The following is a 122,792-nucleotide window of genomic DNA, read 5'->3' as shown; positions in this document are numbered from 1 at the left end:
ACACAAGGATCACAGACTTGTTAACTGAATGACAAAAAGAACGAACAGTGTCACCGTATTTCCTATACTTATATCCCGTTTTGTAGCTGGAAATTCTAATTTTGTTGTAACACTTCAGTATGCGAGAGAAAACTACACTTTGAGACATGGTTGTGCGATAGTTAAGGGGGGTGGGGAACCTTTGGAAAGTCGCATAAATAAGATACGAATATAATATTTCTTAAAGAATATCCTTTATTCAGAAAAAAATGCACAATTAGTTTTAGAACAGGTTACAATTGTGATCCTTTGTATAAAACATTTTTACAGTGAGAGGAATAACAATACAAGAGGTCCATGGGCCACATCGCTCACCTGAGTATTTTGACTAAATAAAAAGAAGAAATCAGTTCAATTTTGAAAAATTTATATACTGGTCCCCACCTATTACCCCGAGAGGGGGTGGGGCATTCAAACAAATTTGAATCTATACAAACTGAGGATGCTTCCATATTTTTATGACTTATGACTTTAGAAATTTTTAAAAGATTTTTCCTAACAGTTTTATCTTCTATTGTCCCGACCTACCCCTCTAGGACATGATTTGAACAAACTTGGATATCCACTACCTGAAGATGCTTCTTTATTAAAATGTCTGATCATGGTTTACTGTTCTTGAAAACTAGATTTTGAGATTTTTCCTTCTTATCCCCAGGTAAAACTTTGATCGCCCATTGTGACCCCACCCTACTCCCAGGGGTCATGATTTGAAAAAAAACTTGAATCTACACTACCTGAGGATACTTCCATATAAATTTGACCAAGAATGGCTTTGCTGTTCTTGAGAAGAAGATTTTTAAAAGATGCCATTAATTTTTCACCGATTCATAATTATTTCAAACAAAATTACTTTAAATCTAATGACAATTTTTTCTGCGAAATATGGACCTTATAGCAGTAGTGTATACCTCTTTAGCAATCATGACACTGCATTTTGTATCTGATATAATTCTAAATAAAGTAAGCTGCCTGTGGTTCTGATTTCATGTACGTAAGTTACTAGTAAATTGCTGGAATAGTTTTAAATACCTGACCAATGATATTGGGTCCTTGCTACGTTAACTGCTGAGGATGTCTACCAATTAAATCACTTCCTAGCAAGATAAAGAAAACTTGCTAAAACAGTTAAAATCCAAGATCATTGGGCAATATTTTTTATATCCATGTATAATTATATAGAATCTGCAAAAATGAACACATAATAATGTTTAGAGTTGCATCAAGATAAAACACAGCTGTTGATACAGCTTAATGTTTGTTTCCCTTTTCCTTTCCTTCCTTTCATTTTGAAATTAGATGAGTTCTTGAAAACACTTTTTTCACTTGATTTAGCTTCAGAAGTGTTTGCTTCTTTTTTGTTGATATGTTTGTCAGTGTGGCTTGAAAGACTGACAAAAAGCGGTGCTATGGCAACAGTTTTCGTTGATGACGTAGAATCTCGTCTGCTGAACACCGAGCTCGTGCTACTACTATGAGACAGACGATATTCATGAATTAGATGTTTAACGTACGAGTCGGAATCTGAGACTGTAGATGAAAAGCTACAACTCGTAGGTCTCAGGACCGCAATAGGTGTCTCCGGAGTCTGATGGTGATCAGGAAAAGCTGTGCATTGAAAAAAGATATAAATGACATTATAAACTAAATATTTTCAAAATAAGCTCTTTTCACTCCAGAAAAGCATGCATGTATGATTTTTTTTTAAAAAGTAGGCCATTAATGAATAAAGACACTGTTATTTAACTTTACCTTTTATTTCATCGGCGACAAATTTGTATCCTGACTCTTGTAACACATGACAAAAACTAGAAAGCCCATCCTCCTTTGTCGTCAGGACGTCCACAAGTCGATTTACTTTTTGGTCCACTGTTCTTGGAGCCGTGACGTAAGCCTTCGTGACCTCACATAAAATATTTTGGGATACCAGGCTGGGCAACATTGGCTCTAGCTGAAGGTTATCGACTAGGAATGGCATTTTCGATTTCAGAATCTTTTTATGGACGTTGGACATTTGCTTTCCTGTAGATGAAGATCAATATATTAAACTTAAATAGTTTATAAAAGATGAAAAAGAAACGTTATATGATTTCCATAAAATATTGAATTTAACATTTAAATCACCTTTAAGATCTACATCGCACTCTCTCAGTGCTTTGATTATTGTTCCTACAGTTAACTCTTTGGATTCCGTCTTTTCCAGCCACAGACGTATCGTCTGCCAGAATACTTCCTTGGTTCCGTATTCTGAAAATCTCTCAACTTCATCCAACTCGTCATCCTCCAGGTCCAAGTAGCGGCCGAGCTGTCTGATTATAGGGTACGCTAAAACAAGATAAATACAACATTGTATGGTCCAATTAGCGACCGAGCTGTCTGATTATAAATAGGGCACACTAAAACAAGAGAAATACAACACTGTACGGTCCAATTTACGACCCAGCTGACTGATTAAAGGGTACGCTAAAACAAGAGAAATATAACATTGTATGGTCCAATTAACGACCGAGTTGTTTTTTTGTGTTTTTTTTTTTTTTGTTTGAACATATTTTACTGTCTATAAACTTTACAAGTGGGATTGGGCAAAAGTTCTTAAAACTTAATACGCCCTCTCCCTATATATGAATTATACCAAACATATTTACATATATGGGTTTCAGCTTAAAATGAATAAAACACAGAAAAGCATAATAATCAGAGAAACATTATACAATACACAAGCTGTATAGAATTTGCAAGAAGTAATTATTGCATCAACCAAAACGACCTCACTCTTTAATAAATGTTTGTACAATGGAAAATAAGTATTCGTTTTTAACATCGTTTAATACGGAAGCCCGTTGAGGCCAATTCAGAGAAAGAAATATTTTTTATTGCGTTTAAACGCAATAATTATTGCGTTTAATCGCAAAACATTGCGTTTAATCGCAAAACATTGCGTTTAATCGCAATAATCATTGCGTTTAAATGCAAAAGATTGCGTTTAATCGCAATGTATATTGCGTTTAAACGCAAAACACTTTGCGTTTAATCGCAAAAGATTGCGATTAAACGCAATCTTTTAGGTTTAAACGCAATACTTTTGCGATTAAACGCAATAATTTTTGCGTTTAATCGCAATGATATTTTTGCGTTTAAACGCAATAATTTTTGCGTTTAAACGCAATACTTTTGTGTTTAAACGCAATACTTTTTGCGTTTAAACGCAATAATCTTTGCTTTCAAAGGCAATAATCTTTGTGTTTAAAGGCAGTCATTTGTATCAAACCTTGCAGAGTACAATGGACCCACGCATACTTATATCTTTTATTTCTTTCTCTTTTTACTTATTAGGAAATTGTGTGTTGTCTTTATAGAATCAGATTTCTCCGAGCAAACACTCTCTGAAAGGTAAATCACTAATAAGAATTTATAGAGGAGAAAAAAAAATGTCGGGTTGTAAAAACAAAGGAATCCTAAGAACGAGACATGTCTTAAGCTTATTCTCTACATTTTTAGTGAAGTTTCGGTCAGTTGTTCTGCTAAAAAAACTGTCCCATACGTTGCAGTCACAAGTTTAAATCGTATAAAGGGATTTTTGGAAAGGACTGAGGAAATGTTGGAATTACGTACAACATGATGAAGTATTTAGACTTCAATGTACATTCATAACCCTTCCTATGGTTGCATACAGTAAACACAAGAACATATGTGATGGATTTATATGAGGTCAAAATCAAAATCAAATGAAAACAGATTGATCGATGTGTACTACATGTATCAAATTGACAAGTGCTATTAATATCACTGAAACTTTCTCTATAAGTTGTGATACACGTAAGCAATTGATCAGAGACTTCATTAAGAGTTTTGGGTTCTAATACATTTAAGACATTCAGGCTGTTAGGATGCCATTGTTTTATTACAATTTTCAAAAACTGGAAAATTTTGCAAAAAGACACAGAACAAATCGGATCTTCTTAAAGTTGAAGTGTCGGGTCCTAGTACATGTAATTATAAGCTTTGACTAATTCATGTTTGATTTTGAAACTACCGTATCATTGTGTTTAAATGCAAAACAAATCCTTATAAGGAAGGATTATTACGTTTAAACGCAAAGATTATTGCGTTTAATCGCAAAATTATTGCGTTTAATCGCAATACTATTGCGTTTAATCGCAATATTATTGCGTTTAATCGCAATACTATTGCGTTTAATCGCAAAAGTATTGCGTTTAATCGCAAAAATTATTGCATTTAAACGCAAAAAATATTGCGTTTAAACGCAAAAAATATTGCGTTTAAACGCAAAAATATTATTGCGTTTAAACGCAAAAAGTATTGCGTTTAAACGCAAAAGATTGCGTTTAATCGCAATCTTTTGCGTTTAAACGCAAAGTGTTTTGTGTTTAAACGCAATATACATTGCGATTAATCGCAATCTTTTGCGTTTAAACGCAATAATTATTGCGTTTAAACGCAATAAAAAATATTTCTTTCTCTGAACTGGCCTCAACGGGCTTCCGTAGTTTAACGTTTCATCTCTCCAGAGTAATGTGTGAGTATCAACAGTATGTGATTTTCCCATTCTCAGAAACTTATCGAAAAATTCTTTTCTGGTTTCTGTATATTTTTTGCAGGAGAAGAAATAATGATGAGTGTCCTCCGCTCTTCCACAGGAACATAAGGGACTCAAAATTATATTACATCGAAAACGGTCGCTATTAAGTACACAGTTGTGTCGAAGCCTTGTATGTAATATATTTAAACGTCGATTTCCATAACTGAAGTAAGAGGGTGGCATAGTTTTATTATAATAGACTTTTTAAAAATAGATGATGAGGAAGAATTTCTTACAACAAGAGGTAATAAGTTCCATTCATCAATAGCAAGGGGAATGAAAGTTGACTTATAGGTTTGTAATCTGCATTTGGGTATGTTATAGTTATGTGAATTTCTCGTACTGTAACTTGATGAATTACAACGCAAATTTGGAATTATATCAGTCAGACATTCAGGAACTTGATTATTATAAATTTTGTATATTGTAGTTAATCTAGTATTTTTCCTTCTTTCAGGTAATGTTTCCCATCCAGTTTCAAAGTAAAGTGCATCTTGAGAAGCTAACAGAGTTAAGCCTGTGACAATTCTAGCAGCACATAATTGTAATTTTTCTAATTTTTCGCTATCACCTACATTACACCCACCCCACACCAGGGAAGCATATTCTAATTGTGGCCTAATAAAAGTTGTGTACATGAGTGAAAGAGTTTTCCGATTTACTACAAATTTAAGTTTTTTTAATAAGTCCAATTTTTTATACGCATTAGCTAGAATAGTATCAATATGTGTAGACCAACTAAGATCATGTGAGAAAAAAATCCCTAAATGTTTATGCGAAGAGACAAATTCTAGTTGACTTTGCTGGAAGAAGAGTTTAGGATAATTAACACTTCCTCTCAATTTGAAAAATATTGCTTTAGTTTTAGAAGAGTTGAATTTAAGAAGCCATTTTTTCGACCAAATTTCTAGCTTGTTAAGATCATAATTCAGTTTGTTTTCGATAGTATTGACATTTTTAGATGACTGCTGAAGGGAGTTATCATCTGCAAATAATCTACAAAAACTTGTCATTTCTTCAGCAACATCATTTACATATATAAGAAATAATAGAGGTCCGAACACTGAGCCTTGAGGAACACCCGCATATAAAGGTTTTTTGTCAGATAATAAGTTTCTGTATAAAACTCGTTGTGATATACCCTCTATGTAACTCTTTAACCATTGAAACAGATTTCCTTCTATACCATAAGTTCTGAGTTTAAACATGAGACCCTTATGCCATACACGATCAAAAGCTTTAGAAAGATCACAAAATATCATGCAACAATTTTCACCGTTGTCAATAGCTTTAACAATAGTATCATATGTTTCTATTTATATAATAGTGTTATTATTTGGATGTACTATGCCGAAATAGTAGTCAGGGTTTGACACATGGTGCACGAGCCTCCGGCTCGTGCACCATGTGTCAAACCCTGACTACTATTTCGGCATAGTACATCCAAATAATAACACTATTATAATTATTATGCTGACTGTTGTTTGTATACGACAATTTAATTAAATTCTCAATCCCAAACCTGTTTGCAGACGTTAAATCTAAATAAAAATTTTCTTGAACATTCTTTAATCCAGCGTTATACCAAAAAGCGTTTTATTGACTCCGAAGAACCAGTTCACGTTACGTTGCAATTTTGGTTACTGATAAATTCGATTATTTGTTAGAGAATTTTTCTTTAAGATCCTTATCAATAATATCAGTCTTTTAGAAATTATATTCATTTATTTCTTGTTTTGTGACAAATGTATAAAAACTACGTTTATATACTTGAAAATACATTCCGTAAAGTAGCGGTGTTTGTGGCGTAATCGGTAACACGTTGGACTGACGTTCTCGAGATCGTGAGTTCGATCTCCAGCGTGGGTGCTAAATACATTTTCTCTAGAAAAGACAGCCGTGCACTATTTCGGCATAGTATGCTTACGCTATATAAATCCTTAGAACACTATGCGAAAATAGTTGGGTATTGATTATATAGAGACAAACTGACAGGAAGCATAATAATAGTTGATATACAGTGGAGTGACCTGGTAGAAATCCAGCTTGGTATTTATAAAAAAGTTTGTTATCATGAAAGTGATTATACAAGTGTTTAAATATGATTCGTTCCATTACTTTACCAATACAACTTAACAATGACACGGGTCTATAATTAGACATAATAGAAGGATCATCTTTCTTAAATAAAAGGAGAACATTAGCAACTTTCCATTTACAAGGAAAAATACAATCAACTAATGACCTGTTAAACAATAAACAGTTTTACAATAGTATACATTGTGGATTTCAACATCTTGTGACTAATATTGTCTGGGTTGTCCGAGTTGTCTGATTATAGGATACGCTAAATATAGGATCTCCCATGATTTGTAGTTGGATATGATTTTTATCCATAGAGTTGTGTGTTTTTTATCCCCGAGCCTTGGCGAGGGGATAAAAACACACAACTCGTTGGATAAAAGTCATATCCAACTACAAATCATGGGAGATTCTTTTTATCCCATGTTTAATACTTCACAACCAATGTTTTACACTGTTTTATATAGGACTCCACTTTATTTTACTTCATCACGCTAACGCAAAAACCATTGTGACGTCACAACTGTGGATTATGAAAAAATTATCCAATGAGTCATATCCACGGGATAAAGGGGTAAACATGGGATAAAACAAGAGAAATACATCAAGTGAGGTCCAATTAACGACCGAGCTGTCTGATTAAAGGGTACGCTATAACAATAGAAATAAGATTGTACGGTCCAATTAACAACCGAGCTGTCTGATTATAGAGAAATACAACATTGTATGGTCCAATTAACGACCCAGCTGTCTGATTAAAGGGTACGCTAAAACAAGAGAAATATAACATTGTACGGTCCAATTAACAACCGAGCTGTCTGATTATAGGGTACGCTAATACAAGAGAAATACAACATCGTACAGTCTAAGTAGCAACCCCCCTGTCTGATACGCTAAAACAAGAGAAATACAACATTGTATGGACCAAGTACGGTCTATTAACTACCCAGCTGTCTGATTACAGGGTACGCTAAAACAAGAGAAATACATCATTGTATGGTCCAATTAACAACCGAGCTGTCTAATTAAAGGGTACGCTAAACCAAGAGAAGTACAACATTGTATGATCCAATTAAGGACCCTCTCTTCACTAAACGAAAATGTTTTTTGGACATTGAGAAAATTATATTGTATAAAGGTGTAAATATTGAGCTTATTTATATCGTTTTCAACATTGGTTGCCTGGCTTTTACCCCCAGGAGAAATGTTCAAAGGCAACAAAGTTTTGATGAACAGAAATCACTGTTGTTTACATAAGTTGGGAAAAAGCATGCAGATGAGGTGTTCAATTAATTTATCATGGCCTATCAAAATGTTAAGAATGCTTGAATTGATTAGAAATTGATTGATAAACTGTAGATTACAATTTATTTCATTTTAGATCTAAGGGCAGATTACTCTAACTTCATAAAAATACCACAGAATCAGAACTCTTTAGTGCGCAGTGTATAGAGGGTTCTTAACGACCGAGCTGTCTGATTATAGAGAAATACAACATTGTATGGACCAAGTACGGTCCAATTAACGACCGAGCTGTCTGATTATAGTGTAAGCTAAAACAAGAGAAATCCAACATTGTATTGTCTATGTAGCAACCGAGCTGTCTGATTATAGGATACGCTAAAACAAGACAAATACAACATTGTATGGTACAAGTACCGACTTACAATGTAGCTGTCTGATAATAGAGTACACAAAAACAAGACAAATATAGTTAACAACCAATCTGTCTAATTATAGGGTATGGTTAAACAAGGCAAAGAACGATACATTTCTGAACATTTGAAAGAGAGAAGATTCTGATAAATTGAAATTGTTTCTCGAAGCAAAAGAGTACTAAGACAACAATAATCAGTCCTATAAGATGGGGGTTCGTTTTACTGTAGATTCTTCACTATACGCGAGGAATTGATTATCGCGTAACTCGCGCCACTCGCGGAATAAAATTACTCGCTTTTATTTTTATGGAGCTAAACTCCATGTAAAACCTAGAACAAACGATCACTCGCGAAATATTGATTTGATGTCAAAGGGATTTCGCGATATTAAGTACTCGCGTAAAATAAGGAATCTACAGTACTTATAATAAAAGGTACATATCCTCCCCCTTTTCTCAGAAGTGCTACGTTAATTCCTTGACGACCCCCCCCCCCCCCCATGTTACATACAGTTAAATTTACCTATAACATCCTGGTACCTCCTTGCCACTCGGCGGATGTCACGGGGAAACTGCTGTTTACTGACTTTTCTTTTACGCACCGGTGAACTCTGTATTTTGTTTATACCCTCACACAGAGTGATCAATGTTGTCTGGATGTCCTTCAGTTGTAGTTCAGTAGAGGCATATTCTCCAGATCTAACCTAATACATGTTACAAGTACCTGTCAGTATGTTTCAGTTTTTTTTTTCAAAAGAACATAACGTATTTTAAATATGAATGGTCTAAATTGTTCTCTTTTTTTGTCTTGGATCTTTTTTATTCTTTGTTATCACTTCGCATCAGAATATAAAATTACTACATGTACGTATATATGCACATCGAAGAGGTGAAGGTAGTGATAAATCAAGTCTTAAGGACAGATGATACAAACAAACTTTTATCAAAAATCTTGAAAATAACAACTTAAGCCAAGTTTATATAAGTAAAATGAATAAGTTTAACCGCATAGATTTTCTTTTTTCATTCAAAGTTTCACAACAGTGGGATTTTAGGTGACAAAAATTTGTTTCTATAGATTAATAAGAATGTTTACAGAAAGGTGGAAATTTGAACATAATATGAAGTTTACAATTTCTTAAAAGTTTTGAAATTTACTATTCTAATCATTTACAACCAAAATAGGTCCAAAACTATATACCAATCCAGGCATCCACTATTTTGTCTGTGTCATCCGTCCTTAACCGGGACTCAAACTCATGGCCGCTGGCGCTCTAACCACTGAAGTTTCTTTTAATAATTGATATTAAAGTTAGAAAGATATATTTTGGGGTAAGCTACTTAATGCTCAGAGTTCTAATTAAAATAATCTACAAAACTTTTATGTGCATTGGAAATATATAGGAATCCATGGTGTGATTTTGTTCAGAAAATTTTAAGTTTAAGCAAGCATTGTTTAGTGAAGTACAAACTTATATATATATTTATATATATATATATATATATATATATATATATATATATATATATATATATATATATATATATATTTTAAATCATTATTCTTTGAAGAATATTTGTTGAATTTGCCTATTATTATGAACTGGGAATACAAAAGTAATGATGGTTTAACATCCCTAGAGAGAATAGAATTTGTAAATTATGTAACTGCAATATTGGTGATGGATTTCATTACTTATTTAAATGTACTGATGTATCTATAAAGAACTCTCGAGTTATGTATTTACCAAAGATTTTTCAATCGAATCCAAATGTTTTGGAATTTGAAATGCTTTTTAATGCAACAAATATCAATTAACTTTGCAAAATGTTTAAACTGTTGGATATTATAATTGAGAGAGTTGGCTCTCTTGGTTAATTGAACTCTGTTATCCCTTATTCAAGCATGTAATATTTATTATATTGTTTGTACACTTTGTACATTTGTACACATTGTATCTTCACTACACTTTTTTTTCAGTTATAGGAATAAAGTTCATTTGTCATTGTCATTGGTGCTCTAACCACTGAGCTATTGAGACCCGATATGATGACTGATTCTCAAAGACCCGTTAACCCGGTGATATATATATATATATATATATATATATATATATATATATATATATATATATATATATATATATATATATATATATATATATATATATCCATACGTGTGGAGACAGCTGTTTCGCTATCTGGGTTTCCTCAAACTTCCAGATGTACCGCTTAAAGGCGTCACCATCAAGGGAATCGATATACACCGGAAACTCTGAAATTAGAACAAAATCGATAACTAGGAGCGACATCCAATTCAGTTGTCAACAGACAGAAAAAAAACTTATGTCATTATTATGAAGGAAATTTATAACATAATATTCATTTGACGACATTATATCATATGATCAGTAAAAGATCATTAAAAGGGACTCATGTTCATGAATTTTAATACCAGGTGAATACAAGGCGAGGATGAAACAATTTACATAAATGTATCTCTCAACAGAAGTTACATTTCTCAAAAATTGTGTTGTAATATCACCTTTTATACAGTTCATTATCTTATTTCATTGAATTACTTATTGATAAATAATTTATCTTTTTATTCTACACACCTCAAAAGTTATGTTTAAAGGTGTGTGGAATAAAAAGAGTCTCAAAAATGATTCGTACTCTCTCCAAAGCTCGCGTTAAGGCGTAATGATAAACGCATTTACCACTATGAATTTATTTTGAGAAATGTTCGATTTTCATTTATTAAATGGACATAGACTCCATTTTTTTTAAAACATAAAATAGATTTTACATTTATTTTTTCATATTCACTGTTTTTCCTCCCAAGAATATTTTCATCAATTAAACCTTTCTTAAAAATTAGTGAATTGTGCATTCCACTTCTTGAAGTATGCGACTTCTTTATGAAATGGGTGAAACTTAACATAGAATCAGAAATTAATGTAAATGATAAGAGATAATTTAATGTTGCGTTTCGTTCGTACATAAACTACATTAAGTTAAAAAAAACAAAAGTATAACATGTATATAAATGTTCTATTCTGCTTCTGTTTTATTTACCGTATACCGGGTCTTGAAGTACATGACACACATTTTCCGACAAAATGGTCACATCATCGTTCCACTGAATTGATTGTAGTTCTGGAAAAGGGTCCGGGATCCGAGCCAGTTCATGTTGTATAATGACAGTCTTCTTCCCAAGATCCAAAGCTAGGGCCAATTCATACAAGTGGATTTGTTGATTAATAAACTCGGATGTTACTATGGCGATAAAAAATTTACTGTCAAGAATCTGACCTCTCGAAGTTTGGTAATGAAATTGTAGACATGTGTTACTTGAAATGATGACGTCATAGTGCCCATTCCTCAAATGGTCCTTTATTCCATTAGCAAAATAAATGTCCTTATTGGAACAAGATATATAGCAACATCCATCCATACCACAATGTCATACAATAATGTGAAAACATCTATCAAATGAGTGATTTTTATAGACTTTCCAATGCGTTGTTTATATTTTTATTCATCGAGTTCACTCGTGCTCATCTATCGATAGTTGTATTTAAACAACACCGGAAACTCTCCTTATTATTAAATAAAAGCACATGTACACTCCCTTCTACACTATAAAAATAGATCTCTCGTATTCATTGTGGTTTTTAAAAGCAAGTGATTTAAAATGTATACACCATGTGGGCGTCTAAATGTGTGCTCCTTTAACCTTGATACTACACTGTATTGTACAATACACAAGATAACTCATTAGTGATAAAAATAATTTATTACGTATCACAGATACACACACAAAAGGTCTCAGACCTTTTATTTCTCCTGTTAAGGAATCTGATAAGATTTAGGATACACATCTTTTAACAAACCTGCTTAAATTTCGTAATAATGTACATACATGTCTACATATGAAACTTAAAAATGCCACCAATATACTAATTGAAAGAATTATCCTTCACTGTATGGTGTCCATTACTATATCTGTAATTATATATATATTATGTATGTTATATTTTTATGCCCACTTGGGCCCTGATTTGGTAATAAATCCTATTCTATAACTCTTCCATGAATATCATCGTAATATTTGTCCAAATATTAACCTATATTTACAATGTCCAGACGTACAAGACATGAGGAAACCAGAAGTCTCTGATGAGACTGTAGCTCTACTGGTCTGTTTGTATAACAAAAGAAAAGTAGCACTTGGATTTGAAACATTGCAACATGCAACAATAAATAGAATTATGTATCTTAATGTAGTCTACTTTTGTGACAAGTTATATTGAAATCAAATGAAAACTAGGAGTAGTAGCGTTTTGAAAGTATTTCACGGAAATTTCTATTTTTAGTACCGGTAACCATGACAACACCACTCACCCAAATAAAAAAAAACAGAAATACATATTATGTGTCGTAGTGTATTCTAACTGTGTGCCAAATTAGATTGAAATCAGACCAAAATTGTAGGAGGAGTAACGTTTTAAAGGAATTTCACAGAAATTTCTATTTTAAGTAACCATGGCAACACTGTTCATCAAATTCAAAAACCAATGCAATAAATTATGTATCTTAGTATAGTCTTCTTGTATGCCTAATTATATTAGAAGCAGACTAAAACTGTAGCAGGAGTAGTGTTTTAAAGGAATTTCACAGAAATTTCTATTTTTAGTAACCATGGCAACACCATCCATCGAAATCAAAAACCGATGCACTAAATTATGTATCTTAGTGTAGTCTACTTGTGTGCCAAGTTATATTGAAATCGGACCAAAACTGTAGGAGGAGTAGCGTTTTAAAGGAATTTCACAGAAATTTCTATTTTTAGTAACCATGGCAACACCATCCATCGAAATCAAAAACCGATGCACTAGATTATGTATCTTAGTGTAGTCTACTTGTGTGCCAAGTTATATTGAAATCGGACCAAAACTGTAGGAGGAGTAGCATTTTAAAGAAATTTCACAGAAATTTCTATTTTTAGTAACCATGGCAACACCGTCCATCGAAATCAAAAACCGATGCACTAAATTATGTATCTTAGTGTAGTCTACTTGTGTGCCAAGTTATATTGAAATCGGACCAAAACTGTAGGAGTAGTAGCGTTTTAAAGGAATTTCACAGAAATTTCTATTTTTAGTAACCATGACAACACCGTCCATCGAAATCAAAAACCGATGCACTAAATTATGTATCTAAGTGTAGTCTACTTGTGTGCCAAGTTATATTGAAATCGGACCATAACTGTAGGAGGAGTAGCGTTTTAAATGAATTTCACAGAAATTTCTATTTTTAGTAACCATGACAACACCGTCCATCGAAATCAAAAACCGATGCACTAAATTATGTATCTTAGTGTAGTCTACTTGTATGCCAAATTATATTGAAATCGGACCAAAACTGTAGGAGGAGTAGCGTTTTAAAGAAATTTCACAGAAATTTCTATTTTTAGTAACCATGGCAACACCGTCCATCGAAATCAAAAACCGATGCACTAAATTATGTATCTTAGTGTAGTCTACTTGTGTGCCAAGTTATATTGAAATCGGACCATAACTGTAGGAGGAGTAGCATTTTGAAAAATTGTTTACAGACAGACGGACAGACAGACAGACAGACAGACAGACGGACGGACGACGGACACCTTACTATCGCATAAGCTCTTCTGGTCTCTGACCAGTAGAGCTAAAAATTAATATTAATGCCTTACATGTACATATATATTGTTAATCGTTTGGGCTTGGTTGCAGATAGTTGTTTCAATTTCATTAACAGTCATCCCTTGAGTCTGTTTTTAATTGAGGTTAATTAAACGTTATCTGCCAAAGAGAAAGAACTCTGATAAATTACTAGATGGTTTGTTTATTAATACAATTTTTCATCTCTAACAAATATTTGTGTCTTTTGTTATAACAATAATTTCTTTTTCATTTACATCTTCTGTATAAAAAAGAATTAAAAATATTAAAAAAAAAAAAAAAAAAAGAATTACATTTTGTGGTCAGTAGATTATTCTCCCTTGTCTGGTATTTCAGTATGTGAGAGCATTTCATTTATACGTCTTAGCAATTTTGCAATATTTACCCGAGTATATTTCATTAATTCCTCTAAGCAATTTTGAGATATTCATGCTCTTTGTTTCTTTTAAAAGAGTAACGATGTTCAGATTCAATGTCAATTCTTTTTCTACAAGTAAGATTCTTAATTTGAAATGAAACCCATATTCATTCAGGAAGCATGCAGCAACTAAGAGCTCCGGTCCGTTGTATAAGTTCATTGTTTTATACACAGCTTTAACTGTTTAACAATGTTTAAGGAAAGTTTTCGATGAGTCGATTTATGAACAATTGTTTCAGCAAAGCCTTCATAAAGTAACATTTAAATAACAATACGTAGCTACTAAACAATATACATGTACACAAAGCATCTACTTATATTTAATAGATAACTTACACTGAATTGGTTCCAACAATTGTTCAAGTACATGAACATGTAACTCGACCAAATTCAGTTAAGTTGTGCCAATGACCATGAAAAATGTCCACCATATTTCATACCTAATATTGAAGAAAACATTTTCGGTAGTTTTCTGTATGTCAAGTCTTTATGGAAAAAAAAATACTAGGAGGAAAGATGTTATTTAATATTAATTGCTAACGGAGAAATTCGGCCTTAGGTACAACATAATATGGATCAAATGTAATATAAATCACTGTAACGTATTTCACCCCCCCCCCTCCACCCCAAATGGCTGTTTAAAAAAAAAAAAAAAAAAAAAAAAAAAAAAAACAGCATTCTAAAATTGTTTTGATTAATGATATTAATGGCATCATTGATAGTTTCGATTCAGTAAATTCCATTTCATATAGCTTGTTGTATCAAAGTAACGTAGGTCACAAGGAGATGAAAATTTTAAAATTCTACAGACTATATTGGAATTTTTGTTCCCCGCTTTCAGTGAAAGTGGGGGATATTAATTTGTGTTTGTTCGACCGTCCGTCTGTCATTCTGTCCGTGTGCAAGACTTTCGTTTCCGTGAAAGTGGGGGATATTAATTTGGGTCTGTTCGTTTTCCAGTACCTCAGGTTTTCTTTGGGCTTTTCAATGGAATTTTATATCATAACTCTCAATGTCTTAACAAACACCCCAAATGACTTTGAGATCAGAAAATCAAAGGTCAAGATCGCAAATTTCATTTACTGCAAAAAATGGTTTCCAGATGATAACTTTGGTTCTCTTTCAGCTTTTTTCAATGAAATTTTATATAATAACTCCCAATGGCTTAGAGAAGAGCCCTATTGATTTTTGGTAAAAAAAAAAATCAATGGTCAAAGTCACAAATTTCATATCTTGCAAAAAATGGTTCCTGGTGATAAATTTATTTTTCTAAGAAGTTTTGCAATGAAATTTTATATCTTTCGTCAATATGAATTAAAAAAGACATTTATTGATTTTGAGGTCAAAAGGTCAAAGACCAAGGTCAGAAATTCATATATGGAACACTGTACACAGTTTTCAGATGATAACTTATGTTTTCTCTCTGTTCTTTCTCTTTGCAATGAAATGAACGGTCATGAATTTCTTTGACTTAAAAAAGACCCCTGTTGACTTTAAGGCTAAAAGCTGAAAGGTCAAGTCAAGTCTTTTTTTAATCACTGTCTGCATTTTTTCTGATCTTCCACCCTTTTCTTTTTTCCTTAAACAGGGGACACTGAATTAGCTTGTCAATTTCATGCATTTGTTTAAAACAGAAAATAAATATTTTTACTACAATATATTTTCAACAAAGGATTATATAACAAAGAAAGCGTCAAAAGTTACTGTGTTTCATGGCAAAAGAATTTTGTAAGGTACATGTAAATCAAAAACTTTTTGTGACAATGAGATATTACAAATTTTCATTTTAGAACTTCTCTAGTAATTGCTGTTTAATACAATATTTTTTTTCTATTTTACATCTGTGATAAGAATTGATGAGATATATTGGTTATGATTATATTTCCTAGCAATGACACAATTTTCTATTTGTACAGTCAGTTAGAGACACAAGTTTTCAGAGAGTTTTCAATACTTCTCTGCTTCAAAAAACCTTAATATGATATATTTCACAGTGATTTTGTTTGTTTGTTTGTTTTTTTTTTTTCAGGTAAAAGTACCTTTATTCTTTGAAATAAAACACTTTCCTTGTGAATGAAGCACTATAAAAATATTCCTTTTTGTTTGTGACAAGAAAATTTAAGTTTGGCACAACTTAACTGAATTGGATGAACTCTACCTATATTTAGCATACCGGTCTATATTTCTGTGTGCCAACATGGTGGCAATTCTGCAAAATCAAAAACCTCAGATCTCACACTAAAACAACAAAGGAAGATTAAGTGAACTGTAATGAAGCTTTAGCCATATATATCACAGTAAAAGAATACCTGGAATAAGGACAACACTACAATAAGTATAATGTATAGTCACAAATGTTTAGGGAAAATAACAGGTTTCATGTAAGACAAAAACACAGTGGTCCAGCAAGTTTCACTTGTTGATTGTTAACAGTCAGGTGTGGACATTTGATGTCTTTTGATAAAAATAGGAGAAATTGTGAACCACTTTCCTTCAATGATGTACATGCTTCACAGCCCACTACTGACACTAAACGTGTTTTCTGTCAAATTATACAAGACAAAATGGCTGTACATTAAATATTAAATATTTATATAAGCTCAATAGTTAGGGATATGTAGGGAATACATATATACACTCTTTGTATCTCTTACAGTATCTTTATACATGTATTGAAGTATGCTTCAATGAATTATTAAAATAATTTCAAATATGTATAGACATACATGTACATTAAAATTCAGTAAAAATGATAAAACAATTTGTTTGCACAGTTCAGTTGCATCTTATTTTGTAAAAACAAGCTTATATAAAAATGATAATGATGATCACATACACATACAGAATACATAATAGATGATTTTATTACAAATAAAGTTTTCCTATGCAATCTAAAAATAGGTAAATATAAAAATTTTGGTGTAAAATGCCCAATGATTTTGTTCACCTTTTCACTTATATGACAACCTTTCTATTTTTGTAATTTAGAAGTGATATGCTCACTTTTTGCTACCTATTTTCAATACACACAATAAAATGTTTTGTTCACAAAGTTCATTGATTTCATGAATATTTGATTTAACCTTTTTTTATCTAAAATTTCTCTCTTCGAAAGTCTAAAATTAAGCTAATAATAGGAGTGATTTAATCCATTCTTCCTATAAAATAGTCAAAAATGTACAATAGCAACTTAAAAGGTCATATATATATTTAAAAAAAACAACTCTTGAGAATGATGAGGTATTATAAAGGGCATACTGTGGACAGGATCTACTGTGGAGTCACCACTGTATGCACTACAAAGAAGACTTTCACAGAGAATACAGATAAAGGTGAGAGTTTCCTATCACTACAACAATGCCAAGGCAGAATGTTTGATTGCAAGGTTCTCTGTGACAAAGCCTCAATCAACATCCAGGCTTCTTTCGACAGCATGATCAGTGTTCTTACGTCATTATATTTTTGTGACAGAGTAGTCTCCCTTCTATTTGCATATGGCACAGCTACCTCTTTCAAAATCCTATTGATAGACTGCTCTCCCTTTGAATTCCTATAAATCAGTGACGTCTTTCATAAGATTGATGACAGATTGATCTCCCTTTAGCATGATTATCATACAGTGACACCTTTCAAAATCCTGATGACAGAGTGATTTCCCTTTCATGTTCCAATAACACATCAAGTGGTAGCCTCCTGATGATAGAGTGATCTCACTTTCATGTTCCAATAACACATCCAGTGGTAGCCTCCTGTAGGTAATGGTTGTTACTGATCTGTAACATTATCTCATCATCTGTTGGTTCCTTAAGACTTTCCCTACAACATTTTAAGATGGAAAATATTAATAAAATTTTAAAAGTTAATGTTTAAATTTTGAAGTCCCGGTGTTCAATGGTGACAAAGAATCAAATTTTAATATCATATTGAATCCTATTGACATTGAAATGCTGAAAGAAGTAAATTTTTATGATCAGTGAATTCTACTCACCTGAACATATCATGTACAGACATAAAATGATGAGATTCCTCAAAGTCTGAATTTCCTCTGCTCCTTCTAGAGCCACTCTTGTCCCATTTCATTATGAAATTCTATGATACAGTAGAAAAATCAAATAAAGATGCATGGATAAAAGAAAGCAGTTGAAATTCTGATGATTTTATGCAAAAATATGCTGAGTTCAACAAACATGTATGTATAGATTTTTATTTTCAAAGAAATTTTATAGTAAGTAAATTATATTACTCTTTACATGCAAGCATTCATGAAAAAATAAACTTACTTCAATGATAAGAGCGGTAAACAGTTGCATCACTATGACAACAGAAAACAACCACCAAACAACAAAATACAAATAGGACCACCTGTAAATGAATACTATGTTTTAGTAATCAAAAACAAAATTAATGTAGAATGAAGACTTCTCCCCGATTTGCTTTGAAAAATAAAAAAAAATGTACATGTATATACACACAGAAAAATCATCTACAAGTATCTTCTTATACTGTACTCATTTAAACTTGAACTTTGATAAAGGAAAGCACAATAATACAAATCTCACTCTGTTTTTGCCTCTGCATAAGCTTTCAGAAACACACTCCAATTATTAACCACCATTATATCCCATAGCACCACAAGAGCAGCCTGTAAAAGAGAAATTTACTTCAAAAGATCATCAAGTCCAAAGAAGTGGATGGGGTCTAGAGGGACATGGCCTTCCTCCCTATTTAATATACAATATCTCTTTTCCAACGACAACCATCGTCGCAAACCACCGCCATAATGTACGATCCTCTCCCATTCTGGCTGTGGCTGAATGAGAAGAGAATATTTCCCAGCTCATTAAAATATTGACCAATGCGAGTAAAGCATAGTCAGATGATGACTTTGATGCAAAGTTTCAATACCCAAATGCAGTATACGAAACAATTCTTGTATACTGTTGATGTCAGTTATTGATTTCAATTGCGATGGAAACAAATATTGTCATTGGCTGAACATGATGTCACAACATAGAGGCGTAAATATTCAAGATTACGACACTTTTTGTGATCAAGCAGCCACAGGTAGGAGAGAGCTATATGTGGACTCCAGACCGTGGCTTGAGACGATGAATTACAACAGATGTTGAAAGTAATCCTGTAATGAACCATTGCATTTGCAAATCTTTGACAGAAAGTATGTAGTCAGTGCATGCTTTATTACTCCCCCTCCCCCACTCCATTCCCTTTTCTCATTTTTTTTCCCACAATATTATTGCCTTGTACATGGCATACCCCCCCCCCCCCCTTTCCCTCTCCAAGCTTGATTACTATTGTAAATATCTAAGACTAATGGATTCAATGGTTTTTAAATATAAATGTTTCTTACTGCACAGTATACTTACTGCAAAGTCATCAAAGTTGTTGGCCCAGTAATTAAGCTGCTGATAAGACCCACATTCAAAATCCAACCTATTAATGGAAATAAAATCTGTAAAATCATGTTTTGTTAGTCGATTTTCAGATTTGAAGAAAATCTTGATACTGTATAATTCATTGATGTTTGTAAAAATCAATAATTTACTGTTTTTGAGAGAAATTTGCCATTTGGAAGTTCCTAATTTAAATACTGCAGCATAAGATTCACATCATATATGGACTACATTTATTTTCCAACATGCTGTAAATGGCCTTACCCTGTGTCATTGGAGGGGTTGTATTTGATAGAATCATGGAAGATTTCAATACCAAGTATAGCAAATGAATAATATATAACCTGAAAAGAAAAGTAAATGTGTAATCAAGTCTTTACTATCAAAAAATGTCAAGGAATTTCACATTTGCACATAATTAATTACATTAAAATAATCTATGCATCAATCTTTTCCAATGTATATATTAGTACTAGCACATCCAATTGCGTGAATCAAAGCTGAACATTTTGCCTTCACCTAATTATGCTACTTTTAAACTTGTTGCTATTTTGCTACTATTAAGTAGGGAAAACAGATAATTCAAGGGAGACAATTAATGATTGATTTGTACTCACAATTAAGATTCCAGCAAATGCCTTTAAATTCTTAACTAGATCTACCAGTGTAGCAGCTACAATAGTCATAGCCTGGAAAAACAAAGGGTACAGTCTAAAAAATATAGAACCAGATTAAAAATGACCCTAGAACTTCTGTGTTTTCTGTTCTTTGTGTGTAAGACATTGAAATGTCTGAATGTTAATTTGGAAAATAATCTGGCGATAGGCTTGGGAAACATTTTTCTTGCTCAGATACACAGCTGGCTCTATCCGTTGCAACTAATTGTTTACAACATTGTTTGAGGTGCCATTTTGTGTCGTCACAATGCACTGATCCTCCAGTGAATATCATTTTTTTATATGGCTTCAATTCTAGTGAATTTTGTAGCGTTATGAACCTTTCCTTTTGCATTTGTATAGATTATATAGGGACTATACATGTAAATAGACTTCATAATAAAAAAAGCTTGTGAACTCTGACCTTTATGTTAGGTATTATGCGTAGCAGTCTGAACAGGATGAGAATGTTGATGATGCGTACAACATTCCACACAATAGGAGTATCATGAACCTGTTTGGAGCCGCTGTAAAAGAATTACACATGATACTTTATATACTTATATACTAGACACTTATACATTACATTAACTTTCAAGACAATAACACAAAGCTCATATATATAAAACAAATATTTTTACTTCTTCCAGTAATAACGAACATGCAACTACAGTAATGTGAATTACGTCATTTTTACCTGAGTGGAAACCCGTAATATCCGACGGCAAAAATCTCAGTAACCTACATGTATTAAAGAATGTAACCAGACTTAAATCAATCTCTGTCATAACTGTCTAAAAGTATTTTTTAAAATTTTCATATTTTAATGTCTTGTAAACATGAAGAATATTCGAACATACCACAAGTATCACAGTAATGATGCCGTCGTAAATATTCCAGTATTCTGACACATATCTCCTCCCTCCGAGACAAATAAACTTAACGACTTGTTCAACCAAGTAGTATATCACAAAAGTAAAGTTCACAATCTGCAACAGAAATGCATGGCAAGGTGTTATACCATGTTTAAGAAATGAAGGCTTTAATGATATACAGTAAAACATGCTAAGAGCAAAGTGCCTGGGACAAAAAATATTGACTCATTATAAATGTACATGTAATTTGTTATATCTATTCAACTAAAAGGCATAAAAATCACTCTGGGTGTAAAATAAAATTGACATGTTTATAAAACACTAAGAAAATTATTTATTTATTTACTCACATTCAGATTAGATGTATTTCCACCCAAACTTTTATCATATTCAACAGAGAGCTCAGCCTGGAGTGAAAATAGAAATATTAGTTATCAATCACTTCCTGCGGTTCAACTTGTCCTTTCAAAAGTAGCATTCAAATTTCTGTGTCTGCAATTTATGTAGTTACTGTTAATACTTAAGATATGGGCCTTGAACACATGCATACATATTTTGAAATTAGTATTTTGTTATTTTAAATAAACCACAAAGTTCCGCAAAGAAAGGAAAACTGCCATAATTATGCTGCATGAATTTGAAAAAACATTAAACACTAAAATCACTTACTGCAATCACAATAACATTGGCCGTGGCGACTAGATTGCCAAAGTAACCAAAGAATCTGTGTGCCACACATCTCTGTAACCTTCTTATCCAGGGGTTCGAGAACCATCGAATCTCTGGTTTCTGTTAACAAAGCATCAAATTCACAGAAACAAGTTAAGAAATGAAATTCAGTAAGCAAAAGCATTAATCAAAGGCAGGATCAGTAGTTGTACCTGTTTCTGAGGAGGGTCTATTCCAATGGCATCAAAACAAGCCTGGAATTCTGTCAGAGAGAGATAGTTGTCGGCCATTACTGCCTTCCTATCCAGATCCTACAGGCAGAAATATCCATAGTCATCAATTCAACAAGTCACAGTAACACTTGGTTATAAAGAACTCGCTTATAAGGAAATCTTGGTTATCAGGACACCTTAAGGAATCCCAAAGAAGAGATTACACTAAGTTCCCTATACTGAAAATAATGATTCTCGGTTATAAGGCAGTGAAATTCAAGTCCTTCTGACTTACTTATAACTGAATTTTACTGTTAAGCAATCACTCAAGAGAGTGAATTCAGTTTTTTTTTTCAGCAGGAAGTTCTTAACTTTTATATTAAAACTTTGTTTATAATGATTAAAACTTTATCTGCATAGCATTAAAACTATTTCTTTTTCATCCATCTACTGAAGATTCCTAATTATATAACGAAGAATAAATTATCACGTAATTTTGCAAGAAGCATCACTCATGGAATAAATTTACTCGCTTTTATTTTTATGGTGCTGAAATAGTAAAATCTCTTGATCAATCATCCAGTTGTGAATTATTTTCTCCCGATTTGACGTCTAAGAGTCATTTTGTGATAAGTACTTGGGTAAAATAAGAAATTTACAGTATTTAGGAACTAAATTAGTCTACAAAAATAATGGAATTTTGTTCAGTGATTTAAACCAAAAATTTAATAAGGCAGATAATATGAACTCGCAAAATTTCTAAAGGATCATGTGCAGAAAACAAAAGACAACTCACTGTTCTTAATGCTGACTTGACATGTTGAGGTAAATCGGCATGTTCTACTATGGTTTTCACATTGTACAGAGAAACACCATATCTACAACAGAGATGGAACAATCAATTCATACTCCTACTCCTTCTGTTCATATTTATTCAATATGACATCAAAAGACCTAATAATTTCATATTTTTGCATTGTTTAATTTATATGTTAAAAAAATTGTTTGTACTAAGCCTCTCCATCTAACAGAAATACCTGGCATTTCAATTCCAAGCATCAATCATTCAAGTACAAGTAAACAGCCTCCGTTAACAACAAGATAAGAATTTGTCAATTATTTGGAAGATATAAATTCTTATTCATATGCAACAATAAAAAAAAGCAATACTTAATGGTATGTAAATCAAAACAATGGTAAACACTGGCAGCTGACAAAAGAGCATTTTTCTAAATTAACAAGTAATTTCTCACTAATTTATAAAGAACATACCATAAAAATCCCCCCTTCTCCCTGATTTTCTAACCTTTGTTCAGAGGGAGAGATGTTGGAGTGAGTGTTCGTCTCTTTCAGGACCTCATAAGCTGCTCTTACTCCAACCCTCCTCCTCAAAAGATCAGACTGCATCGAGGTCTACAATAATGTGTGACAAATATAATGTATAGTACACTGCAAATTAAGTCCGGCTGAGAATGTAAAGCAAGAGCAATATATTGAGTAGATTTGCATCAACACACCACAAAATAATTCTGTAAACTATGCTTAAAAAAGAGTGAAAAAAACTGATACAAAAAAGATTTTAGAGTTAAATAAGATTAGTCTGAGTTTCAATCTTGTTATTAAATGCTTTTTAAATATTTCTTATTTACCTGGAAATATCCTCGGAACTGGTTGTAAATAACAGCCAGAAGCATGTTCATAAAACAGTAGTTCCCTGGGTGCAAGAAAAGAATGAAAATAAATCAGAATTTTAAATCTTTTATGCATGCATAAAATACATGTGTAACACTAATTGCTTTTGTTGTTTGGTGTTGTTATAATGTACTAATGGCATGACAAATACCGTATATACTCGCCTATAAGTCAGTTTTTTGGGAGTTAAACTTTGATCCAAAACTCATTATCCGACTTATACGCGAGTTATAAAAAGACTGGTATTTTAGTGGGTCAATCCCTTCAATTTAAGCTTTAAAAATACAACCGACTTATAGGCGGACCGACTTATAGGCGAGTATATACGTTACATTGTATTTTTTTAAATAAATGTTCTATAGAGCAGTTTTATCAGGAAATGATGTACATGTATCTCTAAAATAAAACAGATTCTTACCAATAAGGAGAAACAAGATGAAATATAAAGAGTACAATCTGTTTTGTTGGTATACAGGCATCATTACTGAATAGGGAAAAAAAAGAATGACTTTAATATGAGCTCATCTTTTCGATCTAAATTCATAAATGAAAAACAGAATTTGATTGATTATTTTAAGAAATTATGGATAAACTAAATAATTGAAATTAAATTAAGTAATGGAAGAAACACTTTTACTGCTCACCATCAGGGTTGTTGGCTGTTGTGAGGAGAACCAGGAGATTCATGAAGGAGTCGAGTAAACTACGGAAATATTTATCACCTTCTCCTATCTTAGAAATAAAATTTAGTGATATTAATAAACAATGCAATACCGTTGTTAGAATCCATCCTTTACCTAGTGCATATAACTCAACAACATTTATGATGAGCAATTATGGTTCAGTCCGACAAAGTTCTACATTGTACTGGATTATGATGCAAAGTGTTGAATGAAAACACATTTTACAGGACAAAATTTAAGAATTAGGAATGAAACTTGACTTAATTACCACAGTTGTAGAGTTAGAGGGGGAGGGAGTGGTAGTGTTTGACAGCAAGGCAGATACACCATCAGTAATATTGCTCATCTCATCATAGGGCTGAAACAATAAAGATACTTATACTGAAGAAAAGGATGGAAAATTTATAAAAATATCATCAAAGTAGGAAGTGGGTTTAACCTGTACCTTAGGATTAGGGAATAACAACATTCCAATCAGTGAAAATATAAAAAGATGTAATCCAAGCAACAGCAAGACACTGAAAGTAAACATTATGAAGTAAATTATCTCCCTTTGACCTGTACATTATGTTGTGCATTGATCAATGAAGAGACAAAAGAATTACAAAATAAACATCAGTCTTACTTGACATTTATTATAAGCCTTAATATATGTTAACAAGTTACCTAATAACCTCAGGTAAAGTCCTCTGCAGACATTTAACAGTCTTCTTCATGATGCTCGAGTAGTTTATAACAAAAAATGGACGGATTATTCTTCGAAATCGAGTTGCCTACAATAGATAACAAGGAATAAAGTAGCCTTCTTCAATAAATTATAAAATTGCTAAATGAAAATTAATTATAATTTCTTGGTTTTTAATAGTTTACTTCATATCCATGTAATGTTAGATAATTTATTCTTTAATTTTCATAAATCAGACAGAATAAATCAGTATATATCAATCAGAATCAATGAAATTTATAAGGATCGTTATTACAGACCTCATGACATTATTATAAACTTTATTACATTATTACAAACTTCATCATATTACTAGACTTAATATGGTATCTCAACCCTTATTATTTTATTACAAGCCTATTAATTACATTAATACAGAGTTCAATACATTATTACAAGGCTTATTACATTATTAGAGACTTCATTACATTACTACAGACCCTATCATATTTTTTCCAGACCTCATTACATTTTTACAAACCTAATCAAATAATTATTACATACTTCTTATTACATTATTACAAACCTTATTACACTTTTACAGACCTCATTACATTTGAAGCTGATGCTGACACACCAGTCTACGAGGGAAATCCCCAGAACAAACACAGTAGCTACCATCCACTTCTTCTTACGGAACTGAGTGAAGCCAATCAACCAGTACTGGAAAATGTCATCATCAAATTACACAAACTGTGGTTAACATATACAATTCAAAAATGCTAAAGCAGCTCTTAAAACAAACAAAAAAATCCCTTGATCATGTTTTGAAAGTATAAATAAATATAATCTTTCTTCATAAATATCTTTTGAATTTTTTCATGTTAGGATTTCAATACCATAATGAAAGTGAAATCAAGTTTCCCCAGTAATTATATACACTTGTTCGCTGATTTGAAATTTTTTAATAAAAAATGAACCTCTTGATTTTTGGTTGATATTTTGTACATTTTTTGTACAGTTTTTGGATGAACAATGTACAGTATTTTCATCCAAATTCCAGTATTTTGAAGACCCCTGTACAGTATTTGGGTCTAAAAATTATCACATGTATGTTATAAGCTCAAAATAAACATGACTAGGATAATTACTTCTTGTGTAAAAAAAAAAGTAGATTACTTTTTAAAGAATTAAGAATTTACTTTTATTATGACATCTGTCACAAAGAAGAGTAAACAGATGAGTTCTATCCCCTCTGTGACTCCGCAGGGAACATCCACTCTGTCTCCCCTGTTACGAATGTCTGACGTCCAGGTCAGAGAGGACGGGAATTCAAAGAATGCCAGGAAAAGGAGCACAAAAATAAAGGCATAGCGGCTCCTGAAATATTGACATATATTAAAGCTTATGTTTTGGATCTATAATGGAGAAGAAAACTTGACTTTAACTTTTTAATTTGAAATCTCATTAACAACTTTTTTTTTATTGTTTATGTACCTTTGGGAAAAAAATAATTCTATTGTTGATTTGACAAAGTTATTTAATGCGAGTGTGTTTGAGAGTGACATGAAAGAAAAATTCTCTAAGGAATGACCTTTGTAAAAGGTTGGAATGGTAGAGTCTGTAGATCTGTAGAGCTCTCTTGTCCACACGATGGCAAATCTCCCGATACTGAAATATCAACACAGCAAAATAAGTGTATGTAGTTGAATTAATGTTTGTAAACAATAAACTTAATTACTTAATCTCTTTAGTTTGAAGATCCTCTTTACTCACCCTAGCAGCATCTTCTATGAACACTGTGGCTTGTAAGAGATGAGTCCGTTCTGCAATAAAATATTTTTGAGATAAATTCTACAAATGCCACCCTATATTAAATTACTAATCAAAATAAAACAAATCTTTGCACAAATGAAATTTGTCTTCAATTTACTTTTTCTTTTGTCCATGTTCTTTAAATTCATTTGAGATTAATACATTATTTTATACTTTCATATGCATCTGCACTCAGAACTTGGTATGCAATTCATTGTATCTTTACAAACAAGAACTGAACAAGACACATGTAATAATAGTATTTTGCCAATGTGTATAAGATTTTAAGGATGTGTGCAATGGGAAAACAACTGTGATACATAGAAATCATGCTATTTGAGGACAGATTCTGTGTGACAGGAAATCACAGTGTATTTGAGAAGTACATTGCCTCATATCATAATGAAACAGTAACCTTATTTGGTTCAGGAAAAGTTAGTGGGGGTAACACTGAAATACTTCTGCTCAGGTAAAATATTTGTATTGACGATTTCAGTGAAGAAGTCAATCAAAATAGCATAGCTGAGCATAGTATCCCACTGAAGCCTGAGTGTGAGGGGTAAACTTCTAAACCTAGGCTTAGTTATCATATAAATATTTTTACCAGCTATTTCTTTACAGAAAGACAGTTTTCTATCGTTGATCACGCGTTGATTATTTTGTGAAGAATTAATTGAGTGAGCAATGTTCTTGCATTTTTCAGATGCATCCCGCACCAGAGAAGTCGAGAATGAGAAATCAAACTGCCCATCATCACCTTCTGTTTGAGCGTCACCTTGTGCTACTGGGGGGATATTCCTGTAAACGCCTGGATCCCCATCCGTGTCTTCCGGTGGACTGATGCTATCTTTGTAACTCATGATCTGCTAAACTGAACTGTGCATCGGAGACATGCGGATCCTGATTTAACTAGCATTGTTTTCATTAATCAGCTGTTCATCATCTTTCTTTCATTTCATTCATTCATGTGATCTACCGGAAGTGCAGGAAAAAAAAGAGTTATCTTTCTTTACTTATTAGATGCGTTCGATTTCTTAGCCTCCTGTGCGTTTGTTTTCGTTTGGTAACCTGAGTCAAACGCACACCTAGTGTATTTCGAGTGGTTAGCATCGTTGTATTTTATTCTGTGATATTATACTTCTGTGTAAATTATATAATTACATGAATCTGAACCGTTGAAAAACATTTGTTAAATAACAATACTATACTTTCATGTAAATTAGTTGAATCTGATTCGTCATGTTCGTCGAGAAACATTTGTTAAAATACACTATTATTTTTTGGAATATCACCCGTCGCCAAGCAATGTTAACTGTTGCTACGCTGGAGGGCGTGGCTTCATCATTCAGCGGGTAATAGTACTGCGCAGAATTTATGCGCGCACAGTTCACTGTTATATGTATTTGTATAAAACATTCAGTATAACAGTGGCGGATTCAGGGGGGTTTGGGGGGGGGGGGGTCGGCAAACCCCCTCCCCCCCCCCCGCCCAATCCAAAAAAAATTTTTAGAAGTGTCATTTTAACAATATCTTTCATAACTGAGACTCTATCCAAGCCCATTGTTTTACACAAAGAGGTGAAATATACAGCCACCACAAGAAATCCCTTTCCGCTTGAGCGCACACAATACACAAGTAATCAACAGTACAGAGATCATGCTAGTCCGTGCAGCTAGTGATGACACAAGGTCATACACTAACAACCGAAACTACACTAACAACCGAAACTGTACATAGTTATTACGGTATCGTATTCTTTCATGAATTTTCTTTCTTCGATAATTGAATGTTACTTTATTGAACTACTTGAATAAACTGTGATTATTATTATTTAGAAAAAAAATAATTAATACAATCAGGGACGTATATTTTATAGTATAAACGTCCCTGATACAATATTTTCATGACATAACTATACTGGGAAAGTAGACCATTCGAGACTTTCAAGACTTTTTTTCAAACATTCGGCTAGTAAGTGGGTAAAAAAAAATAGAATTAAAGGGTGCATTTATGTTAAAAATTATAATTACCCCCCCTCCATAAATAAGCAATAATTTCAGAATTTTCCCAAAATAATTTATATTTATTCTTCAATATGAAATATCATTATTTATTTATATTGCAAATTATATAAATAGTATAGTCAAGTGGTTGAAAAGAATAATAAGAGTTTCTACACAAAATCCAAATTTTCTTAGTGTTGGGAAATTGCACATCAGTTGCATTTTTTATACTCAGAGCTTCACATGTGACACATTGGTCGTGCATTTTAAAATAAAGAATTGGATATTATATATATATATATCAAATGTCGATATTTCTAATTTTATCAGATTTTACAGTTATTTATTTATTTTTTAGAAGAGTATCATTTTTCATGTTTACATGGAAGTTAAGTTTTAATTTTTGTTCAAATTCTTGAAAATTTGGGTAGGTCGGTCTTGAAAAAAGAAGTGGCAAAAAACTAATTCATTCAATCTAAAATGCTGGAAAATGCACCATTTGGAGCCATTTTTAAGAAAAATTTCTCTGGGGAGGCCCCCCAAGCCCCAACCAATAGGAGGGGGACACCCCCTCCCATGCCCTTCCCCTTCGGCCGTACGGGCCTCAAACCCCCCCCCCCCCCCAACAAGAACTTCTGGATCCGCCACTGGTATAATATAATAAATATTGCATGTAGTTGAGTGTAACATTGAAAAAAATCACCCCAAGAAAACCATTCTCAACCTCGGTTCTTGGGGTAAAAATTTTCAATGTTTCACTCAACTACATGCAATATTTATATACTATTACCCTCTGAATGAAAAAAAAGCTACGCCCTCCAGCGTGATGGAACTTAGCAACAGTCAATATTACTTGACGACGGGATATACAAAAATGTTGACTGCACGGAATATATGCACATACGTTTAACGCTAAATTTATTTGTTTAAACCATTCAGTATAAAACAAATATTGCATGTAGTTCAGGAATCAACATTGAAAATTTCATCTATCGAAAACCAAGACAATGCTGATTGTCAACCTCGGCTGCACCTCCATTGACAGTGGTTTTTTGGGGGTTATTTTGTCAAACTGTAATTGATGAAAGTAAATTTGGGTGGGGTTTTTAGAATCAACTTAGGTGCGAAATTCATTTCTACCCATTTTCAGCCTAAATTTAGTCCAGTTCTGACGACCCCTTGTAGTGTCCATGTCTACTCACATTTAAAATTTACACGCTGTCGGCTTCTGTTTTAATTCCTTCTTGGATGAAAACATGTCTAATTTCTGAATCTGTAGTGTGAGTATTGTACCGAGCACATTACCATAATAATAAATCTTATTAGAGGATCTTAGAAAAAATGAAACTGATGATACATGTATACATATTAAATCAACCACCCAAAGACTTGTGATGATACTCTGGGTGATATGGATTCAGAATTTTTTTCTGAACATACAGTGAATAATGGATATTCTTTAAAAATATATAGAATACATGCATTTAAAAGTTCCTCAGATCAAACTAAATAACAACTTAAAGATGAAGATTTAAAGCTATGATTTTTTTTATTTTCTTTTTACAAACACCCAGTTTTCACTACAAATCGTTCACCGCGGTCGATCTCCAATAGGATGTTCAACGTTCAATGTATGAGGGATAGTACAATGAATACACATAAATTCGGTGTCGTATGCGGACATTGAATGTTCCGTACATTATAACACTGATACGTCAACCTGGTCAGGTCCTGAACAATGACGGATGTCCGACATGTTTGTATAGGAGAGAGGAGGATTCCAAAGTCATTGTCTACACAGCATCCTCAGGTGCCACATTGGTTTCTCAGCCCAAACTTCTCTGAATTTCGTCGCTGCTTTGTAGGAAATTCAAGTAAGTCTGGATGTTTGGGATATTATTCAAATCAGCTCACAATTTGGTGCCAAGGAATATTAATCTTTCTTATATCGGTATTTTATGTTTCAGGAAATTTAACTTCAAAATGGGTTGCAACAAATCTAAGAACCAGGAACCAACTACTGGGGAACTCTCCCAGACAAATGTACCAAACGAGGAAGTCAAAGCTCTGGCTGAAAAGGTATTTCATTATGTGTTAAAGAAGTGCTATCTGTAGAAACAAATATCTGCAATACCAATTATACTTAAAATAATTTTTTTTATCATTTGATACATGTATATTCACGTCAGCGTTATCCTGTTTGCTACACAAATTTAAACTATACATTTATCTAAAAGTTCGTCTATGTGCATGTGCGTACTTTATTATGATTTGAGCATAGACTTTATTCTTTTATTGTAGTTTAAAGCTGACGTGGAAAAAGAATTTGGAACAGAACTGGATACCTTTGAAGCCGTCTCTTTCAGGAAACAAGTCGTTGCAGCAAATTTATATTTCATTAAGGTATGTTTTACGGCCTACAACGATTCATTTCAGGGGGAAAATTAAGAAAAGATAAATCCAGTTTATATAGAGAGAGTATTTTTTTTTAACACATACATGTACTAGTATTGATAATTTTCTTTGGGAGTCATCGTCTCAAGCCATGGTCCGGAGTCCGCATATAGCTCTCTCCTAGCATGGGAGAGGATCGTACATTTTGGCCGTGGTTTGCTACGATGTTTGGGAGTATGCATTATGAATTGAAAGCCTCTTGTACTTTATCACTAAAATTAAATATTGTCTTTCCTATATGGAATTTGAGGGATCTTATTTTCTTCAATGGGTGAACTGCCATGAAAGTGCTTTCTTTGTATCCTCGAAATGACGGTGTTTGGGTCATTATCGAAAGAACGTTTTATACGGATCTCTAGTCCGAAATAGCTTTTTTTTTTACGATTTAATATTTTACGTGAAAAAAGCCTGGAAAACGTCAGATATTTCGGACTAACGGATCTCTAGAATATATAATTTTTCGTGTTCATGAATTAACTTCACAATTCCTTCTTGCTTTACTTGGACAGAGGTTCCGCCTGACAATACACGCTTCCTAGTATGAACTGTAGCAAGAGGATGTCATCCTCCCCAAATCGTATTTGTATCCTAAATCATAGAGGATGCAAATACGAAATTACTGTACATCGATCATACATATTGAATTGGAAATTTTTCTTCTTTTTAACTTAACTGAGTTGTTGAGTTTTTCTTAATATAGTTCACTATTTCTTTTGATATAGTACTCGTATATTGATCGATGATTCTAATTCTTTGTTGATTTTGACCTTTCGTGCTCCTTAATTTAGTTCACCTCTAGAAGCAGTTCTATAAAAGTTTTAAATTAATCGTAGTTTCATTTGCTAGCATCGGAAGCAAAGTATCAACAAGTACTATAAACTTTATTGATCAAATTATAATTTGAAACATACTTAATAACAAATCATTTTACATTTATAAGGTTAAAGTCGGGGATGAGTACGCACATATACGAATTTACGATCCTATTCCCAAGCCATCTGACAAAGCAGTTGTGACGTCATCGGAAGAGAAAACAGAACCAACAGACGAAAAGTCAGCGGAAGAGAAAGGAGAATCATCCGATGAGAAAGGGGAAGGTTCCGAAGAGAAAGGAGAAGGTTCCGAAGAGACAAAAGACGAGGGCTCAGAGGAAAAGAAAGAGGATTCTACAAAGGAAGACGCAGGATCGTCGGAGGAAACAGTTGCAGAGGAGCAGAAACCAACAGCCAAGTTTGAGGGTATTCAGAAAGGCAAAACACTTGAGGACGACATTGTTGAATTTGAAGAGCCCTCTCCTTGTGAAGAGGTCCAAGAAGCTGTAGAAGAAGCACCGGAACCACCCAAAGAAGAACCAAAAGAGGAAGAACCCAAAGAGGAACCGAAGGAAGAGGAACCAAAGGAAGAAGGTGGCGGTATCCTGGATACGATAAAGGCGGGAGCTTCCAGCGCGGAAGTAAGTTTTTGATGTTCAGTCTATTCAAAGTTACTTTGTCGTCTAGTTCACAGTTTGATAATAACGGTATTTGTAAAGGAGATGGGTGAACATGACGAGCGATAAGCCCACAGTGTGACAAACATGAAGATGAAAAATTAAATTTCTATTATATCAAAATTTTCCTTGATATTTCGTCTAACATTAAAATATACTTTATGTAAAATCTCTACAATTTGCAAAAATCCCTCAAAGTTTGAAATTATTTGCTTGTGAAATATTAGACACACACTAAAGAGGGCAAAAAGAGTCATTTTCGCATACTATAACACTGTTTTTCGATATGAGTGGGTCTTCGCTCCACCTTTTTGAAAGTTAATCCTCAAAGTTTGCATAAAAATATACATTTTTTGCTTACCAAAAATATGGAGCAAAGACCCACTATACCTTAAAAATATAATTTTATGACATAACATTCGCATCTTTTCGAGAAATACTTGAAGTCCATTAAGTCAAGGGTCATATCACAAACATGATTTAAATGCCACTGTTCGTCAGGACTTGTGTAGTCTAGTGGTTAGCGTGCTAGTCTCGAAAGAAAATGATTCTCAGGATTTTTATTGCTTAGGGTTCGAACCCCACGAATACCACATTAATTTTTTTAATAAAATAAATTTTGCCGAGAAATTTTTCCTCAGAAAAGTTTTGTTTATCACAGTTACATAAATTTCAATAATGAGAACTTTACTCTAAATATTAAATTCACAAACTGAACATGATTTTTATATTTCTGAAGCTATAGGCTTTCTGCACGCTATGTTCGCCCATCTCCTTGGCGTTCAATGTTTTCATTCATCGTCACAAACGATCTTGAAAAGAAAACTTACAGAATAACCTAGCTTGTAGGTGATACTGATACAGAACAAATTACTGTATTAAAGCTAAAACAATTTATGTCATCATTATACAGAATAAGTTAGAGAACCTACAGTTTTACTTTTCTTTTCTTTTAGGAGGAAGGTAGCGGTATCCTAGATACGGTAAAGGCGGGAGCTTCCAGCGTGGGAGTGAGTTTTTGATGTGCAGCCTATTAAGTTACTTTGCCACCTAGTTCCAAGTGTGAACATATTTGTAAATTGACGTTTAATATTTTCAATCATGCCACAAACCATCTTGAACAAAAAAATTACAGAAAAACGTTTTATGAGATACAGAACAAATTACCACATTAAAGTTAAAACAATATATTGTCGTCATTATACAAAAAAAAAAAGGTTTGAGAATTTAACCTGCAGTTTACTTTACTTAGAAAAGAAACGTCGTACATAGTTGGTAAATTTGACATGATTAGTTCTTTTTAAATGTACATGTATATCACACCCAGTTCCTATTCTGTGGTTGTTAATCTAAAGACACATCGTATTCTAGCTGATTAACTTAAACATGTATAATTATGTAAATTTTAAACATAGGTAATAAAATGAACGCATCATTGTATCATGATTTTAAAAAGTTCATCTAAAGAAATTTCTGTCAAATTAATAAACGAATCAAAGCAATAAACATAATTTGGAAATAATATTGGAAATTTTATCTGTCTCTTGGAAAAGTGTATATCTAGCACTAAAATACGTCGGGTTCTAACTACTTCCTCTCAACGTCAGGAGTCGCGAGTCCACTTACGGACATGGGACCCCGGGCCCCGCGTCAACAGTGGACCCAGGGCCCCTTGCGTTGAGGACATGTACCTGATGTAGATGCATTTCAAAAGAGTTTATTTTTAATTAACAGTGCAAACCCTGTTCAATCATAATGTGAGGAATTGGGTATGTTGATGTAATCTTCTTGTTCTTTATGCAAAGTTCCATCAAAATTGGAGCAAACTTGTAGGTAAAGTCAAATGAGTGATTTGACGGATGGACAGCTACTTGTAGGTACACAACAGGACCACCCTCAGGTATTTCTCAAGAGCAAAACTCTTGTTAAATTTGATCAGTATAAAGAAAAAAATGCACGTCAAGTTTTCTTGCATTTTATGCACATTTTTTATTGCATCACTAGTACTTCTATTATAAAAATAACTCAACTAATTTATAAAATTTATATACAATTCATATTTTAGCTAAAATTTACAGGACAAGATTTGAGAGAGAGAGAGAGAGAGAAGATAGTAAATTTCAAACCTAAATTTGATGTCATTTTTATTCTTCTAAAAACAAGCTTTAAAAATTTATGAATACAGAACAAAATAGAACAGGGAGAGTATACATAGAAGAATTTGAAAATTAATTTCATCTCAAATGAAATAAGACAGATAAAATAGTAAAACAATAGCACTTTTAAACTACTTCCAAGTGTAAAGTAAGGCTCATATAAACTGTTAAGAAATTTACTTTACATGTGTTAAAAGGATATATAAAATTATATATTTAAAATGAAACATAGTTAAAATAAAGATTTCAAATGTATGTATACACCAGTATATATTCTAATCCTTTCAACTTTTTTCTTATCACAAGAAGATTTATTATTATTTCAAATTGGAAATTTACAACAAAATATGTACTTAAATATCCAAACAAAATTAAACATGCAGTTAACAAATTTTTCAGTCTTTCAGGAAAACAAATGTTTTAAATTTTAATATTTTGTGTAACAGGGTGTGGTTAGATTAAAAAGTTGACTAAGATTAAATCTAGTATCTACAGTATTTACAATGAAACTTCATTAAAGAATTTTCCAGCATATAGCACTAATCAATTCTTAAATATGTACTAGCATCCACTATCTTTAAATAAGCTACAGTATACCTCAGCCTGACGGCATTTTGTATATAAACACATCAGTTCTGGGATCTGCAATAATATCCATTATAAAAATATTGCACCTATGCACATTTGAGGCACAGTCAGCATTGCTCTACCAACATATTCTACATTTAATTTTTATTCTATCAGTATCAACATTTTAAATTATTCCACTCTTCTAACAATAATATGTTCTTTTGCATTTTCTGTAAAAATATCTCAGATTTGTACCTTATACCATAAATAAAATCAACAATTCTTATGTCTTAATAACACTATCATTTTCTGTACCTTTATATTAGGAATATCATTGCATAATTGGAGACCTTGGGAATCAGGCTTTGCTAAAAATAACCTCAGCAGAATAGTTATAAACTAATATATCTAGACATGTTTGTTATTGTAAACATGAAGACTTTTTTTATATAAAAAGCTGCCAATTCAATGCATAATAACTTCTGAGTTGGGGTGATCAAACAAGATATAGGAGATATTTTACTTATATTTGTAACAAAGTAAAATGTAGTAAAGATGCAGAATATGATACCAATAAGTAATCTTTTATGCTCTTTAATTTTTTATACAATTGTTATCATCGCAGAATTTAAATCTATACCATCAAAAAATACTTAAACAATTTAAAAATCATTCTACATTAAGTATGTATGCTCTGTGTGTTATTTTGATTTTGATGTGTTAAAACACTTATTTACATGTGCTACATGAGTAGATTAAATTAAAACTTGTTGAACACCCTCTGTATTCTCAAACTGTAAGTGTACATATTTTAGCATACCCTGCATTAAAAAAAATAGCACAATGAAATGTAATGAAGAATTTGGGGCACTCATGAGTTAGTATTTGTAGTATATCAATGTTCTATGTTTTCATGAAAACACATTTCTGAATTGGAAAATAAAGATTACATCAATGATGCCAAAATTTAAATTCTGCAAAAATAAATACATAAACAGTATTCTGATTCAATAATCTTATACATAAAAAAAATCCATTCATATCTTACCAAATTACACAAATCCACATCTTGCAGACATTTCACTCATTTCTGAGTGACACAAATTTAAAATAAAATTATACTCACATCCATACTTTGTTCATAAGCTAATTAAAATTTGTTAGTATGAAATGAAATACATAAAATATCCTTATACTGATAAGAAAAAGATAGCACTTTGTCCAATGCACTCATATAAAACAGTCACTCTCCATTATATATTGCACATACTGTCTTCAGTAAATAATAATCAAAGCTAAAATTGCCATTCTTGTCACACATAATACTTGTATACATAATATTTACATCCATTGAAAATTTCTTGTGAAAACCACTTCTTTCATCAATCAATACATGTCAGTTAGGACTGGTTTTTCAAGCCACCTTTACAGATTTCTAATGTAGTGTGCTTTTCAATCAATGAAATATACAATGATGCACATATCAATAATACAATATTTAACAAACTCAAACCTACTTTATAGGATTATTCAACAGACATAAATGATAAATATCAACAATATAATGTCATTCTTTCTTTGTTAGTACGGGAAGGAACAGTTGCAGCTATTGCAGAAATTTTTTTTACATAACCCACTTATGAGGGTTATGTGTTTTTTCCCAGCAATAGCTGCAATGTTAATTTCTGTGCTAGTATACATTTACAATTCGATACTTACAGCACATATTTTCTGAGACATAACACACCTTGAAAAATTATAATTGGTAGATAATATTAGATAAACATAATGAATAGTTGGCATTAAACAATTTACATGATTTAGCAGAAAATAGCATTTTTGGTGTTAAAAAAACCGTTTCAAAAGTAAAAAAAAATCATTTAACTTTTGCAATAATGAAAATTCCTTACTTACATCTCTGCCTGTATATACTTAAAACCATCAAGCCATATCGCTAGAAGTAACACTCGGACAATTATGGTAATACAAAACCAAAGCATAACTTTTTACAGTTGTTTTATTTCTGTTCCCAAAAATTTGATTATTTGCTCCATCAGAAAAAATGTTTCATCATGATAAAAAAATTTGCTCCCACTAGATTGGACACATATTTATGACCCATTATAGGTAGTTATAGATATTAAGGCTGCCTGAAATGATTTTAACAAAAAATTTTTGTTCAAGCAAAAATGCTGACTGTCCAGGGAAAAAAACTTACTTTCATAGAAAAATAAAAATCTGAACTAGGAAAATATCCTAACTAAATCATAAAATATTGTATTGTTACAAAAACTTTAAGTCAAAAAGAATTATGTTAACATCTAACAATTGGACTAATATCATTTGATAAGATATGCATCAGTCTCCAAGTACTGTAAATTAAAATGTTAGTTGGGGAAAGGTTTGTCACAAGAATTCAACCCAATTCAATGAATATGATACACATAGTTATATGTACATATATACATGACTACCAGTACAGGTAACAGCTGCCAAAATCACAGATCTACATGTTGCATAGTTTCTATGCAAAGAACATTGTGACTGTTCCTTTAATGGGTGTCCTACACAAAGGACACACTTTCTCTGGCAGACTGTCCACACATCCCTGACAGGAGACCAGGTGATTACAGGAAGTAAAGAACACCTGGACTTCCTTCACATGACAGATCTTACACTTGGCGCGGTCAGACTGGGCGGACAGTCGACAGATTTCCTCCTCCAACTCACACACCCTCCTCTGCCACTTCCCCTCAGAGAGCTGATGACTTCTCTCCTCCAGGATTCTGTTCCTCTGTCTCTCCTGATCAAGGAGTCTGTCTTTCTGTTGTAAGACTTGATCCTTCTGTTGTAAGACTTGATCCTTCTGTAGGATGATCCTCTCCTTCTGCTGCAGCCTCTCTCTGAGTGACGAGACCTTCTGTTGGGATTCCATCACTTCCTGTGTGGTTTCCTCCACCACCCTCAGAGTCTCCTCCATCTCATGACGAGTCTCCTCCATCTCGTGACGAGTCTCCTCCACCTCCCTCTTTGTCTCTGCCACCTCTCTCTCCAGTTGCACTACAATTAAAATTTTTTACAACCATTCTTTTAAATGTTACCAATGGGTAAAAAATTCATCCTTGAACATTGATTTGAGAGTCCATTCCTTATTCTCTTTAAAAATATTCAAAATGTTAAATGTCCTACAGACCCGGTGAGGGCCTGTCCCGAGACAAAGTTAGATTATTCTAACTACTTATTCATATACTTTGCATTTGGTGTTTATTATAATGTAATCATTTAATGAAACAAAACATATTACATGTATCAAAGAAGAACCAAAGATCAAATGCTTTTTTAAGGACATCTTCAGTACACACACAGAACTATTACTTTGTCATTTTTATTTCATTTTCTTGTGTGCAAAAAAAAGAAAGAATGCACTGAATGATCAAACTGTTATTTACCTATACCTTTCATGTCATGGTGGATATCAACAAACTCCTCAGGAGAAGGGAGAAAACCTAGATAACAGAAAAATACTGTAAGTTAAATATTTCAATGATAGTTGGATGAACTGAGTAATTTATACAGAAATCCTACATTGAGACAACTTGTGATCAGATATAGTTTTTTTTATTTGCAATTAATTTTTCATCATATGATAAATAAAATTCCAATAATTGTATCATATTTCAAGGGAGACAATTCTTTATCTTTACTGTTACAGTAACAATAAATTCATCCTTGGGTGTTTTAAATTAATCCTTGGCTGTTTCACAGTGTCATGTTAGTAACAATCATACTTACGGTTGTTCTCTAACCACTTCTCCAACACTCTCTCAAAGTCTTCCAGGGAATATCCATTACCATCTACCACAATGTGTCGGAGTTCCTCGTATGTATAATCTTGTGGAAGCCCAGAGTCATCCAGCCGTGACCTCTGTCCTCCCATACTCTTGATATGGTCTACTGCATCTGTCAACTTTTCAGCACTTCTGTGGGCGGTTATCCCTAAAAATTCAAGACATATTTCTTGAGAAAATTCAATGTACTTTCACATCATTTTGGAAAACTTACAACACTTGGTACATGAATCCAAAAATATTAATTCATATCATCAAAATAAAATAGAATTTCTGCTCAAATAATTCTCACCATGATAACACAGAGAGATGCATACATGTACCATTATCAAATAATACATTAACATGAACATGTATATGCTATGTTTGTACATGTAACAGTTACATCTGTGAAAACACAATAAATCCTCAGCAAATAAAAGTTTATGTATATTTTTACATTCTAAAGTTGATGGAAAGCACAAGCACTTGTTTCCAAAATAAATTTTTAACCCAGTAGTATAATAATATCACAAGGTATCTCAATCCAATTAAATTACAAGGAGTACACTGTTCCATCCTCCCAAGTATTGCAGTCATTTACACTTACAGAGAAAACACAGCGGAAAACTGTTGACTAATAATCTCTTCTACTATCATTTAATTAAAAACCATATATAGCATGCTTGCCTTTATTTTGACTGGAAAATTTATTTCACGTACACCACAAAGTGCTGTGTACTGTATCTGGCTGAATATCTATACGTATTTTGACTGGCTATAAGGCAGTTTCTTTTATTTTAAATTTTGCTTTCTGTCTGAGTCTAGTACATACATGTAGCATTTTGTGTTATTATACTTTCATGTTAAATACTAAAATCTGATTGGTTTAGACGCATTTAACAATCCGTAATGTTACCCTCAGCGTTAGCAACACACTTGACAACGGGTAACATTACGAAAATATCACATGCGTTCAAATCATGCGCGTACGGTTCACCGTAGAATTCGCAAAACGTCGGTTGTGCGTTTGAAAGAAGCCGAATAAACGACGTCAATAAAAGCTTGCGTCCGATATAGCTTATTTGAAAACAACAAACGACAGACGAAACATCCTTGCGAGTGCAAACTTTAGATGATAAAGGACTTTTTGAGTAGCAAACAAACAATAAAGAGATTGGTAAATCTTTTCCGAAGCTTTAATTCTTATTGAGAAAAATAGAAGCGGGGAGTTTGAAAGCTTTCTAAGCGTGAACTTAACGACGATCTCCGAATTTTTTTTATGACACCCGAAATCAATAAGACATTCAGTATAATAAAATAAATAGTGCACGTTTTTGAGGGTAACAGTTGAAATTGACACCCCTTGGAAAACCATTGTCAACCTCCGCTCACGCGTCGGTTGACAATGGTTTTCCTTGGGGTGTCAATTTCAACTGTTACCCTCAAAAACGTGCACTATTTATATAATGTGAATACAGTTTTCCAGTCAGAGGTTGTTTACGCAGATAGAAAACAATTAAAGCAAGCATGCCATACATGATTTTGTAAATAAATTATAGAAGAAAAGAATGTTATTAAACAGTTTCCCACTGTGTTTTCTCTGAAAATGAAAATGAGTACAATTCTGGGAAGGGGTGCTCCATGTTATTTGGAGTTAAATAACTTTTGTTGTTATAATACAATGTACATGTACTACTGGGTAAAAAATTTATTACAGAAACAAGTGCCTGTGATAGAAAGCTATCAGTGATCCTCAAGAAAAATACAAATGTCTTTGTCATATCCAAGCATATACATGTTACAAACTTTCTTACAGAGACTTTTTGTGGTGAATGTCAGACTTACCTCCCTTGAGTGTGTTGAGATACTGTAAGGCAGTGACAAGCTCCTCTTGAGTTACCTCCCCCTCATCAAACAGTTCCCTAAAGGCCTCCACATAGGACCTCCTCAGCTCCTCCTCAATATTCACCTCAGATTGAGGCTCTGGTGAGGAGGAAGACAGGGGAAACAGGTACTTAGTTATCCCAGCCCTACAGCAGGTGGAGGCACTGGTTGTCTGATCCATGTGTGTTACTGGGGACCCACCCACTGACTTGTTAGAGACTGGTACTTTTGGGGTCCCAACACATTTGTCAGACACAATGTCAGTCTTTGACTTGCTTGGAAACCAGAATGACAGGGGTATTATCATTGTAATGAATGTCAATATACAAAGTTCCAAGTTTACAGAGAGGTGCTTCATGTACATTATACTCAATGCCATTACAAACAAACACACGTAGACATATTGCCTAATCTTCCTATTCCTCCATCGAGGGAGATAACTCCTGAGCAGAGAGTTCTCTATAAAGCTATGATTCTGGTCAATCACAACCACAACCAGGGAAAAAGGCACAAAAACTGATTCCAAAAGTAATGGAAGGACTGAGCTCAAGTGACTCAAGTCTGAGTTCATCTGAAAAAGACAGGCAGATAATTATTGATATTTACTGTTTTCTGAGATATTGGTGTAAATCCTTAAAACTAGTCGATAACTTTTAAGACAGCAAGAGCTATGTGAGCGACTATTCAAGGATTACAGTAACTTCAGTGATTGTAAGAATGATAGATCCATACGTCAAAGACTCTCGTGCAACAAAATGACATCGTTAAACTTATCTTCTCTAATATAAAAGGGATAAATCTTCATCTTAAAACTGTCATTTGCAGTTATTCAATTCAATTTATTGACATATCACCATGTTGGGATACAGTCAAGATAACAAATCAAAAGACAGACAAAAGAAAACTGAATTATAAAATAATGGTTAAGTATACAAGTATACTGATAATGTTTGTCATAATGCATTGCAATTTTATATGGCTGTGAATCATCCGAAATTCCTCGGGTACTGTTTCCGATACTCTACTGTTTCGTTCTTTAAAAAGGCTTTCATGCAAATTATTAAATGGTATTTGGAAAAACGCATTGTATTGACCACTTTGTTGCAATTATATCCACTGATATCCCTAAAACACACATGAATTTTCGTGTGACACATATATATACTTAACCAGGGTATACATCCGACTTACTGATTTACTAAATGGAAACTTTAGGTTTGGCAAATGCAAAGAATAATAATATAAATGTAGAGTTATAATAGTTGTCTATCATGCCTTACCTTGGTTGGTAAACACTTCTCCCAAGCACCAAAATGATACAAATTTTGGAAAAACTTTCCTTCCTTCGTGATAGAATGTAAACAAAGATGGCGAAGACTGTTCCTTCGGAACAAAATGCCGAGAAAAAATTCCGCGAAATACGAAAGCTGTCAAAATAGTATAGACACGTGTTTTTGATCTTAAATTTTTATTATATATGCATGAGGTATGAGTTGTATGACAAATCGTAAAAGACATTTGCACGAAGAAAAAAAAAATACAATCACAGGAGGGGAGGGGGGATTTTTCTGTGAATTAGGCCTAGTATTCTCTTCGATCACTCTGCATTTAAGTGTGTTTAAATAATCAGACAATCATGTGATAGTAAAGGAAACCATATCCAAGGGTTTGTGAAGAGGAAAGATATCACAAAACGTTGATATTCTGAAGGTGGGATAAATGTTGTATTTTTTTCTTTTAAAATAGATACACGACTTTTGTATAGATGCATGGCCGTATAGGAACCGGGGGGGGGGGCCTTGCCCCCCCCCCCCCCCCCCAATAATTTTGCCGATATAAAGAATACTATAGAAAACATAGCTACTATATGTTTGTGCCCCCCTCAATAATAACTTCTGATGACGTTTTTTTTTTTTGTATTTTTTTTTTTGGCTTGTCAAGGAATTTTGGTAGTTGATAGTGCCTCCCCAACTGGAAATGTATGGTTGTGCCCCTTCAAAGTGAAATTGCTTCCTACGGGCCTGAGATGTTCATGTACATATGTTCACAGAATCATTTTGATAGAGCACATGCAGTTTCTATTGGACAGGAACCCCCCCCCCCCCCAATTCAAGCCCGATGTCCGTTGGACATTTTTTTTTCACAAATTATATTTATTACACTTATTCACCATGTGTGCCATAGGAAAAAAATTATAATGTTTTCGTTGGGTATTTTTGTGTGGAACGACTATTTTGGGGTTTTCACGATTTTTTCCTACACACACATGATGAATAAGTGCAATAAATATAATTTGTGAAAAAATGTCCAACAAGCCCCGGATTGAATATTGGGGGTGGGGTGGGGGTCCTGTCCACAAGTACCTGTGTGTTAGAGGGGCTGGGAGGTTCACATAACTAGTTGTACATAATCATTGTAAGCTGTGAAGCCAAGAAAAAAAACTTATATATATATATATATATATATATATATATATATATATATATATATATATATATATATAGTGTGGTGATGATGAAAAACAACAAGACTGTTGGTTCGTGTTTAAACAAGACGGATCTCTTTATTATGATGAATCAGTAATAGTAGAGAAACCCTGTAATGAAATAACAAATTATAAATATTCAGCATAAAAACTATAGAATTATTGATTAATATACAATCAATATATAGTTGTGTCAGAATCAAAGGGAGATAATCCAATTATATGATATGTACACAATCAAATCTCCCACTTCTTTAATCAATACATATTTATCATAAAAACTTTACAATAATTATCCTGATAATGTATATGTACATAATTAATTATTGTTGCTCATAAAAACAATATTATTCATACCATTAAATGGGAATGGGTCATACTGCAGCACATATATAAGCTGCATACACTAGACAGACAGATCAATATCTACAAATTAACAATGAACAACTTTGTAGATATCTACACTAAGCATAAAATGAAGTTTACTTTAAAAATATGTAAAAGTGAGACATCCATGTATTATTTACACATAACTTTATATCTACAGTCTCACTTTCACTATTCATTTACTCCAGGAAAAGTGACTTTAGGAATTAAGTGCAAAATTACAGATTTCACATTTAATAAAATTAGAATAATCTATTAACATTAGTATGAAAGAATTACTTACCATGCAAGTGGAAATATAAGTCTCAATGTCAAAAGGTCGTTTATGACAACTTGAAAAACTCAATCACCAAGATATGACTATAGCTTTCCACTGCTAAATCAGAATTAACCAAAAAAAAAAAAAAAACAAAAAAAACAAAAAAACAAAAAAAAAAAAAAAAAAAAAACAAAACAAAACAAAACAAAACCAAAAAAAAAAAAACAAAACAAAACAAAACAAAGAAAACTTGGAGGGAAAAACAAAACCCAATCCAAAAGCATAAGACAAACTAAAAAAAAAAACAATGAAATTAAAAGATACAAAATGACCTTGGCCAGAATATAATTACAGCCCTGAGGCTAACTCTGGACTTCTCTGGAAAAGAACAATTTAAAAGTCAATACACTCTACTACAGATTAAATGAATAATTATATGATTCAGCTGTTAGTAATAGTGTGCTGTAAATAAAAATATATACATAATTAGATCAATTAATAAATGCACATGCAATATGCATTGCCATGCACATGTGTATAATATATAAAAACATGAGTCTGTCACATATTGCTCTGTAATAGTTTTTGATATAGTATTGCGTATTTTCCTTAATTTTAAATTAACGATCGAGGCCGAGTCTAATTATTTCTAGCCTAGAGATTTTGATAAATTTTTCTTGAATTAATTTTTACTATTATATTTTTTATCTCGTTAGTTGCAAAGTTTGCTCCAAACAGTATGTTGGTGAAACAGGAGATCTCCGCAGGAGAGTCAATAATCACCGTTCTACTATTAGGACCAAAAAACTCAATGAACTCGTTGGGGAACATTTCAACCTTGAAGGTCACACATGGGAGGACATGACAGTAGTAGTTATTGACCATAATCCAAGATGGACAGACGCTCTGAGAAAAGGCAAGGAAAAGTTCTGGATGCAAAGGCTGAAGTCATTCCGCCCTAATGGTATTAACAAACTAAATGACTTCACCAGGATGAACGTGAACTAGACCCAATCCCGGATTGTAACAAACAAGTTCATTCTCTCCATATAGTGTAAACTTTACCGTTAATTCGCATTAGCAATTCTGGAACAACCTACAGGCCCGTAGGAAGCAATTCCAGTTTGGGGGGGGGGGGCACAGCTATACATTTTCAGTTGAGGGGGCACTATATCGACTACAAAAAATTCCTTGACAAGCAAAAAAAAAAAATAAATAAATAAATAAAAAAAAAAAAAAAGGTCATCAGACGTTTTTATTGAGGGGGCACAAGCGTATAAAAGCTATGTTTTCTATTGTAATCTATATTTCGGCAAAATTATTGGGGGGGGGGCGGGCACGCCCCCCCCCCCCGTGCCCCCCGGTTCCTACGGCCATGACCTACGCAAATATTTATTGCTTACATTTTTGTTTTTTCTTTTATCCAATTTCTAAATTTATAATATATCCAAATTAATGTTTTAAAATTGCCCTTCCATATTATCTTTCTTTAATTTCTTTTTATCATGTATAGTTACGCTATTTTCAGAGAATAAGAAAGTGTACGGTTTACTACATGGTCGTAATTAATTAGCGATAATTAATTCGTTCAATTATGTAAATCGCACTTCACCAGAGTACACCCGATAGACCGGACGCAATTCATAGCGCTCCGGATTTCTTTCTTCACAACTGTTTAAACTTCAAATTAAACATGTAACACTGTATATATTTAGTGTTTGGTATACGTAGTTTAGTAGTAGTGCTAGTTGTTTTTGTTTCTCTGTTTCCTTTGTTTTTATGACTTCTTAACTCTTTTCTTTGTCCTGAGGAAGGGAGAGGTCGCCCCGAAAATTTGACAATTTTTATTGTTCGTGTCGTTGGTCATTTTTAGTGCTATATATATATAGAGAGAGAGAGAGAGAGAGAGAGAGAGAGAGAGAGAGAGAGAGAGAGAAAGAGAGAGAGAGAGAGAGAGTAAATTATTTATTATAGTGACATGTGTATTATACAGTTATACAGTGTATTTTACAACAATATACTTAGTTTTTTACACCCGGCCCAAATGACCTATATGTCACTGTTTATATGTTAACAATATACATATATACAGGCACATAAATGAAGATAAATTATATTAGAATGTTCTTTTTGTGAAATTCTGACGAGTTTTAAAAGAGAGAGAGAGAAGTCTGGGATAGTAGATCCATACAAATTCCTTCTACCGAGTCCCTTGCCAAGCTCCTTGAACATGTTCTCAAGAGCTAGGACTTTCATATTTCACGTGTGTGTTTCTTGTGATAAGACCTTCCCTTGGGTACCAACAGATTTGGCCTTTTACCCTTCACCTTTAAGTATGACTTACTTCTAAAAAAAATTTAACCTTGGCTATAATTTTTAAATGGTTGGTGCTAGGGCTTTCATATTTCACAGGTGTATTCATTGTGACAAGACCTTTCTTTAGGTACCAACATTTTTTATCTCTTGATCTTGGAGTTTGACTTGCATTTTAGAAAGTTTAACCTTTGCCATGTGTTGCCCTACGGGGGCATTGTTACAACGCACTTTGAAAAATTACGCATTTTGAAAATTTTTTACAAAGTGCGTTAATTTTGGGACCACGTTAACGCACTTTGAAAAAAAAAAATCTTTTCAAAGTGCGTTAATGTCGACCATATTAACGCACTTTGAAAAAAAAATGCGCACGGCTTGGTCAATATTCTTGCAAATTTTACATATTTTAGATATGATAAATAATTATTTGAACCTGGTCGGATAACTTTTCTGTGATGACGTCAGGATCGGAGATACAGACGTTTTAAGATTTTTAGGAGTTGTCTTGTTTCCAAAGGTTCTCGTAACTTTTATAAAAGGGAAATGGGTCCTAGAAATAATGGAGGAATTATTGTTTAACAGCACAGTTTCGTTTCTTTTTTCCTTTCCTTTTTTAAATTTTATCCAGTCTCTAATAAGTTCGGTAGATGTAGGTGTCGATAAGTGACTTAAAGCATCGCATTTTTCTTTCGGGAAAAGGGAGCAATTATGATTTTTCCATATGATACCATGAAAATTCTCTCTCTCTCATCTATTTTTCTATCATATTCATCTATCGATCTATCGTGAACATATATGAAACAATGGTTGACTAATTTATTTGATAGTAAGAAAATAAACCTTAGCCACATTACTCACTCGACTGAAATTTTTACCACGTTCACTAATAACTTTTTCTCAAAAAAGTTATGCAGTCAGATTACTTCTAAATCTGTAATTTGATATCATAAAAACGCTAGACATGTCAAATAGGATGTTTTAATTACCATGTAAATGCATTTTTTCTGAGGAATCATTGTGGATGCATTTTGAATAAAGGTTATGCGGCTCTCTTCTTTAATATAATAGGGTGCATAATTTTTTTTTCAAGAAAACTTATCTCAATTTTTTCATCTATTTTACGTTAACTCAAATTTATTGAGAGAAATAATATCAATGTCATACCAGTTATGTAAATACATATATTTGTGTAGGAAAGATAGAGAGCTGGGCTGAGGGATTTTCTACCTGTCTTCTCCTCGTTCTCGAAGAGGGTAGATCAATTCATCAGTTTTTAGGAAGAAATATAACAAATTAATGCTGTCTATTATTAAAATCCAAGTCCAGAATTTTTGTTTTAAACGTATATTTTAAAGTGCGTTAAGTGTCTTCATCGTAAAAAATGTTGATGTACACTCTTTACGCACTTTGAAAAAAAAATTTCAAAGTGCGTTGATTTTGTCCAAAATTTAACGCACTTTGAAAAACTTTTTCAAAATGCGTTGATTTTGTCCCAATTTTAACGCACTTTGAAAAATTTTTTCAGTAATTTTTTCAAAGTGCGTTGCCACAGGGCATCAATGTCTTGTATGAATGTGAAGTTCAGAGTCATCTGTTGTCCTTATCCTAAACATTGTCAAGATTTTTACATATGGTAGCAACTCAAAAGAGCGGCGGAGATTTTGAAATACTCTCCTTGCTACAATTTTTGAATTTTTTTAGAATGATTTCAAACTTGTCTGAGTTTATTGCTCCTAATAGTCATAACACAGTGGTACGAGGGCTGTTCAATAAATTATGTCCTCGGTGCTCGGAAAGAAACAAAAAAACGCTTTTCAATGATTTTGTCTCAATGATTTCCCTTAAATATGCTCCTTTAATTGAAACACATGTCTGTAATATATTTATCCAATTCCTAATTGTTTTTAGAACACATTTTTGAGTATGGCCCTTCGTATACTGAAATATGGCAGATCCTATGATTTCCTGGACTTGTTTTTTTCTTTCTGAAAGGTGTTTTTTCGAGTTTGGAAAATGAAACAAGTCGTTGGGTAAAAGATCTGGCGAATATTGTTGGTGTGACAAAACATTAACTTTCTATTTATCCCCAAAACTCCTTTACTGTTCAGGACGTGTGGGTTTAGACGCTGTCATGAAGAAGATTAATGTAGTAGATTCCTGATTCTGGTTCCTTCTTCTCATAAAACTTTCGATTATTTTGCAAAAATTTTGCTTTCTAGACTCATCCAGAAATAAAACGGCCTCCCCAAATAAGAATCTGAACACCAAGACCACTACTATTGAAGAAAATGGCATATAAAACTTTCTTTGTGCTCTTGCAATTCTTTGCTATTCTCAGACCCTTGCTAATTTGGGCATGTGCATCTTGTTGTAAATTTTCCTTTGGGGTTCAAAGCAATGGATTCAGGTTTCATTATCAGAATTTCAGACAAACGTGGATAACTACAATTTCTGATTAAAAAAAAAAATTATTTCGATATTGTTACACGCTGTCGTTTTCACTCATTTGTCAAAACATAGGGTGACCATTGAGTACAAAGCTTTTTCATTGTTAAATGTTTCTTTAAAACAGTGTGAACTACCCCCAAAATTATGCCTACCAAATTTGCTATGCGTCTTAAAGTCAATTTAAACATCATCAATGATAATTTGTTGAATTTTGGCAAATATTACATTGGTTTTGTAAGTCCTTGTCGCCAAGGACGGTACCCATTTTGTATGCCCATTTTATCATTTTTGATCATTGAAATCCATCTGCTCAAGTGCCTATAAAACAAACAATGGTTGCTGTAAACATTACATATTTCAGTTAATATTACTTTTGCATTCTGAACAAATTTTACAGAAGTTTTACATGAAGCGTATAACTTCACTCTTGTTAACTTATTCTTTACCAAATGAATGCAGTGTCTCGAATAGCCCTTGTTTTCCAGCTTCTCACAATGAAACTATATGATGAAGCATGGTCACATAAATGGTTATCAATTTATTAAAGATTCAATCATGAGAGAAAGCCAAGGTTAATGTAAAATATTTTCTGTTGTACGTTATAGAATTCAAGACATAATTTATTGAACAGCCCTTGTACATGTATGTACTTTTGATTGGAATGACTTAAAACTTCTACATTTTCATTTTCTAAGCATTACTTTATGATTTGACATCATTTATCCTAAAAATCAAGATCATCAGGCAATAAACTCTTTACAGAATACAAATCTTTTTAAGGGCATAACCTTTAGTTGTGATTTAACAAATCCCCTGTAAGCTGCTAACCATTACAATAGAGATGTCATAGTTTTCATTTAATGTCATGTCATCGAGATCATAGAGTGATGCAATAAGGTTGTTAGTGCCACCCCCCCCCACCCCCCTCCAAAAAAAAAAAATGGTATTACACCTTTTTAACACAAAGTCTGTATTACAAAAAAGTAGGTTTAATAACAATCAATCTGAGTGTAAAAATTTTAAATTTATTGCACAATAATTACATCCAGTATCTGTATAAACATTTAACAAAAAAATTAATACATCTAAAAATGACATAAATTAAAGAAAATCCATGATCTTTATCCATATTTTATTTCACTGAGACATAAATATTTTCCTCAGTTTTTCTAATTTGGGAGTACAATTGTGTACGTAATGTTTTTGAGATTAAGGTACTCCAGAATCCACTAGTTTTTGATCATGGACTGCCTACCAAGGAATATTCTGTAGTAATCACCATGTGCAATCAGAAGTAAACCAGCTCATCCTCGGCAGTCTTCCCTCTCTGTAAGTCAGACAGCTCCTTAGGTTTGTTAGTGTGAGGAAGAGGGGCAAAGATCCTCAGGTGTATGTGTTCATCACCAATGTTCACCTGCAGGAACGAAGGCTCATTATAGCAAACATAGTTTCTCTCTCCCTCCTCACAATTTAGGCATATCTTTATCATGATTCTGATTTACATTTAAATTTATACTACAATTATTGAAAGACTGCAATTGTTACCTTTACAAAGTAGTTGGTACCGGCCACAACTTGGGTTTTGTACGACACTGGTGTGTAGGTATCCAACTTCTTTCCGACCTTGTCCTCCACTGCACCCTTAACCTACAATAAATCAAGTCTTTGTTGGTCAGTGCAATCAAATCATATGTAAAGATAAAGATTCAAAGTATAAGTTCAATCTCCTGTATTTGTCCCTGTAATACATCATACATGTAACCTTTGATTGTATATCATACTGGATAATCAGTAACAAATGTTATGGCTTATCTAACCCTTAATTTTCTTTATCATGTAAATTATTATAGATTATTTATTCTGAACATTGTCCAGATAAAAGCTAGCAGCTTTTCATATACATTTAAATGATTTTATACAATGCATGTCAAAATATTTTTTTTTAAAACCTATTTTTGGTTGAGTGGAAATTAATGAGTGGGACAGGTAAAACTAACAATATAAGATCAATGCACACTGATCAAAGGTCAGAATAAGGAAACATTCTTCTTAATGTGAGTCAGAGTCTCATGATGATGACGGAGCACCTGCTGGAACACTATTTAAAAATTTCTCAGACTCAGCTTACACCTTTAGCACTGTAAATCGAACAGTAATTACCAACAGGATTTGCGAATCAAAAAGTAACCCTCTAGTCTTACTTATCAACATACTATCTACATACAAGTAAAAAGCTGCTAAACGCCTAAGGCCAATGACCTATCAGCCTGTTACAAGGAAAACCAATCTGAGACTCTGGGAAATACATTTTTTGAACTGTGGATGGTATAAGAAATTGTATATTATATGACAGTTTGTTACCTCATTGATGATCGACTGGATTTCGGCATCTGCTGCCTTAGACTCTGAAGTTCCTCCACACATCATCTTCGCAGTTGTTTACGTTTGAAGATTTCCCTCGAAATGAAATATCTCGTGACGCTTCGCGTCACTAATGCAAGAAAGATAACTCCTGTGCGAAAATAGCATTTCCAATATTTCCGGTATAATATTTTACTGTATGATTATTATTTTTTTTTTTTTGCCTACCGGTGATAAACCATTTACATAAAAATACAGATAATGAGATATATAAGAGAACATATTCATGATCCAACGCTATCATTTTTTTAAGTATAATTTCCACCGGAGAAGTCATGTCTACTGGTTTATATTTTATATTTTACTTTCTTAATTGTTTTCGTATAATACATTTACAAGACCTTTACTTTATTATATTCTTCAACATTTAAAAATCAAGTTTCAATGAATACTTTCATTATTTTTATCGACAGTCATCTGCTATTTCATAAAAGATAATAAATATATTTAAATCATTCTGGACTAGCTCTACTTGTGACGTAAGGCGGGATATCCAATGAGCTCTTACCTTCCCTGGCAACGTTTGTCTATGGACACCTCTTGCAATGAAATGCATTAATGGCGAGTAAATAACATGCAGAATGTTGCACTTTGACATTTGTTTGTGATATACAGATACAAAGAATAATGTCGGATCCAATGCAAGGGATATTGGCCGAGGCCAAGTCGAACAAATATTCTTTAATAAAGGATAAACTTTCAGAAGACGGTAAGATAAAAAGTCTTTATAAACTTTCTGTAACAGTGTATAAGGCAAATATGATACAAGAAGATACCAGGGGTATATTCATCATGTAGGCCACAGAGATATTCTTCACAGTACTTAGATATAGGATTATCCGATGGCTCTTAATTTGCTAAATATATCATACATTGAAAAGAGAAATAAACTTATTTCTTGAACCCTTACTTATGATGATTGAACTCGGATATGATGTCGATGGACACCTCTATCATTGAATGTGCATTTGTAGATAAATCATTTCAAATTGCTAACAAGATACACCTAGTGGAAGGCCATAAACTGACAAAACTGTCACGCTTATTGAATGTGCATGTTGCACTTTGCATAATCATGTGAGATTTGTCTTGTACATTCTTGTTATTGGATGTAAGTTGAATCATATCATGGATTGTATCAATATTTTGTATACCTGTAGCATTAAACTGTTACCTTGATGTTATATACCTGATACCATATAAAGAGGGAAAGGTTAAAGTCTCTGAATACATCAAAATTGCTGTGTCCAATGATTGTTGAATAAGATGCCTATATTTCTTTCTTCATGTTTCTGATGATGTCATCAAATGTACACAGACAGTAATCAGAAACTTATCACTAATAGCTGTATGTAATGGCAACATGCATGCCTTTTAAAATATTTACACACAAAGCATGACCTAAAAATACATTAATAGATAATTTTCATTTTCTAAGCAAAACCATTCACTCCTAGTAAATTCCATGTTATTTTATAAAACAATTCATCTGATTATTTTATTTACAAATTAAGGGCCCTATATTGAATCAATAATTCAAATTTCATTTATTAGCCTTATTCTCAGTATTTTAATATTTATTGTTCTATTTTTTGTGAAAATTGAGTTGTGTGCAGTTGGGTTTGGAATTATCCTTTCCTTGACTCGATCTAAACAGCTTGAAATAAATGCACAGACTTCTCAAAGATTTTACATTTGAAATTGACATAATTTTAAAGAACTTAATAACATTTGTCTACTGCAGTATTTAATCAATTTTAAACCAAGACAGGCTAGTGACAAATAAGTTGATGTTATAGGGATTATATCTTTAGCTAATAGCCCATGAAATTCTGCTCTGTAAATTGATATTGGAAGTAACTTGAAATGCCTTTGCTGATTTCATCAGGTGTCAAAGGAATTAGTCCCTTGAGTGTGTATTTATGAAGACCAGTTTGTTTTTAGACAATTTGCTTTTAGTAATAATAAGCATAGCAAATATTTGCATATTTTATTTGAATATAATTTTGTTGATTTTAACAAGTTTTCTTTAATATCTGTCAGACTTTTTACTTTCTTTTAATAAATGTAACTTGAATTAACTTAATGTTTTTGCTTAATGTTTTCCTTGTTTTTAATCAAGGTTTTAAATATATTTTTGTAGATGTTGCCAGTGTTTGGGAGAATCTCTCCAATTTTATTGAAAAACACATGTCCCAGCAGAAGGTAATTATTTGTCCACAGTTATATGTTAATCTCAGAACCAAGTTCAATATAAAGTTTTATTAAATGCTAAATCACCGATTTATGATATATAATAAAATAAAGACTTATCCAGCAATGTATGCATCCTCCTTGCATTATGGATGACTAAATGAAAATGTCAGTTTTGTATACACAGTGCTTTCTATCTATGTAATGCCATATAAACCTAAATAAAAACATTTATTGTTTTATGATATGCTCATGTTATTCTTTGTATTACTTTTTTGTAGGGTGTCAGTATCCCTATGCTGGGAACATTTACCTTCACACAGAAAAAGCTGGACATAGGAAATAACAAATTTATTATGATGCAGAGACCTATCTTTATGTTGTCTGAGAAATTTGCCCAGACTCATGGTCTTCAGTCGGTGAAATATCATGTCCCAGGTACGATTTTATCAAGAATCATATATGTTTTGCTGTTCTGAAGATGAAGGGGATATTTTAATGGGTCATGTGAATGGATTTGCTCCTTTGACACCCTTGTACTGAAATCTTTGGGTTTTTTTTCCCTCCTAGAAAATGACTTTTGGGAATGATTAACACTAATTAAGTATACATGCAGTCTTTAAAATTTAAAAAAGAAGGAAGAACCCCCCCCCCCCCCCCCCAACAAAAAAATTGTATGCTCAGCATACACACTTTATAAAATTAACAGTTTTCACTTAACAGTGTTGAAATATTATATTTCTGTGAATGAAAAACAATTTCAAAAGACTTTTCAAGTTAATATAGTTATCAACTTTATACCTACTTTTGACACTCAATTTTAAAATCTCTCTGGCATAACCCATAAAGGTGTATTTATAACCTATCTTTGGAAATATTGACCCAAATGCTCAGTTTGACCAATACACAATGGACCTCTACTTATCTGGTACAAAGAGAGTGAATTCTCAAAGCGTCACTAGGATTTAAATGGCATTGACTCACCGTCTCTGACCAGTATCTACAAATGTAAACTGTCATTATAATAATTACTTTATAAACGTCATTTTCACAGTATTTGTGCTAATTGTGTTGCACTTGGACCAAAAAATAAAAAGTCAAACGGCATATTATTGACATGTTTTCTAGAAAGTACAATACCTATGCAAATGAGTCCCAAATTTTTTTTATATAAGCATTCTTACGAAAAAAGTTATGCGAAGTCAAATTTTGGGCGAGACCTTGAGTTGCGGACACTACATTACACCTGTTATGTCTAAAATAAAATACTAAAGATAGTTATTTATTCCAAACTTCTTGCGGGTTTGGATTATGTACCTAATTGCAGTGAAATAAAAGAAAAATCTTATGGTTCTCTTTGAAAACAAAAATTTTATTCACATTAATGACTTGCTAATTTTTTTGCCCAATTTATCTCCCTTCCTTAAGTTTATCTACCTTTACAATTGCGCATAAGACCTATATAATTATCATGTGAAAATTAAATTGAATACTTCTAGATTTCAAATACATTTGTCATAACACCCTGGATATCTTCGTTTGTATCTTGTCTAGCTTTGAAAATGCATCGCATTTTTGTTGCGGACACTACAAGTAACCATAAGAATAATCTTTTGTCATTTTCATAAAAATAATTGTTGATAAATGTTCATTTCTAGGCTGAATTATATACCACCGGATCAACTCTTGAAAATGTACCATATAAAAAGATGCAGAATGTGGTTTATTGAGATGAAAATAACCACATAACAAGGACCATTAATTATTTCTTGATGTATAATTGTTTTGCAGTTTTAAAAAATGTCTATGATTTTACTTATTTTAATACAATTAAAGAAGTTATAACAAATAGTTTTATAGATAAATTCAATGAATTAAAGAATTTACTGAGGCATCCATAATTTTTTTCAGTATTGAAATTGTTGCGGACACTACAATATATTGAAATATTGCTATATGACACCATATTTGGTTTTAATGGAGTAAACTAAAAATCTTAATCTCTAACTAGTTCTATATGTACAGTAAATGGTGTTATATTATAGGGAAATAAAAAAAGGCTAGTCAAAAATGGCTATCCGGCCTGGAAAATAAAACCCATATACATGTATATACCAGTAAGTTTGAAGTGTTATCTTGTACAAAAGTCACCATTTGTTATCTTAATCCAGTTAACTAATTGTATTATCAAAGGAGCGAAATATCAGAGAAGTGTTTTACATTTCAAAAATATTTAATGAAATAAAAAGTGAAAATAATAAATGAACTTGGTATATAGTTATTACTGTAGTGTCCACAACACAACTGTATTAATTAGAACTAGACTTATTAATTAACAATTAATATCTTGATATATTCTTTAGTTTCCACTTATTCAGTTTTAAATACCACATGAAAATTAACTTTCAATATATAACATAAGACTGACAATTGAAAGATTTTGAATATTATGTATAAACAAGTCGTTATGGGTGTTATTCAAAGTATGAAGTTATAGTTCCACTAAGTTTTGTAACCTTACATACTTGTATTGAATATTTGGATAATTATAGTGATGATCAATTGAAATCATGTTACATTTCTTTGAAGAAACTGTGAATTTAAAAAGCTGTTGCGGACTCTACAGCATTGCGGACTCTACAAAACACAATATATTTGCCAGAATTCCAAGCAACACTGAGCTAAAGTCTGATATTTTTTGGTAGATAGATTAGTAGCTGTACTGGCCTCTTACATGTAAAATAAGAGAAATATAATACATAATGCATTCCAGAATAAGCATGTGTTGCGGACACTACAGAATTTTGGGACATTTTTATGCCAGTAAGAAGAAAATGTGTCATTTTCTAAAGTTTCGAAGAATCCACTCAAACTTTTCTTTATTGTTTCATTTATCATTTAACTCTAATTTTAAAATGAACCTAAAGTAAGAGTATTGCATTAACATATATTTTTTTAAACTGCAAGTTCAAACAGTAGAATTTTATTAAATTTCATAACGTATCTGCATTTTCACATATTTAAACATTATTTCGCTAATATTTTGTTGATTTACATACAGTAAATTGCATATAAAAGAGGGATAATTTCACAATGATTTGACATCTATAACTAAGAGTTTCTATTGTAAATCTCTTGAAACAAAAACTGGAAAACAAAGCCATTTTTCAGCTGCAACAGCATAACGCAAAATATACCCCATATTTTAGGTAGTAAATCTTTAATATTTTTATTGTCTAGAACATGGGAGTGTTATATATCATTTAACTTGTTAGGGGACCATTTTGTCATAATTTGGTCATAATTGTTAAGGGTTTAATCATATATTTTGATGCAGAGTGCATTATAACATAAGTGAGTATGAAAAAACACAAATACTGTGAAAATGGCGAAAGTAAATTAGGTAAATAACGATTAAAGTTAAATCTCCACAATACACTACTAGGGAACATGTCATGAGGTCAATAAAACAGATGGTGTTTGTGTACGAGAGGTTGTTTTCTGATTTTTAAATGATAAAATATTCTTAAACTCATCAAAGCTATGGGTTATTAGTATTGCTTAGTATTAAACTTTCATTTATAGGCAATACATTTTTTCAAATTTCACACAAATTAAGTGTCAGGTAATTGAACTTATAAAAGTTCAGCACATTCTCATTGCAGGAGAATGTAAGGTAAACTATGCTAAATTATGACTGAAAATAAACAATAAAAATATGAAATTGGAACACAATAAAAACATGAATGAATAAAAATAAACAATAATTCAATTATATTAGCTTCTTATATACACACTTACCCATTTAGACAGTATCTACTACAGTGAAAACTGATAATTTCAAGCAAAACTAAGTTAGTTTTCGGGCACTACACCTGATTTCAGAATTTTCTGAAAATCCAGGATTTATAATTAGTCTAAGATTAAATAATTCCCTGTTGGTTATTTGTGTACAAGAGGTACAGACTGCAAACATGTACCTGGTATTAAAAATGCACAGAAGAAGATTAACTTCAATAACTTGCAGATTTATAATTGAATTTAGGTGCAGTACAATGGACTTAAGCTCTTTAGATTTCAGTAAAAATAATTGTTGATGCTCATTCAGATTGAATACTTGGTCTGCTTTCTTAAATTCTAAATCCTTTAAATGCTTTTTTACAGGGTTTAGACTGTGATGTTTATACTCTGTAGACTGAGTCAATAAAAAATTGAAGAGTAAAGAAAGATATTAAGAAAATATATTTCAAAAATATTATAGTCGTGAAGGTAAATTTAAAGTAATATCCCTGTGTCTATAAATGCTTCAAACCTTAGTTAGTCTAGCAGTTTAGTTGACATATTTACAATTACCAGTACTTCATTGTATAAACACCTAACATATTTTCAGTCAATTTGCACTGAAATTAGTTTTAATTATTCTATATAATATTTTTGTTTTTTGTCTTTGATCTGAAGCAAGTCATTTCCAAAATGTTTAGATTTTGCAAGACTGGCAGGCAGTTCCAGTCAGAGCAATGAATCTTGAAATCTATGTATAAATGGTTTATATGTTATGCATTAGCCAATCAGCATTTTCTATAGGATTGATGGAAACCCAACAATTGGAGAAGTCTTTATAATTTTGGAACTCCTTTTTTTTGCAGGAAATATTCCAGTAATTCAGCTGAACTTTGCAGCTTTATCATTTGAGAGTCCGTTTGATAGAGACACGGTAGAGACCTGTATAAGGGAAATCCTCAGCACCGTGTCTCGAGCGGTCAGTGCCAAAAAGAACGTTGAACTGACCTTTACAGGGATTGGTCGTCTGACCGTGAGAGATGCCCGGGTCAAAATGAGGTTCTACAAGGAGTTTATTAACCAGATGGATGGGACTGGAAAACTTCTGGACTCCATGCAAAATGTAAGTGTGCTTATGTCATAACAAAATGAACAACAAATACAAATTTTATAAGTTTCCATGTGAAGCAATTGATCATGACTTCCTTGATTGTACTTTACCATATACAGATATACAAGTAGATTTTCAGAGCTATATGATTTGTGCTGTTTTCCCATTAAGAGGGAACCAAGAAATTTAAACACTGTAGTGAAATCATTTATATATATTTATTATAATAAATGGAAGAGAAAATGAAGAGACAAATTGAATTCAAAATGTACAAAACAGATGTATTATAATATATATTAGAAATGAATCAATTGATATAAAAGCCTAAAAATTGCATAGTAGAGCAAAATACATGTAGTATTGTTATGATTCAATTGGCATGTACAGTTTTGATATTTATATTATTCTAGGTAAAATATTTTTAGTTTTGAGAGTTACACAAAAACATGAACCCCCCCCCCCCCCAAAAAAAAAAAACAAACAAACAAACAAACAAAAAACAAAAAAAAACATCTTTTAAATCTTTGTTTAATCACTATTTCATAAAGTGACTATTGTAATCATTAATCATACCAAACAATTCTGTAAAATTAATTTGACAGATATCTATTTGAGAGATACCAAAAAGTGTTCCATTATTTCTTGTGCAAATATTAGTTGCTTATATATTTGAAAATCAAACATCAAATAATTCTAGAGGTAAACACTGAACATAATAATGTTCCATTGATGTATAAACCTGTATATTTTCACTGTGTGTTGTATGGCAACAGAGTAAAATGCTCCCTCACTTTGTTTGTCAGATGGTGAATGGTACAGAACTGTACTGATCAGATTTTAAAGCTTTTGTATGAACATAAAATGTCAACTTCAAGCATTACACACAATGTTTAATAAAGTCTCAGATTGTCTGGGGCATTGCTTTGAGTGTCTCATTTTAAAGGTTTCCTTGTCTGGATATTTTTTGTAGGGAAGGATGTTGTAACATGAATCAAAAACTGTCACTTTAAAAATGCTGTCCTTGATCAGCAAAATCACTTCTTGTGAAGAATATAAAATCAATTATTCTCCACTGTAATAATGTTGTGATACATTAACAATTTTTACAGAAATTTGAAAATCAATCAAAGGAAGTAAGTTTTCAGATAAAAAGCTAGAATGTAAGATATACAGAGAGTCATTAAAGTTAATTGGTACAGGTTACTAATTAGTAAAATATCAGAATACATGTAGTTCTATATACTGTATACAGGGAAATTTTTGCCCCCATTTTATTTTTGCCACTTTTGCCCTACTCTTAGTAGGGGGAATTTCAAACGGGGCAAATTCAAAGAAAACAGTATAATTTTTAAACAGAACTGTGAAGTGGGCAGATTTAAAACAGGCAAAATTGTTTGCAAGTGTTAGCTAAGGATGAAAATAACACAGGGCAAAAATAATCCTGTATACAGTATATCGGTGTAGGGTGGTATCTTAAATTATTAAGATGGTTACAGAAGGTATATACATGGTACATAAGCTAGATTTATACTACTGTAGATAAGCTTGAGTTGACAAAGTCATGCAGATTTTTTTTCATGGGAGTGTCAGTGTTCCATAGTTGACTTTTATGCCAGAATCAAATTACATCTACTTTTTTTGTGTGAAATTTGAAATGTATGTTATGTATTGTATTTTCAGAGACCAGGAACAGTAGACTCTGTGATGTCAGACAGAGTTCCCTCTAGACCTGCCTCCAGTACCACAGTCATTCTGCCAAAGTAAGTCACAAATACAGACACACAGACAGGCAACCAGACAGACAGACAGACAGACAATAATAACAGTAGATATGTGTACCAAGTGATGGTACAATATGTGTGAATTCTTGGTGAACATGTAGGTACTTGAAAATGTACTCAAAGTAAATATCTGCTTAAGTAGTTTGTTGACAAATACAGACAGGCAGACAATCAGCTAGACAGAAAGACAGTCAACTAGACAGACAGACATATAACAGTAAAGTAAACTAAATGATAGAAGGAACAATGTATATGGTTCTTAATAAAACATGCACTTAAAGCATATTAAATATACTCAAGATAAATAACCTCCTTAAGAAAAAGTAATATTTTGCCACCAGTTTATATATAAATAAATGACTAGTAAGGTTTAGTATAACCATGTTTAACTGTAGCTGTGACAAAGATTTTCCCTTCATGGTCTGATTCTAAGCCTTCCCAATTTCAGAATCTCTAGTACCAGTCTAGCACCAGGGGGTCCTGGGGCACTAGCCCCTGTAGCAGAACAAGATGAAGCTGCCCTTCAGATGGCACCTGCTGATGTCATGGAGGTCAACAGACCACCCATAGAGTTAGAACCTTTTGAAATGGTCCCTCCCCAGACTGATGATATACCTACCTATCCCTCCCAGGACCTGTACAAACAAGAGGGAATGGAGGGCCCAGAAACTGGGAATATGGCTACTGATGAAGCTATTCGTCACATTGAGGACAGAGGTTTACCAATCACAGAGGAGACTCTTAATCCAATCAATGCTCCTGTTGCAGGAGAATTGGAGGGACATACAGCCAATGAGGGTAAGTGTTACATTGTATGAATGTCACAAACACACTGAGTAACAGATAACACTAATGGTAGCATTGAGTCACATTTTCACTTTTTAATTTTGAGAATTTCTTATCAAGATGATAAGTTATACAGAGGTTTAGGTAAATGCAATAAGATTCACAGTGGCTGAGTGATTTCACCTTTAAGGGTCTACCTCAATCCAATGAAATATTTCATCATACATGTACATATTTGCAAAGAGCTATGCTTGACAAGATAAAGGCCATAATCTTGAATTATGCAAAAGTTTAAAGTTTCTGAAATAAATTGAGTGGAAAATCCACAGACATGACATATATCTCTAGATAGCACATTTACATCTCTCTGAATCAGAAATGGTGTAGGTTTTAGTTAGCTAGAACTTAAAGATTAATTTATTTTTTGATAGTGATTACTGAAATAATTAAATTTAAGAGTACATAATATAAATCAATTTAATTGATTTTCTTCATCACAGCATCAACAAAAAATACCGTCTTTGATTTTTTTATATTAACTAGTTCTCAAGGATTATTACTGTTAATGTTTCTTTGAATAAAGACCTTGTATAAGAGGAGGAAAAAAACTGGATCACATTCATTTGATCATTAACTTTTAGATATATCAATTAAAATCGACTGGTTATGGATTAGATTAAAAACATTGTTGAAGCTTTTGCTTTAGGATTGCAATTAAACAAATCAATGAATCAAAAAGAAGATACAATTAATTAAAGTCATTTTACCCAACAACCTTTCATTTAGGAAACCAGGAAAATTTGTACACACACAGATAAATGGTTTGGTTGTTAATATTTTTGTTCAACCCTTAAAAACATTTATTTGCATGATATCTATATACATGTAGTTCAAAGGCAAGTCAGAAAGACAGTTTAAGTTTTGATTGTTTTTTTTTCTTACATACAACTTTATGACACATTCTTATTTTTAAATGTCTTTTTTATTTAAAAAAAAAAATTATAACATTTTTACTAAAATGATGTGTTGTATATAAACTTAAAATTTTCATTTTTTTTCATAGATATATGTTCAAATTACTTCTTTTTGACCTTGATAAATACAACTATACACATTGACCTTGAAACAATCAAATAATAGTTAGTCTTTGGGAGTTTTAGGAATCAGAAAAATTATTTGCAAGTTTTTTAATCAAGTACTAAATTGTATATTTTCTTTGGCTCTCTAGTCCCCAGAAGGGACTACTTTGACACAGAGAGAATTTTACCTGCCATAGGAGAAGAGTGTGAGTAGTGTTTGCTGAATGTCGAGTCCTCTGTCTCAACTAATACATTGCTTAAAACAAAATCTTTATTATTGGATAAAAAAGGGGGGGTGGGAGTTAATGAACTGTTACAATTCTAATTGATGGAAAAAATATCCCGACGGTGATTGGAGTGAAATTTTGAATGATAAATATCATTTATTGATGAAAATTTAGATGATTTCTTGAGTATTTAATTATTTTTTTTTCAACATTCATGTGACATAAAAAAAAAATTAGCATATGATATAATTTCAACAAAGTAGTTGAATTGAAAAAATAATTGTTCCATATTTATTGAATACTGACTTTTCATAGGCTGGACAATGTACACTATATAAAGATATGCAGAAATTAATCAGGTTGATATCTCATTTAGAATAGGGAACCATAATGGCGGAACACATTTGCACTATTTTTCTAAACAAGCAATAATTAATACTGTATCTATAGTAATCCTGCTTAAAATGCTGTTTAATATAATAATGATTTGTTCTGTTTTTGACAGTGAGACTTTATCATCAGTTATTTTCACTGTTACATTAACACTACTAACAAATATTTCTTGAGTGTGAACACTGTGCACTTGAGTGTAAGAAAGACAGTTTTTTTTTATTTATTTATTTTTTTTTTTATACATTTTATGAATTATTTTTTAAAATTATTATATTTTTATTACTAATAAAACTTATAGCTATATGAATTCAAGACGATGCAGGAAAATATAAAGTACATGCAACTGTTGGTGTGTTCGATACACAATAATTATTTTTATCCATATTGGTTAGAGGGTCTACATAATTAATGCTTCTGCCTTCCTTTGATGGGTGTTTTTTATAGTAATTACTGCCATTTTGTCCTATTATCTTTACCTGATAAATAAATAATGTGCTCAGAGTTTAGTCGTTCTTTAATGCAGCATACCCATGCTCCGTAAAAACAAATACACTTCCATGACAACACATCTTTGAATGTTTTGGTCAATCCCATCGGAATTGGAAATTCATTTATAATTGATGTCAATAGAATGCTTGCAGTTTGTTTGATAATCTTATCTTAAATCCACATCATAAATTGTGGTTTTGAGAGAAATTTGAAATATTTATTGTTAATTACTGCACCGTAACTAATATGCAGTAACTTTCTTAATGTCTTCATTATCCACAAAAAAGTCCATATAAACTAGGCCTTGAAATCATAAAATAAAAACTTTTGTTTTAAAAATGTAAGAATGACTTTGAAATTCTTGGGAAAATATTAATGTGTAAGAAAATTCTTTGTATGATAAAAGAAATTTCCATCATCCATGAAATCTTTTAAGCAATGAGATGAAGAGTCAGTGTAGCGTACCAGAGTGAAGCCTGACTTTGTGTATTATCGGGGGTTTGTCTACCAATGGCTGAATGGGTGATGATGGGATTGCTATGGTAGCATTAATTAGTAATAAGTAACCAAGACACTTAGTACCCACACACTCAGGAGGAAGTGATACGGAGATAATTTTTATAAGGAATTATTACAGAAAATACCCTTAAATAATTAGAAATGTTTGGATTAAGTTTATTCAATGGGTGGAATAGTTACACCGGGAAAAATGCTAATTTGGACAGAGTAACCCTGGGACCTCAAAGTGACAAAGGTAATAGGCAATAAACTTATATGACCTTTGATTCCTGTCACTTAACAACAAATAAGGGTAAAATTATATAATGCTGTGTCTCAAATTTGTTGAAGTTGTTATAAAATTGTTCACATAATTGTGTTATTGTGTACCAATAGGTGAAATATTGTTAGTTTACCACATATATGAGCAAACAGCTTTATTTACAAGAAAGAGACTTTATATCTAATTTATAATTATTACTGGTCATAAACTGATGATCAACACTGCTAGCAAGTCAGTGGTTAATTTTCACATTCAGCATTCCTCTATAATACCATCCTTTAACAAATCGTGTACATGTACTTTATAGATACTAAGAAACCACCTGTTGCACCAAGCCGTTCTGGGTCCCGCCTGGCCATGCCTATGGCTCATGCTACTGGTGTCAGCCTTCTGGACGATTTGATGCCTTCCAACTTGACCCCCAAATCTGCCCCCTCCCCAGGGCTGCTCCACAAGTCATCTCCTGCCCCATTCAGAGATCTGGCAGATGGGTAAGTGTTTCTTAGCATTTTTAATAAAAATTACAAGCATGAATATAAATAAATATACATAAGTATGCTGTTGCTTTCTATGGACCACTGTCAAGTGTTATTTAACTAATATCATAGTGACTGTGTATAGAGCATTGGAATTTTACTAGTCTTCAGTGCAAGAGAAGAGAAGCTTTTGCAAGAGGATATAGCAACAAGGTCTTAGTTTATTGGTCTTTGTGACATTTCATCCATACCATGATATCGGATACAATATTTAAAGAGTAACTTTCGACTCATACTTTAAAGGGGTGACAGTTGCAAGAAAAAGAAGGCTCTTTTTGGTTAAAAATTAACATTAGAAAGACAGTGATGAGCATCAATAATTCTCTAGAAACAACCTAATGATTAACTGTTACATTGGATATTAATGGTCCATATAATAACATAGTTGCTTTAGTGATGGTAGTTGGTCAGATGAAGACATTCTATTTATTTTTGGGTGCAAAGATCAAAATTCAAGGTTTAAGAGATCTATATAAAATACTTAGGAATCAAAGGAAAAAGCTTAGATATAAAGTAAAAGTCAAAGGCAGAATTTGATTGAGAATAAGTTGGACATAGAATTACAATTTGACCAGACTAATGATCTCATATTGATACATGATGAAGCTTTTTGGCAAAAAGATATTCAGTTGTGAAGCTCATAGGCACACATTTCAATTTCACATTTTGGAGCTAGGGGATGTTCCACTTTGCAGAGCTCTTGTGAATATTTCTTACTCATCTTTTCACATCTTGCACAGTAATGTTTCATTTTGCTAAAAAAAAATTGTACTCTGTATTGTGGAGAAAAGGGAAATTTAATTTTTACAAAGCAGAAGGATAAAAAATTAATTTCAGATCTAAATCAACATCATTAGTCAGAGCTGCAACATTTACCTATCATGATTTAAGAAAATCAAACAAATTCCTAACACCTCTACCTGCTTCACATAAGGACAGGTATTAAATTATTTAAATATGCATTGGAGGGGGATTCCACACAGCTTCAAGTTTTTAAAAGTTATATATAGCCATAAAATGATTGAATTGATGATTGTATGGCATAACATCACTGTTTCATGGTGATAGAGCAGTAATTAGTCCACAGTTTTGAGTTACATAGGAATATACCACTAGGTGGTGGAAATGATTAAATGGTTTTGGGATTTTGCAGTATATTAAAAGCTAAAGGATGGAAGATTCACAACTCAATGGATAAAAGTCATATGAGAGATTATTTATAAAATGTTCAGTTTTAGTTCCAGACCTGGAACACCCTGTAAGTTATACAGTGTAGTAATCATCATATATAAATGACTTTCTGAATTTAGGTGATTTTAGTAAATTTAGCTTTGTAAATTGAGAAAAAAATCTAATATATCACTTTTATTGTTTTTATTTTTTTTTGGTGGAAAAAGGGGGGGGGGGAAGCAAGAGGGGCACAAAAAGGCAATTATAGGTTGTTGGTATTGTACCAGAATTACAAAATCCTAGCAGAAAATTGATTAGTTTAAATATCTCTGAAAATTCACGCTAGCAATTCCCCTGATCATTGCAGCTTGTTATTGGTACCTGAAAGGCTGATTCAAATTTCTCTTTGTAATATAAACCATTAGCATGATAACTGTTACCAGTATTTATAAGTAATGAGAAATGACAGCCTGTCATAATGGGAAGCGTGGGAAATGTTTTTACAGCAAACGAATTTCAATCACCATAAATGTTTATTGATTATCATTGAATATTTAATGTTGACAAGTGTAAAATTTCTGATAAACAGAGTCTGCATTCCCTTTGACAAGGATTTAAATGCCGTGTCATTGATTTTCATCAATACAGTCACGTATTATCAGTGATGCACATGGTAATATTAATATAGCCTACAGGTGCAGTGGGTTAAGTTAACATGAGCACCATAAATAATTCATATGCAAAAAAGCATCTAACCATCATGTACATGATGTGAAGGGAGAGTTGATTATACATATTCACCAAAAAATTATACTTCAAACAAGAAAAAGTCTCAAAACATTTTAGTTTGGTCTGTAGCATCTGCTATTAGAATAAATATATCAGAATAATAATTCTAACATAAAATCTTTGCTGTAGTTTGCCTCAGAGGAAGTCTGTTTCTCCCAAGTTAACTCCCCTACAGAGGTCCCAGAGCTGTAATGCCCTGGACAAGGGACCAGAGAAGCCCCCTAGTCCTCCCCAGTCTGCATGTGGTCATCCTAATGCTGGTCAGGAGCTGTGTTACCTGTGTCATCAGAGGTCAAGGAGGAACATCCCCGTGTCATTCACCGAGGAGAGACGTCGCCGCGAGGTGGAGGAGGACAAACTCCTACAACAATTTCAGTACATGAAGGATGCAGAGGAGACTCTAAAAGACCAGGTATGTATAGATTTATATATGCTGAAAAATATAAATATGTATTATAATAGTAAATCATTAAATGGAAAAAAAAAAAAACATGATTAAAAACTTCACTCAGTAAAAAATGATGTTGGTACCCAATGCATTGGAGTAAGTAAGAAAAATTTATTTAAAAATGAGTTATTTTTGCTGATCTTTTGATAAGAAAAAATGCTAAAAATATAATGTTATTAATTTATTATATTGACAATACCTTAATAGGAGGGTATGCTGGCTAAACGTCATGATCTACAGAAAATGGCGGCATTTAACCTTGGAGTCGCAGAGGGCATTAATCATAAGAAGAAGACCAGGGACCTTGATTTCCATGTAAGAAATGTAACATGTTAAGAGATCTCAAAATATGTTCAATGAATCCCAAGAATTTAAGAAATTAAAACTTTTTGAATAAAAATTTTATTCGTACTTTTCCAGAAATCATACATTTTCCAAAAGCGTCCCCTAACACCACCCAGGATACTGAAGCAGAGAGAGTATGCAAGTGACCTGGCAGGACAGGTAAGCATCAGAATTTAGAGTTATCTCTCTTGGTACAAATCTATTAATTGCTAAAAGGTACATGTATTAGAAACTACTTTTAATTATATATACTTTTCAGGTCACTGTAAAGGATACAGTGAAGCAAAAGAAGAAAGCTGATGAGGAATTTCTGGAGAGACTTGAACAGGTTCAACTGGCTGAAGAGTAAGTATGGAAGATAGATAGACTTCAAGATATTTTGGAGCTTACAAAAGATTTAGTCAATTCTATTCCACAGCATATTAGACTCTGTTTTCTGCTACAGCAAACTGTGATTCTTGATCATGATTAAAAATGATGACTCTGTAGTTCTTGACCCTTCCTTTGCTGAATAAAAGTCACCACAAGAGATATATTTTTTCCTTTTCCCCTTATAGTCTAGCTGCACAAAGAGAACAGTTTATAAGAGACAAGTATGAACAACAGGATATGTACAAGAATGCTCTAGAGGCCCAGGTAGGCAACTAGTTTATAAAATTACCTTACAAATACTAATCCTTTAGTGTTCATACATTACACTAGCTCTTAATATTTCTGAATGTTGCTAATACTACCACTCTGTTCAAAGTATGTACATTACTACATTACATTAAATCATGGGATTAATTTTAATGATAAAGATTTCTTGTTAAATTTTAGAAATATACAAGTTTTCTTGAAGTGCATTTTTAGTCATTTCATTAAATGGAATGTGTATGCTTTGAAATTTCTATCTATTAAGCTGCTTACTTTAGTAAAAGTGTGCTTTTTTCAGCAATATTAACCAAGAATTATTTGTAAATCTCATTTTTTTATAGACCATAACATTTTATGCACTGATGTCTTCAGAGTGTGAGACACAGTCTATTTTAAAATATTAATAAACTATTACATGTATATGGACCATTTTTATTTGCGAGTCTCTAATCGAAAAATGGTCTGTGATAAATAATACTTGCGATAGAGGTTTCCTGTTTTATAAACTTTTACAGTCCTTTACTGTTTTGCAACCATAAATATTAACAGTTGGAGATGCTTGCGAATCTCGCAGACATTTTTGACATGCATATTAAAGTTGTTTTACAGTATCAGAATTTCTAAAAAAGAAAAACCATCAATTACTTGTAATACAACAAAAAAAATTATTACTTTTTTGCAAGGTAAATTTTAATTTTTTAGTTCTAAGAAATTGATTCAATCTTCCAGATTTCAATGTTTTTCATTATAAATTCCTGCACACTCTTATGACAGTTTGTATTTGCCTTCAGTTTTTGAAGTAGAGGGCTTACATTTCATTTCTCATATCTATTACTGTGGAATCATTTTGATTTGTGGGGGTCAATATTCAGGGACAACCAAATTTTAGCGGTTCCCTGGGGACGTAATTTCAAGGGTAACTCGAATAGGTAGAAGGTTCAATTAACTGGCATATTGACATAGGTATCCTTCGTGGGGATGTAAATTAGTGGGAAAGGATGACCTATGAAATCCATGAACATTGGTCCCCACGAACAAAGGTGATTCCACAGTAGCTGCTTTATACAATTTTCATGATCATTTCATTCCATTTTTCTTTCTCAGCTTTCTAACAGTTTGTTGTGAGTTTGCTTACTAACCTTCTATTTGGTTCATTGGTTGGCTAGATTAAAATTAGAGGTCGTTTCCGTAAGTCTGACGGTCTTGTACGCACCCCCGAACCTCCCTCCATGCTCTTGCCACGCCGATTGCCCACAGCAGACCACACCCTTTTGCCCTCTGCCCGCCCCAAGCTCAGCAACAGCAATTTCTCTCTTCCAATGATCCCCAAAATCCTGACACCTTTCGGGGACTTGATGCCAGAGCGGATGAATGAGAGACTGAAGTCGCCAACCTTCAAATCACGGGTATACTATACAGATATCTACAGGTCGATGCGATAATTTTTTTTACAATAAGGATACTGCATGGATTCATAATTCAACCATTGTGTAAAATATTATTTGTGATGAAAGAGAATCCCTGTTTCATTTATTAGATGTTCATATAATCATTATAATCGCATACCATTAACAGACATGTCCTGTGCTTTCATCAGTAATTTCTTATATCCTATACTGCACTTGTATAGCGGGGATTTTTAGCGGGGTGCTAAATTTGGCTTATTTTAGCGGTTTGGTAGTAGCACGCTTGAATTTTAATCGCTAAATTTGCAACCCTACGTACATAAGTAAAGATGCTAACTTTGATCAGTCTGTTAAATATTTTAATGGTACATATCATTTGTTTTTATTTAAACTCTTGCATAAATCAGTATTCAAACATACAAATGTACTGAAAACTCGTCTGGAAGATGAACTTCCTTTCTCTGCAACTGAATTCCGTGTCCGCCAAAACAGTTCTGCCAAAATATATAATTGGCACACCTCTGAGTAAGCAAAACGCCAAACTGTACACCCGCTAAAGAAACCCGCTATACGGTAGTTTCGATATGTAGTTTGGCTTGTGCTTGTTTGTAGTTAAGCTATAGACTTCTGTTTCTATGTCACATACTTATCCAACAAAACTAATACTTTTCTAACCGGAAACACATTTACAGGGTGAGTGTAGTATCTTTTTAATAAATTCTATTTGTTTGTAACACCTAAATCCATTAAGTAGACAGCAATACATGTCTGCGGACGGGTTTCTATGAGCAATAAGAGCAATGCACTGGGTGCATTTGTTAATCTGCTTTACGCAGACAGAGAGATCAGTCGTAATCTTATTATTTGAGGACGATTTAAGTATAAATTGGGCATTCCAAATGATATCGGAAGAAGTTCTTTTCAAATATCAGTTGAAATTGTACTGTACATTCTGATTCTCTCCAACTGACACCTAATCAATATATATGATCAATACAACTTTCAATACGACCCTAAATTTTAAACAGCTCGTGTTGAAAACATTTATTTTGATTGAAGTTTAAAGGGATCCATTTTACTATATACCCATTATTGATAAGTTCAGTAATCCTTTTCATTAATCCAGGTGGTGTTTATTACAATAGAACTCATTTATTCTCATAAGGCGCGGTAAGATCTAATAGAAGCTGTTTTAGGACTTCATACAAAAACCACGGTAGGGGGCTGAAGGTACTGTTTAAACATTGAAATGCTGCATGCTTTCAGCTGAAGTTTAAACCATTACAAGTTCCTCCACGAGAACCTGACGGTGAGGTGTTCGGTAAGAATGATATGAACAACGAGAAAATGGCCGACAGGAGAAGAAGGGCGTACGAACTGTTCAGAGAACAACAGGAACTGGTGGCGCAAAAGAAGAGGGAGGATATACTGAAGAGGTTGATGGAACAGCGAGAGGAGGAAGACGTTCTGGAGAGGACCAAGAAAGAGTGAGTTATTGTCTGCATAGAGAGAGAGAGAATGTATCAGCATACTAGTATTCGTATCTGGTCACACCTGCGTCTAAACAAGATTGAAATGTTAGTTGTACTATAATAACCCAATGCATTTTTTTCCGGCTTCCAAAATAGATAACTGGAACTAGAAAGTTAAATTTGATTTTATGGACAAAAATGTTTTGCTTCGTTTGAGTCTCGTGGTGACAGGTGACAAACAAGCAAAATCTGTCAAAAGTGTAACAAGGTACATGTTATACTAAATTTAAGAACTTGAGAGTTTTAATGACGATCGTATTTCCTACAAGTATAATATTGTTGGATCCTATAAAATTGAGGATTTGCAAACGGGAGTGGGGACTTTCCTTAATTTTCACCAATTTTTTAAAATGAAAAATAGTCATATTTCCATATGAATTCAAAGGATTTACATCTTTTGAAATAAGATATTTGCTGATGTTAATTGTCAATGATAAAAATGTCCATGAAATCCTAGTTGATGCTGATCCAGTGGTTGCTGGTGATGCGCTCCTTTTTCCCTCACTGGTTAATTACGCTGATTCGCGTCTTTGTTTCCAGGCGGTTCTTATTCATTGTCTAAAACCCATTCCTAGCCCCCCCCTTTCCCTAGAGATCCTATTAAAAACTTATCCACAACTATCGATGTTCATCCGCCAATGTCCACATATGATTACACTGCTTTCAGGAAAACTAGTCATATGTAATAAATTCGCCACTAATGCTAACTATTTTGTGCTCTAGGTTCATTATCAGTACATAAACATCAAAACATATATCAATACACAGATTTCTCAAATTCATTCATTTATTCATTCTGTCTCCTTGGACCTGTCAAAATTGAAAATAAAAAATTATAAAGCTTTCTTTCATCTTGGGTGTCTTTAAAGATTTTGAATTCCTGAAAATCAATTTTGAGCTCTATATTTTTCCCTTGTTTATTATAATATGAGTGATTACGTTTTAAATCAGTTTAATTAAGTATTAATTTCACGGCTTTGTCATTACGTGAAAAGAGCGAAAATAAAATCGCCGCAAAAATACATCATGCATAAAACACAACATGCTCATTATGGGGTATAATTTTGGATAATTTCAACAATATTTTTATTGGAATCTAGAGTAAGGAACGTACTTATTTTTTCCTACAGATTGACAGAGGATAGATCTAATAGATTCCAGCGCAGGGCCTTTGTCCGCAGACGCCTAGAGGAGGATTGGGCCGAGTCCTCCAAGCGGAAACGTGAACGAGAGATGGAGGAACGTCTCCACCAGCTGGCGCCAGGGTCGCTCCTACACGAACAGTGTGATAAATATAACCGATGTAAGCAGTGCAAGAGGAAACTGAACAATTGTGGCGAGTCTAATATCTGGAGGGAATCCCGGTACATTCCCGGATCTCGACTGATGGTCTAACGTGCTATATCTAGAAAACTTTATAATAATTACTATTATACTAAATAAATTGCTCATGTCATATGTCAATGCGATTTTATACACTTCTAAATCATCAGTATTACTCTCTGGTTTTATTATGCATTTTGTTTTACTGTTTTTACATCTAGAAGGAAGAAAGATAATTTAAGTCCCCCAAACAATCATGTCTTGATTTTCTAAGTTTATAAAAATCTTTTAAGGCTGTTATTGGTTGATGTGAAATATATTTTGTTACTGTCATATGAAAGACTATATATGAATTTATTCACATCCTTTATAAAATGTTATACTATGTAGCGATGTCTGTGTTCAGTCTAATGTGCTCTGTTATTCTGTTCAAAACCCTGTTTGAGTATATCATAATGTGCATGGGAAGGAATTTAATATTTGAAGAAAAATATTTATTTCTGAAGCATTTGTTAAACATTGAGTACCTCCTCAGGTAGAATAAACTGTAGATTCATCTAAATACAACAACTGCTTTGATTTGTTTGTATGCAATGGTTTGAGAATTGTGATATTCTATAGCTGCTAATGATTGACTGTGATATTTTATATACCATCATGTATTGTTAGATACTATTCGGTTAAGACTTTGTCATTTTGAGTACAAAGAAATATGTTAATTTATGTGTCAACTGCTTTTGTGAATAGTCATTTCAAATAAAAATTTGGATGATTAAAAGTTTTTTGTCTTTAATCAAAATTCACCTAACACAAGTAGACTAGTTAAAATGTCCAGAAGTCCCTGCCCTCCTATTGTTTGAGGTTATTAGACGTATACAACAGTTCATGCAAAAGTGAAATGGACATCAAAAAGTAAAATAAAAATAAGGCATATCGATAAGTATATAAGTGCAAGCCCCCAGTGTACCAACGAATATGAAAGGACTTTTAAACAATACATTAAGACGTAAACGTAATAATAAACATCGATGATACAATAAACCAGACATTTGATTCGTTTTTTCCTAACGTTAGTAAACATCACATTGGCGCAAACCTATTCTGTTCCCATAGAGCTTTTAAATGGGCTATTTGGAAGAACCAAAATCAAGTCCAACCACCCTCCAATTCCTATGCAAAACTCCAACTACATGTAATTGCATCAAACGTTTCAATTATATAAACAAACCCTACAGTGCCTTAATTTTGAACAGCATAAACTTATCCGTCTAATACGTAGTTCTTGTTCTTCTTCCTCTTCTTTCAACTGTAGTCCTGCCGGACACTGCATGATAATGTAAACTTACTTATCCTCTCCGTGCCCCGGAGGAGGCATGAGGCCGTTCAAAAAAGAACGCCACTTAAGGTGGTCACTGGCAACAACCTGCCCCTTTTTCCAGCTGATCCAACCCAGTTCTTCTCTTTCTCTCTCAACAGATCATCACTAGGTGTTCTTTGGTCGTCCTCTTCTTCTCTTTCCCTCAGGGGCCCATGTGAGAGCTGTTCTTATGTGTGAGCTGGCTTCCTTTCGGAGGATGTGGCCTCTCCATCTCCTTCCTAAGTTATTTAGAGCGCACATTTCTGCTAACCTCATGCCGTTTTCATTCATAGTCCCAGTGCCCTCTTGTCCCATGACTCTTTCCCATCCTTCTGATAATGTAAAGATAGTTAAAATAACGACATCAAAGTAATAATTTTATAAGGTTCAAAATTCAGGTAACCTCACTCTTTCAAATGGCGACAGAACTTCATTTTTATATTATATAGGATATTCTATTTAGGATGGATAATGCGTACTTTGCTTTTTGATTGTCAGCTAAAAGGCAAAATATATACCGTCTAGAATCGAAGTTTTAAAAGAATAAGATAAACTGCCTCAACAATATGTCATGGCTCCAACTGAAAAGGCTAAAAAATGTAGTCTTTGTAAGTCTCATTATTACATCTGCATTTGAAAACTTGATTATAATTTCACTTTTGAAAATCCTATTTACACTGTTTCCTTTAAAGGGAAGAATTTTTTGTTTTAATATATTTTCTTTTTCTCTTTTATTAAAACATGGTACATATATTCGTCAAACATACAAACTCCAAATAATTGCTTGCTTTTAGATACAAGTCTTCATTTATCACATATGCTTTCTTTAGAATTATATTTTGAATGCAAAGGCAAAAATCTTATTTCGAAAATTTTCCTAAAACATCTGCATTTCATTTTATATTTATAAATTTTAAATCAAATAAAAAATTTACTTACCTTGTCATTGGTCATTTGCAAAATTAATTTGCTTAAAAAAAATTGATTCTACAAATGTACACAGAAGTATTCCGAAGTTGATATTAAATGATTCTTAAGTTTCTGATTTAGAATATCTTTGTAGATTTTGGAGATGAACTCTTCGAACAATCTGTCGGAATTTACATGGGTTCTAATTGTGCCCCGTTATTACCAGACCTATTTTTATATTCATATGAAGCAGAATTTATTTAAAAACTTACATACATGAAATGAAGTCTCTTTGCTGTGTTCTTCAATTCAACATTTCGATATACCGACGACGTTTTATCAGTTAACAATATTTTCATTTCTATGTTGATTCTATATATCCATTTGAACTCGAAATAAAAGACACCATAAAGTCTGACACATCTGTTTCATATTTGGATATTTTACTAGAAAATAACTTTAATGGTAACTAACAACAAAACTTTATGATAAATGTGATGACTTCAACTTTCCTATTGTTAGATTCCCTTATTTATGTAGCAATATACTATTATCACCGGCGTATGGAGTTTGTCTCCCAGCTAATTTGATACGCTCTACTTACGAACAGTTTCTAAAACGAGGCAAGCTATAGACAAATAAGTTGATGAAACAAGAATATCAACAGTCTCGTTTAAAGTCAATATTTCGCAAATTCTATGGTCTGTACAATGACCTTATCAGCAAATACAATAAATCAATGAATAAAAAACCCAATAAATCATGAAGTCGAATGTTGACTGACGTTTTTCATACAAATTGTTGGGCCATTATTTTCACACTGTATTATCTACGGATTTTTCCGTTTGCCCGATCATGACAAGGAGAACATGGCGGGTGTGGCCGGTCAGAGTGTGTAGAATCAGAGTGATTTTTAACAAAGTTATTTTGTTGATGACCAATCACAAGATAGGAAAATTTCCGACTTCCATTTTTATTGAAGAAGCTGATGTCTATTCCATCTCTCGTATTTTCAGAGGTTCGTGTTTTTTGTCTTCTTTACGGATCGTATTGTTTTTAGGATTGATCCCTTCTTATTATCGGATAAACAGGTATGATTGATTGATTGATTGTGTGTTGTTTTACGTCCCTTTCGAGAATTTTTCATTCATATAGAAACGTTTCCATAAACCGGTGAAGGGCTTTAAAATTTAGACTTTTACTCGGCACTCAGGGCCATTGAGCAGTGAGGGTTCCTTAACATGCCAACGCCTTCCGTGAAACGGGGCCTCGGTTTTTAAGGTCTCATCCGAAAGACCCGCAACTTTCACTCCAAAGTACCGAGCGCTGGGCGAAGGAACAGTTGCTACCGGTTTTTTTTTTTATCGACTTAGATCAGTCGCGGCCGTGATTCGAACACACGACCTTCCGATCACGGAGCGAGCGCTCTACCGACTGAGCTACCGTGACGGCGGTATGACAATTTGTATGATAAATGTCGATCAACATTCGATCTAACGACAAAATGTACTTGCAAACAAGGTCATTGGATCGACAACCAGAATTTGTAATATATTGACTTTTAACGAGATTGTTGATACCCTTGTATCTTCAACTTATTTGCAAGTAGCCTGCGTCTTTTTAAAAATTGTTTGCACTTAGAAAATTCAAATGAACTGGGCGACATACACCATATATGCAGTGATAATGTTGTATTGCTACATAAGTCATATATTCTGGTTTGAAAAAAGCTAACTTTAATTTTGTAAAAGGCAGAATTGTTATGGATATTGTAGTTGTTTATTTCTTTGAAATCGGTTTTGATGAATGTCATATTCCGTGTTGCTTTCGGAAAATCAAAGTTTTCTTCATTCTCAGTTTCTTTTCTCCATGACATAGAAAAGGTATAAATATCTTTTTGGTTTAATAGTAAAAACTTTTTTGTTAATTTGCGTGGTGATAAACCACTGAAACAGAAGGAGCTACAATGAAAATACTTAAATGTTCGTCTTCAAATATACCCATTAATTTCCGGAAATTTTCTTTACATGAGTTTAAATCCAGAGAAACTCATTCGGGCTACTGTGTTGCTCTCTAGAATTTGTCCTCCATGATATGACCCGACTCCTGTATTCACTACATCTCCTTTCTTCAAATTCAATATGGTTAATGTAGAAGAGGTGTCCTTGTCCTTATGATCACCCGAGTCAGCAAATGCTATATCTTTAACGACTCCATTTTGAACTATTTCTATAACGCTGGCAGATTTATCGTATGAAACTGTTGTTGTGTGTATGACGTAGACCCCACTTTGTGGAGCGATGAACTTTCCCGACTTGGCGTTATATCCGTTTCTAATGTTTGTCTCAACACGATCATATACAAATATTTTGTGTTTGGATAATGTCTTTATCTGGATGTTACTGGACATATAGGCATAAAATGCAATTTGTTGACCTGAAAAAAAAAAAAACATTATCCCCATTTATCGTTATAGTTCATTCTACTAGTTAGTTACTCATACATGTATTTTCAAAATTTTCATCACAGAAAAAAAGACATCGATAAAAGCATTGATAGTTAACAGAAATGTTGAGTGATCTAAATTATGAACATGAACAAAAGATTTGTCAGAAGACTCCGATTTTAAGATACCAGTTCCAGTTAGTTGACTTCCTTTCCTTTGTCCACAGAGACTACATATTGTGTCTTCCATCTCCTACCGGTCACACGAGTCACTGCCATTAGCAACGCCGGCGAAAAGAAAGAAAAGCAACAATGGTTTTAGCATGTTGTATGTGTAGCTCAGCTTAAAGCAGAGTGCACAGAACTCCAGTTTCGTCCTCCTCTTAAATCAGATTTTAAAATCATAATGTCGTGTTTAGATAGCAGTTAAAGATTGTATTTCAAATGGATTTTTTTCTATGCAACAATTTATACTATCATTTTCAATTTAATTTCATTTCTTTTCTCATGGATCACACGTTGTTTCTATTTAAGTTTCATCACGCAACAACAGCATATGTAATTGTAATATTGTTTAAAAATGAAAGCTTCTTGTGTCTTGAATAACCAACAAAATAATTCATTTTTTCTTTTGTCTCTATCTTAATTTCAACAGCATTTTTTCCAGCTAGAGGTGTCCCAATATAAGAGGTAATTCGTTAATAGTAAAAAGTCTGTCTATCAATTCCTTTACACTAACAGAGAACTTGGAACTCGAGTTGACCCATCAGCATGCATATTTATTTTTTCAGTGGTTTTTTTTTTGGTACTAGTGTTCCATTTCTTACAAACACGGAATGATCTATGAATTATCTGAGAAACTTTTCCAGACAGGTTCTAATTAAACTATGTATACTGCAGGTAGATTGCACTTAGATATATCTGTTTTTTGAATTCTATTAAAAGGTAATAACTCGGTAGCTTAAAAAAGAGTGACCTGGATATTGAGTTCTGGACAAGTTTCAACTAAACTAAGAAAACTGCACCAGGATACTTTTTACAAAAGAACTTTTGGTCCTATTTTGATAAAACGTGCTATACAAGAACTGGAACAACTGTGAAATACAATTTAATTCTGCGTATCTTTTTGATTTCAGTGAATGGATGAATTTCTTTGAAGATACTTATCTTTCCATTATTTTTGTTTACTTAAAATTTTTAACAATTTTTCACACACATGCAGAATGGACCAAGATATATGATTTTGTATATTACTTTTGTTGTTGATTAACGATATTGAAATATGATCACTGAAAATGGACTAATCTTTGAAATTCTTTTAAAATACTACTCCTACAGTAATGCAATCCGATGGACAATTAGATTAAAAGAACACACTATTTTATGCTTTTATATTTCTGCTTATTTTCAGGTGTAGCCTTTGTTCCTACAGATACATGTACATATAAATGAATAATCTGTGAAATTCTTTCAAAATTCTACCTCCCCTGTAGTTCGATATAGCTCTATTAATAGTTCCTAGAGTATGGATAGACTACATTTAAATAGTTAATTTTCTGTCCCTATTGTTTATAAAGGGGTTACCGTCTTCGTGTAATCTGTATCTATAACTATTTTAATTCCACATCATTAAAACTTTGCACACAGATTGTAGAACATTGAAAAAGAGCATATTTTATATTGAATGAAGTAAAACAAATAGTACGCTACTTTGTCATTTGCTGAACTTGAATTAGGTTAATGCAAAGGTACATGTACCTTTATTGTTTAATCTTTATCACCAACAGTTTATAATTTCACATTATTAAAACTTTGCAGAGAAATTGTACTATAGGCATATTACAGATTTGAACCTTTCAATTTAAATTAATTTTAAAAATAGAATGTTTTTTTCTATTGCTGAACTTATTTTTCTCCTCATAGGTATTGTACTTAGGTTGTGTAATATGCAATTTCAATTTTTTTTAATTATTAACATTGAAAATATCTTTTGATGTTATTGTCAATTTGAATACAAACAAATATGCTAATTATTTTTCAACTGCTTGTATTCATTTTAAATCAAATATTACCATTTCTAATTGTTTTCTCTGTGATAACTCTTTGAAAGTTAAGTGAGTTGATTTCTTGATAATTCAACCGGAATGTTAATTTCGCCAGGTGAAAGGTCAGGAGCCTAAAATGCATGTCAATTTCTTGCGGCTTTGTTTGTATCTGAAGTCAGTGGTCGGGGACTATTGAAATTAACATGGGAGGCCACGTGTATTTTAAATCTATTTGACAGCACTTTTTAAAATTTATAAATACAATAATCAGTAATTTTATATAGAAATGTAAATATAAGGAATCACTGTCTAGTTTGTTCGGTATGCAAGGGACATCAACGATAGTTGGAAACGTGGGATAATTTATGCATAACGGGCTTCGTGAGGCTGTTATTGCAGGAACTGCTTTCTGCTTTACTAATTTGCAAGACTTTAACCGGAATATTACAAACCCAACATTGTTACAGATACTCAAAATAACGGAGGTCATCAATGCAAAAATCTTCATTATTCGTTCCAAGCGATATTTGTACACGTGTGATAAGACGCATAAAGAAACACGCCAGTGAAGCAATGAAGGAAAACAAAAACAGAGATAAACAGCTTGACATTTGTATATAAGCTCACTCCGATACCGGGTTCAATTCTCGGTCCAGTCATATCCTTTCCTGGTTTATATGGTGCTGTGCCATGCCCTCAGCAAGTGACAGGTGAAAAACCTGCTAGGAAAGAACTTTGGGTTGGGTTCTTCGGGGGTGAAGACCATTTAAGGAGGGAGTAGTAATTGTAGTAGTTAGGGCCGTGGGTATCACCCTTGGTACTTAGTGTTTAGAGCACCTTAAAAGTGATACAGGGGTCCCGGGTTCGTTTTCCTTCCATCTATTCATTTTATCCTTACCTTTTACACAAGAACAAAAAGATGTAGTTTACAAGAATCAAGGTGATGCTTTAGCAATTTTTTCTTCATTCTATTAAATGCATTTCTAAATATTGGAATATATACCCTATATTATATATTTTTTTCTATTTGACTTAAGCTGAAAGAAAGGTGAAAGAAGTGGAAAAAATATTTGGCTCATATCCCCCATGAAAAATTAAGCAAGTATCCCACTTTATCTAAGATAATTACGAAGGATATGCAGTCAAACTCTCATCTTTGTTTTTGAAAAAAAGAAACAGACAATGGATTTTCTTATTCGTCCAACAATAATAAGATGAGTCATCAATTTGCTCTCAGTAGGTAAGCAAGAAATTCTTTGATTTTCTTTTAGTATTATCACGATGCAACCCCCCTCCCTCCCTCCCCCCCCCCCCCCGAAAATGAAAGAAAAGCTAAATACAATTTCACTGAAATTAGACCCTTTAAACCGCTCTTTTAGATCCAGAATAATTCTTAGCAATCTATGAAGCAGAAATGAAAGAAACGGTGGCTGTGTGTGTGGATGAGGGTGTGTACCCCTCAGTATTGTTTCCAATGAATAAACATATACATTCGAATAAAATAAAGCTTTTTTTTTTTTTTTTTTTTTTTTTTTTTTTTTTTTTTTTTTACGGTTATTGTGTTTCCTCAATTATTTTAAACATAAATATTTTTTCTACTCGTCAGAAACTTACTTTTAGTTGAATCCTTTCCTCCAAACTTCCAGTGGGCCTAATAAATTGGGCTAAACACAAAGTTTTGGACTGAACTGCAACTGTACAGTGACAATGTAGTACATCAAATTTATATTCAGCACACGTCTTGAGGAGTGCTAAAGGTAGTAGAGTATTCTCACTCAAAACAATAGACATGCATGTACTTATTATTTACAAGCTGAAATAAAAAACAAGTGTATTATGTCAAAGTATTTTTTACTGTGTAAAACGTATTATAACAACTTTGAAAAAACATACATTTGTTTTTCCTGAGTATTCATGCCAATATATGCCAGAAAAGTTTAAACAATAAACTAAATAAACAGGCATTTACATTGTATTTACTTGTAACATAATGTGTACAAGAAATAGCGCTGAAAGTCTTAGTCAAATTGGTAAAATTCAAATATCCCGGGCAAGTGTAAATCTTCGGTTTTTAAGCTGATCAGTATATGATATAAAAGTAAATGTATCTACCATCAGAGACATATACATGTAATATTTAACATTTCATCAATAAAAACTTTTAAACAAATTCAAAAGGACAATGTCAAGTTCTTTCTTGCTGTCAAAAACTATATTGTTGCATCAGGATTAGATGTTCATCCATGCCTCGACTTTGAAAAGTGGTAGCCGAACAGATTTTCAACAGCTAGGTCTGATGCAGTCTGGATTTGAATAATGAATTCTTCAAAATCTGTAATTGAGGAGATTATACATTTCAAAGGAGTAGGGCGTTGTACATTCCCCAGAATTTAGTATCTATGATTTTATCATCAGTTTATAAAAAAGTTTGTAATTACAGAGATTGTACATTTAAATATGTATCTAATTATGGAGATTAATTGTAAACTTATATGGACAAGACTAGTACTAACATTCTTGAGAATTTAGCATAGATTTGTAGTATATGTATTTTGAATCTTGTATCAAATAATTACAAACAGCCTTAACTTATTCATGAACTGTTTCAAAAATTGCAGCACATAATATATAGATCTCTTTCACAAGACAAAGCCATTAAACATTACCTCTTTAAGAAGAAAGAAAAAAAAACTGCTAAAATCCAAACATCTCCTCGTCACGATAAGATTTGAAATATATTCAGTTATCTTTAAAAAGATTTTGAGAGCCACCTATTTAATCTCGCTTTACAATATTGAACGAGTCCATTTATGAAAAAAAGATATAATAATTGCTCCCTGAATTATCTTGAAAGATAATAAATGACATATTAATATTTTTCAAAACTGAATATTTACAATATAAAATTTGCTTTAAAATTATTAAGATTTTATATTGAGAATTATCCTGGTCAGTAATTTGACTATATTGTCACAACACTGTTATATTATAATGTAACATTACATTGATCCAAATCGTATAATTTGTAAGTGAGTAAGCAAAAATATACATGAAATATGGAGATAACGAACAGTATTCAAGCTCAAAGTCCATTTAAACAATACAGATCGGGAGCAGAGCAAACACGGACCACCAAAACATCAGAGGTGGGATCAGGTGCCATAAAGAAGTAAGCATTCCCTGCCGACCTGTCGCACCCGCCTTGTGCTCTTTGTCATGATCGAGAAAACGAAAAAATCCGTACACAATTCAGTGTGTAAATAGTGACCTAACAATTAGTATGAAAAACGTCAGTCAGCATTGGACTTAAAGATAGGTTGTATTTGTTGACAAGATCATTGTATCGACCATAAAACTTGCGAAATGATGACTTCAAACGAGACTGTTGATAGCCTTGTGTCATCAACTTATTTGTCAATAGCTTGTCTCGTTTTAGAAATTGTTCATACGTAGAGCATGCTATTGCGTATCGAATAGACTGGAAGACAAACACCCCATGTGTAGGTGATAAGGGTATATTGCTACATAAGTAAGGAAAGTTGACGGTTGAAAAATTAAGTCCTCACGTTTATCTTAAAGCTTTGTTGTTAGGTTGCCATTAAACAGGTTGGAGAGAATACTCGAAATCGGGTATTATCCGTGAAATCGCGTATAGTCCCCGAAATCGGGGTATCGTTGTATCCGCGAAATCGGGTATAGGCGGTGTAATCACCTTATAAAACTTAAACAATGGGATGGCGCATTTTGCCGAGTCAACTTTCACCTAGAGACAAATGTTATCTAAAGGTATCACTAGCCAAATAACAATTTGGAAGTCTGAATTAATGCGCATATGACAATACCCGTGGAGCTTAGTACATTTCATGATCTGCACCCAAACAAACGTTCGTTCTGTTTTTATATTTTATATAATGTTAAATGTATTTGCATCTTCTTCATGTTCATACCCAACACAACAGAACTATTAAATATCAGAAGTCTGGAATGTATAATATTTCCACATCAATACGACAAACATGAACATTTTGTAAATAATTCAATTTATACGGAAACACATTTCACACACAAAATAATCTGACATTTAAACAGGGGGTTTTCTATCGTATTTAATTATGCGTCATTAATTGCTTTAACATTCATCTTGTGCATAAAAATAATTCATTACAAAATGTATAAACTATCTAATGGTTAAAATGTTTCAAATTACGACAAAAACTAATATAACGCGTATATTATTTAGTATTTTTTCGGAGGGGGGTTGTTGTTGTTGTTGTTATGAATCTATTTCATCAGTTGATTTTTTTTGTCGTTGAATAGCATTCCTTACATATATCTTGTACCAGTACATAATTATGATTTATAAACAGAGAATGACAATTAAAGCTAATTTCCAGAAGTTATAAAAGGCGACATATTCTTTCTTTTTTTTTTTTTTTTAAATTATTAAAATTTCCTTTCGATTCAACATGCCTCCAACGTTTTAGCAAAGATATTGATGTTCTCAGCAACATAGCTTGTGAGAAAAAATAACTGTTGATCAATTAATTTCGCTGAGTCGGCAATATTTTACCATTTTTCGGCGACTTCAGGGGACGAAAGTGAATAGCTATAACGGTTGTTACTAGCTGCTTACATTAATTATTCCTTGTCTGGACTATCTCGGTCAAGCGAAAATTAACCTCGAATGTGTTATGCATGTGTCCAAGAGAAACATCCCTCCCCTTTCAAAATAATCAAATTAAATGTAAAATGTTATTGTAGAGTTTTGTGCTAAACGTCATTGAATGGTATATATTCATTGCATGATAAAGAGAGAAGATCTATTCATCTAATAAATATATTGATTCCCTTTTTTGCCCTCTTGAGTGAATAAAATTCTTCATATCTCCAAAACATTCATGCAATAATTGTTTATATACTGAAACAATATGAGGTTAAAATAGAAACGTGTTATTTTTTTACCACATTCGACAAGTTTTAAAAATAACTAAACTTCATGTTTATTTTTAAACACATTTTTCACCATAGATGAATAATAACAAAAAGTGATAACCATGAGTAATAAGTATCACAGATTACAGAAAAGACAGGGAATCATGAAGTTTTAGTTCCCTGTCACGTGACGTACTGTCTAGAATCAATCAGATAACGTATTTTAGCATATTATAATGAGGTTTAAAGCGATATAACCTAAAATAAACTACAGACTCTGAAGGGAAAATCTACCCTGTCTATCCAATACTATGATAATGATAAAAAAAATGTCTCCAATCTGTATGGATGATTAATTAAAAACAATGCAGCTAAGACGCGATTGAACACTCCACTTCAGTTTGTTCATATGTATAAAAAGTAAAAACAGTATAATATGTAAAAACTTTAATATATAATTCATATTTGAATATTAGCTCTATATTGAGAATGTATAATAAGCATATGAAAAGATGTGGGAATTGGATTTTTTTAATTTATTTATATGAACTAAGCCCCTCCCCCCCCCCCCCCCCCCCCACCTCGGCTAAACGAAAATCCTTTTAACAAGACATCTCGTTCTCAATTTCCACACAAACACACACAAGTAAAATAACGTCGCTTGCATCAATCAAAATGCAACCAAAACATTGGCGGGTTCTTTGAATGAAAATTTTCATGGTAAACTGACATTAAAATATTTTCTTTAAAAAATAAGCACCTCCTCCTTTCCCCGCGGGAATTGCGGGACTGTATACATACACCATAGGAGGAACTGATGATTTTACTAAAGATTCTTTACCTTTATCAATATACACTGTATTAATTTTTAAAAATGTATTTAAGTTTACATGCATGTACACATGTAGATATTAAATTTATTTCATTTTATATCATTTTTCAACCTGCTTTCCCTTTGTTGTTTTTTTATGTTTGTTTGTTTGTTTTTATTTTATTTTTTTTTCAATTACGAAAAGGTCCGGTATTCTATATCGATGAGAAATACATGTACTTTACAACTGAGGAATAATTTAAATTTAACGTGAAAGGGACGCCATACATTTTTAAGTAAAAAATACATAACACAGCGTTAGTCGTTAAATTTCTTCAAAGTTTTACATTTTGTGAATAATGCACAGGTTAAGAAATTAAGCTTGGGGAATAATTTACAGGGAAATAAACACAGACGACATGTAGTTATTTGTTTTTAGAACTTGTACTGAAAAATAATGACGCCACCGTGCCTTCTTTGCTACCCCAGCAGTGTTTGTCGTGTGATTTTAAACTTGTCAGACAACCATTGAAATTGAGTTCAATAAAAATAAACTCCCAAGATACTGATGTACAAGTAACACTAACTGACATAATGCGCCGTTGCTTTATTTTTCTGTTTTTACAGAAAGTTGCACGGTATACCCGATTTCGCGGATTCAACGATACCCTGATATCGAGGACTATACGCGATTTTACGGATAATACCCGATTTCGAGTATTCTCTCCAACCTGTTAAAGTCTTTTTCTAGTAAAATATCCAAATATGAAACAGATGTGTCAGACTCTGTGGTATCTTTTATTTCAAGCTCATTGGAATATATCGAGTCGACATATGAATTGAAGTAACTGTTGTTAATTGATAATACGTCGTCGATACTGTAAGTCGTTTTAATTCCACGGTGTTAAAATTTCACGATTTCTCACAAAGTACCAATCGCGATGGTTTTAATTTCACGCTGCAAAAAATTAATTGAAATTTCGTATAAGCATTCAAACGTTTTTAAAAACTAATGTTAGCATTCACGACGGGTTTAATTTCACGGAAAAATGATGAATCGCGAACATAGTGAAATTAAAACCATCGTGATTATTTGCCAACCTACATTATATCTAACTGTCAAGTTGAATACAACAGCAAGTGTTTTCTTCTTCTCATGTATAAGTTTTTGAATAAATTTTGCTTCATATGAATACAAAATCAGGTCTACTAATAAGGGGGCGCAATTAGTACCCATAGAAATTCCAAAAGATTGTTGGAAGACCTGATCTCCAAAAACTACATAGATATTGTCAATCAGAAACTCAAGCATCTTTTTGATTTCAACTTCAGAGTACTCGTGTGTACAAGTAGAATGTTTTTAACAAAATAATTTTTCAAATGACCAATGACAGGGTACATTTCAGTTCCAGACCCTTAACACTTTAATATATTTGATTGGAGTATTTTACAATGATTGACAATTAAACTTCATTTAATGTCCAAAACAACTACTTGTGTAGGTAAAAATCGACAAAAAAAATTTTAAAAGCACATGTATATGACATTATAATAATTATTTAAAACTTCCCAATTATGCTTCAAATGCATGCCCCATAAATTTTTTTTGTAGCATCAAAATCTCACCCTAGATCACAATAATTATTATAGTACTGAACTATGCTGCATAGAGCCAGGGCGATGCAAAACATGACCGACATCCAAAGTACAAGAAGCGTTTTCGTCGGCAAAGTGATTCTGATTACCTCGATTAAATCTGCGACTTACGTCATAAAAGTGTAATAAAAAATAAAATAAAAATAATAAAATTAAAATCATATTACAGTATCTTAGGGTCTTTCCTGCATAGATATGCACACTTGTTACGACGCAGATAAATTATACTCGGCGATAATATTCGTAGCATCCTTAGTTGCGGAGCTCGATTCAGCTATTGTATAATATATATAACGTCAGCCCCCAATGTCCCCCGTCCAAGATGGCGTCAAATTACCTTGATATGGTCTATTGTTGGAAGCACGTAAATGATTAATAAAATGATAAATAATGATTTTTTTTAATCATTTCAATTTCATTATTCATTTTAGCGTTGACGGTTGTATTTGATTGTCAGATTCTGTCGCAGTCTTACTATCCATGGATGTTTTTATTTCTTTGCAGGCGAAAACATGAACAATAATGCTCGTAGCAAATAAAAAGCTTACCACTCATAGATTTTTTTACACCTTTAATGAAGCTTTAAAGGCAGGCGAAACGTGCGTTCCTTGGAAAGCTCTTTAGTTTTTGTACTAATTTTGTCTACAGATTGCTCCGTTTACCTGATCAATGCTGACGACTCACCGGGCGTATTACCGGTCTATAAGGGACGTCCAAAGCATCTGATTCCACCTATTGTGTACCCATCAGTCCTTATTTTCACCTTGTTTATGAATCGTATTGTTTCCAGGATTTATAAGAAAGATCATTGTTTCGTTAGCTTCACTGTTTTCACAGCATCTACTACATTGTACACTCGCTTTAAGAAACATGAGCTGACAGTATAATGTGTACATATGGATTTGAAGATAACGAACAGAAATCATGTTCAAAAGTCTAATTAAACAATATAAATTACGAGCAGAGCAAACACGGACCTCTGAAAACATCAGAGGTAGGATCATGTGTCAGAGAGGAGTAGGCAATAGGCAGACCCGCTTTGAGCGCTTGTCATGATCGGGTAAACAAGGAAAGCTTAATATATTCATTGTTGAAATAATGGCCAAAGGACAAGGTATGGTAACGACCGAATCTGGCTCCTTATTTGTTGTAAAAATCAGAACACGGTTAAAATTGTGATAGTTTGTAGCTAAGAACTTAAAATGATGCTTGTTTTAAAACCAGCACTAATTTTGATTCAAGACTTACAAAGAGGCCACAAGAGGGTGCAGAAGTAGGACATTTTCCCGAATTTCCTCAATCCTGGTGGAATTTCGTCAAATCTGAGATACTTTTCACTTCGCTAAACATAGAGCACAAACTTGCCTATCTGAGATTTTTATACACAAGATGCACCTGATACTAGTGTATGAAATATATAAATTTGGTAGATAGGCAAGCTTGTGCTCTATGTTTTCTGAAACAAAATGTGTTGTAAAATCGATGAAAATTGGCATAAAAATGAGAAAATTCGGAAATTGATATATTTTCTGACCTTTCTGTGACCTTTGTGTATCCCATAACTTAGAACCAATACTCATTTTGTGGCAGCGGTGACAAGAGGTTTTTATTGATAAACGTCTTTTCTCATTCTAAAAGACACCCCAAACCAGGGGCCAGAAAGGGGTCTTAGCCTATCTTGTCCTTTGTATGAAAAACAGTCAACATTCGACCTAACTACAAAATGTACTTTAAAACAAGGTCATTGTTCCGACCATATAATTTGCAAAATGTTGACTTTAAACGAAATTGTTGATACACTTGTGTTGTCAAGTTTTTGTCAGTAACCTGTCTAGTTTTAGAAATTGTTTGTACGTAGAATTTGCTCTTGCGCATTGAATTAATTATGCCTCATATACCCCATATGTAGATGATAATGATGTTTCGCTACAAAAATATGTAATAAATCTTGGTTTGAAAAATGCGAAGTCTAAATTTTTGAAAGGCAGAATTGAATGGATATTAAGTCAGTGTATTTTATTGAAATCGGTTTTGTCACATTCCTTGTTGCTAGTGGAAAAGCAGGGTTAATGCTTTATTCTTTTTTATTTTCTCCATTTCACAGAAAAATTGACGCAGAAGAGTGTGCAGAACTCTAGCAATATTTTGATGCCCATGTGTAACAATGCATACAATGTACAATGCATGCATTGTCAATGCTGGATACCGTCTTATTATTCTCTTTGGTGTAGTTGAAACTTTTTTTTATCTACTTGCACATTGATAAACCACTGAAACAGAAGGAATTACATAACTTAATATCTTCAAATTTGCCAATTTATTTTCAGATTATTTGTTTTACAGGAGTTTAAATCCAGAGAAACTCATTCGGGCATATTTGTTGTTCGGTAGGTATCGTCCTCCATACCCTGGTCCAACTCTGGTGTTCAGTACATCTCCTTTCTTCAAATTCAAAATAGTTAATGTAGAAGCTGATGCATTATCATCGTGATTGCCGGAGTCAGCTATTGCTACGTCTTTCACGACTCCATTTTTTACTACTTCTATAACGACGTGTGATTTATTGTGAGAGAAAGTAGTTGTGTGTATGACGTAAATCCCGCTCTCTGGAGCGATGAACTTTCCCGACTTGTCGTCATATCCGTTTCCAATGTTTGTCTCAACACGATTATAAACAAATATTTTGTGTTTGGATAATGTCTTTATCTGGATGTTACTGGACATATAGGCATAAAACGCAATTTGTTGACCTGGAAAAATAACATTATCCCCATTTATCGTTATAGTTCATTCTACTACTAGCTAGCTAGTATTTAGTTACTCATACATGTTCTTTGAAAATGTTCATCACAGAAAAAAAAAGAAATCGATGAAAGCATTAATAATTAACAAAAATGTTAAGAGATCAAAATTATGAACATTAACAAAAGATTTCTTATAAGACCCCAATTTTAAGATACCAGTTCCAGTTAGTTGACTTCCTTTCCTTTGTCCACAGAGACTACATATTGTGTCTTCCATTTCTCTCCGCTCACACGAGTCATTGCCATTAGCAACGCCGACGAAAAGAAAGAAAAGCAACAATGGTTTTAGCATGTTGAATGTGTAGCTCAGCTGAAAGCAAATTGCACAGAACTCCAGTTTCGTCCTCCTCTTAAATCAGATTTTAAAATCATAATGTCGTGTTTAGATAGCAGTTGAGAGATCGTATTTCAAATAGATTTTTACTATGCAGCAGTTAATACTATCATTTTCAATTTAATTTAATCTCTTTTCTCGTGGATCACACATTGTTTCTATTTCAGTCTCACCACGCAACAACAGCATATGTAATTGTAATATTGTTTAAAAATGAAAGTTTCTTGTGCCATGAATAACCAAAAAAATTATTCCTTTTTTTCTTTTGTCTCTATCTTAATTTCAGCAGCATTTTTACCAGCTAGAGGTGTCCAGATATAAGAGGTAATTCGTTGGTAAAAAGTCTGTGTGTCTATCAATTCCCTTACACTAACAGAGAATTTGGAACTCAAGATGACCCATCAGCAAGCATATTTATTTTTCAGTGTTTTTTTTCGGTCGAAGAACAGTACTTAGTCTAGTGTTCCAATTCTTACAAACATGGAAATGATCTATGAATTTTTTGAGAAACTTTTCCAGACATGTTTTAATAAAACTATGTATACTGCAAGTAGATTACACTTAGATATATCTGTTTTGTGAATTCTATTAAAAGTGATGACTCGGTAGCTTAAAAAAGGGTGATCTGTAAATTGTAGTCCTGGACAAGTTTTAACTAAACTGAGAAAACTGCACCTGGATACTTTTAACAAGAGATCTTTTGGTCCTATTTTGATAAAGCTATACAAGAACTGGAACAACTGTGAAATACGTGAAATACAATTTAATTCTGCGAATGTTTTTGATTTCAGTGAATGGATGATTTTCTTTCACAATACTACTCTTTCCATTATTTTTGTTCACTTAAAATTTTTAACAAATTTTCAGACACATGCAGAATGGACTAAGATATATGATTTTGTATATTACTTTTGTTGTTGATTAACGATATTGAAATATGATCACTGAAAATGGACTAATTTTTGAAATTCTTTCAAAATACTACTCCTACATGTACAGTAATTAATGCAATCCGATGGACAATTCAATTACAAGAACACACTATTTTATGCTTTTATATTTCTGCTTATTTTCAAGTGTAGCCTTTGTTCCTACAAATACATATAAATGAATAATCTGTGAAATTCTTTCAAAATTCTACCTCCCCTGTAGTTCAATATAGCTCTATTAATAATTCCTAGAGTATGGATGGACTACATTTAAATAGTTAATTTTCTGTCCCTTTTGTCTATAAAGGGGTTACCGTCTTCGTGTAATCTGTATCTATAACTATTTTAATTCCACACCATTAAAACTTTGCACACAGATTCTAGAACATTGAAAAAGAGCATATTTTATATTGAATGAAGTAAAACAAATAGTACGCTTCTTTGTCAATTGCTAAACTTGAATTAGGTTAATGCAAAGGTACATGTACCTTTATTGTTTAATCTTTACATGTATCACCAACGGTTTATAATTTCACATTATTAAAACTTTGCAGAAAAATTGTACTATAGGCATATTACAGATTTAAACCTTTCAATTTAAATTAATTTTAAAAATAGAATTTTTTTTCTATTGCTGAACTTATCTCTTTGAACATATGTATTGTACTTAGATTGTGTAATATGCAATTTCAATTTTTTTTTTTAAATTTTTAACATTGAAAATCTTTTGATGTTATTGTCCATTTGAATACAAACAAATAAGTTAAAATATACTTCAACTGCTTGTATTCATTTTAAATCAAATATTTCCATTTCTAATTGTTTTCTTTGTGATAACTCTTTGAAAGTTAGGTGAGTTGATTTCTTGATAATTCAACCGGAATGTTATTTGGCCAGGTGAAAGGTCAGGAGCCTAATATGCATGTCAATTTCGTGCGGCTATGTTTGTATCTGAAGTCAGTGGGCGGGGACTATTGAAATTAACATGGGAGGCCTCGTGTATTTAAAATATATTTGAATGGTGGTATTATATTTTACATAGACTTAACATTTTGCATAATTCAATAAAAAAACACTTCATGACTAAATTACTCAATCTGAGTTTTCCTGTATTGGAACAACTGCAGATTGTAATAATCTGTAGAAATATGTCGCTAATCTAATTTAAGTCATATAAAGTAAAAACAACTTATATCCATATTAAATAAGAATAAAACACATCAAATATTCAGTAAAGTTTTCAAGGAATGTACAATTCATAAGCATGCAGGTTCTTCTACATTGTGTTCTCCTCAATAGTAAACAGAGCCCTATTAGTTTATAATTCCCAAAGTCCAACAAGAAGAAACTTGGTAACTGAAGCGTCTTTTAACTACAAAATGGTGGTAAACTAACATGATAATATTTATCAAATGTGCTAAATTTAGATATATGCTGGTGGATCTGTAGGCTAATGAAACTGTTGTCATCTACTGGTTCAGAGTCTGAAGATTGTGAAGAATCATCCAAATCTCTCATCCTACCGCAATATCCTAGCTCCTGTAAAATTAACCTGTTGGTGCTGATCGAAACCAGTGGGTATATGGGTAAATTAAAAAAAAGTAACCACCAAACTGAATTTTTTTTAAAAAAAATTCAACTACTTATAACATATTTTTCACTTACATCATCATATTGCACATGGATTTTAGTTTAAAATCCTGAAGCGGCAATAGAATAGACAATTGGATTAGAAAATTTCAGAATTTTTATTAGTAAAATTTCTTTTGAAAAAAAGAAAATATGATTACACCTTAAAAGATTTTCTAAAATACATAATTACAAGAAATTATAGTTTTTTATGCTTCAAAATGGTAAAAGGGGTATAAATGATTAAATCTAGACCTTGATTGAGTATCTTCTCTTGTATATGTGACAAAAAATTGGCCTTTTGATTGTTATTTTACATTATTTTTTCAGTTCTGGTTTGAAAAGTTTTAATATGAAAAAAATATGAAGCAATAAAATTCACCAAAAATTCAATTTTTGGTCCATTCAAGTCAATTCTTTAAATCTAATAAAAAAAAAAATTATATACGAGTTCTCTTACAAAAATACTAGATTTTGAAGTGACCCTATGTTACATTATTGTGTTGCACTCCTGACATCTTATATATATTTTATTTAACATTGTTTTAAGAATTATAACACACAATAATCCATTCTTACTTTGTAAATCAATTTGTCGTTTTGATATTGTTCATCGTTTACGGCAGGTTTTTCATGTTTTGAAGACCTTAAAACATGATTATTTGCAAAGTGTAATATATATAAATTGTATTTAAAAATATATGGGAAATGATGAAAACTATTCCCTGAACTGACTGTAAAATTTCTGTAATTTGTTGATAGACACAGTGTTTTGAACATCAAATAGTATCAAACATTTTTTTTTTCAACTTATTTTTAGTAAAGATAGTTAAAAAGCATTGGTAATTATAAAGCAGTTTTGTTGCACCCCTGACTGCAATAGAATTTAAAATTAAAACCATAGAACACAAAAATTCATAAAGTGTTGGCAACATCAAGTGGTAATGAAATTGTGCAAAATTTATAGTCCAATACGTCATAATTAAAACAGATGAAAGTATTTAAAGTTTGCATTTTATCTAGAATTATTCCCTATTTATGCCAAAAAAAAAAAAACAAAAAAACAAAAAACAAAACAAAAACAAAAAAAAACAACAAAAAACACCTAGCTTAAATGTATGTTTAGAAGCTAAAATATATTTTGTTGCATATTTTCCTTTAGAGGACAAACGCAGTAATCCACTAGAAAAATTCTACTCATCATTTTTTCTTTATTTTTATTCTTATTGGATGATTTATAATTCTAATATATTTGTTGCACTCCTGACCAAAAGGATTGGGGCCTTTAAAGTAGAATTGTGAAGTGAAAATTACATAAGAACTTGTTCTGTTGTTTTAGTGAAGTTGAGGAGGAATTACTTGAATTTTATGACAATTTTTTAGTGTGTTTATTTTTAACATTCATTAAAAAAATCACAAACAAGATAAAAACACATCTGAATTGATAAAATTGAAAAAGGAAGGATTTTAATAATAAAACTCTCAATAATTAATATGAAATTATACAAAAAGATCATTATTAATTAATGAATACTTCTAAGCATGAATAGAAGTGTTTTCGTCACACAACTTGAATCTTGAAAAAAAATGTGTTGCACTCCTGACCATAGAAATATAGATCTGAAACACAGACAGACCCCTTAATTGATAAATCTATTTGGTAAAAATGTTCTTTGTGTCTTTATTTTCCAAAATAAAAATCAGAAAATCATATAATGATAATAGTTTTTTCATGCTTTGGAGCAAAACATCAAATGTTGCACTCCTGACATTATTGGGTATGCACATATACTTGAATCTCATTAATGCTGCTTGTGATTTATATAACATTTTTAAGTTTTAAAATGTATATCAGTTATTGTTTTATACTTCGAAAATTCTTTTTTGTCTTAATTTTCTTTCAGAATTTTACAATTGATGTTTTTGGCAACACTACATTTTTTCTGTTGGCAACACTACATTTTTTCTGTATAACATTTTAAACATCAGCCATGACCACAACTTGATTAAACAAAAGTTACTACTGTCCACATTTAAAGCTCAATACTTTAAGTATTATCAGGAACGTCGTCATTTTCAACTTAAAGCATTCTTATTTATTTCACAGATCTCCAAAAAATATTGAAATTTCAAAATGTCACAAAAAGGTGTTGCACTCCTGACAATTTTAGCATCATTTTTGGGCATAACTTTTTTGTTAATTGAGATATCACTGAGATATTTGTCAGGTATTTAGACACTATCTAAAGACATATGCTGAGACATAGAAATCTATTTTCATTGCCTGCATTTTTAGTGTGGGTTGATGAATATGCGTTTGGTCATTTTTTTCCCCTCAATTCACCCATATATATGATTTGTTGGGACGGATACACCTCACTTGATCTGTTATCGCTCTGTTTGGGCGGATTCTGTCCCATGAGGCCGCTATTGCAGGTATCGCTTTCTGCTTTACTAATTTGCAAGACTTTATCCGGAATATTACAAACCCAACATTGTTACAGATACTCAAAATCGCGGAGGTCATCAATGCAAAAATGTTCATTATTCGTTCCCAGTGATATTTGTAAATGTTTGATGGGACGCATGAAGAAACACGTCAGTGAAGCAATGAAGGAAACAACAGAGATAAAGAGCTTGACATCTGTACATAAGCTCACTCCGATACCGGGTTCAATTCCCGGTCCAATCATCCTTTCCTGCTTCATATGGTGCTGTGTCATGCCCTCAGCAAGTGACAGGTGAAAAACCCGCTAGGAAAGAACTTTAGGTTGGGCTCTTCGGGGGTGAAGACCATTTAAGGAGGGAGTAGTAATTGTAGTAATTAGGGCCGTGGGTATCAGTCTTGGTACTTAGTGTTTAGAGCACCTTAAAAGTGACACATGGGTCCCGGGTTCGATTTCCTTCCATATATTCATTTTATCCTTACCTTTTACACGAGTACAAAAAATGTAGTTTACAAGAATCAAGGTGATGCTTTAGCGATTTTTTCTTCACTCTATTAAATGCATTCTTAAAAACTTGAATATATACCCTATGATTATACATATATTTTTTCTATTTGACTTAAGTTGAAAGAAAGGTGAAAGAAGTGGAAAATTAAGCAAGTATCCCACTTTATCTTGCATAATTATCAAGCATATACAGTCAAACTATAATCTTTGTTTGTGGAAAAAGAAACACACAATGGATTTTTTATCCGTCCAACAATGATAAGATGAGTCATCAATCGCTCTCAGCAGGTTAGCAAGAAATTCTTTGATTTTCTTTAGTATTATCACGGTGCAACACCCCCCCCCCCCCCACCGAAAATGAAAGAAAAGCTAAACACAATTTCACTGAAATTAGACCCTTTAAGCCCCTCTCTAAGATCCAGCATAATGTTTAGCAATCTATGAAGCAGAAATGAAAGAAACGGTGGCTGTGTGTGTGGATGAGGGGATGTACCCCTCAGTATTATTTCCAATAAATAAATATATACATTCTAATAAAATAAAGATTTCTAAATTTGTTGTCTTCCCTCAAAGATTTTAAATACAAATATTTTTTCTACTCGTCAGAAACTTACTTTTAGTTGAACCCTTTCCTCCAAACTGAAATTGCTTCCAGCGGGCCTAATAAATTGGGCTAAACACAAACTTTTGGACTGAACTGCAACTGTACAGTGACAATGTAGTACATCAAATTTATATTCAGCACACGTCTTGAGGAGTGCTAAAGGTAGTAGAGTATTCTCACTCAAAACAATAGACATGCATGTACTTATTATTTACAAGCTGAAATAAAAAACAAGTGTATCATGTCAAAGTATTTTTTACTGTGTAAAACGTATTATAACAACTTTGAAAAAAAACATACATTTGTTTTTCCCGAGTATTCATGCCAATATATGTCAGAAAACTTTAAACAATAAACTAAATAAACAGGCATTTACATTGTATTTACTTGTAACATAATGTGTACAAGAAATAGCGCTGTAAGTCTTAGTCAAATTGGTAAAATTCAAATATCCCGGGCAAGTGTAAAACTTCGATTTTTAAGCTGATCAGTATATGATATAAAAGTAAATGTATCTACCATCAAGACATATACATGTAATATTTAACATTTCATCAATAAAAACTTTTAAACAAATTCAAAAGGACAATGTCAAGCTCATTCTTGCTGTTCAAAAAATATATTGTTGCATCAGGATTAGATGTTTATCCATGCCTCGACTTTGAAAAGTGGTAGCCGAACAGATTTTCAACAGCTAGGTCTGATGCAGTCTGTATTTGAATCATGAATTCTTCAAAATCTGTAATTGAGGAGATTATACATTTCAAAGGAGTAGGGCGTTGTACATTACCCAGAATTTAGTATCTATGATTTTATCATCAGTTTATAAAAAAGTTTGTAATTACAGAGATTGTACATTTAAATATGTATCTAATTATGGAGATTAATTGTAAACTTAAATGGGCAAGACTAGTACTAACATTCTTGAGAATTTAGCATAGATTTGTAGTATATGTATTTTGAGTCTTGTATCATATAATTCCAATCAGCTTTAACTTATTCATAAACTCTTTCAAAAATTGCAGCACATAATATATAGATCTCTTTCACAAGACAAAGCCATTTAACATTACCTCTTTAACAAGAAAGAAAAAAAAACTGCTAAAATCCAAACATCTCCTTGTCACGGTAAGATTTGAAATATATTCAATTATCTTTAAAAAGATTTTGAGAGCCACCTATTTAATCTCGCTTTACAATATTAAACGAGTCCATGTATGCAAAAAGATATAATAATTGCTCCCTGAATTATCTTGAAAGATGATGACATATTAATATTTTTCAAAACTGAATATTTACAATATTAAATTTGCTTTAAAATTATCAAGATTTTATATTGAGAATTATCCTGGTCAGTAATTTGACTGTATTATGTCACAATACTGTTATATTATAATGTAACATTACATTGATCCAAATCGTATAATTTGTAAGTGAGTGAGCCAAAACATACATGAAATATGGAGATAACGAACAGTATTCAAGCTCAAAGTCCATTTAAACAATACAAATCGGGAGCAGAGCAAACACGGACCACCAAAAACATCAGAGGTGGGATCAGGTGCCATAAAGAAGTAAGCATTCCCTGCCGACCTGTCGCACCCGCCTTGTGCTCTTTGTCATGATCCGGAAAACGGAAAAATCCGTAGACAATTCAGTGTGTAAATAATGGCCTAACAATTAGTATGAAAAACGTCAGTCAGCATTGGACTTAAAGATAGGTTGTATTTGTTGACAAGATCATTGTATCGACCATAAAACTTGCGAAATGATGACTTCAAACGAGACTCTTGATATCCTTGTGTCATCAACTTATTTGTCAATAGCTTGTCTCGTTTTAGAAATTGTGCATACGTAGAGCATGCTCCTGCGTTTCGAATCAACTGGAAAACAAACATCCCATATGCACGTGATAAGGGTATATTGCTACATAAGTAAGGAAAGTTGGTGATTGAAAAATTAAGTCCTCACGTTTATCGTAATGCTTCGTTGTAAGGTTGCCGTTAAAGTCTTTTTCTAGTAAAATATCAAAATATGAAACAGATGTGTCAGACTCCGTGGCATCTTTTATTTAAAACTCACTGGAATATATCGAGTCGACATATGAATGGAAGTAGCTGTTGTTAATTGATAATACGTCGTCGATATATCTAAATGTCAAGTTGAATACAACAGCAAGTATTTTCTTCTTCTCATGTATAAGTTTTTGAATAAATTTTGCTTCATATGAATACAAAAACAGGTCTGCTAATGGACTTTTGCGAGAAGCACTGACTTTTACAGTCGACGGGTTACTTTGACATTTAAACCTGCCTTATGTATGGAGATACGGAATTGATAATAGACAAGAAAACCTTAATAGTGGTTATAGGTATGGTGGTAGGGGCACTAACATGATTTACCGGTATACAATCAACGCAAGAGATGACTGGAGACAGAATTACATTACTTAAATTACCATACTCGTGAGGGGTAGTATCTCCTTTCAATCTTATTTTTCTGAAGGACTGAAATAAGGAAGAAAATACATATCAAAAAGAAAACTAAGCAAGAATTGGTCAATGTGGAAAGGTAGTGGGTTAAGGCCACTGTGGATGCCGATCCCTTCCTTGAAACGTTATATTTGCTTTGAAATGGCCCATTTTTATCGTTTAATTAACTCTTGAGCTTAATCTTTATATCGCAAAAGAGCTTCCGTATATTGACCTAGTGTAAAAGTAAGTCATCATTTTTGAAAATCAGCGCTTCTCGGAAAAGTCCATTAAGGAGGCGCAATTAATACCCATAGACATTCCAATTTATTCTGACTACCTCGATTAAGGACATACGCAACGTACCTTATCTACTGATAATTTTTCAAGATATTATTAATTTAAGATTATTGTGCCATCAGATGTTCCTAGACAAAAAATCAGCATGCATTACCAGGGGTTTTGAAAAGATATAAATTGATGAAAATTCTTATATAATTCAAAGAAAAATATACAAAAATTACTAAACATATATTCTAGATGTTTTGTTTATCCAAACTTGTTTTAGAAGAAGTGTACAACAGCATATATAGACATTAAAATGTAACACACAATTCCTTTAAGTATTGGAACTCTTCAACGCCAGGGGGAAAGACAATAAAGTTCAAACTACGTTGCCTATGTCCTTAAAACTGCAACGTACGTCATAAAAGTGAAATAAAAAATAAAATACGTGTTTACGATCATACATGTAATACAGTATCTTAGGGCCTTTCCTGCATAGATATGCACACTTGTTACGACGCAGGTAAATTATACTTGGGGATTATATTTGTAACATCGTTAGTTGTGGAGCTCGATTCAGCCATTGCATAATATATATAACGTCAGCCCCTAATCCCCCCCCCCGTCCAAGATGGCGTCAAATAACCTTGATATGGTCTATTGTTGGAACACGTAAATGATTAATAAAATGATAAATAACAATTTTTAAATCATTTCAATTCATTTAAGCATTGACGTTTGTGGAATCATATTTGTATTTGATTGTCAGATTCTGTCGCAGTCTTACTATCCATGGATGTTTTTATTTCTTTGCAGGCGAAAACATGAACAATAATGCAGTCGCAAATAAATAACTTACCAATTTTCATCTTTAATGAAGCTTTAAAGGCAGGCGAAACGTGCGTTCCTTGGAACGATCTATAGTTTTTGTACTTTGTCTACAGATTGCTCCGTTTACCTGATCAATATTGATGACTCACCGGGCGTATTACCTGTCTGTAAGGGACGTCCAAAGCATCTGATTCCACCTATTGTGTACCCACCAGTCCTTGTTTTCACCCCTGTTTCTGAATCGTATTGTTTCCAGGATTTATAAGATAGATCATTGTTTCGTTAGCTTCACTTTTTTCACAGCATCTACTACACTCGCTTTAAGAAACATGAGCTGACAGTATAATGTGTACATATTAATTTGAAGATAACGAACAGAATCATGTTCAAAAGTTTAATTAAACAATATAAATTACGAGCAGAGCAAACACGGACCTCTGAAAATATCAGAGGTGGAATCAGGTGTCACGGAGGAGTAGGCAATAGGCAGACCCGCTTTGAGCGCTTGTCATGATCGGGTAAACTAGGAAAGCTTAGTACATTCAATGTGAAATAATGGCCAAAATTTGTATGAAAAACAGTCAACATTCGACCTAACTACAAAATGTACTTTAAAACAAGGTCATTATACCGACTATATAATTTGGTAAATGTTGACTTTAAACAAAATTGTTGATACACTTCTGTTGTCAAGTTTTTGTCAGTAACCTGTCTAGTTATAGAAATTGTTTGTACGTAGAATTTGCTTTTGCGCATCGAGTTAATTAAGCGACATAGACCCCAAATATAGATGATAATGGTGTTTCGCTACAAAAAATATGTAATAAATCTTGGTTTGGAAAATGCTAATTCTAAGTTTTTTGAAAGGCAGAATTAAATGGATATTTAGACAGTGTATTTTATTGAAATCAGATCACATTCCTTGTTGCTAGTGGAAAAGCAGGGTTAATGCTTTATTCCTTTTTATTTTCTCCAGTTCACAGAATAACAGTGATGCAGAAGAGTGTGCAGAACTCCAGCAATATTTTGATGTCCATGTTTAACAATGCCGAATAATGTCTTGTTATTCTCTTTGGTGTAATTGAAACTTTTTTATCTACTTGCACATTGATAAACCACTGAAACAGAAGGAATTACATTACTAAATATCTTCAAAGAATGAGTGTATTTAGAGTGTCATTTGGAGCCTATTCGGCCACCCATTTTAAGCCTTAAATTAGACTATACTGCTAAATTAATCTATGATTATTGTGCATACATATGCTTTAGATATTTATACTTCGAATTTTTTATTAAACATATTGCTATAATTCCACACAACGTCATTGAAAAGAACATGTATAAGCCTTAAATTCCGGAAATTTGAACTGGACCACTTTCGAATTTAAGGTACCCGCAAATGGGCGGAGATATTTAAATCGCATGGAAGTGGAATGTAAACATTTGCACATTATTTCCAGATTGATTCTACAGTATGAATTTAAATGGGGGAGAGAAAGATTGTGTAGTTTCATGATTCACACAAATAATAAATGATTCATGGTTATACATATTGATCATTTTCATGATTCGTTACCATGTTTGATGCCTAGCACCGAATTAGATCAATCTTAAGTTTTCGTATATGATAAAAAATGCCCCCTCTTTTTTCTTTAGCTTTATCATTTTTCGTTTTATATGCTGAATGCTTTTCAATTCAAAGAATGAATGTATGTTTTAAGAAAGATTCACATGTACTTCGATGTCACACTACATTTAATCGCAATTCACTGTACATGTAGTACGTAGAGTAATACGAACGTGTAGTGAAACAAATTATACATGTATGTAGTAGTCACGGTGATACATATTTTATTATATGCATGTATAGATAAATAACATTCGGAAATGAAATATAAAATTTTAACTTAAAATTTGAGTCGCTAGGTTAACATGAAAACTCCAAGAAATACAAACTATCTGTACATAATTTAAATTAAACATTTTATTGATGGAACAAGTATATTTCAGATTAAAAAACATGGTCAACGAAAATTCTACAACGTTACTATATTGATAATCACTCGCTTATGTCTTCAATATCTCTTTCATTTCGGCAATCCAAATATTGCCAGGTATGATACTAGTGTTTAGGGATGCGTCTGTAGATGCCTGCAGACCATAATACAGAGGCGACACAAGCTAACACAGCTACATACTAATCGTGCACTTGATTTGCACTGGCAGTACCAGAATTTCCTTCAAAATACCAAACGAAAAACACAATTTAGTGAAAGACAAGGTAAACTTTAAGACCCTAATAAAATTTTCGCAAAATTCTTCATTATTTTGAAGTTGTGCAGGCCGGTACAAACGGTGAGATTTGTAGTTACTGTATAATACAAGTATTATATTTGTATTATAATACTTTCCTGTACACACGTTTATACGTTTTATTAGATTGTTAATAGACTTAGGGATTTCTACGTGTTTCGTCGCAATATTTCTCTCCCTCCCTCTCTCAATAATGGAAAACGACGTTCTGTTAGCAGTATATGTTATCGTATTAAGCATTACAATAAAACTGAAAAAAAAACAACATCGTAATGGAAACAGCGGCGGAACACTCGTATATGTACTTGGTGCACACAATGCATCGCTAGATGAGGTGCAAAGAGAAGACCCCAGTAGTTTAAAAACTTCTTTAGAATAGATAACGCTGCATTTGAGCAACTTTTACACTTACATGTAGTTACTCCTTTTGATCTTCTTCCCATAAAACAACGAGTTTTTCGATATTTTTACTGCTAAAGTCGACCATTATTTACCACGTGCTTTTTTTTGTTATGATAAAAATAGGATGACCACAATGTGAGTACTTTTGATTGGTTTAAAAATGAAAGGTAAGTTAAGACTTGTATTAAGAAATAGAGCATTGCCCTATTCTTAATACAGTTTTATAAGATTCGAAAAATCTTAGGATTCACCGTATTAAAAGTCTATTCATAGTCAGATTTTGTACTTAAATACAGCCCTGAAGTCTATTGATAGACACAATGAAAGCAAATCGAACAGTGGAATGTCACGTGAGCAAAGTGATAATATCAAACAGGTCAAAATAGGTTGACACTCGGTGACCTGTTAATTTAGTAGCTAACCCGAGCGTAGTTTGGAGAATTTTTTTGAAAATTACATATGAGCCGCAAATTGTCCAACATTGCCCTTTGGGTATGTGTAAGTTTAAATCAAAATACACATTCTGTGCAAATGAGAAGAATGGACAAGTTGCGGATCAATGTAAACAATGTCGTTGAAAACTGGTATGCATATGAATAACAATAGAAATGTGACAAAACTGCTAGACCCCTGTCGCAAAAACCACTGTCGCTCGGCATTATTTAATATTTTTATGTGATATAATATATCAAACCCTGCTCTTAAGATATTGTCTAATAATTCTGATTAAATTTTTTTTTATAAATTTCGGAAATTTATTATTGGCAAAGCACCGGGACCCAACTCTCATAGCTTAAGTGCAGTGATCCTTTACCAATTTATTTTCAGATTATTTGTTTTACAGGAGTTTAAATCCAGAGAAACTCATTCGGGCTAATGTGTTGCTCAGTAGGTATTGTCCTCCATACCCTGGTCCAACTCTGGTATTTAATACATCTCCTCTCTTCAAATTCAAAACAGTTAATGTAGAAGTTGAGGCATAATCATCGTGATTTCCGGAGTCAGCTATTCCTATGTTTTTAATGACTCCATGTTTTACTACTTCTATAACGCTGTGTGATTTATCGTATGAAACAGTAGTTGTGTGTATGACGTAAACCCCGCTCTCTGGAGCGATGAACTTTCCCGATTTGGCGTCATATCCGTTTCCAATGTTTGTCTCAACACGATCATAAACAAATATTCTGTGTTTGGATAATGTCTTTATCTGGATGTTACTGGACATATAGGCATAAAACGCAATTTGTTGACCTGGAAAAAAACATTAACCCAATTTATCGTTATATTTCATTCGACTACTAGTATTTAGTTACTCATACATGTATTTTGAAAATGTTCATCACAGAAAAAAAAGAAATGAAAGTTAACAGAAACGTATATTGAAAAAATCTTAGGTAAAAAATTAATATTGTTGATGCTTCAGCGATTCAAAGTGTGAATTTCTCAATGTGCATATTTTGATCGCCGATGCTACGCGCCATTGCTCTGACGTCATAGGTGTCAATCGTGGTCACGCAAATTACTTATTGTGTATACAAAACGGTTCATTTGTTGGGTCTATTAAACCTGTTAGTAAACAAATAAGTGATAATTGACAGCTAGTACAGTATAATCTTTGGCTTTAGGATGCACAAATGTGCACAAGAAAGGTTTTAGGAAGACTTTTTTTCCACATTTTCTGGACTTGGTGAGAGGTAGAAGGGGGCCTTTTTCTGCAAACGCGAGGGCTTTGTCTTCATTCAGAACAATCGTTTATGCCAGAAACACAATTTTTTTCTGTACTGTAAACTATTTAAGGACATGGTACCTTTTTAAAACGGAAAAAAATATCCAATGCGCATTTTTAAGGTCACACAGAATCTAGTAGGAATGTTGTGAAACTTCGTAATGCCGTATGGCTCCATTGAATACGGTTGAAGAAGTGTCATTTCTAGTACATGATATTCACTGTTGGAACAGATAGAAGATATACAGGATTTAGTTATATATATAATTTATTAAAATAATGAAGAAGTTGACCTTATCGTGTAGTCTATTTATTAAACGTCAAAATCTATTTGATATATTTCTCTTACGATAAGCTTTACGAGTTCTAAATGACCACTGACACCTATGGCGTTTCAATACCACGTGGCCCCATCTAACTAGTGGAGATTTTTTCTTCGAGAACTCTATATTACGGGTGTTTTATCGCCTAATTATGATTGTTTTCAAAATTATTTCAGAATTAAGCGATAATTATATGTTTCAAGATAATAACAGTGTTTCATTTTTAAGAAATTTAGATACGTGATAAAAACCCTTTAATAGTTAACAGAAATGTTGGGAGATCTAAATTATGAACATTAACAAAAGATTTCTTATAAGACCCCGATTTTAAAATACCAGTTCCAGCTAGTTGACTTCCTTTCCTTTGTCCACAGAGACTACATATTGTGTCCTCCATCTCCTTCCGGTCACACGAGTCATTGCCATTAGCAACGCCGACGAAAAGAAAGAAAAGCAACAATGGTTTTAGCATGTTGAATGGATAGCTCAGCTTAAAGCAGAGTGCACAGAATTGTAATTTTGTTTAAAATGAAAGTTTCTTGTGCCATGAATATCCAACAAAATAATTCATTTTTTCTTTTGTCTTTAACTTAATTTCAGCAGCATTTTTTTTTATAGCTAGAGGTGTTCCAATATAAGAGGTAATTCGTTGGTAAAAAGTCTGTCTGTCTATCAATTACCTTAATTACACTAACAGAGAATTTGGAACACAAGTTGACCCATCAGCATGCATATTTATTTTTTCAGTGTTAAGACGGAATGATCTATGAATTATTTGAGAAACTTTTCCAGGCAGGTTCTAATGAAACTATGTATACTCCAAGTAGATTACACTAAAATATATCTGCTGTTCTGAGCTCTATTAAAAGTAATGACTCGGTAGCTAAAAAAAGAGTGATTTGTAAATTGTAGTTCTGGAAAGTTTCAACTACACTAAGAAAACTGCACCAGGATACTTTTTACAAAAGATCTTTTGGTCCTATTTTGATAAAACGTGCTATACAAGAACTGCAACAACTATGTAATACAATTTAATTCTGCTTATGTTTTTGATTTCAGTGAATGGATGAATTTCTTTCACGATACTACTCTTTCCATAATTTTCTTTACTTAAAAATTTTAACAAAATTTAAGACACATGCAGAATGAATTAAGATATATGATTCTGTATATCACATTTGATGTTGATTAACGATATTAAAATATGATCACTGAAAATGGATTAATTTTTGAAATTCTCTTCAGATATTACTCCTACAGTAATGAAATCCGATGGACAATTACATTACAAGAACATACTATTTTATGCTTTTATATTTCTGCTTATTTTCAGGTGTAGCTATTGTTTCTACAGATACATATAAATGAATAATCTGTGAAATTCTTTCAAAATTCTACCTCCCGTAGTTCAATATATCTCAATTATTAATTTCTAGAATATGGGTAGACTACATTTAAATAGTTAATTTTCTGTCCCTTTTGCCTATAAAGGGGGTTACTGTCTTCGTGTGATCTATATCTCTAACTATTTTAATTCCACAGCATTAAAACGTTGCACAGAAATTGTACAATATTGGAAAAGAGCATTAAAACTTTGCACAGAGATTGTACATCATTGAAAAAGAACATCTTTTATATTGAATTAATTAAAACGCTACTTTGACAATTGCTGAACTCGAATTGGTTCAATGCAGAGGTACATGTACCTTTATTGTTAAATCTTTATCGCCAACGGTTTATAATTTCACATTATTAAATCTTTGCAGAGAAACTGTACGATACGCATATTATAGATTTGCACTCTTTAATCTAAATAAAATAAATAAATAGATTTTTTTCTATTACTGAACGTATTTTTCCCCTGATATGTATTGTACTGCAATTTCAATTTTTAAATTTTCATTGAACATTCTTTTTATATTATTGTCCATTTGAATACAAACAAATATTTCATTATCTTTAAACTGCTTGTATTAATTTTAAATAGAATCTTCCATCCTTATCTTTGAGAGATATTGAATTATGCTGCAAAAATCAATTATATGTATCACTGACTTACACTTACTGGTATTGTTCAATATTATCATGATATGCCATCATGTGTAAAGGTGAATGTGAGATTATGTTAAAATCGTTCTTATGCTAATTGAAGTGTGAATGAAAATCTGAATGTTTGATTTTTATGTTTTACACAGACTTAACATTTTGTATAATTCAATAAAGAAATATTCACTTCACGATTAAATTACTTTATCTGAGTTTTCCTGTATTGAAATAACCGCAGATTGTAATAATCTGCAGGAATATGTCGCCAATTCAAGTGATTTTATTTAAACATACCAGTCATGTGGAGTAAAAAAAAAACAATTTACATTCATATTAAATAAGAATAAAACACAACAATTATTCAGTAAATAAAAGTTTTAAAGCAATGTACAGTACAATTCATCAGCTTGCATGCTTTTCTACATTTTCTTCTCCTCAACAGTCAACAGAGCCCTATTAATCTATAATTCCCAACGTCCAACAAAAAAAAAAAAAAAAAAAAAAAAAAAACTTGGTAGCTTTAGCCTCTTTAAATTACAAAATGGTGGTGAACTGACATAATTATTTTTATTAAATATGCTAAATTTAGATATAGGCTGGTGATGGATCAGTAGGCATAGTGAAACTGTTGTTGTGGTCCAGAGTCTGAAGAAAGTGACACATCATCCAAATCTTTCATCCTACCGCCATATCCTAGCTCTGTAAAATTAACCTGTTGGTGCTGATCGAAACCAGTGGATCTATATATGATTTGCTGGGGCGGATACACTTCACTGGGTCTGTTATCGCTGTCCAGAGGGATTGCTTTCTGCTCCACTAATTTGCAAGACTTTGTCATTTGACCGCAACACCACGAACCCAACATTGTTACAGATACTCAAAATAATAGTGGTTATCAATGCACAAATGTTCAATATTCGTTCTATGGAGCCAGCAATATTTGTACACTTTTCATTGTTACCATTAAGACACATGGAGAAACACATCAGTGAACCAACGAAGGAGAAAACAGAGATAAACAGTTATGACATTTGTGCATAAGCTCACTCCGTTTGTAATTCTAAAAGCATTGACCTGCCAAAAGGAAAATATTTAGTGTATATCATAGCCATAAAATAGACTTGATTGTTCAAGAGATGTCCTCATTTAAAGTTTTAAGAATACAATTATTATTACTATTATTATTAATTATTCAGTAGTTTGGTTTCTCTAAAAAAGAAATACAGAGTGACTACAAGAATCCCCTGATAACAGATTCAAACAGAAAAGAAAGAGATACTTACTCTCATTAAATAGCTAGGGGATAGTACATTTCCATAACCATAGTCCTTAATAAAGGCAAAATAACAAAATATGCCACTGAGCAGCAGCTAAGAATAAAATTAAACAAATTTTTTTTGAACACAAAATATATTAGGAGCAGCACCAGGGACTTTCTCTCACTTTTGATAAAACTCGTTGTTTCTTGAAATATATTTTCACAACGATTGGTAATTGCATACAAATAGGGCACATATAAGAAAAGTAGTTAAACTTGACATGAAGGTTCATATTTAAATAATGGAAAAACTGAATTCAGTGGAATTATTATTATGGCGCATACAACTACCAATCATATGCGTGGAACATTAGACAATGAAATCTGAAGATAACGAATAGTAACCATGCTCAAAATCCATTTAATCAGTGCACACTGCAAGCAGAGCAAACATTGACCCCCTGAAACCTCAGAGGTGGAACAGGTGCCATACACATGATAACCATGGTCCCAAATAGAGAATGTTTAAGAAAATAAATATATCTATATTATACCAATGCTCCTGACCATATTGGAGCGCCTGAATTCGTTGCAAATATCATAGCACCCCGGTCTTCCTTGTTCTTGTGGACAATAAGTAAAATTCCCAAGACGATGCTACAGGCAGATATTCCTATCAAAACAATGGACATCCGAAAGAAACGTTTTCCAACTTTCCTGCGTTCCCGAATGATTTCAACTGCAAAAAAGATTATCTCTTTTAATGAAAAGACACACATATTCCTAAAAGCACGATGGAGTTTGGATGATCTAAACGAAAGAAAATTGACACTGCTGATATTGTGAAATTGACATCTGTTTTATCTTTACTAGGGAGGTATTGATGCGCGTCTTTAAAATTGAATAGCAAAAGGTATATTTGTTAAATTTTTGCAATTTATGCAAAATTTAAGACATGCAGAAACCCTGTTCTTTTTGCAGAAAATATTAGAGGATAAGATTTTAATAAATAAGAATAAGAAAATAATACGTAGATGAGTAGGTTTGAATGACGTTTGCTGTTAAGATGAGATTATGATTGTTTGATGTTTAAAATATTTTCCATGTGAGCCCATGCCCATGTCACAATTTTTGGTGTAGGTATTTTTAAAATCATATTGAAAACAATTTAGAAATCACAGCAAAATGACAATTTTGAATATTTTTTTTTATATAATACCAAGAGAAAGTAAACATTTATTTTAGAAACGTGTCGTCTGACCTTAAATCATATGAGTAACATGTTCGTTTTTCCCGAAAAAAAAATTAAAAAATCAAGTATATAAGTAGATAACCATTCTTACCTGATGTACATCGAATGACACTTTCGTTTTGTGGTATGGTTTCCATCTTTAGAAAAATCTGGTTGTTTATGACATAGGAAAACCTGGCGTCACTTCATTTAAATAAAACTTTTTGTTGACATTAGGTAACATGACTAACGGATGCTGACTGATACAGTAAAAAGTTGATTTTGTAATGACCAAAGTATTAATATTCTCGATGCTACGACAGGAAATATTATTTGTCTTCATTTCCTTTCATGCGTACCGAAATTTTAACTTCGCAATACCTTGTCATGTCAAACATTTAGAATGTACAGATAACATATTCTGCAATACAAAGACCTATTATAAAAGCATGAAACTTATGTGCCAAAACAAGCACTAGCTCTTTTTTCTTGAATTATGTGCATAAGAATTGCAAAAAATAGGTTTGAGGTTTATGAGAATTGAAGGTATACATGTATATATGTTGGACTCCAAAGTGCAATGGGACTTCAAAGTCCGATGGTCTGCGCCAAACCTCGATGGTTTGCCACGACGAAGACCGATGGTGCGAAAAACGTTTTTGACTTCATAGTACAATTTGAGATGCTGTGCCACGCCAAGGACCGATTGTTTTTGATAGAAACAAATGAATATTTTCAAACATATTTTACAAATTGGTAAGTTTATCTAATATTCTTCACAATTTAGTATCCAGAATAATTTTTTTATCATGCAATTGTTATTGTATTGTTTAATTTTAAGGATTCCATTTGGTAGATTATTACAAAAAGCATTTGCCAGACCTTGGAACTGTATCATGATGAATTATACAGAAGTATGTACTTGCATATATGTGTGATATATGTATGTATGAATATAGATATGCATATATAAACAAATGATTTAGCCTAGAATTTTATGTAAATGTGAAATATATATTTTCTTGTGTATTCCCCCTTTTATGTCTATTTTTCCTTTCAATCATGCAACTCTTTCTCTCTCGTGTGTATGTATGCATATTGTATAACATGTACGAATATGAATTTTCAGATTATTGTTTTATGTATTGTTTGTGATAGAGGTTGGAATCCCATCACCACCAACATCGCCACAAAACAAAACAAAAACAAAAACAAACAAACAAACAAACAAAAAAAAACAAAAAAAAAAAAAACAAAGCAACCCCCCCCCCCTTAAAAAAAACCAACCCCCCCCCCCAAAAAAAAAAACAACGAAATATGATTTGGAGTTTGAAGAATTTTGCTTGTCATTTTTTCCAGGTAAGTTTGTTCATTTTTTCGGTTGCCTCCATCTTCCCACATTTTTTAAAATAACAGTACGTATCTGGTATTTCAGAGATGTCAGTAGGAAAGAAATAAAGTTCTTGTTGTGGATGGTCTGGTCTCCTCTGTCTTTAAAAGTTTGAAATATAAAAGGCTAAGACCTTGGCTTTTATATTTCAAAACATTTTTCGACCTCGGAGGTCATCTTGAAATGTCACGGCTTTATATTTGAAAACAACATTTTTGACCTCGGGGGTTATCCTGCAACACCCTGCTTCCTTTTTCCAAAACATTTTTCGACCTCGGAAGTTATCCTAGTTCAAGTATAATTAGGCAATTAATGAAGGGGGATGCATTTTTTCCTAAACGTAATAACCATGACATGGTGTCCGTGTTATTTTTTTCATGTCGTTCTTCTTTAGTTTAGAAAAGCTAAAACTTCTGTTCTATCAGTTGCTTTGTAATTTGAAAGACTCCAGGAAAGAAATCTGTCTATACACCATTATTAATTTTTTCTTCTATCATCTTTGCATAACTGGAAACTCATATACTCTCACTTTCTTCCCTTGAACACAATGTAAAGTATATAAAACTGGCACATGATTTTTTACAAAAATCGCATTATTGCAAATTCTCGACATGCATGCCAAAAAATCAATTCCTAGTCCATAGCGTAACTATCGATATAAACGTTTGGTTACACATCTACATTAAAATACATAAAATAAATTTATTAAACTGTGTCAACAACACTTGGGCTCTTCTTCTTCAGTATCCAGATGATAAAGACAATGAGTGCAGTCAACAGAGGCACAGCCACGCCTACCCCAACGTAGACATAAGTCATAGAGGAGGAACTTTTTGTTGAGGAATCTCTCTCACGATTTCTGAGTTGTCCTGAAGGTACTACCACTGTACTTCCATTTTCGTCAACACAAGGTTGACCATGGGAATTGTCTGCTGCTCGAAGGACAACAACTCTAGATGATGGGCTATCTGTCATTGCCTTGCCGTACGCATCTGTTTTAGGGACTAAAACTGGAGTTCCAAAAGAATCGGTTTGGACTAAAATTGCTTCGGTACAACTCCGTCTTTGTAGATGATTTCTTAGAAAATCTGCTCTTGTCAAACGATGTCTTCCTCTGGACATTTTAATGATTGTTTTCCAAATTGCAGTGTTGGATATTGTTTCTGCTGTCGAGCCTTAAAAAAAAAAATAAAAAATGGGACATTACACTTCGGACTGGCCATCAAAATGAAAATACAAGTGTATTGGAATGCTTTTAGTACTATACAAGAAGTATGTGAAAAGTTTTGCATAGTTTTCTATCATTCATTATATCGATCTTTATATTTGATTGTTTGTTTTAAGTTATAACTGATTATTTCATTCTGTATGACTTTTTTTTGCAATCGTGAAGTCAAATGTGTTTGTCTTTTAAGTTTAAATGAACTTACTGTGAAACAGCGGAATAAGGGACAGCATGATTAATACTGCATTGAGATGTGATACCATTTCTGTAATAAAACTTATCTATAAGTTCAATGATCAATAAAATAATTATTGCACATTTATAACATTTTTTTATTTGTATATGAATGTTAGTATATCACCCCTCCTTGTTATCTAGGTCTGGTTTTTCAAAATTACTATTAATTGCATTTTATAAGCATATTTTCAAAAGCAGAGATACAATGTATATTTCTGGCACACAAAAACACCTATTTATACGCCCACTTGCGCTTTAGAATGGAGATTGCTGTGAATAATTGTTACCCGCGTGTCACAGCAGTTAGAGCTTTTACTCTAGGGTCGCGGAGTAAGAGTTGATTTTTGCGTCGCGTGTTAGAATCCCACTGCGGGACGTGGAGACCGGCCCTTCAAATGAGACCGTATAAACCGAGGTCTTGCTCGCAGTAGGTACTGGCACAAAAAAGATCCCTCACGGATTAATGACCCTAAGTGCCGTGTACAGGTCTAAATTTGCAGCCCTCCACCGGCAAGTGGTTAAGTCTCAATATGATGAAAAATTCTCGAGAGGTACAGTAAACAACAAGCAAACAAACACATTGTATATAATTATTCATATCAGCTGATCAATTGATTCTATTGATATACTGAAGTTTTTCATACTAATTATTAGGCCATTATTTATACACTGTATTGTCTGCAGTTTTTCCCCCATTTTTCCCGATCATGAGTCATGACAAGGAGCACACGGCGGATGTGACCGGGAATGCTTACTTCTCTATGGCACCTGATCCCACCTCTGATGTTTTAGAAGCCCGAGTTTGCTCTGCTCCTGATTTGAACTGTTTAAATGGACTTTTGAGCATGATTATAGTTCGTAATCTTCATATTTCTTTTCTTGTTGTGTTTTGGTAGTCTCTAAAATTGAATATTAACAGCTCTGTATGATCATATGAATGTGGGGGTACTTAAGCTGTCGCAATAAGAGGAATCAGAGATCCAATAAATGCTTGACAGCTGCTAGTCTTAATTTTAATATTATTAATAGCAGGTGATGGTAGCACATCACTCAACGACGAAGTGTCCTCAAATGTATCAATGGACATTATTAACCCTGCAATAGGCAAGGAGCTAGTGAAATCCTGGGATATGAGGATAAGTTAGTACAATGGGACTAGATTGACTAGGTTGTTCTTTAGTCTTGGAGGCATTATTCGAAGACATCTTTAACCAATGAATTGAGAAATAAGATAAAGACGTTGAATTGTAACGTCTTCTTAGAGGTTTTTGTTCTTAATATGTGCCAACAGATCGCTTGCACTTGCTTTCAACTTGACGACTTTATCCGGCAAACAAAAATGTTGAACACCACTAAGCACACAATAGCTGATCGTACTTAATAGAAAGAACAAAATTTATCAAATGTCTAATGCTGAGGAAATTTATACTGAGATTATTTTTTTAACTCTTTAACTCAGGTTTCACATGTATACGTCAAGTTACAGATCACAAACATCTAAATTATTACGTTTTCCCCTTAAACTCTCCTCTCTCAAAAAAAAATATCACAAAACAGTAATTACAATAACGGTTAACATTTACAATCCCTGATTTTTCATCACGACAAAAGTCGTTTACTTATTATCAAATGAGTAAACGACAAATATATGGTTAAAAATTATTCTTTGGTTATCAAAAACATTGTTTTTTATGTAGTTTTAGCATATAATTGTGTGTAAAACCACGAAAAATTGTCCATATTTTGAAATTGCCCCCATTGCACTACAATGAAGGCAAAGTAACAAAATTTCAATCTAATTTTTCTTAGCATTGTACATACAAATATATATCAAACATACAAAAATATTTGCCGGCCCGTTTTGGTAATTTCCAACTAGATTTGGCCTCGTTAAACTAAATTTGAATGTTAATTTTACACAATATCAATAATAAGATATTGAACTAAATGTGCATGTATTTACTAAGCTAAAAAAATTCATCAAACTTTTATATAATTTAAAGTTGAAGCTATAGGCATGTCCTACTTTTGAATTTTTTTTTCTATAAATATTTTCACTTACTTACCTATTACTTACTAGTTCCGTTTCAATATCATCGTAAGGTTTACAGTTGTATATGAAGGCATATCACTCCTTGTCTTAAAATGTAATCCTTTTATATAAAACATTTGTACATGCGTAGAAAATGTTTCATCAGTTTAAAACAAAGCATGAAGAGCAAACGTGAGGTTCCTGAGAAACGAGACAGACAACCTATAATGTTAGTTTTGTCAACGATTCCCATTGGTAAATAAAATGGCATGTATTTAGTTTATAAATTACAAGTAAATTTCCTTCCTCTCTCTCGCTTTATATATATATATATATATATATATATATATATATATATATATATATATATATATATATATATATATATATATATATATATATATATATATATATATATATATATATATATAACTAACTATCAAGTAAGAGATCTACAAAAAATATATAAATTGAAATTTTATATTTTGATTCCGTTAAAATTAAAAATGATTTTTTTTTTATTTTCAAAAAGAAGTTTACATAAGAAAGATAAATCACCGCTACAAAGATAGAGCTCTATGCAGACTCCGGACCGTTTCTTGAGACGATGATGCTACGTAAAAACCTTTGTTTTGCATTTAATGTTACTGTGTAAATTGTGTTGTGTCCTAATACTTGAATAGTAATTATTGAAATGTCAGGAATTCGACGGAATTGTTATATAAATTTCGTCTTCTTCGACACAAATAAAAGGAAATAAGATTGACACAAGCGCCGAAATACTTGCCGTAGAATTGAAACACAACCCCTTCATAATTTCTATTCTCCCCTATAGGACAATTCTTTTCAAATAGATAGTTTTCGATATTATATACGCGGTTTAGACAAGAGTTATATCCCGTTGACCGCCATATTGGAGGTCAACATGTCCAGATTCCTTCATTATTCAACAAATTTAAACTTGTCATACTGGGCATGAAGGTGTAGACGACATTTTTTTTTCCCTGACGAATATACGTTTATTGTCATAATTTTAATGTTGTAAAGATTCATTTGTCGTATATTTCTGCCATACATGTTTAAAGTTTAAAGTTGGTTGTTCGAAGAGGAAAATTCACCAGTTTGACCTCAAAGATGGCGGTCAAGGGGAATAACTCGCAGCGATAATACTTCATACGATAACTATCTATACGGAATACATCCTTTGATTTATTCTCTATTGAGAAGTTGATGGCTCGTTTTAATACTCCCCCTCAACTTCTCTACGAAAGGCCTAATAAAAGCAGTTCAGAAATTGACTAAACTGCTAAATGAAGAACGAAACCGGGTCCCACTTCGATCGATGTTTTAGGATTGATGCATTATCAAAGACATATTTTGGATGCACAGATGTTGTTTTGCAATGGAAATGCGATTAAAAATACCCATTCTGCTGAGTTTAAAACATTTATCACGGTAGAACACTTACTTGGGATATCTGTGTCACCGGATTCGTTTATTCATTCAAAACTGCGTTTTAACCCGGCTGACCTCTAAAAAAGTCTAAAACTTTTTCTCCGGATAAATTGGATTAAATGTTCCAGTGTTAAATAGTTATCCGGAAGAATAGTTTTAGACTTTTTTAGAGGTCAACCTGGGTTGAAACGCAGTTTTGAACTGTTGAATGAATAAAGGAATCCGGCGAAACAGATATCGCAAGTAAGTGTTCTATCATTAAAAACGTGTTTTAAGTCAGCAGAATTGGTATTATATTCGCATTTCTATGGCAAAATAACATCTATACATCCAGACTACGTCTGTGATATCGCATCAGACCTAAAACATCGATCGAAGTGGGGTTCGTTTTGGTTCTTCGTTTAGTCGATTTCTGAACTGCTTTTAGTAGGCCTTTCGTAGAGAAGTTGAGGCATCAACTTCTCAATAAAAAAGTGTTACAGCTGTCAGAGTATTTAATTTTATTTAACAGGAGTTTTGTCGGTATGTTTTTTGATTATTCACATTTTATTAGAATTTGGCGACGCTATATTCTAACGGTTTATTTGTTAAAGATAACAGAGACCGTTTAACTGGCATTTTTTATAGATGGGTTGTAAATTCAATTCTTGACATGTTGATCGATCGGCTACAGTGGCGTAAGGGTAAAGAAACCTAACATGATATCCATGTATTGTTAATAGAAATCAAAGTACTGAAAGTACTGGGAAGCGCTAAGCAATGTTTGCAATTTGAAACTCATCAGATTTATTTTGAATTTAAATTGTCTGTTGTACTGGAATAAGTAATATGCTGACAGTGCAACTGCTGTTGATACATATTCACTTTGAAATAAAACTTGAATCCGCCTCTTTAAACCGCACAAGGATAGATTTGAAGGTTCGAGATTGTGTCATCACATGGCGTCGAAATTTATTATACATTTTCATCAAAGCAAGTCTGTTACTTTTTTTTTTTTTCATTTTTATAAGTTTACTTTGTTTATCTCACGAAAGAGCAATACTGCAGTTATGGAAAAAAGTCTATTTGTGTTACATGGCATTTCCAGAAGTTATTATGGAAAAACGTTCATTTGGAGCAATTTGCACAATTCAAATTTACTCTTCGCCCCGACGTTCCTTTAAGAGCTAGTTTGCAGTTATGAGCAGCACTCGCTTCTAGGTTTTTTTAAAACATCATTGCAATTATGCGAAATTATCCATACGACGCAAGTTCGAATCCAACAAAGGGAAGTAAAGACCGGTCCTTTGGACGAGACTGTATAAACCGAGATTCCGTGTCACAGTAGGTGTTAGTACAAAAAAATCCTCACTGCTCAAAGGCCATAAGTGCCGACCATAAGTCTAAATTCAGTCAAGTGGTGTATTTTCAATATGAGTGAAAAATTCTCGAAAAGACATTACACAAGAAAAAGAGAAAAAAAAATTATAGAAAATTCGAGCCAATCGTAGTTTGCTAAACTTCAAATTAAAATGGCTTATCCACAATACTTCGTATCAGTAAAGTATCTATAAAAATATAATAAGACAATCACATATAGTTTCTCTTAAATTTTGTTAACATGGTCAATGTTAGGCAAAATATTTCATGAGCACTTCTTTCTCCTGTGTCTTAAAAGAGTCTTTGATAAGCTTTTAAAAATCCCACAGTGATGGATATTGCGGTGTATTCAACCATAGGCGCTTGGTTTCAGGATTGTATATTCTGTGTATTATGTGTTTTCCTAGGTCGGTTTGAATACATTTTTTAAAACAAAAAAGTCGTTGTAATTAGGAATTTTAAAATTATATATAATATTTCTGTATATAAAGAGTTGAAAGGTTCGACGCTCGTCTTCTTGGATTCCTGGGGTGCCTCGGTTTACACTTAGTTATATTCAACATCGCCCTAAGAGGCTATAAAATTTAGCTTTTCGTATAAATTGCAAGCAATTGGGGGGGGGGGGGGTGTCGACGAGTTTTCCAACAAAATTCAGACTATACACATAGCTATACATTATACATTCGCTGGAAAATGTATATTTTGATCAATTTTGAACACATGAAAATGTCGCTGATTTATTCCTCTCATTTATGTGCAACACTGACAGCTAAAAATGTTCTGGTGATAATTGTTAATAATAAATTCATTCCGTGTTTATGAGTGTTTCAGATTGAAGACTGGCTGTTGACTGTGATTTTATTTGTAAGAAGTGCACTTAAAAATAGACGTTTTTTTACTGCTTCGATAACATAATTCCTAATTGATATCATATTTAATAAAGTTAAGAATAAAAGATCTTAAAACAACTAAATATTTTGTCTGAATTGTTTTTTAGTATATTTCATTTTTTTTTTTTTTTTTTTTTTTTGCATATTCATAAGCGAGTTATAAATTTACGATTCTATAGAAAGGATTTTATAAGAAGTACATTCAATTGCGTCCTGATAGGAATAAAATATCCACTGCACTGGTGTGTTCGGTGAAACGGAATACTGAAAATAATTAAGGTTTTGCATTTTACGCCATATCTTGCACACTGCACACTTTTGTCATAAATATTTCCGAGAAATTAGTTTTCATTTATAAGTTTTCGTGCCCTACATGTACGTACAGCCGCAAACTACCTTTCCTTGCGAATTATTTACATAATTTTAGAGGTCCGTGTTTGCTATGCTCCTATTTTGTAAGGTTTAATGGACGTTTGAGCTCGAATACGGCTCGTTATCTCCCCATATTTCATAATATTTTTTTTATCTGTGTTACACGTATAGATTACAACACGAGTATAGACAGTCCATGACTGCATTCCAGTCTGTTATTAATTGATACTGAGATGCGAAATTCAACATCATTGATAGCGCTGTACATTGAGCAAGGATGATAATAAAAAGACATGTTTTTAGTTACATTGTCTGAAATAAGGGTCTAGAAGAAGAAATATTAGTTAATACGGATATAAATTATATAGAACGTAAGTACACTGTAAATCAATTTTCTGAGATTTAAAAATATGTAAGTATTCAAATATTAAAAATATGTATGTATTCAATCATTGCATTACATGACCTATTATGAGCCTTTTTTAAGATATTTGCACCAAAGATGTTTTTTTCATAACTTTTTTAGAATTAACACTATTGTAACTGTCAGCTATATGTTACACAAGTGGTGTGTGCCTACATAATTTTTAAATGAACTACTATGTAAAGAGATAAGAACCGCCCTCATCCACTACGAGCGGATTTCGTACTCTCTATCTCTCTTATTGACATCTATAATTAGAACTGCGCGTAACGCAGTACTTGACCAAAATAGCCGAAAGAGAGTCGGGGATTTCCAGTTGCATATTTTTAGAAGAGTCAGTGGAGTTATCTTACTTGCTTAGTGGCGCTGGATCGCGAACGGAAGTAGTATTAAGATGACAGTAAGCGCTTTGCGCTGCGCTTAGCGCTTAAAAATGATTATTGCGTCTGAAAAAGAATTACTATTTCTTTTTAATTTTGTTTAAGGAGAAACATTATCATTCAGACACCTTGAGGGTTACATTGATAAGAAATTATTTCTGGAAATAGTGTTAAACAATTAGGCTAAAAAACTCTAGAATATGAAAAAGTGCACTTTGCTGAGAAAAATCATATGAATTTTAAAAATACGCATATGGCAAATAAAAATTTAAAAAAAAAGTTTTCGATGACGATTTCGTTAAACATGACCGTGATTTCTGTTATACATAACATAGTTAGTTAAACTATAGTTACCTGACTTTCTCAGTGCATTTTAATATAATACTGTAAACATTCGATGACACCCGAATTTTTTAAAATCCTTGCGTTCCAGATATTTTTTCTGCGTCCGGAACGCAGGTTCTTGCGTTAATGAGAACCCGGCCAGACATACGCACCACTTATCATAATTGCATGTATAAAATATCTGAATAAATATTGAAAAATATTTTGCGATTGTAATTTTTGCGGATTTGTCCTATCCGCAAAATTCCGCAAAAATTGGAAAACGGTAGAAAATACCCGTTATACGGTAACTTCTTATTAATATAGAAAGTCACGACTTTAAATTTTGATATTTTTAAATAATAAAACCGGCTTCATTTATTCATAATTGAAATAGATATTAAACAACAAGGCTAGCTTAGAAAATCCTTCATGATTTTTTAAAAAGTTTTCTTTGGTTTTGAAGTTAGAATATATTTTAATCTCTTTGATAATAGCAATGTTTCACTTTCTGTAAGTAATTGATTGGAGAGGTTCTGTAAATAGCTTTGAGTTTAAAATATTGGCGCTTTTATTCGAGAGGAAGAATTTTCTGCTTTTTTGCCTCTTTGCTAAATTGGCGAGTTTATCAAAGCGTCAAGATATGTTGCGTACAACAGAATAAATGTCTTATAGATTATTGTGCGGCTTACAAATTAAGTTTTTTTCTGAACAAGCCGTCATTTGAAGTCTCAAACGATTTTGATCCATATTTCCGAATCAATCACTACTAAATGTTCATGGACATGGCAACTCATAACATTGCTTGATATATTTTACTGCGCACTCCAATAACTTTAAATGCATGCAGTCCAACTATAATACATGCAGTCCAACATTAATTGAATAGCCTTAAAAGTTGGACCTTTATGGCACACTAAAAGTGAGACGGTCTAAGTTAAGCCCGGAATTTGAGATTTTTAGATTGATCTCAAAAGTGAGCTGGCTAAGTTTTATGGCCCCGGAGCCAGGTAAAGTACAGAATAAAACGAGCAGAAATTTCCTTTAATCCAGTCGACTAAATTTAGATATAAGGTAGTGGTAGATCAGTAGGCATAGTGACAATAATGTTATCTCGTACTCCAAAATCCGATATAGAAGGCAATATATTCTGCAGTCAACCCAATCTATATTCTAATTCCATGAAATCCTGCGAATCTAAATCACTTGTTCCTCTTTTGATCTGTTTGGGCGGATCTAAATCACTTGGTCTATTAATGTTCTGCTGAGGCGGATCTATATTTTTTAGAGTGCTATTTCCTTCTTCGAATGGATTTACTTCAGTGTATCTGATATTGCTAGAAGTGTTTCCTGCTCCATCATATTGCAACGCTTTATCAATTATCCGCAATAAAACAAACCCAACATCGTTAGAGATGCACATAATAATGGAGATTATTAGTGCTACAATGTCCCACATCTGGTCTTCATGGACAGAACACGTGTAATCTTCACCTCTAATAGAATTTAATGTGTATATTATATTACATTGATTTATTGTATGTTGTTTTACGTCCCGTTCGAGAATTTTTCACTCATAGAGAGACGTCACCATAAACTGGTGAAAATTTTTCACTCATATATGATAACACCATATGGTGAGACACCTTACTCGGCACTTAGGACCATCGAGCAGTAAGGGTACTTTATCGTGCCAATGCCAATCATGGCACGGATCTCGGAATTAAAGGCTCATCCAAAAGACCCTGTACATAAAAATCTAAAGCTAGATCTAGTCTGAATATGACATATTCATGTAACAGAACTTTGATAGAATTTTGATGATGTAAACAAAATATCGATGAAATAACAACAAAACTAACATTTGCTTAATAGAAATTTTGTCAATTTAATATTTAAGAGAATATCTATGTACGGAAAGTAGAAGACATAAGTTAAAAAAGCAATGATAAAAAAATGAGTTACTGTAGATTCCTTATTTTTCGCGAGTACTTATTATCGCGAAAAGGCTCTTAAACGTCAAATCGCGAGAACAATAATTCGCGAGTGGACGGTTGATCAAGGGATTTTACATTGATTTCAGCACCGAAAAAATAAAAGCGAGTAATTTTATTTCGCGATCGGTGCTTCTCGCGTAATTACGCGATAATTAATTCCTCGCGTATATTTAGGAATCTACAGTAACTTTTTTTTATTGACTTTAGACATAAACAAATATACATACACATACACAGACAAACCACAGCTGGAAGGCTTAAAACAAGATTTTAGGAATATACATGAAATACCAAAAAATATGAATACACAAAATATGCTAAAATAATAATAAAGATGACATAAATTCAACTATATGTTTATGTTTTCAAATATCTGGTTCCAGTTATAATCCATCTTCTTTTATACACATAAAGTTCAATGTTAATTTTATACACTTTTTCTTCAAATTTATAATACACATATAAGTATTTAAAGATATTTAGCAATATAAGACTAATAATTGTGTCGTCTTAAGAAGAACCTGTGCATACATGAAATTTTATTATTTTTCCAAATATCCAATCTTCTAAAAGAGACCACAAAGGCTTATCTTTAAGACAATAAAAGAAAATATGTACAATTGATTCAACATTTTGCTGACAAAAAACATAGATTATTTTCTCTCATTTTAGGCAAAAACAAATACTTATTTGTACCAAGAATCCTATGTATGATTCTAAAATTAAACTATGAAAACCTTGTGTCTTTTGTTATTGAATAATATCTTTTATGAATCAATTTCCAACTAAATCCCTGCTGTAACTGCAGATCTTTAGCCCATTTTGATTCGCACTTTGGTGAAGTATATACATATAATGACAAATATGTATCGTAAATTGTTTTAGAACCTTTGAAGACGAAAGTACATTAGGCACCAAAATCGGCCCTGATCCCAAATCTGATGATTTTTTTTGAAACATGTCTAGAGTTACCCCTTTCTAATTCATTTTAATACTATGACGTTATGCCGTCAACTTGACTTTCTCCGATTTCAACGTGTTCATTTTGATACAACGCAAAATATAAATATATGGATTTTAAACTGAAAAGTTAAATTATCTCTTACTTTTCTGTCCTCCCTCTGTGACCTTTCTAAAAATTTGAGAGACTTTAAATTTCGCTCATTTAAAATTTTGTTATAAATTTCCACAACTGGAAATATTGTTGGTCATTAAGCTTGCTGATTTTCTGAGAGAAAACGATTTCATTAAGAAAGTCAATAGAACATAATTATAGCACGAATTCAAATTCCATTATCCCCACTTTCTTCTCACAATATGATTTTAAAAGTCCTACTGCACCACACATCTATCTTTTAATCATTTATGTGTACAGTAAAACTCGTTTAGTACGAACACTGATATAGCAACTTTACGGATAAAGCTAAGTTTTTCAGGATCCCAGGAAAAATTCCAAATCCTCGTAAAATTATCTGCCTTTTTCGAAAATATTGGGATCCATTCGACTTTTAAGGCTATCTTTGAGAGAAAATGAAAGAAATTATATAAAAATAAATTAAGTAAAAAAGCAAAACGTTAAGGAAATTCAGTTTGTTATATCAGATTAATGCTATTGTGTGAAAATACAGTTTTTTGACATAGTTAAAGAACTTAAAAAAATTTAAGAATTCAATTTGTACCTTTTTTCTCATTAATGTCAAAATTGTGCTTAT

The 122,792-nt window shown here is 32.6% G+C and overlaps 9 protein-coding genes across 15 annotated transcripts; 2 read left to right on the top strand and 7 right to left on the bottom strand.

Moving 5' to 3' along the window:
* Positions 1 to 1,258: 1,258 nt before the first annotated feature.
* LOC133185094 (uncharacterized) lies at positions 1,259 to 11,870 on the bottom strand. The gene is made up of 6 exons (XM_061320152.1): positions 11,454 to 11,870; positions 10,553 to 10,650; positions 8,899 to 9,079; positions 2,161 to 2,361; positions 1,789 to 2,058; positions 1,259 to 1,644 (listed from the first exon to the last, which is right to left on the bottom strand). The coding sequence occupies exons 1-6, from the start codon at positions 11,830 to 11,832 to the stop codon at positions 1,259 to 1,261; spliced, it is 1,515 nt and encodes a 504-aa protein (XP_061176136.1). The 5' UTR covers positions 11,833 to 11,870.
* Positions 11,871 to 17,268: 5,398 nt separating this feature from the next.
* On the bottom strand, positions 17,269 to 28,146 carry LOC133185458 (two pore channel protein 2-like). Of its 4 annotated transcripts, XM_061320663.1 has the most exons (27): positions 27,801 to 28,146; positions 27,158 to 27,207; positions 26,976 to 27,052; positions 26,584 to 26,761; positions 25,988 to 26,104; positions 25,384 to 25,490; positions 25,163 to 25,235; positions 24,986 to 25,075; positions 24,679 to 24,766; positions 24,453 to 24,518; positions 23,992 to 24,056; positions 23,649 to 23,755; positions 23,139 to 23,220; positions 22,343 to 22,441; positions 22,131 to 22,250; positions 21,812 to 21,868; positions 21,447 to 21,575; positions 21,284 to 21,327; positions 21,011 to 21,113; positions 20,548 to 20,619; positions 20,195 to 20,274; positions 19,904 to 19,970; positions 19,079 to 19,161; positions 18,800 to 18,881; positions 18,508 to 18,608; positions 18,234 to 18,335; positions 17,269 to 18,176 (listed from the first exon to the last, which is right to left on the bottom strand). In XM_061320663.1, exons 1-26 carry the CDS (start codon positions 28,054 to 28,056, stop codon positions 18,236 to 18,238), a joined length of 2,493 nt encoding a protein of 830 aa, XP_061176647.1. In that variant the 5' UTR covers positions 28,057 to 28,146; the 3' UTR covers positions 17,269 to 18,176; positions 18,234 to 18,235. The 4 variants fall into 4 exon arrangements, with proteins under 4 accessions (XP_061176647.1, XP_061176646.1, XP_061176648.1 ...); XM_061320662.1 differs by having other exon boundaries at positions 17,269 to 18,335; XM_061320664.1 differs by having other exon boundaries at positions 17,269 to 18,335; positions 27,954 to 28,146.
* A 3,036-nt stretch (positions 28,147 to 31,182) lies between these two features.
* On the top strand, positions 31,183 to 34,164 carry LOC133185093 (probable serine/threonine-protein kinase kinX). The gene is made up of 4 exons (XM_061320151.1): positions 31,183 to 31,278; positions 31,501 to 31,602; positions 32,594 to 33,106; positions 34,099 to 34,164. The coding sequence occupies exons 1-4, from the start codon at positions 31,183 to 31,185 to the stop codon at positions 34,162 to 34,164; spliced, it is 777 nt and encodes a 258-aa protein (XP_061176135.1).
* A 3,923-nt stretch (positions 34,165 to 38,087) lies between these two features.
* On the bottom strand, positions 38,088 to 42,153 carry LOC133186055 (uncharacterized). 2 transcript variants are annotated; one of them, XM_061321334.1, is made up of 4 exons: positions 41,544 to 42,153; positions 39,661 to 39,864; positions 39,318 to 39,374; positions 38,088 to 38,928 (listed from the first exon to the last, which is right to left on the bottom strand). In XM_061321334.1, exons 1-4 carry the CDS (start codon positions 42,151 to 42,153, stop codon positions 38,393 to 38,395), a joined length of 1,407 nt encoding a protein of 468 aa, XP_061177318.1. In that variant the 3' UTR covers positions 38,088 to 38,392. The 2 variants fall into 2 exon arrangements, with proteins under 2 accessions (XP_061177318.1, XP_061177319.1); XM_061321335.1 differs by having other exon boundaries at positions 39,324 to 39,374.
* Positions 42,154 to 50,597: 8,444 nt separating this feature from the next.
* On the bottom strand, positions 50,598 to 51,978 carry LOC133186054 (cystatin-B-like). The gene is made up of 3 exons (XM_061321333.1): positions 51,836 to 51,978; positions 51,020 to 51,121; positions 50,598 to 50,888 (listed from the first exon to the last, which is right to left on the bottom strand). Exons 1-3 carry the CDS (start codon positions 51,899 to 51,901, stop codon positions 50,763 to 50,765), a joined length of 294 nt encoding a protein of 97 aa, XP_061177317.1. The 5' UTR covers positions 51,902 to 51,978; the 3' UTR covers positions 50,598 to 50,762.
* Positions 51,979 to 52,396: 418 nt separating this feature from the next.
* LOC133185457 (coiled-coil domain-containing protein 81-like) lies at positions 52,397 to 73,478 on the top strand. 3 transcript variants are annotated; one of them, XM_061320658.1, is made up of 16 exons: positions 52,397 to 52,604; positions 54,039 to 54,100; positions 54,370 to 54,526; positions 58,735 to 58,991; positions 60,660 to 60,739; positions 61,209 to 61,558; positions 62,775 to 62,831; positions 64,823 to 65,006; positions 67,140 to 67,422; positions 67,666 to 67,773; positions 67,879 to 67,962; positions 68,063 to 68,148; positions 68,361 to 68,439; positions 69,606 to 69,845; positions 71,112 to 71,332; positions 72,508 to 73,478. In XM_061320658.1, exons 1-16 carry the CDS (start codon positions 52,523 to 52,525, stop codon positions 72,770 to 72,772), a joined length of 2,595 nt encoding a protein of 864 aa, XP_061176642.1. In that variant the 5' UTR covers positions 52,397 to 52,522; the 3' UTR covers positions 72,773 to 73,478. The 3 variants fall into 3 exon arrangements, with proteins under 3 accessions (XP_061176642.1, XP_061176643.1, XP_061176644.1); XM_061320659.1 differs by lacking the exon at positions 62,775 to 62,831; XM_061320660.1 differs by lacking the exon at positions 69,606 to 69,845.
* A 3,511-nt stretch (positions 73,479 to 76,989) lies between these two features.
* LOC133185092 (complement C1q-like protein 4) lies at positions 76,990 to 77,718 on the bottom strand. The gene is made up of 2 exons (XM_061320150.1): positions 77,601 to 77,718; positions 76,990 to 77,402 (listed from the first exon to the last, which is right to left on the bottom strand). The coding sequence occupies exons 1-2, from the start codon at positions 77,659 to 77,661 to the stop codon at positions 76,990 to 76,992; spliced, it is 474 nt and encodes a 157-aa protein (XP_061176134.1). The 5' UTR covers positions 77,662 to 77,718.
* An 11,467-nt stretch (positions 77,719 to 89,185) lies between these two features.
* LOC133186053 (cerebellin-1-like) lies at positions 89,186 to 89,951 on the bottom strand. Its single transcript, XM_061321332.1, has 2 exons — positions 89,816 to 89,951; positions 89,186 to 89,605 (listed from the first exon to the last, which is right to left on the bottom strand). The coding sequence occupies exons 1-2, from the start codon at positions 89,949 to 89,951 to the stop codon at positions 89,193 to 89,195; spliced, it is 549 nt and encodes a 182-aa protein (XP_061177316.1). The 3' UTR covers positions 89,186 to 89,192.
* Positions 89,952 to 103,242: 13,291 nt separating this feature from the next.
* LOC133186052 (complement C1q-like protein 4) lies at positions 103,243 to 104,950 on the bottom strand. The gene is made up of 2 exons (XM_061321331.1): positions 104,797 to 104,950; positions 103,243 to 103,662 (listed from the first exon to the last, which is right to left on the bottom strand). Exons 1-2 carry the CDS (start codon positions 104,930 to 104,932, stop codon positions 103,250 to 103,252), a joined length of 549 nt encoding a protein of 182 aa, XP_061177315.1. The 5' UTR covers positions 104,933 to 104,950; the 3' UTR covers positions 103,243 to 103,249.
* Positions 104,951 to 122,792: the final 17,842 nt, after the last annotated feature.

Source organism: Saccostrea echinata, unplaced genomic scaffold, assembly GCF_033153115.1.
Source record: "Saccostrea echinata isolate AGI-Se365-2 ecotype Australia unplaced genomic scaffold, CSIRO_AGI_Sech_v1 ptg000012l, whole genome shotgun sequence".
In the NCBI taxonomy this organism is placed as follows: Eukaryota; Metazoa; Mollusca; class Bivalvia; order Ostreida; family Ostreidae; genus Saccostrea; species Saccostrea echinata.
This window is presented reverse-complemented; position numbering and strand designations above follow the sequence as displayed.

Bases quoted from the DNA above. Each gene is read 5' to 3' on its own strand.
- LOC133185093 (XM_061320151.1), top strand. From the start codon at position 31,183: ATGGGTTGCAACAAATCTAAGAACCAGGAACCAACTACTGGGGAACTC. The intron at 31,603-32,593 runs GTATGTTTTACG...TACATTTATAAG, and splicing joins CAAATTTATATTTCATTAAG to GTTAAAGTCGGGGATGAGTA. The intron at 33,107-34,098 runs GTAAGTTTTTGA...CTTTTCTTTTAG, and splicing joins CGGGAGCTTCCAGCGCGGAA to GAGGAAGGTAGCGGTATCCT.
- LOC133186053 (XM_061321332.1), bottom strand. From the start codon at position 89,951: ATGCTAAAACCATTGTTGCTTTTCTTTCTTTTCGTCGGCGTTGCTAAT. The intron at 89,606-89,815 runs GTATCTTAAAAT...TTATTTTTCCAG, and splicing joins AAGTCAACTAACTGGAACTG to GTCAACAAATTGCGTTTTAT.
- LOC133185457 (XM_061320658.1), top strand. From the start codon at position 52,523: ATGTCGGATCCAATGCAAGGGATATTGGCCGAGGCCAAGTCGAACAAA. The intron at 58,992-60,659 runs GTAAGTGTGCTT...TTGTATTTTCAG, and splicing joins TTCTGGACTCCATGCAAAAT to AGACCAGGAACAGTAGACTC. The intron at 69,846-71,111 runs GTATACTATACA...GCATGCTTTCAG, and splicing joins CGCCAACCTTCAAATCACGG to CTGAAGTTTAAACCATTACA.
- LOC133185092 (XM_061320150.1), bottom strand. From the start codon at position 77,661: ATGGAAGACACAATATGTAGTCTCTGTGGACAAAGGAAAGGAAGTCAA. The intron at 77,403-77,600 runs GTATCTTAAAAT...TTTTTTTTTCAG, and splicing joins AAGTCAACTAACTGGAACTG to GTCAACAAATTGCATTTTAT.
- LOC133185094 (XM_061320152.1), bottom strand. From the start codon at position 11,832: ATGGATGGATGTTGCTATATATCTTGTTCCAATAAGGACATTTATTTT. The intron at 10,651-11,453 runs GTAAATAAAACA...TTCTAATTTCAG, and splicing joins ACTTCAAGACCCGGTATACG to AGTTTCCGGTGTATATCGAT. The intron at 9,080-10,552 runs GTATGGATATAT...AACATGTATTAG, and splicing joins CGAAACAGCTGTCTCCACAC to GTTAGATCTGGAGAATATGC.
- LOC133186052 (XM_061321331.1), bottom strand. From the start codon at position 104,932: ATGCTAAAACCATTGTTGCTTTTCTTTCTTTTCGTCGGCGTTGCTAAT. The intron at 103,663-104,796 runs GTATTTTAAAAT...GTTTTTTTCCAG, and splicing joins AAGTCAACTAGCTGGAACTG to GTCAACAAATTGCGTTTTAT.
- LOC133186054 (XM_061321333.1), bottom strand. From the start codon at position 51,901: ATGATGTGTGGAGGAACTTCAGAGTCTAAGGCAGCAGATGCCGAAATC. The intron at 51,122-51,835 runs GTAACAAACTGT...GATTTATTGTAG, and splicing joins TCCAGTCGATCATCAATGAG to GTTAAGGGTGCAGTGGAGGA. The intron at 50,889-51,019 runs GTAACAATTGCA...TCGTTCCTGCAG, and splicing joins GTACCAACTACTTTGTAAAG to GTGAACATTGGTGATGAACA.
- LOC133186055 (XM_061321334.1), bottom strand. From the start codon at position 42,153: ATGAACTCAGACTTGAGTCACTTGAGCTCAGTCCTTCCATTACTTTTG. The intron at 39,865-41,543 runs GTAAGTCTGACA...TTGAATTTTTAG, and splicing joins TCTCAACACACTCAAGGGAG to GGATAACCGCCCACAGAAGT. The intron at 38,929-39,317 runs GTAAATAACAGT...TTTTAATTGTAG, and splicing joins CCATGACATGAAAGGTATAG to TGCAACTGGAGAGAGAGGTG.
- LOC133185458 (XM_061320662.1), bottom strand. From the start codon at position 28,056: ATGAGTTACAAAGATAGCATCAGTCCACCGGAAGACACGGATGGGGAT. The intron at 21,576-21,811 runs GTGAGTAAATAA...TTTCTGTTGCAG, and splicing joins GAAATACATCTAATCTGAAT to ATTGTGAACTTTACTTTTGT. The intron at 20,275-20,547 runs GTGAGTACAAAT...TTTTCTTTTCAG, and splicing joins CATTTGCTGGAATCTTAATT to GTTATATATTATTCATTTGC.